General features: G+C 40.9%; 1 protein-coding gene across 1 annotated transcript; it reads left to right on the top strand.

The window, feature by feature from the left end:
- Positions 1–1244: 1244 nt before the first annotated feature.
- Positions 1245–80744, top strand: kcnk3a (potassium channel, subfamily K, member 3a). The gene is made up of 2 exons (XM_048531905.1): positions 1245–1616; positions 72597–80744. Exons 1-2 carry the CDS (start codon positions 1334–1336, stop codon positions 73439–73441), a joined length of 1128 nt encoding a protein of 375 aa, XP_048387862.1. The 5' UTR covers positions 1245–1333; the 3' UTR covers positions 73442–80744.
- Positions 80745–141509: the final 60765 nt, after the last annotated feature.

Below are 141509 nucleotides of genomic sequence, written 5' to 3' on the forward strand. Positions count from 1 at the left end.
AAAAAGTAAGATTATACGAATGTTCCAGTTCATTGTAAAAAGTAGGTGTGTGTTTTGCGAGCGGGGCACGGTGAGGAGGATGGGGACTGTAGATGGGTTTAAAGTAAGCAGAGTCGGAAACCCAGCTGAAGAAAGGTGCATGAAACCGAATGACAGTCGAGGAGGAAACATAAAGACCAAGCAAACAAAGCCGCTGGCACGATGGAAAAATTAACACATTGTGCAAAAAGCACAAGGCACCAACCAGCAGCTCACCCCCCAATCCCAACACCGCTCCTCCCCCTCACCCACAGATAGAACAATAAAAAATCTCTAAAATGCTGAATAAAGCTTTACAAATTATATGTGATGTTACAATTTCTGTACTTAATACAACTCAAAATAACCAACCAGTAATTTTAAGTAACAGCTGTTATTTAATCCTCTGCCAATTCACATATAAGGGAATAAACATCTTGCTGTATGCATAAAACTAGTATCGAGGATACATCAATAGAGAATAACGCCTGGTGGGGAACTAGCATTAGATATGAAAAGCCCACGGCGCAGTTTATTATCTTTTGTTTTCTATTCTTAGTTGACTAAAGGTTAAAAATACCCAACGCTCAGCAATATTCACACTCAGAGAGGCAGACATAGACACAGAGCCAACAATGCTCTTGTTTAACATGCACTGACGAAGTGGTGCTGAAGGATAGCTGGAAGCGTGCAATGTACAATTGCAGAGCCCACACCGGCACTTTTACAGAACCGGGGAAGTGCGAGTGGAAACAATTACTACACCGATGCATTTTTTATTACCTCTGACTAATGATTGACATCAGTGTTTATTGGTCAATTACGTGCACTTCTCCGATTACGAATTTCGAATATAACATCCGCTTAATCCATCAGCAAGACAGTCCTCGTGTATTTTCTGTTCTCTTTCAAAGGTGTAAACCCCATGCAGCATTGTCTGTGTTTTCATATTCAAGGGCCACTCTGAGGGGGATAGGCAGAGGCACCCGATGGGCTTTACACCAGCTAACAGCTGCCATTGTAATATATCAATTTCCCTTCAATACATTTATATTTCCCAGGACCGAGATATGTGTGCTTTTTCTTTCTGCAATTGCCTAGTGTGTCAGCTCCGTCTCCTTCAACACCCACCCGTTACCCCCCAACCCCCCCACCACCTCCCCTAATATGGCTAGGAACGGCTGGTAGGCGTGGCGACCTGGCTCAGCGGTGCTGAAAGACAGCTCCCAGCTACCGAGGGTGTGGGTTGTCGCTCCGCAGCGATCTCAAGTCTTCTCCTGTGCAACATGAGTCCAGCGGCTCCCGGAGCGGCGCCATGAAGCGCCAGAACGTGAGGACCCTCGCCCTCATTGTGTGCACCTTCACCTACCTGCTAGTCGGAGCCGCCGTCTTCGATGCGCTGGAGTCCAAGCAGGAGACCTCGGAGAGAAAGAACCTGGAAGAAAGGAGATTCGAGCTCATGACTAAATACAACCTGAGCGATAAGAAATACGAGGAACTCGAGCTCGTTGTCTTGAAACTCAAGCCGCATAAAGCTGGGGTCCAGTGGAAATTCGCTGGATCTTTCTATTTCGCCATTACTGTGATCACAACTATCGGTAAGTGGCTTCCCCCTCCCCAAAGCCAGCCCTGTAGTAGACCTGCACTTTCTCTTCTGCATTTACATTACATTTTAGTAACGAGAGAAAAAATCTTTTATTAGCTTACATCTTGCTCCCTTTTTATTCAAAACATAATATCTGTCGCCTGTACAATATGTTTTTATGTAATTAGTTCAATGTATTCCCACCTCTGGCACTTTGTTAAAAACATTATGATTGAAGTAAAGTTTCAAAGATTGAAAGGTGTTACGCAATTTCATGCGCTAAAATATTCACAGTCCACTAGAGCTGTTCCAGGGGCATCTCCGACAGAAGGGGTCTTTGTTTTGGAAGTTACACAGCGAGCTGTCTTAGTCCCAACCAACTGCTTTTGCCCTGTCGATATTTAGGAAGTTCTCATATCTAATTCGTTTTACCTGCTGTAAGCAGTGGCGGGCGCCTCTTTATGAATAATCCTCGCTGCTAAACCTGGGAATGTTAATGTACACAACTGCTTATGTCCAGGGAAAGGGAAACCACGAAAATCAGTAGAATTTTATTTTCGCATTCGCAAAGACTTGCTTTTAATCGTTCAAAAACAGATACTGGCGGCAATTTACTCGATATACTGTGATTCACACAATCGAATTTGTAGAGCTGCTTTCTAAACAGTGGAACAAAGAGTGTTACGAGATAGGGATTCGCATCTCAATAAAAATGGCACTGCAGGTTAACAAAGGCTAAAAGAAAATTCAGACAAAGCACTTGGAATCAGTTCTAGATTAAAGGAATTGAAAAGCAGAGAAGTTATGTTGAATTCATATGGCACATTGGTCCGATCACGCTATCCGATTCTGTTCTCTATACTTGCAAAAAGACGAAGGGATACTGGAAAATGTAAACAAAAATAAATTTACAAAACCACGCAGAACTAAGACATTCGAAGTGTCAGGAAAGGTTGAACAAGCTGGAGACCCTTTCTCTCAGAAAAAGAAGCCAGAGGGCTGATTTATTAAAGACCTTTAAATTTATGTCAGGGCAAGTAAGGTGTAGGTGTCTCCACTTCTTGTAGCACTTCCAAAATACAGTACATTAACATTAGATGCTCAATAATCGGGAGTAACGCCATGGTCCAGAGAGTATTAAACGAGGAACTGAATGTGAGAAAGAAAGTAACAGATGCTTTCGACCATAATCATTAAAAGATAGGTCATAGGAACAAAAGTAGGCCGTTCGGCTTTGCTGATAGGGTTAGATTAAGTAGGATGGGAGGAAGCTTGTGTAGACCATGCACGTCAACACAGATCTGTTTGCCCGAATGGCCCCTTTTTTTCTGTTGTAAATTTTATGTTGGTCTTTGCAATCTGCTTCAGTTGCTACCTTTCAATTCCACATTTCACACACATTTTGAGGACCTGGATCTTAGCTCTTAAAACTGTTACCCTAGCCTTTTCTGCTGTTTTATCAAACTTTCAAAAATATCTGTAAATCTCCTCCTTCACCAACCTTTTCCCTTTGTTTTCCAAGCTTTCCCTTTCTGGATTGACACATGTTGTAATGCTTACTTGTGGACTGCCTTGACATGCTCCTAGATGAAATGTGTTTTGTTGCTGCTGTTGTTATTAATGATGATCCATATTTATGGGGATATTAAATTAGGCGCAGTTTCACTTTGCATGTAATGCTTCTCTGCAATATTTTCAGAAGCACTGCCCATTTTAGCAGCTGTTTAATCCAAGTATGTGTCATGTTAAATAGGAAAGCTGTCAGCTTTGTAAAAAAAGATTGGCTATGTATTTAGAGAGCTCCTATCTGTTATAAGTGATCAGATGGACTATTTTTAGCTGCTTTATGATGCAGTTACTGTCACTCTGAACTGTTTTATTTAGGTGTGCCTTGTACTTTTTCTGATATTTCTCTATAGGTATCATGAATGAAATGTGGAATAAGTTATAGAGTGATTATTTCATTATAACTGTGGAATCCAATCACATAATTAATCAACAGTGAAGGTATGGGGGAAATCATCATCATCTATCCGAAATGGACACAAATGCATCTAAGCAACTGCACATAACTATGCGCACATTTAAATTATATTCATGAGTTCTGAAGAAGGGTCTCTTGACCCAAAAAGTTAGTCCTGATTTCTGTCTACAGATGCTTCCAGGCCTGCTGAGCTTTTCCAGCAATTTCTGTTTTTGTTTCTGATTTACAGCATCCACAGTTCTTTTGGTTTGAATTATTTTCAGGTTTGGTTCTCATACAAATGCTGCCAGTAAGCTGGAGTGCACCAGATGGGTACCCCAGTGCATGGATGAGGCTATTGGAAGCAGATAAATTGTGACCAGAATGGAGTCAGGTGATGTCACAGAGGCAGAAATAGGCAGTCTCAGTTTTGACTGATAGTTCGTCACTGAGTTAAATATAAAACCAATGTTCCGAACACAGTAGTTCAGCCTCAGACAGTTGCTAGGGCAAGTGATGGGATTGGCAGCTAAGGAATTGAGGTTTTCATACCAATGTTTATTTGGAAGAACTTTTTGATTAGCCAGTGTTGGATGCAAATAATCTTATTTTGTAGAGAAGGGAAGGATCAAGTAAGGTGGTTCTGAAGTAGAGTTGGGAATTTTATTTTTTTTAATCATGCACAATGAAACTATTGTAATGCCATGCAACAGGTGACAGAGACAAGAGAATAGTAGACAGAACTCATCAATTTTTCTAAATAGCAAGATTTTTCAAAATTCATTAAATATTTAATACTACGAATGCTGGTCAGTATATTTCCACATACATAATATATCATACAGAACCAAAATGGCCTATTCAATCAAGGCACAACTTGCCTGCATAGCAAGGCAGCAGCATGAAGCTAACCTGGTTGCAAAATTGATTTGAAGTGTTAATTAGTTCTTAAGAGGAAGGGTTGTTACCTATAATTTCAAGCAGTTTCTGCTATTGCGAGTAGGTTACTCTTGAGACATCTGATGTCCAGGACATTGTTCTTAAAGATACACGTGGCAGGAAGCTTACCAAGGCAGACATTTTGAAGTCTCATCAAAAGGTAGGCTCTCACCTCAAGGTAATAATTTGTATTGACAGTTTGATGGGTTGCATTTACATCTTGGAGATGTAAGGGAGAGCAGTTCATAGAGGATTTTTTTTTTCTCTGTCACAGAATGTCTCTTTTCTTGCAGTCAGCAAGGAAAAGCTTTTAATGTATGGATCAGTTGAAGGATTAATTCAGATAAGAAAATCTTCTATCTTATCAACTCTGCTTAGAGAGAAAGAAGTTGAATTTTGTTGTTTTTATAACCAAGGAGTGTAGTAGAATTTGTGCTGTCACAATAAAAAAAGTGTACTGATTATTATGCCATTTATGTTAACAATATAAAGCTTGTGTTTTTTTTCTCAGTGGAATGCATAAGAACATAATAGCCCGTCTGCCATTCAATTATATCATGGCTGATCCCTGGCTTAACTCAATCTGGGTTCTATATCCCTTAATACCAAAAGCTAACAAAAATCGATCATTCAGTTTTGAAATTTTCAATTGAACTTGACTGAAAATTTTCACTGCCATTTGCAAGAAGAAAGGCTTTCTGAAAACATAACTGAAAAACCCAGCTCAAAATGTAAAGTTATTACAGATATTCATAGAAGAAATATTTTTTCTAATTAACATATCATTTGGTCACCTTCAACATTCCAATTAAATTGCCATCACAATCCTGGAGGATAACATTGACCAGAAACTTAACTATGTGGCAATACAGAATAAGGTAAGTCAGAGAAAGAGAAAATACTTTAAATACTCAGCAATTCTGGCATCATTTCTGAAATGAAGAATTGTTAATATTTGAGATGACCCTCTCTTGTCACTGTGAAGGAAGCCAGAGAAGTCTGGCTGTATTGTGACAGAGGTCATCATTACAGAGCTTAGAGCATGTCCAATCCATCTTGGAAATTGGCTTTCAACTCCTTTGGCTGCAAGTGCAGACTCAATCATGGTGCAGCAGTGTCTAGTGACCCATCACAACTTTCAAATCAAGATAAGTAAAGCAAGGTGGAAGCCCCTCAATAACCTAGCACTGCAGTGGAAGTACAGACTGAGGTTATAAATTGCATTCTTGCTGCTATGCCGTCGTGACTGTGGGTGTCAACACTCAAAAGGGCATGCTGTCTGCAATAGCAGTCCAGCAATCTTTCCTCCAACAGGTTAAAAGCCAACCATGAATGTGGTAGTCAAATTGTGCAAGCGGGAACCTGCTGTCCTTTCTTAGGAGGACAACATTCATAGTGTTACTACAAGTAATCTACTTGTAGCCTTGTTACCACTCAACCATCCAGTTTAGACTGCTGGTGTCCATGCCAAGTTGCTAAGTTAGAAACTGAATTTACATTTCTACTTAAAGGAAAAAACTGCACATAGCACCAAGTCTTCTGTTCTGAGAAGCAGAACTTGGAAATGTTGGCCTATGCAAAGCGATGGCATTGTGAGATGGTAAAATAGGAAGGGTATTGCCAACTGCAAATTGGTTAGGAAAATTGTAATTCACAGTTCTTGTTTTTCAAAAAAATTCACTCATCATTCTGCATCAACAGTGCTTAAGTTTATGTCTTTTTGCACATGGCCTCTGATTTTTCTGCTAAACTTTGCTTTTTCTTTGTCCTTCTATAATAATGCCAGCCATGAGAAGCAGCTTGAAGGGTTTGGGTTCTCAACTATAGCTTAATTCAACACTGTTTCACTCACTTTATTATAATTTCTTAGCCTGATAACTCAGGCATGCAAACAGGACTGCTTTGTTACTTTGAAGGGACATCATGTACAGAGGCAGAAGTAAGGTGAGGAGATGGTGGATGAGGAAACACAATTTGTCAGGTTCTTGTTGATTGAGGAATCTCAGGACACAGATCTCAGTATCTGCTGTTTAAGCAAATGATACTTACAGAGTAATGGCCATTTGAACAGGCAATTTAGTCAGAGTCCCACAATTGGTCGCAGACGACAGGACAATTTAGAGGAAGCCACTAAGTGCATCTTCACCACATGTTGGATTTTAATATTGCAATGAAATGGACCCTGTTGTGCTTGGCAGCTCCAGCCTGATGTATAGCACAAGCTTCTGCAAAAGCAAATTGAATGTTATTCATAGCTGCAGCCTAGTAGTTAACTGCATTGAATACTGACAAGATGAGGCTATTTCTCAGAGCTGCCAAGTTCTGTTTGGAATTGTTTGGTCTGCTTTCTCACCATTCAGTGGATAAACAGATTCACAACTCAGTGTCAGTGATTAGGCCAAGTCTCATATAATTTGGGATTCAGTGTTAGTATTGTAATCGAATGTCAAGGAGGTGTGGTTAGATTCTTTCTTGTGGAGGTTCTTGTGTGGCTGGAATGTTATTTGCCACTGATCTGCTCAAACCTAGATATTGTCTGGGTCTTATGGTATTTAAACATGGACTACTTCAATGTCTGAGGTGTCATGAATAGTGCTGAATATTGAGCAATCATCAGCAAACATCTCCATTCCGAGCCATTGATGATAGAAAGATTATTGCTGAAGCAGCCAAAGGTGATTGGGCTTAAAACACTATCCTGAGAAACTCCTGCAGAGATGTCCTGCAGCTTAGATGATTGATCTCTACCCACAACCACCTTTGTTTATGTCTTGAATGATGCTAACCTGCAAAGAGTCTTCACACTGATTCCTACTGACTTCAGTTTTGCCAGGGCTCTTTTGATATCAAGGTCATGTCATTCTTAGCGCCCCTTTCTAATTCAACTGTTTTGTCCATATTCGAACCAAGGCTGTAATAAGGCCAGGAGATGACTGACCCTGGCAGTATCCAAACTGAGCATCTTTGAGAATATTGTTGCTGAGCAAGGGCCACTTGGCAGCACAGTCAATTATTCCTCTGCCACTTGGCTGATGATGAGGATAAATTGGTAATTAGCTGGGCTGGATGTGCCCTATGTTTTGTGGATAGGACAAAGTTGGACAATTTTCCACATTGTCGAGTGGATGACAGCATCTCACCAGCAGTGCAACAGCTTGACTAAGAGCACAACTATTTCCAGAATGCAAATCTGTTGCCAGGATGTTATCAGGTCACCGAAAAATTTCTATGGTAATGTTCCTTAAAGAATATTGAATAGAAATATTTATTGTGCAGTTTTATAATGCAGTGCAGTGAAGGAAAGTCTCAGTGCAAAAAATACAGAATGGCTAACATTGGTAGTGGGACAGCTGAATGGAATGCAGGTATATGAATAGTTCGATGCATGTTCAAAGGCACAGGACTAGTTTGGCAGTGAACAGAATAACTACATTTAGCTTAAGATGTCTTTTATGGATCCTTTTCACACATGTGTTGCATCTGGCAAAAAGTTAGCCTTGCTCTTGCTGCTTATTGAATCCTCTGTCCTTGGACACCATTTTACAATAGAGGTGAACCGCAGTGGCCCATAAAAAGATTATTTTCTATTGAAGTGAATGAATGTTCAGGGGAAAACAACAAGGCTAAACATGGTCAATGAAGGGAGATAAGCAGAAAAAAACAGTTTGTACTAATTAACACTTATAAATAGGTAGGGTCCTTTGAATCTAATGGCCACTAGCATTGTTTCTGCTTTGGCTACTGTTGCCTCCCCACAAGTAATGCGTCTTATATAAAGGTGTTTACTTCAAAGTGTGTCAAAGGCTTTGGGGGAAGAAATCTTTCCAAACTTCTTCGAGTTCAATTAGCATGGAGTAACTGGGTGTGATGCTGAACATTGATTCACAGAGTCAGGACGAAAACTGCAGCAGACTTTGGGATCAGTAAGTAGGAGGACGTTACTTGCCTCAACAATTCCTTCATTGTTAGTTGGTATGTTACTTTAAAACAGTTCAATTAATCATAGCCTTCAGATTACGCATGCATTTATTGGTAGTATTACAAATACGCTGGAAATTTTCACATCTTTTAAAAATGGGGATGAAGGTTTGGGACAGCTGTCAAAGCAGTATTAGACAGCATCAGTTGGCATGGCCAGTTTGTTTCGACTGCCACGCCATTTCCAAGAGATGGGAAACAGGGCAAATGGCACACTGTCCTGAGACCAGTTGAGTCACTCAACTGACCAATTAAGGGCTCCTTCCTGCCTCTGCTGGTATTTTACTGGTGGAAAGAGCTGTGCCACACGTAGAGACCACAATGTAAGCTTGGTCACCTCTCAGTGAGCTCTGCAGAGTGGGGCTGAGGTGGGGCTTCTCTTTGGGATCTCTTTGATCGTGAAGGGGCCACTCAGTGGCAGTGGCACCACAGTGACTCTCACCTACTTATCAGGGTTTGTGTAACAGAACTTGTCATCCTTTGGCTTGGGAGAAGTTATGCCCCAATAGCATTACTACTAGACCATTGATCCAGAAATCCAGGTCATGTTCTGGGGGCCTGGGTTCAAATCCCACCATGGCAGATTGTGGAATTTGAATTCAATAAAAATTTCCATTTAAGAGTGTAATAATCACCATGAAAATGTTGTCAATTGTCATCTGGATCATTAATGTCCTGTAGGGAAGGATACTGCCTTCCCTACTTGGCCCAGACTCACAACAATATGTTTTGATTATTAACTGCCCTCCGGGCAAATAGAGATAGGCAATAAATGCTGGAAAAGAATAAAAAAAAGCAAGCAATGCCATGCCGTCGTCTTGGAGGTGCAGCCCCAATATTGGCCACAGAAAATGGTGGCACTGCTGATCTGCGCCCCCCCCCCCCCCCCACCTCTGATTTGATTGGCAAGTCTTGGGAGTATACTGCTTCAGAAAAGCAGGACAAGTGGCAGTCAAAGAAGGGGTTTCCACTGGGAAAATTTAGCCATAGGTCTCACTGAAGCAGATTAACAGAAGCTCCCCTCTCCACGGCTACAAACTAACGTCAGACACTATATTGGCACAAGTTATACAGAAGATTGCCACCTTTTTCCCCTTCACCTTTCTCATATTTGACTATTTTTAGTTAGTTTCTTTTCTTTAAATTATTTTCTTCTAATTTGTTGTAAAATAGTGAAAAATAGGAATAAATTGTTACACTTGACAGGAAAAGATTGTGGAAGGAAGAATCATGTTATAATGCCAACAGGTGTATGTGGGTGGCACTGTATATGGTAACCCAATACTCCTGAAAAAAAATCTCACCTCAAAAATGGGTCAGAAGTGGACCTTATGTCTCTGAATTGCTTTTTCTTGCCCACATTTTCCATCCGGGAAGCAGATGCAATGGAAACCAATTTCTATGCTACATAGATTCATCAAGCATCCCAAATGTGAATTGTGTTGCATTCTTAAGGTCATAGGACTTTCATTACTTAAGGCATTAAAGAGTTAAGAAGACAACTAGGTGTCATGCTATTAATGATGCTTTGTTTTTGCTTCTATGGAATCAGCCTTCAGGCTAAACAACTGGACTTCATCCCACTTGAGCCTTTCCTATTGCTTCCTTTATAACCTGCTTAGCCTCAAGGGTCGACCACAATGTCTCAAAGATTGGATTTCAACACTTCTAGATGTGGTATGGAGACATTAGATGACAGTAGAATTATGCTATCCAATTGGATTAAAAAATCACCCCATACAGACATGCAGTTTTCTTTTATTCAGTAATAAATTTATATAAGAAGCACTTATTAAAATATCCCAAAGGAGATGGTGAGACTGAATCAGTGACATAATGGGACGAGCAGAGGAGGAGGAGAATCTTGGTTGTAGTGCTGTTACGAAGACAGTATTCCAGAAGAAAATGCAAATACAGACATTTAGCTCAGCTTAACCATTATAAAATCTCGAAATAGGAAGAAAACCATTGTTTTCATTGATTCAAACTGTATTATAAACAGATTATAATGCATTAAAGCAAAACCACACAATAATGTGAATTAAAGCAAGATATCACTGAAACTGGAAATGTGGCACAAGCACAAAGAATACTAGAGAAACTCAGCAGATCTGTCAGCATCTGTGGAGAGAGAAAGAGATTTAATCTTTCAAGTCTGGCATGACTCTGCTTCACGAGTTTCACCAGCATTCTAATGTGATTGTTTCAGATTTTCAGTATTGCCACTATTTTGCTTTTATTCATAGTATTGTATGATTTGCTAGGACAGTAAGGCAAACTAGAACAAAAATATTTAGCAGAAGGATGGCTAATTTCAGTGAAATCAAGAGGGATATGAATCTGAATTTGGTAAGCTTAAAGATAAGTAGAAATGAATACAATGAAGCAATGGGCACCCTTAAGAAAGTACTTTTTTGTATGAAACATACTTTCCCATAAGTGAGTAAAGAAGGACAATTAAAACAAGAACTTCCTCAATGACCAAAGAGTTGGGGAGTAAAGAAAGTGGAAAGCGGGAGCTTACCACAAATATCAACTCGATAATACAAGGGAAAATTAAGCAGAAAATGAAAATGTAGAGAGAAAAGCTGAAAAGGAGAGTAAGAGTGCAATGAGGCCATTTAAAACCAAAACGTCAATAAACTAAATCTTCCATAAGCACATTTATAATAAAAGGGCTGTCACAGGAGGACTAGGTGATCTATTGGTGGAAGCAGGAGATACGTCTGAGGCACTAAATAAGGTACTCTGCAGATAACAAGGTGTAGAGCTGGATGAACACAGCAGGCCAAGTAAACTCTGCATCAGCATTTAACAAGGAAACGAATTTGCCAATGCTGTAATAAACAATGCGGTTTGCAGGATCCTGAATGACTTAAAAATTGATAAAGAATGGGTATTGGGAGGGCTGGCAGTAGTTTAAGTACATAAGTTATGCATTCAACATTGGTGATGAAATATGGGTAAGAATTATGAAGGTGCTTCTGAATCCTTGCTAGAGAGAGAAGTGGTCACCAGAGAACTGGAGTATTGAAAATGTTAATAAAATGTGAGGCTGGATGAACACAGCAGGCCAAGCAGCATCTCAGGAGCACAAAAGCTGACGTTTCGGGCCTAGACCCTTCATCAGAGAGGGGGATGGGGGGAGGGAACTGGAATAAATAGGGAGAGAGGGGGAGGCGGACCAAAGATGGAGAGTAAAGAAGATAGGTGGAGAGAGTGTAGGTGGGGAGGTAGGGAGGGGATAGGTCAGTCCAGGGAAGACGGACAGGTCAAGGAGGTGGGATGAGGTTAGTAGGTAGCTGGGGGTGCGGCTTGGGGTGGGAGGAAGGGATGGGTGAGAGGGAGAACCGGTTAGGGAGGCAGAGACAGGTTGGACTGGTTTTGGGATGCAGTGGGTGGAGGGGAAGAGCTGGGCTGGTTGTGTGGTGCAGTGGGGGGAGGGGATGAACTGGGCTGGTTTAGGGATGCAGTAGGGGAAGTGGAGATTTTGAAACTGGTGAAGTCCACATTGATACCATATGGCTGCAGGGTTCCCAGGCGGAATATGAGTTGCTGTTCCTGCAACCTTCGGGTGGCATCATTGTGTCAGTGCAGGAGGCCCATGATGGACATGTCATCAAGAGAATGGGAGGGGGAGTGGAAATGGTTTGCGACTGGGAGGTGCAGTTGTATGTTGCGAACTGAGCGGAGGTGTTCTGCAAAGCGGTCCCCAAGCCTCCGCTTGGTTTCCCCAATGTAGAGGAAGCCGCACCGGGTACAGTGGATGCAGTATACCACATTGGCAGATGTGCAGGTGAACCTCTGCTTAATGTGGAATGTCATCTTGGGGCCTCACACCCCGCCCCCGCCACAACCGCCCCAAGAGGATCCCCCTCGTTCTCACACACCACCCTACCAACCTCCGGATACAACGCATTATCCTCCGACACTTCCGCCATTTACAATCCGACCCCACCACCCAAGACATTTTTCCATCCCCTCCCCTGTCTGCTTTCCGGAGAGACCACTCTCTCCGTGACTCCCTTGTTCGCTCCACACTGCCCTCCAACCCCACCACACCCGGCACCTTCCCCTGCAACCGCAGGAAATGCTACACTTGTCCCCACACCTCCTCCCTCACCCCCATCCCAGGCCCCAAGATGACATTCCACATTAAGCAGAGGTTCACCTGCACATCTGCCAATGTGGTATACTGCATCCACTGTACGCGGTGCGACTTCCTCTACATTGGGGAAACCAAGCGGAGGCTTGGGGACCGCTTTGCAGAACACCTCCGCTCAGTTCGCAACAAACAACTGCACCTCCCAGTCGCAAACCATTTCCACTCCCCCTCCCATTCTCTAGATGACATGTCCATCATGGGCCTCCTGCACTGCCACAATGATGCCACCCGAAGGTTGCAGGAACAGCAACTCATATTCCGCCTGGGAACCTTGCAGCCATATGGTATCAATGTGGACTTCACCAGTTTCAAAATCTCCCCTTCCCCTACTGCATCCCTAAACCAGCCCAGTTCATCCCCTCCCCCCACTGCACCACACAACCAGCCCAGCTCTTCCCTCCCACCCACTGCATCCCAAAACCAGTCCAACCTGTCTCTGCCTCCCTAACCGGTTCTTCCTCTCACCCATCCCTTCCTCCCACCCCAAGCCGCACCCCCAGCTACCTACTAACCTCATCCCACCTCCTTGACCTGTCCGTCTTCCCTGGACTGACCTATCCCCTCCCTACCTCCCCACCTACACTCTCTCCACCTATCTTCTTTACTCTCCATCTTTGGTCCGCCTCCCCCTCTCTCCCTATTTATTCCAGTTCCCTCCCCCCATCCCCCTCTCTGATGAAGGGTCTAGGCCCGAAACGTCAGCTTTTGTGCTCCTGAGATGCTGCTTGGCCTGCTGTGTTCATCCAGCCTCACATTTTATTATCTTGGAATCTCCAGCATCTGCAGTTCCCATTATCTCTGATACTATTGAAAATGTTATACGCTTGTTCAAATAAATGCTGGAAAATAATCATGGAAATTGCAGGCTGATCAGTTTAATGTCTGATGTGGGAATCAATAATGCAGAAGAAAGTTAAAGTTTAGCCAATACAGATTTGTTAAAGCTCAGTCATGTTTGATTGACTTTTTGATGGGGCAACAGAGAAGATGGGTGATGGTAGTACCAGAGAGGTGAACATTACTCTGCTGCAGATAATGAAAGGGCGGGTGCTGATGACTGAAGTGTAGTGGCAACACACACACACACACACACACACACACCTTGTTGGTACAGGTTTGAATGCAGCAATGTGTATCATAATTAGAATTCAGTGTATAACACCCTTACCTGCCATCCTACTCTCACCAACATCATTCCCCCACACATCAGCTGACTAGGAAAAACCCTTAAGTTGGCTGAAACTATCCATGCTGCTGCACTTGTCTTACAACTTCACGATTAACAATTCAATCTGCCTCCTGCTCACCTTACACCTCAGTTTTCTGTATGCAGCAACTTTCCTCAGCCACATCTCACAAGAGATAGTATGAACTGCCAATGCTGGTGAATCTGTGGTAACAAGGTGTAGAGCTGGATGAACACAGCAGGCAAAGCAGCATCAGAGAAACAGGAAAGCTGATGTTTCAGGTCTGGACCTTTCTGGAGAAGGGCCCAGACCTGAAACCTCAGCTTTCCTGCTCCTCTGATGCTGCTTGGCCTGCTGTGTTCACCCAGTTCTACACCTTATTGTCTCAAATCACTCACAAGTTTCTTGCAAGAAGGCCCACCTGTTGAATGGCAGACTTTGTATGTAAGAACACTTGCTGATTTTTCTTTATTTTTATTTTTTAAAGCAGTTTTGCTTTGCTACTGTGAGCTGCAAGCTGAAGATGACCTATGCACTGTAAGCAGCAATTCATCTTTAAAAAAAGGGACAAACAAGCTGTTGTTTATTTGTGAGGCCAAGCATAAAAGTTAATTTCAGGTTGGCTCTTGATCCAGGTGCTCTATATAAGCTTTGACACTGGTGTAAAACAGAATTTCTAACCAAGTAGCAGATGTTTGGCCATTAATGAGGCCAGTATCTGAGAACTGGTGCCAGCAAGTCTAGGAAATGTCATGATGGTCAAACAGAAGGAGAGGCTGGTGAGTTTGAGCTTTTTTTTTCTAGGAGGAGAAGTTTGTCTATTGATGCTACAGCATGAAGATTTGAAAGCTCCCTGCCTGACCACCCATTATCAGTCATTAGAACTTCAGGGATGAGAAACTAAGCTACAAGTATTGCCGAAGCATCTTCAGAGTGAGCTAAAAATGTGACCCCAATTAACACCTTCAGAAAATCAACCACGAAACAATCAAATATGCATATGTAACAATGCATCATGAAAACCACTTGAGTAATCTGGTCAGTTTTGTTATTTTCTTTATCCCTTAACTGTGTTTGTTTTATTTTGCCTTTTGTATGAATGGGCTGAAAACAAAGGTTTAAATTTAAATCATAGACATCCATTAGATTACTTTATCATTTTGTTCTGCTATGCTGAAGTTACAGTATATTTATGAAATAGATAAGTTTTTTTTAAATAAAACCCCAGTGTCCAGAATTGATTATTCACAGAGCGTAGGATAGCTATTCAATAAATCGCATTAGGAACCTTTGGTGTTAATTTTGAGGGTCTTTGAAGGCATTAATTTTACTGCATTGAAAATACAGAGGTAGGAAGGCTGATTTGATTGGGTTGTCTCTCTCTGTGTTGTAGCATTACCATGGTGAGGGTGGTCTTTCCTGAATAGATTCATGATTGGCCATGGTCCCTGTGCCGTCACCTGTTCTGTTGGGATGTTGATAGAAAATACCTTATGCCCTTGTGGAAAGACACAAACAAGTCAACATTGCTGAGAAGCGTTGCAGACCAATCACCTGAATATAAGAATATAGAAGCTGGAGTATGCAATTCAGCCCCTTGAGCCTGCTTTACCATTTAATGCAATCATGGTTGATCTCATCTCATCTCATCCTCAACTCTATTTTCATTTCCACTCTCCATAAGTCTTCAACTCACTACTAATTAAAAAATATGTCTCCGCCGTAAATTTACTCAATGTCCCATCTCACTCTGGGGTGATGAATTCCATAGGTATCTGCGTTCACAAATACATAATTAAGCCAATGGTATCGCTGTTGTGCATGTGGAATTCCAAAAATATGTCTGAGGAAGTGCCATTTATCAGGCTTGGTTGGAAAATTGAAGTCCATCGTATTTAAAACGGATAATTGCAATAGGAATGCAAATTTGGCTAGGCAATAGAAAACAGAGACTTTTGCTGAACGGCTTTAAATCAGACCGGAGGAAACGATGCAGTGGAGTTTTTCAAGACTCAATGCAAAGATCACCATTTTTTGGATTAACATAAGTAACTTTCTGAAGAAGGGTGTAGGCATAAGATGTCAGCCTTCCTACTCTTCAGATGCTGCTTGGCCTGCTGTGTTCATTCAGCTCTACAACTTGTTATCTTTATCATAAATAACTTGGGCTTGGGTTTACAAGGTGAAATTTGCAGATTATGCTTAACTTGGAAATTCAGGAATGTGGTAGAATTCACAAGATGGTACAGTGGGCAGATGCATAGCTGTGGAACTATTGAATTAGGAGCAAGAATAAGCTGCTTGACACCTCAGGCTTGCTCTACCATTCAAAAAGATTATGGGTGATCTGATTTTTCCATATTTCTATTGATCATATTTTTAACTGTCTTTTGAGGAAAAGTTCCAAATTCTCATGACCCCTTCAGAAAATCTATCCTCATTTCTGTCTTAAATGGGTGACCCCTCACTTTAAAACACTGGCCCCTATGTCTAGGTACTCCAACAGGAGGAAATATCCTATCCACATTCACCCTGTCAAGACCCCGGTGGATCTTACACGCTTCAATTAAGCTGCCTTTTACACTTCCAAACTCCAGTGGATACATGCCTACACTGCCCAACCTTTCCGTAGAAGGCAACTTGTTCATTCCAGAGATTACTGCAGTAAAACTTCACTGAACTACTTCCAATGAATTTATATCACAGTATTTCAGATGTGGTCTTAATGTTCCACCCAAAATAACCTCTCTGATTTTACTCTCAATTCTTCTTGTAATAAATGAGAACATTCTGTTAGTTTTTTGAAATACTTACTCTACCCACATTCTTACCTTTTCTGATTTGTGTACAAGGATATCCAGATCCTTCTGCATTTCAGAGCTGTGCAGTATCTTGTCATTCAGATAATATGCTTCTTTTCTCATTCCTTGGTAGTGCAGAACTTAAAGATTGCTGAAAGAATATAAGAGGTCAAAGCCTTTCGTCTTGTACTCCTCAGGCCTAGGACACCTGAAACAGATTTAGGAAAGGGATAGGAACTTTTTACAGCATAAGAAGACGGTACTGATTGGCTGAGCTATCATTGGCATAGAGATGCATCAAGAACAGTTAACCTACCATCAGTCTTCTTTCTCAGACCAGGCAGGGAGACTCTGCTCAGGGTATTGTCGCAGGAATGTGGCAAAGATCAATAGTTTCCATGACCACTCTTCTTCCACGTGAAATGTACAATGTACGTACAAATTTCTTTTGCTTCCCAAAAAGAGGGTCCCGTGTCTTAATATATGTAGCCTTTAGCATGTGCAAACACATCACACTGTGAACCCAGTGATCTTAAATTGATTTGAGGTGTAATTCTTAGCACAGTCCGGTTATTTATTAAATCGTTTCCAATTTAATGGTGCACATACTGTATTGGTTTGCAAGCACAGCTCGAGAAGGATTAGTATGCTAAACACTGAAAGTGGTCAGTGGGGTGTGTTTAACAGCCCACAAGTCATTGGGGTATATGGCCCACATGCTTGGCATCACACTGACACTGAAACTGATATCACATTACACATTATCACACATTTTGTGTGGCTGGAAAATGTCTTTTAGACTTCACGGCAGCACCCTATTAGTAGAGAAATCCATTAGTGAATTTGATGCAAAATAGCAGAGTGAGACACCTTACCAGTCGGCCGACATACGACTTCAGACCGACAGCCATATAGTTTACTCTTAACTGCACTCCGGGCAAGATATGCTGACCTAGGCAGTGATGCTTGTATCCTTTATGAATAGGAATAATCAACTTATCATTGTGTCATCAGCAAATTTAGCAACCATAACTCCAATCCTTTTATTCAAATAATTTTTATAAATTACAGCAATGAGCACACTGACACACCTCTTATTATATCCTGCCAAAAAATGACCCATTTATGCCAAATCTCATTTCCAAAGAAGAATTATATTAGACGAAACATGAACTTTGGCTCTTTATTTACATATGATGCCAGATCTGCTGAGTTTCTCCATCACTTTCTGTTACCATTTCAGACTTCGAGCATCTGTAGCACTTTATTCTTGTTATGCTGAAACGCTGCTAGACAATTTTCTATCGATGCCAAGGTTATCTCTGGTACTGTGAACTTGTATTTTCTGCAATAACACTTGAAGTGGTACCTTATCAAATGCCTTCAGTACATTTTCTGCTTGGTATTTAGTACAGAGAAGTCAGCGTGATAGATTTTGTATGAAGTGTGAGGGAGGCCATTTACACTACATGGTACAATCTTAAAGACGCTCTTGCTTACAAACCTTTGTCAGTGGCAGGAATGGTGAATAAAGCAGCTATTAAACAATGTGGTATCCTGGGCTTTCTGCACAGATAGAATACAATAGCCAGAAAGTTCTAAGAAGCAAATAGTTTGGTTGCAGGTGAAGTGCTGCCAGTTCTGGTCATCATCATTTAGGAAGGACTGTGAGCTTTGGAGAGAATTACAAGAGTGATTCTAGGGTTCAGGAACTAGAGCTAAATGATTCAAGTAGAGAAGCTGTTCTCTTTGGGAAAATACTAGTCTAGAAGCTTTGTGTCTTATTGTGCAAATTATTTGCAATTATGTAGGTGTAAACAGTTATGATACAGTAACGATTATGGAGACATAACTGATGGGTAACCATGGATGGGAACTGAACATCAAGAGGTATTCATTATTTAGAAAGGACAGCCAAAAAGGCATAAGAGGTGGGATAGCATTGTTAGTGCAAGAGTGGATTAATACAACAGTGAGGAAAAGTATTGGATCAGAAATTATGATGTGGATTTGTACGGGTGGAAATAAGAAACACCAAGGGACAAAACACATTGTGAGGGGTTGCCAATAGGCTCCAAACAATAGTGGTGAAGAAAGGAAAAACATTAAAGCATTAAACAAGAAATCAGACGTGCATAAAATAAGGGGACAACTGGAATCATTGATGACTTTAATTTACATATAGATTGAACAAACCAAATTAGCAGTGGTATTGTGGAGGAAGATTTCCTGGTGTGTTTTTTTAGATCAATATGTTGAGAAACCAAATTGAGACCAGACAATTCTAGACCAGGTATTATACAATTAAAATGGATAAATTAACAATATTGTTGTGTGAGGCCCATTGGGGAAGAGTGACCATAATGTGATCGATTTCTTCACAATGATTGAGAGTGAAACAGTTGAATTTGAAATTAGGGCCCTGAATCTAAATAACAGGAATGATGAGGGTATGAAAAGTGCATTAGCTAGTGTGGACTGGGGAACTTTTTAAAGAGGCTGATTGTGGATAGGCAATAGTTCTCATCTGAAGAACAAAGAAGAATGAATACAAAAATTATTTATTCTTCTCTGGCATAAAAATAAAAGCAGAAAGGTGGCTTAACCGTGGCTTATGAGAGAAATTAATGGTAGAGTTAGATTCCAAGAGCAGACATATGAAATTTCCTCTAAAAGCTGTCAGCTTGAGGATTGGGAGATTTTCAGAATTAAGCAAAAGAGGACAAAAATATTTGATCAAAGGAGGAAATAGCATATGAGAGTAAAATTGCTTGGAAAATTGAACTGGCCATAAAAAGATCTACAAATATGTAAAAAAGAAATCGTAAGTTAAGATAATTGTGGGTCTTTTACAATCAGTAGCCAGGGAAATTATAACGGAAACAAAGAAATGGCAGAAGAATTGAACACACATTTTGGTTCTGTCTTCACAAAAGACAGCACAGATAACTTTACAGAAATGTTTGTAAGAGAGTGCTAGGGAAATTGTTGGGGTTAAAGGCTGATAATTCCAAGATAAAATGGTGTATGACTTGGAGGCGAACTTAGAGGCGGTGGTGTTCCCATGCACCTGTTGCCCTTGTCCTTCTCCACAGGAGACGTCATACCAAAAGAGCTTTGGTGAGTTGTTGCAGTGCATCTCAGAGCTGCTACATACTTCCATCATTGTGCATTGCTGGTGAAAGGAGTGAATGTTGAAGGTGTTAGATGGGTGCCAATTAAATTGACTGCTTTGTTCTGGATGTTTAGTGTTGATGGAGCTGTTTGCAATCAGGCATGAGAAATCAAGAGGTGAGTTATTTACACAACATAATTTGTAGCCTCTGACCTGCTCTTGTGGTCACAATATATATATCATAGAATGTCTACAGTGTTAAAACAGACCACATGGCCCAATAAGTCCACACCAACCCTCAGAAGAGCATCCCACCCAGACCCATTCCCCTACCTCTGATTTCCCTATGTCTAACCCAAACACCCCTAGGGCACTATGAGCAACATGGCATGGCCAATCCACCTACCATGTACAGCTTTGGACTGTGGGACACACCCGGGGGAAATCCATGCAGACACAAGGAGAACATGCAAACTCCACACAGACAGTCGCCTGAGGCTGGAATTGAGCACCAGTCGCTGGCACAGTGACGCAGTAGTGCTACCACTGACCCACCTTGCTGGTCCAGTTCAGCTCCTATTTAATGGCAGGTCGCAGGATGTTTATGATCAAGGTTTCAGCAATGGCAATCCCATTGAAAATCGGGGGTCAGTGATTGAATTCTCTTGTTTGAGATGGTCGTTGTCAGGCATTTGTGTGGTATGAATGTTTCCACTTATCAGTCAAAGCCTGAATGCTATCTAGTTCTTGATCTGTAACAATAAATATTACCCTCATTTGAATAAACTATGCATTCAAGTCCGACTTCTTCTTTCATATTAATATGCATTCTGAATGAGTGCTTTTAAGATTTTCCCCTATTCAGATAAGATTATTCTAATGTGCAATGTGTAATTTAAGTTTGCAAAAACAAACAGTTTGATGCTCATCATCATTTTTTGGTCTAGTGTATGTGCAGTTGGATTGAGTTTGCGAACAGTTAACCCTCAATTACAATGTTGTTTCAGCCACTTTATTTAGATTTCAAGCAATCTTGGGAGTATATAATAGACTGGTTTGTTGGAGTCAGTCATGCATTATTTAGTAGCACTCTTACAAGTGAATCTGTAGGATGTGGATTTATAATACCACTCCAGGGACATTCCAGTGCAGTCTGGAGGGATTTTTGATTTGTCAGACGTGTCACCTATTGGATGAGACTTTAAAACGTGGCCCCATCTGCTCTTTCAAATATACATTAAATATTCTCGTGTCAATGTTTGAAAAGGGAGCAGGGAAATAATCTCTAGTGCCCCAGCAACCTCTTTATGCCTCAGTTAACATCAGTAACGAGGAAGGTATTTAGTCATTATCATGTTGATGTCTTTGGAGTTTCCTGTGTGCAAATTGGCTACCACATTTCACTCAATACAAGAATAATTACACTTCAAAAGTAGTCACTGGCTTTGAAATGGGCTGAAATTATAAAAAGCACTACATAAATGCAAATATTTCATCTCATGGACCAGTGGCATGAAGTTATTAGGATGTATACTGGAGGTAGATGCACCTGCAATTCAAAACTGTTCCATGAGCAAAGACCCTAGTTAAATAGAAAATTACTTGCCATGGAAGCAAGACAAAGTGAGAGCCTTGATTGATGGCTTGACAAGCCTTAAACTAAAAAACTGAAGGAGGAATCAATGCCATTTTTATCTGCCCACCACTCTGACATAGGTATTCTTGTTCAGTTTAAACTTGGAACTATAATGCTTGGGTATTATAATGATCAATGCTAAGATTAGTTATTTTTGAGAATTGTAACAGATGAATTCAGCCCTAGGACAGTATGAAAGGAGTAACATTGTTGGTATGGGATAGAAAAAGCACAATCAGAAGAAATGATCTTGAATATGTAGAATCCAAATGGATGGAATTAAGAAATAATAAAAAGGGAAACGACACTAGTTCGGAGTCATCTATAGGCCCCCTGCAGGAGATATTTACAGGGATAATGAATAAATCAGAAGATGATAATGACATGAAACAAAAGCAGTAAATTAGTCATGGGTGACTTAAATCTTCATGTAGGTTGGCATAGTCAGATTGGCGCAGGTAGTAATGAGGGAGAATTCACAGAGTGAATTTCCTAGAACACTATGTTATGGATGAAACCAGGCATTATGCTGTTTTGGGTCTGGTAACATCTAATGAGGCAAGTTTAATAATTGATGTTAGAATAAAAGATCCGCTAGTAAACGGTAACTGTAGCATGGTAGAATTTCACGTCAGTTTTAAGAGGGAGGAACAGAGCTGTGCTAAACTTACATGAGGGCTGTTACGAAGGAATGACAGCTCAGCTGGATGAAGTAGACTGGGAAAAGGGTTTAGCAGCAAAACAGTTGAAGAGCAATGGCATTTGTTTAAGAAAATATTTGCGGCTCACAGCAAAGATATATCCCAGTGAGGAAGAACAATTCTAGGAAGGGGATAAGCCAACTATGCTTTACCAGGGAAGTCAAGGATAGCATCAAATATAAGAAAAATATACACAATTTGGCAAAAATTAGTAGGAAACCAAGGAATTCTGAGACATTTGAAAATCAACAAAAAACAATCAAAAAACAATAAGGCAGGAGAAGGTAAGCTTTGAGGGTAAACTTGCAAGTAATGTCAAAATGGACAGTAAGTGCTTCTTTAAATATGTGAAAAGGAGGAGAGAAGCCAAAGTGAATATAGGGATCTTAGAGAATGAGGCTGGGGAATGAATGATGGGAAGTCGGGAAATGGCAGAGAAACTGAATAAGTATTTTGCATCAGTCGTCAAGTAGGAGACGCTATTAGCATTCCAAAATAACTAAATTGCCAAGCGCCAAAGGGAGGAAAGGAAATAAGTACAATAACTATCATAACACAGTAAGTACTAGGCTAAAGATTGATAAACCCCCAGGACATGATGGCATACATTCTAGGATATTAAAGGAAATAGCTATGGAGAGTGTATTTGCTCTGGTAGTGATCTTCTAGGAATCCCTAGATTCTGGATAAGCCCCAGAGGATTAGAAACTGCCAATGTAACACCTTCATTTAGAAAGGAATGACAGAAAATAGATGGCTAGTAGTCTGTTATTGGGGAAATGTTGGAAGCTATTATAAGGATGTAATAGCAGAATATTCATAAATGCTTAACAGTTCTATGATGAAGCAGCATCACATCGACTTTGAGAAGGGGACAACATGCCTGAAAAAATTACAAGAATTGTTCGTGGAGTTAACAAGTAGGACAAATTAAAGGTAAACAGTTAATGTATACAATTTGCATTTTCATAAGATGTTTAATAAAGTAGAACACATTTGCATGGTGTTGGAAATAGTATATTAGCACGGATAAAGATTTGGCCAACTAATTCAGAGCAGAGTTGGCGTAAGGGGAGCATTTTTAAATGGCATCCTTTTTAACTTTTGTGCGCCATAGGGATCAGTGCAGGATACACAATTTTGTACAATACGTGTTAATAATTTAGAAGAGGAAAATGTACTATCAACAAGCTTGTGAATGACAAAAGCAAAGGTAGGAAGACAAGTGATCAGGATCACACAAATAGTCTGCAGAGAAATGACAGGTTAAGTGAATGGGCAAAGATTTAGCAAATGGGATTATGATGTGGGGGAGGGGAGGTTATATACTTTGGCAGGAAGAATAGAGGAGTTAAATACTATTTCAATGGAAAAAGACTGCAGAAATCTACAGAACAGAGGGCTCTGGGATTCCTGGTGCATGAGTGACAAGCAACTAACATCTAATTTCAGTGGATAATAGTGAAGACAAGTGTAAGGCAGATGAGCTTAGGGCTTGGATCGGTACCTGGAAGTATGATGTTATTGCTATTACTGAGACTTGGTTGAGGGAAGGGCATGTTTGTCAACTAGTTGTCCCAGGATATCGATGCTTCAGGCGGGATAGAGAGGGAGGTAAATGGGGTGGAGGAGTTGCAGTACTGGTCAAAGACGATATCACAGCCATACTGAAGGAGGGCCCCATGGAGGACTCAAGCAGTGAGGCAATATGGGTAGAACTCAGAAATAGGAAGAATGCAGTAACAATGTTGGGGCTGTACTACAGGCCTCCCAACAGCGCCCGTGAGTTAGAGGTACAAATATGTAAACAAATAATGGAAAGGTGTAGGAGAAACAGGGTGGTGGTGATGGGAGATTTTAATTTTCCCAACATTGACTGGGATTCACTATGTGTTAGGGGTCAAGATGAAGCGGAATTTATAAGGTGCATCCAGGAGGGTTTTCTAGACCAGTATGTATGTAGTCCAACTTGGGAAGGGGCCATACTGGACCTGGTGTTGGGGAATGAACCTGGCCAGGTGGTTGATATTACAGTAGGGGACTACTTTGGAAATAGCGACCACAGTTCCATAAGTTTTACAATACTCATGGACAAGGATGGGAGTGGTCCTAAAGGAAGAGTACTTAACTGGGGGATGGCCCACTATACCAAGATTCGGCAGGATCTGAGGAATGTAGATTGGGAGAAACTGTTTGAAGGTAAATCCACATTTGAGATGTGGGAGGTTTTTAAGGAGAGGTTGATTAGCATGCAGGAGAGACATGTTCCTGTGAAAATGAGGAATAGAAATGGCAAGATTAAGGAACCATGGATGACAGGTGAAATTGTGAGACTAGCCAAGAGGAAAAAGGAAGCAAGCATGAGGTCTAGGCAACTGAAGACAGATGAAGCTTTGTAAGAATATCAGGAACGTAGAGCGAATCTGAAACGAGGGATTAAGAGGGCCAAGAGAGGACATGAGATATTGCTGGCAAACATGATTAAGGAAAATCCCAAAACCTTTTATTCATATATAAAGTGCAAGCGGGTAACTAGAGAAAGGATTGGCCCACTTAAGGACAAAGAAGGAAAGTTATATGCTGAGTCAGAGAAAATGGGTGACATTCTTAACGAGTACTTTGCATCGGTATTCACCAAGGAGAGGGACGTGACAGATGTTGAGGTTAGGGATAGATGTTTGCTTACTCTAGGTCAAGTTGAAATAAGGAAGGAGGAAGTGTTGGGTATCCTAAAAGACATTAAGGTGGACAAGTCCTCAGGTCCGGATGGGATCTATCCCAGGTTACTGAGGGAAGCGAGAGAGGAAATGGCGAGGGCCTTAACAGATATCTTTGCAGCATCCTTAGACACGGGTGAGGTCCCGGAGGACTGGAGACTTGCTAATGTTGTCCCCTTGTTTAAGGAGGGCAGCAAGGATAATGCAGGTAATTATCGACTGGTGAGCCTGACGTCGGTGATAGGGAAGCTACTGGAGGAGATTCTGAGGGATAGAATCTATTCCCATTTGGAAGAAAATGGGCTTATCAGTGATAGGCAACATGGTTTTGTGCAGGGAAGGTCATTTCTTACCAACTTAACAGAATTCTTTGAGGACGTGACAAAGATGATTGATGAGAGAAAGTCTGTAGATGTCATATACATGGACTTCAGTAAGGCGTTTGATAAGGTTCCCCATGGCAGGCTGATGGAGAAAGTGAAGTCACATGGTGTCCAGAGTGTCCTAGCTAGATGGATAAAAAACTGGCTGGGCAACAGGAGACAGAGAGTACTAGTAGAAGGGAGTTTCTCAAATTGGAGACCTGTGACCAGTGGTGTTCCACAGGGATCTGTGCTGGGACCACTGTTGTTTGTGATCTATGTAAATGATTTGGAGGAAGGTGTAGGTGGTCTGATCAGCAAGTTTGCGGATGACACTAAGATTGGTGGAGTAGCAGATAGTGAAGGGGACTGTCAGAGATTACAGCAGAATACAGATAGACTGGAGAGTTGGGCAGATGAATGGCAAATGGAGTTCAATCTGGGCAAATGTGAGGTGATGCATTTTGGAAGATCAAATTCAACGGCAAACTATACAGTAAACGGAAAAGTCCTAGGGAAAATTGATGAACAGAGAGATCTGGGTGTTCAGGTCCATTGTTCCCTGAAGGTGACAACGCAGGCCCATAGGGTGGTCAAGAAGGCATATGGCATGCTTTCCTTCATTGGACGGGTATTGAGTACAAGATTTGGCACGTCATGTTGCAGTTGTTTCGGACTTTGGTTCGGCCACATTTGGAGTACTGTGTACAGTTCTGATCGCCACATTACCAAAAGGATGTGGATGCTTTGGAGAGGGTGCAAAGGAGGTTCACCAGGATGTTGCCTAGTGTGGAGGGTGCTAGCTATGAAGAGAGGTTGAGTAGATTAGGATTATTTTCATTAGAAAGATGGAGATTGAGGGGGGACCTGATTGAGGTCTACAAAATCATGAGGGGTATAGACAGGGTGGATAGCAAAAAGCTTTTTCCCAGAGTGGGGGACTCAATTACTAGGGGTCATGAGTTCAAAGTGAGAGGAGGAAAGTTTAAGGGAGATATGCGTGGAAAGTTCTTTACACAGAGGGTGGAGGGTGCCTGGTACGCGTTGCCAGCGGAGGTCGTAGACGCAGACACGTTAGCGTCTTTTAAGATATATTTGGACAGGTATATGGATGGGCAGGGAGCAAATGGACACAGACCGTTAGAAAATAGATGACAGGCTAGACAGAGGATCTTGATCGGCGCAGGCTTGTAGGGCCGAAGGGCCTGTTCCTGTGCTGTAATTTTCTTTGTTCTTTGTTCTTTTCTTTGAAATGTTGGCTTTATTTGAAAGAGAATGGACTATAAAAGTAAGGAGATTTTACTAAAACTATACTAGGCATTAGTTAGACTGGAGGTGATGTACTGTGAACAGCTTTGAGTACCTTATCTAAGGAAAGATATATTGGCATTGGAGACAGTTCCGAGAAGGTTCACCTGGTTGATACCAGGTATGGAGGGTCTGTCTTATGATAAGAAGTTGAGTAGGTTGGGTCTGTAGTCTTTAGAATTTAGAAGAATGAAAGGCAACCTTATTGAAACATACAAGATTCATAGGCAATACTGTTGCTACAGATAAGTTGTTTCCCACTGTGGGAGAGTAATAGGAATTAGGAACAGGAATAGACAAGTTCGTCCTTTGAGCCCGCTCCGCCATTTAATATGATCATGGCTGAACTTATCCCGGTCTCAACACCACTTTCCTGCCTGCTCCCTATTTTCATCAGAAATGTATCTATTTCTCCCTAGAAGTTGGTGATTGATTCTGCGTCTACTGCACTCTACGGCATTGAGTTCCATAGACAACCGTCTGAAAGAAGTAGTTTCTCCTCATCTCCATTTTGAGCCTACCTTGTGTCACTCTATAACAATGATCTCTTGTTTGAGACCGATACACCTACCTTATCAATCCCCTTTAGCATATTATATCCCTCAAAAGATTCCCCGCATTCTTCTGATCTCAGAATAAAGGACCATACATTTAAGATAAAGATGAGTTGGAATTTCTTCTCAGAGAGGGTAGTGAGGTTGTGGAACTTTTTATTTCAAAGCATTGTTGACTCTGTGTCTTTAATTATGTTCAAGGCAGAGGTAAACAGATTTTTATTCAGTAATGGGTTCAAGGGCTATAAGGAAAAACCTGGAAGGTGGTATTGAGGGTTATCAGATAAGCCATGATCTCAATGAATATTGAAGCAGACTGAATGGGCTGAATGGCCTACTTATGCTTCTATGTCTTATCATCTTATATAAAATTTTCTTTATGGTCCTATTAAGACTAACGCCGAGTATTATAATTCTAACAGGAGCCATATGAAATAGTTCAAAGCTTGATAAAGGAGGTAAATTTTAAAAGCGTAGCTTAAAAGAGAAAAGAAAGATGATGAGATGGAGAAATTTAATGAAAGAATCCCAGAGCTTAGCGCCCAGGCAGTTGAATGCATGTTCACCATTGATGGGGCAAAATTATGGTAATTGATAAGAAACCAGAGTTGGAGAAACACAAGGTTTCATTAAGGTCATAGTGTGGGAGGAGATTGTGAATATATGGACAAGTGAGACAATATATTCAGTTGAAATTGAAGGTGAAAATTTTTTAATTGCTGCTGTCTTATTAGAGAGACAACTGGTGGCAATTTAACCTGAAGGGCATTACATCTCTCGTAAATGGTAATCCCAGTCAGTGTGAGAATTGAACTTATGTTATTGATGTCACTCTGCACCAGTCTCAAGAAGGTCTTTCTGCAAAAGTTAAATGTGGATCCGTTCAGTTATCAGACCCTCCTCGTGCCTCAAATATATGTAAATGTAGTCTTGTACAAGTAAGAAAAACCTTGAGTTTGTTTGCTGGATAAAGTCAAACTCTAATATTTGTTTGTTCCTTCATCTGTTACTGTACAGAGAACTGAAATGCTTCAGTGACAATATTTGTAAATAAAGATCCTTTATGAATAAAATATATTTTTGAGATAAAAAGTCATCCAGCCAACTAAGCTAACTGACCGCCTTGCAGTCTAATAGGACATAAGTCACTCAAGTATTTTTCAGATAAACATGTAAAGAGTAAAATTTATTGCGAAAACCCATGCTGGTTAAAAAAATTTACAAATATGTTGTTACTTCCCACTAATGACTGAAAACAAATACCCTCGCCAAGTGTGCAAAAAATAATGACAATTTACAGAGTACTGGATGCTTAAATTTGGCCAAGTTAAGAATACAAATTAAAGGAAAGTGAAGAAAAAAATCACTGGTTGTCTGGATGTCTTTTTACTCATTGAAGTAATTGCTTTGCAATAGTGGGTTCTTCTGGAATCACTGTTGCTCTGTTGAAATCTTCCTTTAAACTGTTCTTTTTCTGGCTGGTTTTTCAACTACAAACTGGGCTCAAGCCTTTATTGTGGCTTCAGAGAGTGAAAGAGAGCAAGCAGGTTGTGTGACCTCTGCCCAAATCTAAATTCGAGCATTCATGCAAAAGGTTGTGTCATCAGACCTCTTTCCATCTCTGTTATACATACTAAAAGTAAATTGATCAGTTTTTATTAGTCATTGAGATAGTTGAACTGATTAATTTTAATGATCCAACCAATAACTCCTGGAATGATCCATCCTCCAAGTTAATGAGACAGGAAGGAATCAGTTCACTCTTTCAGGCGGTCACTTCTCTGTAAAGGTGTCCATTTCTGTCCAAGGAGTTCTTATGAAGCCACATAGTGATGCAAATTAGTTTTGGCCATCTTAGATTTTGTTAAAAACTGTCTTTTAAAAAGTGCAGCATATGAAAAGAGCGGATTAAATTACAAGCTAAATATGATATTAAGCATTTCTTCATAACACAAGACATTACTGGGCTGGGAACCTATATAAATCAGTGAGTACATAGATGATGCTTGAATGGATCTTGGTGCTCATTAGTATAAGGTAATTGAGGTTCAGATAGATTCAAAGTTATGTAAAGTAGAAGATGAAAGGGCAGCTAGGAAAACATTGGAATAGTCACAACACAACAACAACTTATGCTTGTATAGCCACTTTTACATAATAGGACATGCCAAGTCACTTCACAGTAGAAGGAATCGACCCTGAGCCAGATATGGCCGTAAGAGGAGAGCCAAAAAAGTAGATTTCATGGAATGGTTAAAGAAGAAAGCAAGATAAAGAGGTAGAGAGATTTCAGGAAGAAATTCCAGGGCTTAGAATCTTGGCAGACATAGGCAAAGGGATAAATTTTCTTTCTTGCAAATAGTGTATTTGCAAGTGAGCTCCACGGCCTCTAGTTTGCTATTGGCCAAGACCAGTTTTCTCATAAAATTTTCTGCTTTTCGCTTTATTACTTATGCAACTGAGTTATTGGATGCTATTTCTGGTTACAGGTCCAGAGAGGTGGAAATACTAGACATTCCACTTAAATACCTTTACATTTAGTTGCACACCACTTTGTCAGCAAGCCAAGAACTACCCCTCAAGCTGCAGTGTTCAATCCTGACTGTATCGTAGAGGAAAAGCAACCTAACTTCCGCCTTTCAGGATCTGGCAGTGCTGAGAAACAGAGGAGGACGTTGCTTCACACTGCTGACCACCTCAGATATCATACCAACAGAGCAGCCAGCATTGACCCAAATAGCAACCTAAGCTGTGCCCCACATCAAATGTATAGAATTTCACTTTAGTTGGGATGCAGAGATTTCAAAGCAATGAGGAGCTGGTTGGATTGAGTAACAAAATCATAAAAACTTAGCAGGTCTGGCAACATCTGTTAGAGTTGACATTTTGGATCCAGTGACCCTCCTTTAGATATGAACTGTTGTGAAGAACGATCACTGGACCCAAAACACTAACTGTGCTTTCTCTCCACAGATTCTGCATACCTGCTGAGTTTTGCCAGCAATTTCTGATTTTTGTTTCTGATTTCCAGCATTAAAAGCTCTTTGGTTTTGTTTTAGTTTGAATTCAGTGTTAAACGAATGGTGTTTGTGGCTAGAATCAAAGACAACAGCTTTAGTCATCTCAGTGCATCATTGGAGGAAGTATCGTTAGTGACAAGATGTTAATCAGGCAATAAGATGGCAGAGGGTTGGGGTCCTATCATAAGAGATGGCAGTGGGATGGATGGTGCTCTTTGTCAGTCTACATGGAGAATGTGCTAATATGTCTCTAGATTATGTTTCAGAACCTTAGGTGGCAGAAGATAAATAGGAGGACAAACCTGTCTAAAACTACATTGTAAACTATCAAATGATGTATTGTTCAGTTGGAAATTGTTGTGTCTTTGTCAAAGTGTAGAAAGCTAGGGTCTTGTTGCGCACTGGTAGTATCCCTACCTCTGTACTAGAAAGCCTGGATTCAAATCCCATTTGCTCCAGAGGTGTGTACAGCAGAGTGATTAAAAAAAGTGAAAAAACTAGTGAATGTAGGTTACACGCCAAATTTTTGTCTGTCTGCAAACTCAGTGCTGAGTGCTGCTGTGATGGGCGAATGATGAAGTGGATTTTACCTAGGAATGGTTATCAAAAGACAATTACTCAGAGAAGTTGTTGTCTTGACCTCTGACAGCAAAAGGAGGTCTTATCGATTCAAGTTGTTGCCTGTTCAAATTCTGCTTGTTCTCATCTTGTCAACAAAAGCCCCTCACCACACAATGAAAACTTTTGACCTATTTTGACTCTTTTATATCTTCTTGACAGCTATCAACTGCTTTGAAGTGACAGAAAAGCTGTAACAGTTTCCTATTCAAACCCAGGTTAAAATGCTTTTGGGATCCTATTGACATAATAAGACCCAATTTGAAAACATTCCTGAGGCCCCTGACTACATTGGGTGGGCTCCTCAGACCTCTGTAGAACATCTTGGAGCATTGTTTCCAACTACATTCCAGACTTATATTAAATTTTAATTATGTGTAATTAAAAACACATAAAAACCACTTCCCTCAAGCCCAGTTACAGGCTACATTAAAAAATAATTCAAACAAAATTTTGAAAGGTTTCTAATGACCTATCAAGCTTTTCTAGTGGGATTTGTATTTTGTCTGTTTGATGGGTTAAATGCTGTGAAGGTGTCAGAGGACAGAAGGGATCGTGTGTCATATTTTTACTGGGTGATAGTTCCAGAAGATGGATGAATCAAATGCAAAAACAGCAAGGAAGGAAATTCTCTCCTTTCATTTTTTTAACTCCTCTCATTGTACTTTTTTTTCACTCCACAATAAAAATATCCAAAGTCCACATCACCTACACAAGCAAATACATCTATGGTCCTTTGCATTTGATCATGAGCTTGCAAAGAGAAATTGTGACATATATTAAGAACAAACATGCAATCACATAGAAAAATATCACCTCACAGCACAGGATGAGGCTGCCCAACTCTTTCTTTCAAAGATTCTCCAATTTGGCCCACTGTCTTATAACTTGATAAATTTTCCTTTTCAAATATACAGCACATCCAGTGCTGGTATTCAGTTTGCTTTCAGAACCTTCGGATCAGGACAACTTAGAATCATAGAGTCATAGAGATGTACAACATGGAAACCGACCCTTTGGTCCAACTCGTCCATAGTGACCAGATACCCCAGATAAATCTAGTTCCATTTGCCAGCATTTGGTCATATCCCTCCAAACCTTCTTGTTTATATACCCATCCAGATGCCTTTTAAATGCTGTAATAGTACCAGCCTCCACCACTTCCTCTGACAGTCATTCCACACACACACCACCTTCTGCATGACAAAGTTGCCCCTTGGGTCTCTTTTAAATCTTGCTCCCCTTCGCCTTATACCTATGCCCTCTAGTTTTTGAAACCCTCTCCCCCTATCCTGGAGAAAAGACCTGGTCTATTTACCCTATCCATGCCTGTCATGATTTTATAAACCTCTACAAGGTCACCTCTCAACCTCCGATGCTCCAGGGAAAATGGCCCCTGCCTATTCAGCATCTCGCTATAGCAATGTTGCCTAGAAATAGATTTCTCCTCATGTCCGCACTGATTCTTGCAACATGTACTTTTTTTTCTAGGGAACATCAAAGTGCACTTCACAGATTAAAATTAACTGGGAATGGGCAGCAAGTGAATCAGGGAATGGAGAGTACTAATTTGGAAAGCAATGCTAGAACGTGAGACTAAATTTGACTGCCCTTTTGGTGACCTGTTACAGACTGAGGGCAGAGCACCCTTCCTTCCTGCAGTAAGGCTTTATGACTTGAAGTAATGATGGAAAACGGCAATATTTGTTGAAATAAGTTGTGAAGAAACCTTCTAAATGTAGAGAGAGAGATGTGAGAGGGATGTTTAGGGGAGTAGGAATATTTCAGAAAGCGGCACCAACACGACAGGGGACTCATCACCATTGGCATGAGGGAAAAGAATGGAAGAAGGAAAGAAACTGAAATACAAGGAAGAGCTTTTAGTGAAGGATGGGGTTGGTAAATGGGTTGAATGCTGTGAAGGTGTCAGAGGACAGGAGGGATCGTGTGTCACCTTTTATCTGGGTGATAGTTGGGGAAGATGGGTGAATCAAAGGAGGGCTTTTTGGGGACAATTATTTCAAAGACAGTTCTGAAGAAGAGAGAGATGGTGCCTGACTGAAAGGACAATTAAGCAAGGCAAGGGGAGAGGTGGTAATGATTTAAAAGGCAATTTAGAAGATAGTTAACATTAATATTTTATTCATTTCATTGTTTGAAAATACTTAGTGCTGTATTCTTTGGTAAAGACAGCTGGAATTATTTTGTAAGCAAATTTGCAAATCCCTGTCTAGTTTCACATCTCAGGATGAGGGTGAAAGATTAAATTCCAACCTACCTCCTTAGTTTATTTCTGTCTGACCATTGGGAATCTTAACTGGTAGATTTCCAAACAAATCTGAGGCACATTTTTCAAAGGGTTGGCGTTTGTGGGAATTAAAAAGCATAGCTCTGAAGGTAACCCAATGCCTCTAGAAGAGTTTGTAGAAGTGTGAGGGAGTAGAGAACATGGTCATGCCAATTAATGCCCCCCCCCCCCAACCTCCTTCAAGGACCGATGAAAGGATCTGCCTAAATTTACATGCGTTTTTCTGGTGAGACTGAAGTTTTGAGCATGTTAGTACACAGCTGTTGGATTTGTCATGGGGTCTCATGTAAATTACAGTGGGTTCATCTTTAATCTGTAGGGCCAACTAATATTGACTACTGCTGCTCCTAATCTTCTTGCCCAGGCCACTTTCTGCCTTGTTCCATTTCCATAGCTTTCTAAAGAATTTCCTGTTTTGATTGGCAAAGCAGCAGCATCCCCCAAAACAGATGCCAGCTGCTTTTGCTGCAGGTCCCAGTAAGATAACTCCCCACTCATGGAGGTGCTCAGAGCTCCAAATTTGGAGCTTCCTGACCAATTATAACATTTGCACTTAACTGGATGCTGCTCAGGTGTGGGGTCAGGATCAAGTCTTGGGTTCCTAAACTTACGTTGGAAATTCAGCCCTTCCTGTTGGCTTTACAGAAGGATTCTTGTGACCAAGAAATCCGCGAGGATCTCAGAACAACCCAAAGCAGTGGGAAGCAATAATACACTGCACCTCATTGAGAATCACTTTGGGGCCTTTGTTCTCCAGCAACACCTGAAATGTCCTGATGTTGATGGTGCAGAACACAACTTCAGCATCCCTGACCTGATCTGTGACCTGTTTACGTCTTTCCCATTGCAGAGAGGTAGGTGAGGCTTGGAGTGTACACAGCCCTCATGAATTTCCCAGGTCTAGAAGCTTAATGGCATGTCTTCCTTTTCAGGAATCTAATCTACATTGTGTTTGTTGAGTGGAGGGTCCCAATAGCAAATTTATGAATTGTTCCCTTATTAGTGTGTGAAGGTTTTCAGGGTAAATAGTTGAAACTACATCACTCCAAATTAATAGTTATCAGATTCATAGATGTGATATGCTGAATGGCTGTGTTCAATGCTGTTACTTCTGAAGTCCTATGAAAAAGCAGGCAGAAAATAAAGCTTTCTAAACTATTGGTCACACTGAACCTAAAAAAAAATGTCTTTCTGCAAGGGGCTAAGTACTGGAGATCCGTGGGTCAAATAATAAGAATTCTTGTCCCTCACTTAGACTGTGGGCTTAAATGTAGACATCTTTGTTCTTGTACCAAGGTGTTTCTTCTTTTTGCCACAATAGATAAAACTACACAAGCTTTTTTTTAATGCAATTCAATTCATTACTCATTGCCCTTCAAGATTACACAGTAGATTAAGTTTTTCTAAGTTTTTCTAGACTAGAAAAACACGCAGGAAAGAAATATGTTAACAATACAAAACAACTTCACTGAAACTTGTTTTTTATATTTATTTTTCCTGATTTAAAAACTGTTAATCCTTTTTAACAACTGACATTCAACTTTAATTTGTTTGGGTTCTATTCCAACAAACATTTAGTTAACAAATCTTATAGTTTACCCTTTATTATTTATGGCTTTTCCCAGCTGATTGCTTTAGAATTTATTGCGCAGGTATTAGGATCAAATATTGTAGTTATGTGAGGATCAAAAGGGATATTTTGGTTTATGTAAAAGAATTCTATGTAGATTAAAGGTTTACCAGCTATTTCAACATTTTTCAGAACCATATCCAGCTTTTTAGGTGAAGGAAGGGCTTCTTAAATTTAATTCAATGTGCCTTGGAACAAAGTAATTATACAGGAAGTCAGCATTAAAGAAGGATTTTGATAAACTGGAATATATACAAAAGCTAATTAAAACCGTAAGCAATATGCACTGTGCATAAATTTTCCTTGGTGGACATTTACATGTGCCACGAAAACATATATGTAATCAACAACATTAACATAGGCAGAGACAATGATTTATGGATGTTATATATCAGACAATTGCTTTATTTGTTTGAGAAGCTGAACACACTCCATCTTCATTGGATTTTCTTCATAATACCATCAGCCTTACATGACAGATGTAGAATGGTTATAACTGGCACATGTATTAACTTTCTGTGCAATGTAGAAATACAAAAGCAAAATACACTATATTGCTTTGTATTCTTCCGACGTTCTATAGAATTTTACAGGTAATGGATTCATTTTAGATAAACTGTTCGTATGTAAACATAGGAACCAATTTTCACGGAGTATGGCCCAGCTGATAACAAATGAGATACATGTCAAAATAGTGCTTTGTTTGGACAACTATTTGAGAGAAAAATGTTGGCCAGGAAACATCCTTTCTTTTCTTCGACTGATTCCGTGGGAAATTTCTTTTCCCCCGTACTTTGTTTATCATCTCATCTAAAAGTGTGCACCACTGACAATGCAGATTCCCAAATATTTCACTGCAATCCCAACCAATGTCATATACTGATAATGGGATCCAAACCCACTCTCAGAGTTGTAGATGAGAGTACCAACAAGTGAACCAAACATCAATAAATTTTAGACTCTGTTGTCTATATGTAAGTATCATCAAAGTTTCTGAGGTATTCAAAACTTAACGATTCTATAAAGCTTCAGAATATTCATGGATAGTGGAAATTTATTTTCAAATTCTATAAAGAAAGAGCCAGACACACATTTGAGTTAATTACTATCTGGGTGTGCATTAACAAGCTGTGAAGCCTTATGTTATGGCTTCAATATTTGTAACCTCGACATCCCACAGTCTCAGCATCAAGTTTGCAATTATGGAATGACGTGACAATAAATAAAGAAGACAGGAGTGATGCTGAGCTCACTTTTTTCTCTGATTACTTTTATTCAAATCACTGACTATTCAAAAAATACCATTGTCATCAAGAACAAACATGTCTGCAGTAGATGCTTCTGATTTGAGCAGCTTCGGCACTAAACATCGAGCTACAAACACTGTGTGATGCATCAGAGAGAGGAAGGTCACCTGGACTCTATAATCTAGGTGGTAATCACACCACAGAGGATAGGGTCTGATGATTTAGGCAGCAGTCAAGGCTAGGAGACTATGACTGTGAGTGAAGCAGGTGATGGTACCAGAAAGCAGGAGTTTAAGAATGTGAGTTCTGTAATTGTTCTATAGGTTTGAGCTTCTTTCATCTCCTTTGGAAGTAGAGGGAAGCTGTATGGCAGCTGAGTAAATTGGCCATGGTAAAAGGAGAAGCCAAAGGGAATCTAGTGATAGTATAGTATAGTGTGGAGTATTTTCATTTTTTTTCTCTGCAGCAAAGAGCTAAAGTCCAAATAGCTATGTTGCCTACCCAGTTCTAGGGTTTGAAACAACTGTTCAGGACTGGAGAGCATCTTGCAGTGGAAGGGGAAAATCTAATTGTTGTGATCCATGCCAGCACAACTAGGAGCTTAAAGGTTCTTTATAGAGATTATGAAGAACTAAGCACTAAACTAAAAAGCAGAAACTCAAAAATTTATAATCCCTGAATTATCGCATGACCTATGTGCAAATTGTCATAGGTTACTTAAAATTAGATAAATCCAATGTGGACGAAATGCAAAACAATTTGTGGGGCACTGACACTCTGACTGACGAAGGTAGGGGCTATACCACTCCAAAGGTCTGCATCTGAACCATGCTAGGACCAGTGTTCTTATGAACCACATAACTAAGGAAGTAGAAGGGTTTCAACATAAATAGTGACGACTGAGGGATCACATATTGAATGATGCAGCAAATTAAAAGATTTACAGGAAATAAGACAGGAAATCAGTAATATGGGAAATAAGAGTATAAAATGGCAAGAGGGAGTGTAAAAAAAGTATAAATGTACTTGAGCAGCATAAGAAGCTAGGTATTGGTGGAGGCCTAGCATTGTTGATAAAGAATGGCATGTTTACACGTTATAGAGTGAATGATGATGGTCAGAGATAACTTTGGATCAGGAAGTCAAATTGTTTGAGTGGAGATAAGGACCAGTGGGGGAGAGAAATCACTGCTTGTAATGGTATTAACCAGAAACACCCCCCAACAGTAACCACCGTTTAGGACAATGTGTACAAAAAAAGAGTTTCTGTACTTCTAATAATACTCAGTGGTATTTTTAATAGTCACATACGCTGAAAAAGCACATTGGCCGTTGTACCTTGGATGATAACTTCATTGAATGCTTTTGAGATAGTTTCTCAGAGCAGCATATGCTGTTTGTTTCAGATTTCCAGCTTCCACAGTTCTTTGTTTTATAATTTCTACCTATCTTTGTCTCATGTGAAAATTTAGCTACCACGCCTTTGTCACCCTCATTTAAGTCATTGATGTTAATTGTCAAAAGCTGAGGTGCCAGTACAGACTCCGATGGGACTCCACTCATCACATCCTACCAATCAAACAAGCAGGTTATATTAGATTTTGCATTGTGTAATGTGACAGGATTAATGAATGGCCTCAGAGTAAAGACACATCTAAGAAGCAGCTACCATCATATATGTTATTAGTGTCTAATAAGGAACATAGAACATAGAACATAGAACATTACAGCACAGTACAGGCCCTTCGGCCCTCGATGTTGTGCCAACTTGTCATATCGATCTCAAGCCCATCTAACCTACACTATTCCATGTACGTCCATATGCTTATCTAATGCTGACTTAAATGTACCTAAAGTTGGCGAATCTACTACCGTTGCAGGCAAAGCGTTCCATTCCCTTACTACTGTCTGAGTAAAGAAACTACCTCTGACATCTGTCCTATATCTTTCACCCCTCAATTTAAAGCTATGCCCCCTCGTGCTCGCCGTCACCATCCTAGGAAAAAGGCTCTCCCTATCCACCCTATCTAACCCTCTGATTATTTTATATGTTTCAATTAAGTCACCTCTCAACCTTCTTCTCTCTAATGAAAACAGCCTCAAGTCCCTCAGCCTTTCCTCGTAAGACCTTCCCTCCATACCAGGCAACATCCTAGTAAATCTCCTCTGCACCCTTTCCAAAGCTTCCACATCCTCTTATAATGCGGTGACCAGAACTGTACACAATACTCCAAATGCGGCCACACCAGAGTTTTGTACACCTTCACCATAACCTCTTGGTTCTGGAACTCGATCCCTCTATTAATAAAAGCTAAGACACTGTATGCCTTCTTAACAGCCCTGTCAACCTGGGTAGCAACTTTCAAGGATCTGTGTACATGGACACCGAGATGTCTCTGCTCATCTACACTACTAAGAATCTTACCATTAGTCCAGTACTTTGCCTTCCACTTACTCCTACCAAAGTGCATCACCTCACACTTGTCCGCATTAAACTCCATTTGCCACCTCTCAGCCCAGCTCAATAGGAAATAGGAGCTGAAATGAACAAATATTTTGCTTCTGTTTTCACTATAGAGGGCACATAAAAATTTGAATAATAGCTGTAAATTGTGAAGCTGGAAATGCGAAAGGACCTGAAATTACAAGTGATGTGGCAGCAGTCTGACAAGTTTCCAGGCACTTATGGATTTCATCCTAGAGTCTTAAAAGAGATGGTTGATAAGGCAATGGATGCATCAGCGCTAATTTTCCAAAATCCCGTCCATTCAGGAACGGTTCCAGCTGTCTGGAAATTAGCAAATATAACCCTACTGTTCAAGAAGGTAAGGAAGCGGAAAACAGACCACTTAACTTGATATCTGTCACAGGAAAGGTGTCAAAATTGATCATTAAAGATGTCGTAGCTGGGAACTTTAAATGGCTCAGTTCATTGGGAAGAATCAGCATGGTTTTGAGAAAGGGAAGTTATGTTTAATCAATTTGCTAGAATTATTTGAAGGAATAATGTGCTGTGAATATAGAGAAGCTTGTAAATGTACTGTGCTTTGATGCCCAAAAGGGATTTGAATAGGGGCCACTTTAAAGATTATTGTGGAAAATAGAAGCTTATGGTGTAAGGAGTAAGATGGTAGCATTATTAGAATGTTGGTTAGCTGGCAGACAACTGAGAGTGTGCGTAACTGGGCCTTGTCTGATCGGTAGGATGTCCCATAGGGATCTGTACTGGGTCCTCAGCTTTTTATAATTTACATCAATGACTTAGATGGGGATAGCAAAGGCCTGGTAGCTAAATTTTCAGGTTAAACAAAGACGGGTGGAAATTACGAAACAAAGAACTGTGGATGCTGTAAATCTGAAACAGAAATTGTTGGAGAAACTCAGTGGATCTCGCAGCATCTGTGGAGAGAAAACAGTTAGTATTTTGTGTACTCCTGCAGCTGTGAGGCTGCCAGACTTACTGAGTTTCTCTAGCAATTTCCATTTAAGTAGAAATTAGGTAAAAACAGAAAGAAGTGTGGATGCTGTAAATCAGGAACAAAAACAAAGTTGCTGGAAAAGCTCAGCAGGTCTGGCAGCATCACTGAAGGTAAAAACAGTGCGTTAACATTTCGGATCCGGTGACCCTTCCTCAGAACGTTCTGAGGAAGGGTCGCCGGACCCAAAATGTTAATTCTGTTTTTTCCTTCACAAATGCTGATAGACCTGCAGAGCTTTTCCAGCAACTTTATTTTTGTTGTAGGTAGGAGAAGACAGAAAGATTTTGCAGATGGATATAAATAGGTTGAATGAGTGGGCAAAAAATTGGCAGATGCAATATAGTGTGGGAATATGTGAAGTTGTTCATTTTGACAGGAAGAATGATGAAGCAGAGTATTACTTAAATGGACAACAACAGTGGAAATCAAAGATACTCAGGCATTTAGATACTCTAGTGCAATAGTCACAGAATTTAGTACAACATGTATTCATAGAAGGCTAATTGGATAATCATTTATCATGAAAAGAATTAAGCAATAAAGTAAGGATGTTGTGACTCAGATGATAGCATAAGGTGGGTTGGAGGTTAGCTAGAACTTGGGTTTATGGTAAAAGTTTGGCACAACACCGTGGGCTGAGGGGCCTGTACTGTTCTGCACTGTTCTGTGCTCTATAAATGAGATATTGGTGTGATCACATCTTGAACACTGCCTGCAGTTTTGGTGTCCTTTTTTAAGGAAGGATGTAACAACATTGGAAGAGGCTTAGAGGAAGTTTTCTTTGGGGCAATGTTTCAAAGTTTGACCAGGATTAAAATTGTTTTATTTCAGAGAGTGGTGCAACATTGGAATTCTTTGCCTCAGAAGATGGTAGTCTGCTCCCATGATGAGGCATTCCACTCCCGCACATCCCAGATGTCCAAGTTCTTCAAGGACCGCAACTTTCCCCCCACAGTGGTCGAGAACGCCCTTGACCGCGTCTCCCGTATTTCCCGCAACACATCCCTCACACCCCGCCCCCACCACAACCGCCCAAAGAGGATCCCCCTCGTTCTCACACACCACCCCACCAACCTCCGGATACAACGCATCATCCTCCGACACTTCCGCCATCTACAATCCGACCCCACCACCCAAGACATTTTTCCATCCCCACCCTTGTCTGCTTTCCGGAGAGACCACTCTCTCTGTGACTCCCTTGTTCGCTCCACATTGCCCTCCAACCCCACCACACCCGGCACCTTCCCCTGCAACCGCAGGAAATGCTACACTTGCCCCCACACCTCCTCCCTCACCCCTATCCCAGGCCCCAAGATGACTTTCCATATTAAGCAGAGGTTTACCTGCACATCTGCCAATGTGGTATACTGCATCCACTGTACCCAGTGTGGATTCCTCTACATTGGGGAAGCCAAGCGGAGGCTTGGGGACTGCTTTGCAGAACACCTCCGCTCGGTTTGCAATAAACAACGGCACCTCCCAGTCGCAAACCATTTCCACTCCCCCTCCCATTCTTTAGATGACATGTCCATCATGGGCCTCCTGCACTGCCACAATGATGCCACCCGAAGGTTGCAGGAACAGCAACTCATATTCCGCTTGGGAACCCTGCAGCCCAATGGTATCAATGTGGACTTCACCAGCTTCAAAATCTCCCCTTCCCCCACCGCATCCCAAAACCAGCCCAGTTCATCCCCTCCCCCCACTGCACCACACAACTAGCCCAGCTCTTCCCCTCCACCCACTGCATCCCAAAACCAGTCCAACCTGTCTCTGCCTCCCTAACCTGTTCTTCCTCTCACCCATCCCTTCCTCCCACCCCAAGCCGCACCTCCATCTCCTACCTACTAACCTCATCCCACCTCCTTGACCTGTCCGTCTTCCCTGGACTGACCTATCCCCTCCCAACCTCCCCACCTATATTCTCCTCTCCACCTATCTTCTCTTCTCTCCATCTTCGGTCCGCCTCCCCCTCTCTCCCTATTTATTCCAGAACTCTCACCCCATCCCCCTCTCTGATGAAGAGTCTAGGCCCGAAACGTCAGCTTTTGTGCTCCTGAGATGCTGCTGGGCCTGCTGTGTTCATCCAGCCTCACATTTTATTATCTTAGATGTTAGATCCTTGACTGTTTTTAAGTTGGAGGTAGATGGATTCTTGTTAGGCAGGGCAATCAAATGTTATCAAGGAAAGCTGGCAATGTGGAATTCCAAACTCAAATACATCAGTCATGATCTTATTGAATGGCGGAACAGGCTCAAAGGGTTGAATAGCCTGGGAAATGGATGGGGTGCGAATCAAATGGGTTGCTTGCCCTGTGGAACATTTTGAGTATTGTTGGAGCTGCATTCATCCAGAGAAATTGGGATATTAAATCAAAATCCTTACAATTTCCTTGTAAATGGTGAAGAGGCTTGGTTAAATCACTTGTTAGAATCCCTGTGGGAGAACTTGTAAATCGCTAAAACAAACCTTACCAAAAAAGCCCCAAATGAAGAAATCATGAAATTTCTACTTTATTTATGTTTTATTTTATCACAAATCAGAAGCAATTAAAATTAAACTTCAATTATCAAGCAAATACTGCCTCAAATGAAAGGGTAAGTTTTACTTTAAATAGTATATAAAACAATGATGCATCATCCACAATCGTTAGCAAGGCACACTTTCATGAAACCACTGTCCTTCAGGTCACATCAGCCCAATTGGTACATTTTGAGATTTTCTCTTCAGCTGACCAACCAATAACATCCTGATTCACAATTTGGCCACATGTGTGATAGAACCTGACTTTTCAGCATCTCCAAGCTAAATCCACATAATTTTAAGTCTTAACCATGCATAGAAATTACAGAAAATTACAAAAACCATCTATTTGCACTTCTGCAAAAATAAAGACTGCATCCTGAGAGTAATTTGTGACTGAATTTGGTAGTTCTCATTCTCTGTCTGCCTGTTTTCTCTTTATTTTGGCACCTGTACCATCACCATCTACCTTTCTACTTGTAGCCCCCCTTACTGCCTGTAGCCCTCCTTTGTGCCTGTCAGTCACATGGCTTCTGGTTTTAATTTTCATGCTGTCGACATTGAGAGGTTTCATGGAATCAGAATGACTTACGACCCAAGAGAAGTATTATATGTTCCTTTTCAATTGATGCAAACTCTCATAAGTCATGCCCAAACATTTTTACAAACACTTACTGATTCCAAAGACATTTTAAAGAACTTTAAAATTTTCATTGTTGTACCTTCCCTGAATCAAAGATGGTTACACAGTAGGTCAAGTACTTTCCCGAGCATGTTCATCCTCTGACCTGCTCCTAGCCACAGGATTTATTTGGTTATTTGGTTGGCCCAAGTTTCTGGTCAATGGCAATCCTCAAGAAATTGATGGTGATAATTCACTTATAACAATACTGTTGAACTTCAAAGGGAGATGGTTAGATTCTATTTAATTTCATTTCCTGCTACTTGTGTGATGTGAATGTTAATATCAATGAACAGCTCAAAACTGAATGCTGTCCAGGTCTTGCTGTGAATGGGCATGGGTTGCTTCACTATCTGTAAATGGTAATAAAAAAATTACAGTGAGCACTATCATTTCTGGCCTTGTGACCCATTAGAGTTGGATCAATATGGACATGAAACTTTATAAAGAAAGTGAATGTATTAAACAGACAGATGAAATTCACCAATAGCAGTTTCAGAGGTGAAGGACTAGTCTGTTGGATTGACTGAAGAAGTATGAATTGTTCTCCTAAGAGCAGAAGAGGTAAAGAAGAGTTTTGATAAATATCTTTAAAATAATGAGGGATTGAGATAATGTAAAATAAATTATTATTGATACTGTGTATGAGTTGATAACTGGAGGGTACAGATTTAAAGTTTTTGACAGAAGTAGGAAAGGAAATGTGATTAGAAAGATTTTTATACAGCAAGTGGTTAAGATTCAGAATATACTGCTGATAAAATGTTGGAAGTATATTCAATGGAGCCACCAGCAGGTAGCTGGATTAATACTTGAAGATGAAATAAATTGTGGGTTTATGGGGGAACATTGTGGGTGATAGAGTAACTAGACCGCTCTTTGAACAGCTGGCAGGGAGCCCATAAGCTGAATGATTTTCCTCTTCTGTCCAGTTTTGTGAGTCCATACTTTCCTGTTGAACACATAGATATATTATGCATTAGGTTTATTTTGGTTGAATTTTGGGAAGCAAATGCAGTGTTAAAAGTTAGAAGGGTTTGATGTGGTTTGTAAGTTTCTATGTGTTCGCCTCTGTGATGTACATCACAAAGAGATATGTTCTTGTGAGTCAGATGTCCTGAAGTTTATTTACAATGCTAACTATTATCAAGGCTATAATATGACATATTGTGCATATAATCTGGATTCTGCGCTTACTGTTACTGTACATTACACTCACAAAACTAACTGACTGACCATATGGATCCATTTCACAGAGAGATGTCACAAGTTTTAATGTCATTTAAAGTGTTTTAAAGGTACGAGCCTGATTGTCCGGAGTCTATCCTGTAAATACAACAGTGTAGAGTTCAACTTCAGCAGGAGTCTAACTTTGAGGTGCAGCCTGATTTGAGTTTTTATTGTTTACAAGTAATACATGTTTGAATCAAGTAAGCAGTTTCAGACTTTTGCAAGAGTTTGACTCTTCACCGTAATATTATTCATGAACGGAATCTTATGAGTGCACCAACAAAGCAGTGGGGGTTTCACCTGTTGACTAAAAAGCCTGAGAGACACCCATTCTGCTGCTTTTTGGAAAGGCCCACTGAACGACAGTTCAATCAGACAGTAGTGAGGGCATTGGGAGGACTTCCCCTGAACTGAATACCACAGAAACCCAGCTCAGCACAGTTGCTAGCCAATCAGAGAGTGGCACCTCCTGCACACTGAAGGACCATTGTGGAGAGTATGAAGGCTGCTGGAAGGACTGCTTAGAGTCACATTATCACGGAAGGCTCAGGACACAGGCAGGTAATGTGGATGGTGGAGTTCTGCAGGGTGGGGACTGTGGAATGAAGGCGGTAGGGTGTTTTGAAGTAAGGGAAGAGGGGCTATTCAGCAGACTCCCTACTTCTTACTGCCCAGCACCTTGACAAGGCTCCAACTGTTTTTGATTATGGGCCCCCTCCAAGATACCCTAAGGTAATAAGTGGCCTGCTCTGTTTCACCTTTTGTACATACTCTTTGGTGATAGGCCCACCTGCAGCTGCATTTTTTCCCGTGATGATTTGAGGAGGCCCTTAAGTGGTCATCAATCGATCGCTGAAGTGTCTCAGATGGTGGAATGGCGACTGGACTTAACTCTAGTGGAGATGAGAAGGTGGCAGGATTAGATTTGCCACCATCCCTGTCTAATTTCACCCATTTCCTCATCCAAACCCACCACCTACAAAAGCAAAATACTCTACCCTATTGTTTTAAATTAGACATGGAGAAAACTGGGTAAATATTTGAAACAGAGAAAGATGCAGGCCTATGTGAAGAGTGAAGCACTGGAAATGCTTTTGAATTACTCTGGCAAAGAGCTGTCACAAACAATGCTCCCCTTCTGTGCTGTAAATTCCTATTATTCCATCATTCTTTCTCTTCAAGTTGAAAGATGTGCTTCTATCACAGAGACTGCTGTGCATTGCACACTGTGACAAGCATCTGTGATGCTAATATCTTCCAGTCTCTAATGCACATAAACAGAGTTGTCAGTATAGTGAGCAATTGCAACATTTGATGCCCTAGGCTGGATTAATTTATAGGGTCCCTTATCACATCTGTTTAAATTAAACCTGGGATTGCATGCCAATATGTGAATAATGTGGTGCTAGGAAAAAACATGTCAAATTGAGATTATCCAACACTCGCTACTTAAATTATGTTATGAATGTATGCTCCCAGAGTTAAGGATTAAAATTAATTTTTGAATGTTAATATTTTCATACTGGCAAGCTGTAACACCTGGTCTAAAAATGGCTGTTAAGTGCAATCAAACTTGTTTTAATTTTAACATCAATTCCAGTGCTGATTAATGAATCATTGTTGGATCGAATCCTCAGTAATTAAAGTGGGAATTCAGAAATCACACCAAAAGCAATTGAGGCAGACGGCTTCGAGAGAAAGTGTTCAGGTTTCATCTAAAGTTCCAGATTACCCTGGAGTCAGAAATTATACATTTCTGGCCAGCTGCAAGACAAAAATAATTAGAGTAACTGACTTCAGTTTCTTAGCAACATAAATTTGGAAAGTATTCATCAATAGTGAAGGCACCACAGAATGCTTTGCTGTTCCACTTCATTTTATTACTGTTTATCATTACACATCAAAGACAATGTTTCATTTAGGGAGATGTTATGGAACATGCAGCAGAAAGAAGTTTTCACGGTGAGAAAAACACTTCATTTGGGTAATCTGCCCTTTTTTAAGTGTTGAGTAGACATTTTATTTTTTGAAACATTGCTTATTTGCTAAAACGAATACTATAGTCACAAATATTTAGGCAAATTTGTAACGTAATCTATCAAACATAACCTGAAAGGATTTCTGCAAGAAGAATGCTGGTTAGTTCATTGAAAGTAGCAATGGGCAGAACCTTGCGGAGGCTAGAAATCGTGCAAGAGCCTTGTACTTGTTTTTTTTGGGGAAGCTCATTACATCTTGTCCCTGCCAGGTACTCGACAGGCCAGGGGTGGGCTTTCCCCTGGGATCAAGGACCATAAGTAAAATGTCCGACCTGCTGTGATCTGTTGGTCAATCGGAGGTTGACAGTTTCTTCCATCTCACTGCAGTGCTGCTGGGGAGGTTGTTGCTGCTGTTAGCAGTGTGATATCCAAAAGCAAGGCCTAGCTATATCATTGGGTCTCTGGCGCATATCAGTGCACAAGGGGTTGAACTTGGGAGATAGCAAGTCAGGGATGGTCATTTGATCAGGCACTGAGAGTCTTTGAACAAAGAACACCTCCCCTGGAAAGCCACAGCTAACACAACTATGTTTGTTTTCCATGCTCCCCGCATGACAAATCTTTCCGTCACATCTCAGTTAATACCAATCACAGAAAGATGAGACCCTTGAATTGGCATTTTTTACCTATTCAAGGAACGCGATTGGCAACGGGCTGGAAGACCCTACCTTCCCTCCCATCTGATTAAGTGTTTAAACTATAGGGAGAAGCTGAATTGTCTGGAGTGTCGGAGGTTAAGGGGTGATATTATAAATTTTTATAAAGTCATGAGGGGTATAGATAGAGTGAATTGTCAAGATCTTTTCCCCAGGGTGCGGGAGTCCAAAGCTAGAGGGCATAGGTTTAATGTGAGGGGGGAAGGATTTAAAAGGAACCTAAGCAACAACTTTTTTCAGGCAGAGAGTGATGTGTGTTTGGAATTAACTTCCAGACAAAGTGATGGACATTGGTACAATTACATCATCTAAAAGGCATGTGAATAGGTAGATGATAAGGAAGGGTTTAGAGGGCTAGGGGCCAAATGCTGACAAATGGGATTAGATTAATTTTGGATATCTGGTCAGTATGGACAAGTTGGACCGAAGGGTCTGTTTCTGTGCTGCACATACCTTTGACTCTATGACTGCGTCCCTCTGTCATCAACTCCACCATGGCAGAGGCACACATTCTGCCCATTGCTGTTTGTATTTTGGAATCAAATGTCAAAAACATAGGAGCTGGAGGAACACAGCAGGTAACATGAGGATCAGAGAAGCTAATGTTTCGGGCCTGGACCCTTCTTCAGAAAGGTCCCGACCCAAAACGTCAGCTTTCCTGCTCCTCTGATGCTGCCTGGCCTGCTGTGTTCCTCCAGCTCCATACTGTGTTATCTCTGACTCCAGCATCAGCGGTTCTTACTTTCTGTAAAATATAGGAAGCATTTTTCAAGGCAATACATGTGAAATGAAGTCTTAAGCAGAGGACAGGGGGTAGAAAACTAGGATTGTGATTCACATTGTGCATAATTTTTTAAAAGGCAATTTTGGCATGAACAAGGAGGTCATGGTACCAGTACGTACCGAGATTCATGTGATTGCACAATGTGTCATTGCAGTCTTGAACAGTAACTTTGCATTATTGTTCATTGCTGCGGCACTTAGCTATTTCTACTCAAAGAGCCTTTTGTGCCTGCTGGATACTTCGTATGAAGACAGGAAATTTGCGAATAGTTACAAATGTAGCTGCAATGACACATCATTTTAAATTTAGGTGATAAAAATTTATGTTTCAGATCAAACCAGATTCTAACTTTTGTTTCCATCAAAGTCAATGAATCGAAATATAACTATTCTCTAATCAACTTGTTCAAAGATGTTATTACATCTCTCTAGAACAGGTGGGACTTGAACCCAGGCCTCCTGCCTCAAAGATAGGGACACGGCCACAGCATCACGAGCCCTGTTGAACAGGAACATGTTATACTCTGCTGAATTGACAACATCTGCGTTACACCATCACCTGAAATTAGAATTACTCCTAATGAATTTAATAAATATTCTACTACTACTTCAGGATCTGTACTTCGAGAATTGTAAATCGTTCAGCACGTCAGAGTAAATCTAACTTCAGTATCTCAGCTTCACAAGAAAGGCTAACAAAGTTTTTTTTTGCATGGAATTACGTGCAAATCACAGAAAAGGAACAGGCCATTTGGCCAAATGGGTCTGTGTTGGTATTTATCCTCCACATGACCATCTGCTGCAGGATGACCTTCAAGAAAGCTTTGGAACAGGGGCAGATCTTCTCCTAGCTGTGAACGTTATCACAGTGTGGAGCCTTCTGACAATTGGATCCTTCTGAGCCACCTCATGTTCATGCACCTCATCAGGCAATCTGTTGGGCACAGCAATGTAAATGTTTGCAAGGGGCAATACTGTCATCATTTTCCTACTGAAAGGAGCCATCAAGTGGGCACTGTGCAGAGCTTTCATTGGATGCCAGATTCTTTTAAGTGAAATATGTTGCAATGGATTCCCACATTGGCATCAGAATTGTACATCTAACTGTTGGCAAAGAAAGGGATTCCATTGAATTAATTATTGCGTGATATCTGAGCACAATAATAATTCCTAATCATTATTATCCATGAACCGTTCACCATACCATCAAAAAGCAGTCCGCAGGACAACTGAACTTTTAAAAGGAAAAGAAACAATGTGGCAATGGCATCCAAAAGTTTCCATTTGACTGGAGAACAAGCATTGTGTAATTAACTAGCTTTAATAAACTAGCACCCTATACAAAATAGTGGGAAGGAGCGTGTAGAGACAAGACTATCATTTTAAAATTCACCATAGCCAGAAGGTTTAATAACTGATTTTGAACTCTGGTCCACCCAGACCCAATTTCCCAAATATTAGAAAGTCCTCATTCCAGATTTGGACTTGGCTCCCTGGATTTTTACTGAATAGCCTCATCCAAGTGGTAGGTGGAACATTATAATAAAACAAATAACTGCAAGAGTCTAGAGATATAAAACAAAAGCAGAATTGGCTGGAGAAATTCAACAGGTCCAGCAACATCTGTGAAGATAAAACAAAGTTAATGTTTTGAGTCCAGTGACCTTTCTTCAGACGTTTCTTCATTGGAACATTACTATTACACAGCCCAAAGATGTGCAGGCTAGGCGGATTGGCCATTGTAAATTGCCCGTAGTGTTCAGGGGTGTGTGGGTTATAGGGGGATAAGTCTGGGTGGGATGCTCCAAGGGCGGTGTGGACTTGTTGGGCTGAAGGGCCTGTTTCCACACTGTAGGGAATCTAATCTATTGTGGAATCAGCAAGCCCACACCAACCATCATCTAGAACACATAAACTCACATTTGTAAAATGGACAAGAGGCTATCAAACCACTTGGATGCTCAATAATGAGAAAAAGATTTTAAGTTACGGGAAAATATAGATGGATCAGTCAGATGGGCAGGTCAGTGGCAGATGGCATCAAACACTTAAACATTGTGAGGTGATGCATTGTGGAAGAAGCAACAAGAGAGGGGAGTACTCAGCGAATGGCAGGACACTGGGAAGGTCAGAGGAGCAGAAGGATCTTGGGGTTCTTGCTCACGACCCATGAATGTGGTAGGCCAGGCTAATAGGTGTTTAAGAAGGCATATGGGAAACTTAGCTTTACTAGCCAAAGCAGGGTGTTTAAGTGCAGTGGAGGTTATGTTCAGACATCAGAATGCTGCCTGGATTACAGCACTTTAAGCTATGAAGATAGGCAGGATACGCGTTGGTTGTTTTCTTTAGAGCAGAAAATGCTGAGAGGGAATCTGATATAGATGTGTAATGATTATGAGGGACATTGGTAGGGTGAATAGGGAGTAGCTATTCCCCTTAGATGAAAGGTCAAATATAAGGGGGCACAATGTTAGAGTGAAGGGCAGGAGTTTCTTTTCACCCCAAGGCCAGTGGGAATCTGGAATATATTGCCTGGGAGGACAGTGGAGGAAGAAAACTCACAATCTTTAAAACGTGCTTGGATGAGTACTTGAAATGTGCAAGGTTCTGGGCTCAAATGCTGGAAAGTGGGATTAGTGTAGATAAGTCAGTGCAGATTCGATGAGCTCTAAGGTGTTTTCTGTGTTGTTTAAGTCTATCACTATATGATTTTTTTTAATATTCAGTCATGGGACAGGCATAGCTGGCTGGCAAGTATTTATTGCCTGCTCCTAGTTGCCCTTGAGATGATGGCGGTGAACTGCTTTCTTGAGCCGTTGCAGCCCACCTGCTGGATGGTAGATCTACAGAGCCATTATGGAGGGAATTCTAGAGTTTTGACTGAGTGCCAGTGAAGAAACGGTGATATATTTCTAAGCCAGGATGGTAAGTAGCTTGAAGGGAAACTTGTTCCCATATATCTACTGCCCTTTTCCTTCCAGTGGGAAATGGTCATGGGTTTGGAAAGTGCAGTCTGGAATCTTTGGTGAAATTCTACAGTGCATCTTTTGGATAGTACACACTGCTGCTCCCGATGCTAATTTCTTTTCTGTATTGCCGGGATGCTGACTTTTGATTTTGAAAATAAATTATTTTTTAGCACATTTCCAAAAGCCAAAAAGTCAGCTGGCTGGGGGTGGAGGTGGGGGGAAGAAACAACATTACAAATATTTTTGGTAATAATTTGATGTTGTGAGAAGCTTAAATAATAGGAAAATTGGATGGTTGTGATCCAAAAAGAGTATTTTTTTTGCCCATTTGAAGCAATTATATAGCACTCACATCAGGGGCACAGTAGTAGTGATCCTGTCTCTGGGCCGTAAGGTCTGGATTCAAGTGCCACTCGCACTAAAAATGACTCATGACATGTTTCAACAGGTTGATTCAAAACATTTCTTTTCCTCCATCACACAGGTTAGCAAATGATGTACTTATCCAGTTGGATTTGATCACTGATTAAATGTCACATCACACCATGAGACACAGTAATCAATCTATGTATCGATGGTTAACTACTGTTGTCAAAACAACCTTAAACAAGAAAGGAAGAAATTACAGGCTTTTTCTATTGAGTGAAATTTGGGTAGTTATTCTCTTGCTGATCTTCAAAGTCTGCTGATATTGCCCAATTTTCGCAAAATCCTTGCTCATTTATTGGTTTCTTCTCCTCACAGTAAGCTGCAGCACTGTATGTAGAACCTAGGCTAGACTTGCTAGCAGTTTGGTATGTTTTAGCCAAGTCCTTGAAATGGATGCTAGCTGCCAGTTGAACTGATAAAGCTGTAGGTAATTACATGCTCAAGGATGATTGCAGCTGGAAGAGGGTAATAATGCTGCAGTTGATCTTAACACTTCCGTGCTAGAGAGGGACAAAAAATGACACAACAATGGACAAAGGATGGATACTTTCCAGAATGGACAAGTGGCAAAACTGTAATGAATGGATTTTAATATAGGCAAACATAAGACCATCTACTATGGACCTATAAAAGGGCAGAATAAAACTTTTTAAATGCTGACATGATCGAGCCATTGACAGTCCAAAGAGAGTTTTGAATCAGGTTTATCAACGCTGATTAGAAGTGCTGAATAGAAACAGAAAACTATTTTTTTAAAAAATGAGCTGATGGCTTTTGTGTCCAAGAGGTTCAAATATGAGAAGGCAGAAACTGAGACTGGAGTATTGGAGTACTGTGAACGGTTCTTTGCACTGCACTGTAGGAGGGCTGTATTGCTGTTGATGGAATGCAAAATAAGTTTATCTGGATGATGTCTACAGGACCCACATTTTTCTGTGGGCTCAGGAAAACATTACCTGTGCAGATTTTTCTGAAAAGTACATTTGACCACATGGAGCTTTGCACAGATCTTTGCAATTTCACACAGGGCCAGTTCACAGTGCATTTTGTGAGTTTTAGTGTATATGTCAGGAATGTGGGTGTGGAGTTGGGCTGGTTAGAAGGCTCTGCATAGCATCCCAGGCCTCACGTTCATTTGAAGGCCCCTGAAACCTCACCACTTAGCTACAGGTTGGTGAGGTAATAGGAAGAGTGAGGGCTAGAGGGCCTAACTGGTTTTACAATAAGTGGGACCGAGTCCCAGAGAAACTGTCCCAGTGCCTGCCTAGCATCTACATACAGGGTTGGCAAACCCAGTTCTGTCTGTAAACACCTCCCAAGTGAAAATTGCAGAATTTGGGATCTGTTAACTTCAGTTGCAAATGTAACTTGGGAACGTAAGAGGAGATCTGAGAGAAGTTTTCAAAATCCTGAGGTGCCTGAACAGAGTTTCCCCTTGTGAGAGAATCAAGAACCAAAGAGGACAGGTTTAAAATGTTTTGCAAAAGAAGTAATTGCAATATGAGAAAAACACACTTCTCTCACAGAAAGTGATTTGGTTCTGGAATTTATTGCTGAAAGCATCAGAGAGGCATTCAAAAGGGCATTGTTTCCATTTCAATAATCAGACGATGATTATTCTCCACATCTCCAATGTACAGAGTTATGAGGAAAAGGCAAGAGAATGGAACTAAGGTCGAATACTCTGAGAACTCATGGCGACTCATTGGGCTGAATGGCCTCTTTCCAAATCATAACAATTCTGTGATTCTTTAAACTGTGCCAGGCAACAATGGAGAATTGTGCTCAGAGATAAGGGGAACTGCAGATGCTGGAGAATCCCAGATAAGAAAGTGTGGAGCAGGATGAACGTAACAGGTCAAGCAGCATCTTAGGAGCACAAAAGCTGAAAAGGGTCTTTTCTGATGAAGGGTCTAGCCTGAAACGTCAGCTTTCGTGCTCCTAAGATGCTGCTTGGCCTGCTGTGTTCATGCAGCTCCACGCTTTCTTATCTCTCATTAACAATGGAGAATTTTCTGGCCCAGTTGCAAAACCTCAACCAACTATCTCCAACAGAACAGAGCTCTTTCAATATTGTCTCAGAATGTCAGTCTGCACATTGTCTCTGCTTGAACAGTTCTTGAACCCAGTCATTTGGTATAGAGGGAAGACTGCTGCCATTGACCCACAGCCATATTTAAGCCAGCAAAAACAGAAATTGCTGAAATGGCTGAAACTCTGAGTTCTGAGGAAGGATCACCGGACCCAAAATGTTAAGCCTGATTTCTCTTCACAGATGCTGCCAGACCTGTTGAGCATTTCCAACAATTTTTGTTTTTGTTTCTGATTTACAGCATCCGCAGTTCTTGCAGTGCTTGTTCATATATCAGCCAACATCTTGGCCACAAATTAATTACGTTATTTAGCTGAAATATCGAAATCTAATGAAAAACATGCTATGAATAATTGATTATCTATCTCTAGCTGTTGATCAGAAAACACTAGTCAAAGCATGATTAATTATTTTCTTTAAAGAGCTCAGCAAGAACACTGTTACTGAAATATGGACTTAATTCGCAGTATAAACAAATATCCTTTCTTTGTGACAGGTGTATTAGTTGTTCTTAATTTGTTTTATGATAATGTTCTGTGACATCATGGATACCAGAAGGGAACTTAGAAAAACATTTTGCATAATCCTTATTTTTTAAATGCAATTAAGCCATTTCTTTTTTATTTTTCCTGCTTAGATAGAAGCCTGTCAGTGGTATGGTTATGATGCAAAGGAAATTATTTAGTCCATCATATCTGTGTCAGCTCTCAGAATGAGCATTATGATTTAGTGCCATTTTTCCTGCCTTATTTGCATAACCATGCATATTAGTTAGAACAAAGAACAATACAGCACAGGAACAGGCCCTGCAGCCCTCCAAGTCTGTGCGTACACATTTTGCTGTTCCACATTAAAACTGCTTTCACCTACAGGATCCGTATCCCTCTGTTCTCTTCCTTTTAATTTATTCATCCAGGTGCTTCTTGAATGCTGCTATTGTCTACATCCACCACCTCCTCTGGCAGTGCGTGCCAGGTACTCACAACTCTTTGTGTGAAAAACTTGCTTCGCACAACTCTTTTAAACTGCACACCCCCTCCTTGAACCTGTCCCCAATAACTGACCCCTCCACCCTGGGAAAAAGTGTCATACTTTCCACCCATACTTACCATGCCATTCACAATCCTATAAACTTCTATCAGGTCACCCTCAACCTCCTACATTCCAGTGAAAAAAATCCCAGTTTATCCAACCTTTCTCCATAGCTAAAATCCCCCATTACAGGCAACATCCTGGTAAACTTTTTCTGTGCCCCGTCCAAATCATCCCTATCCTTCTTATAGTGCGGTGATCAGAACTGTACGTGATATTCCAAGGATGGCCTCACTGAAGTTCTATAAAGCTGTAGCATTACCTGTCTATCCTAATCGTCAGTGCCCCTTCCAATGAAGGCAAGCATGCCATGGGCCTTTTTTACTACCTTATCTACCTGTGTTGCCACCTTCAGTGATTTGTTAACCTGCATACCTTGTTCCCTCTGCATTTTAATACTCTTAAGGATTCTGCCATTCACTGTATAATTTCCACCTGAACTTGACCTTCCAAAATGCATCACCTCACATTTGCCTAACTTAAACTCCATCTGCCCGTCCTCCTCTCATGTCTCCCTGATCTATGTCCTGCTGCAACCTCTGACAATCCTTCTTGCTATCCAAAAGTCCATCAATTTGTATCATCCACAATCTTATTAATTAGACCAGCTATGTTTTCCTCTAATTCATTTATGTGGACCACAAACAACAGAGGTCCTAGCACCGAGCCCTGTAGAACACAACTGGTCACAGCCCTCCATTCCAAAAAGCACCCTTCCACCACTACCCTCTGTCTCCTCTGGCTAAGGCAGTTGTGTATCCACCTTGCCAGGTCACCCCAATACCATGTGATTTCACCTTTTGTACCAGTCTGCTATGAGGGACCTTATCAAAGCCTTTGTGAAATCCACATAGAGAACATCAACTGTTTTTCCCTCAGCAATTAGCATCGCCACCTCCTCAAAAAACTCAATCAAGTCAGTGAGGCATAACCTCTCCTGCACAAAACCATGCTGTCTGTTACCAATAAGCCCATTTGCTTCGAAATGTGTATAGATCTTGTACATGAGATTCTTTTCCAATAATTTCTCTACCATTGCAGGCTTGGATTATCCCAGCTACTCTTCTTAAACAATGGGACAACATTGGTTATTCTCTGGTCCTCTGGCACCTCACCTATGGCCAAAGAGGGCACAAAGATGTCTATGAATGCTCTCTCACCTCTCTCAATATTCTGGACAGATCTCACCAGCACTTGGGGACTTATCTAGCTTAATACTTTTTAAGATGCATTACATCTCTTCCTTTTTAATAGCATCTTGGCTTAGAAATTTGACACTCTTTTCCCTGAGATCATCCTCTAGCAATTCCTTTTGATTGGTGAATTCAGAAATGAAGTATTTGTTTAGAACCTCTTCTGGCTCCATGCATAGATTCCCTCCTTTGTGCTTGAGCGGGCCAACCCTTTCCCTGGCTACCCTCTTACTTTTTATGTATGTATAGAAAGACTTGAGATTCTTCTTAATCCTTTTTGCTAATGACTTTTCATGAGCTCTTTTAGCTTTTCTAATTCCTTGTTTAATTTCTTTCCTATTTACCTGTATACTTCAAGGGCTTTGTCAGTCCCCATCGTCCTACATCTTACATTCTATGCAAATAATCATCAAATGGCAACTTGAATACGTCAATTGAGCCAGCCTCAATCACATTTCCAAGTGGTGTATTCCAGATCTAACTATTCTGTATAAAAGTATTTCTTTCTCATATAACATTGCTTTGTTTGCAAATTATTTCAAAATCTATGCCCTTTTTATTCTCGATCCTTTTGCAAACAGAAACAATTTATTCCTACCTACTCCATCCAGATTCCACGATTTTGAAAATTTGTGTTAAAACTCCTTAGCTTTATCATCACTGAGAAAGACAATCCCACAACTTTTCCAATCCATCTTCATACCTTTTGTTTGTCATCTCTGGAGCCATTCTTGTAAACCTCTTTTGCACTATCTCAAAACTGGATATCCTTCCTTAAGTGTGCCTTGAAGGGCACAGAACATTGCCCCTTCATGGAAACATTGACATTTTCATCCATTGACTTCAACTGAGTGAAAGTCAGCATATTCTACTGTAGTTAGACCATCAACAACATGGAATTAATACCAAGGTAGTGAAGTATTTTTATTACCCATACTGATCTCATCAAAATTAGATCCCATTCATTAAATGTATGCTGCAGAATATCCCTGTTACACTTAACATGGCTGTCTGAAATTCCACCTTTTGCAATTTTAGTAAAAGGGTCAAACTGTTTAAATTATTGAACTATATGTGAAAGGAATGTACAAAAGTTATTTTCACGGTAATATCTCATACTATAATTCCACTATAAATAGGGACTAAAGACCTTGCCACCAATAGTTATCTTTGCTTGCAAGTCAGGTAGAGGTAGCCTGGTAGAAAGATGGATTCTAGCAGGATGGAAGGACACCGGATCTCTATTGGAAATCCATGTTTCTGATGGGCCTGTTGCAGGCAAAGTTTCCTTACATCCTGAATGTAACCCATGATACCAGTGTGGTGCTGGCCCATGGGGAGAAAGTCTACATTTGCTAATCTTTTTGTGACTGACAGGAACCCAGCATTATAGTGTATTATAGAATCGGGCAGCATGGTGGCTCAGTGGGTAGCACTGCTGCCTCACATTGCCAGGGACCTGGGTTCAATTCCACTCTTGGGCGATTGTCTGTGTAGAGTTTGCATATTCTCCCCATGTCTGTGTGGGTTTCCTCTGGGTGCTCTGGTTTCCTCCCACAGTCCAAAGATGTGCAGGCCAGGTGGATTGGCCATGCTAAATTGCCCATTGTGTTCAGGGAGGTGTTGGTTATAGAGGGATGGGTCTAGCTGGGATGCGCTAAGGTTCATTGTGGACTTGTTGGGCAGAAGGGCCCGTTTCCACACTGTAGGGATTCTATATCTATTAGAATGAAGTAAAAACATAAATAAGACAACACAGAGATTCAGGGAGACTGATTGGTAGAACAGACTCAATGGACAAATGGCTTATTTTCTGTTTCTAAATGGTAGAGCTACCTTGATGGGTACAGCTAAATGTGTCTACTGCACAGAAACTTTGCTGTTATACTATCCTTACATGGCCTTTCTCACTTTTCAGTCTTTCCTTATGACCTGGTGGTTAATATTATTTCAGAAGTACATTGTTATTACCTCAATCACTTTCTTAATGCTCTGAGCCGACATCACCAGCTCAAATGAAACTCCAGCATCATAATTTTGAAGGAAACTGAATAATGGTCCAAAGTAAATCAAAAGTAAATCAAAGAGTGCCCAATCATTTTAAAAACACATCATGTAAAGCGAGCTTAGCAAATAGCCTATAGATAGCATTAAGATCAATTTTTTCTTTAGTGTTGCTTGGATTATCTAAAGACATCCATTGTCTGTTTATAACATCGGGGAACAATCTGACTGAATTACTGCTGCCTTATACTCACCATCAGCTGTCTAATCTGTGAATAATATAACATTTGAGTGGGGAATGGCAGTGTATATACTCATGATGCACACTCTCTCCTTAAACTCATTGAGAAACTAATAACATTCTCAAGCCCAAAAATATTGTACATATCAACTTGCCAAATTGTAATTAATGATACTGGTTTCTTTATTTGCCTCCTTTTACCTTCATTTAGCAACAACCAACAGCAGCAACAGATTGGGCTGATTTAGTGTCAGGAACAATGTCCCATGGTACTTGTCAGAGGCATCATCTGTTAAAGATTGATCTTGAACCAAAGGGATATCATGAGCAATGACTACAATCTTTTCTGGGAGGGTGGTTTTAAGGAAAGTCAAAGGAAGGAAGGAAATCAGAGAGAGAGAGAGAGATAGAGCAGAGAGATTTAGTGTATGTATTCCAAGGTTTAGAGCTGAGCAGGCTGAAATCATAGCTGCCACTAATGGAATGTAAGGCATGGAGACTGTGCAAGGCACTACAGTTGCAGGAATGGAAAATGATTAGAAAATGAAATAGTGACGTGTGAGGATCAGATTTAAAATTTGAGCTATTGGGGTCAGAGAGCTAAAGTAGCAAATTAGTGATGTTTGAGTGAAACTTATGTTGGGATGGGTTATAGCAGAGATTTGGATTGGTTTAAGTTTTTCAAAAGATGAGAGTGAGAGGCTAGCAAGACACATGTTTGAACAATTGAATGTGTAGATGATAAAGGCATGGATGAGAATGGTTTCAGCTGCAGGTGGCCTGAGATAGGTAAGACAGAGATGATGTAATAGAGATTGCAATTTATAGAGAAGATATGGGCTTACAAACTCAGCTGAGGACCACATAGGATGCAGTTGAACTCATTTAACTTGAACAGAGTGGATACTGAAGGCAAAGGATAATGAAGTTGTCTCCCCAATTGTGAAGAATGGTCAAAAGAACTGTGGATGCTGTAAATCAGAAAAGTTAATAGAAATTGCTGGAAAAGCTCAGCCGGTCTGGCAGCATCTGTGTTAATTCTGCTTTCTCTCCACAAATGCTGCCAGAGCTGCTGAACTTTACCAGCAATTTCTGTTTTTGTTGTTGAAGAAGGGTCACTGGACTCAATGTTAATTATGCCTTCTCCTTATAGTTGCTATCAGATCTACTGCATTTCTCCAGCAATTGTTGTTTTGTTTCAGATTTCCAGTATCTACACTTCTTTGTTTTATTTTGGTCTTCCCAGTTTTCACTTGGAAATTTCAACTTGTGGAGTAGTTTGACAGCACTGAAACAATGGCAGGTCAAAACAGCTATGGAGAGGCAGCGTTAGATGACCCGACAGCCATTGCCAAAGAATAGCATGCATATAAGAAATGGGAGGGGTCAAGTTTTGATCATTGGGGAATTGCAGACATAATAGTGTTGGGGCAACAAACAAGCTGTTTCTGCAGTTGAACCTTTTATAACTAGATTGGAACCAAGCAAGGGCATTATCATTAAGTTGAACAGCAGTGAAGCTGTGTTAAATGAGGAAAAGTGGTCAACCATGTCAAAAAGCTACAGAGCGATTGAGAAGGAGGGGATGCGGAGATTGAACAGATTTTGCTACTTTAGGTTTTACACAGTTTTATAAAATGAATTCAATTATTTAGTGCCCTGCAGTCATGCAGAGAGTTGAAAGCATAGCTTACCCATGGTTCACCCCCTCATGGATCTTAAAGACGGAAACTTTCATGTTAATGGCTTAATTTGAACCGAAGCCAAGTTCTTTTAAAAATATCCAGACTTTCAAGAATTACTTTGAACCTTAATATAAGATTTCTTTCAAATGTTTGTGATTTTGTACAATTAAGACACATTTATGCAAAAGTGACTGGTGTCCTTTAGCCTATAGCCTAATAATTTATTACTGAAACACCACTGTCATTGACCACACACTGTGATGAAAGAAACATGCTGAGCTCAGAAGTGTCATGCTGAACATATACATGACAACATTTCTATTAATTGGAAGGCAAGTTCTACAATATATAATAAAAAAAAATTATATAACATAATCTATTGTAATTCATATAGCATTTAAATTTACCTTTCTATAGTATATTGATACAATTGTATTAATGATAAATATAGTAATTATGCATCCAAAAGAAGCAATCTTGTAATTGTTATTTTAAGGAAATATATACATCCACATTAGTTTAAAATTGTACTTTTAGATAGTTATGGATTGATTTTTGTATATAATGCTGAGGGATATTAGAATTGGGGAATAGATCATTATCATTTTATGCCCATAGCAACCTCAAGTTCACCCAAGACAGTTTACGCCAACTTTACTGGAAAAGAAGTCTAAATATTTTTAAGAACAGGAACTAAGTCATTAGATTAACCTCCTGCTACCTCTACTTCCTTGTTAAGAGATAAATTTAATTGTATTTTGAACCCATTACTTTGACTATTTGGACAGCCTTCTACATTAGCTGTTTGCTTAACTCACATAGATGCAATTGTTTTCTATTGGTAGAGATGGTTTTATTATCTGCCTTTCTGTTGACGTCCATGCTTACTCATAAGTTTCTTATTTTTGTCTTGAGCCTGCCTATTATTTAAAGCAGTTACAAGCACAAAATAAACTGGCTTCTGGCTTGACAATTAGAACTTTTAATGAAACCTCAAAAACATGATAGCATAGTGAAAAGTAGGTGGTTACTGCATTGATGATGTTGATTTAACACTAAATAAAGCAATTAAGGCCTAAGCCCAGGATCACAGTCTCTGAAAGTGGAGGCCTCACTTCAGCAGGTGCATTCAGGAATTGGTAGGCCCAATAGTTGTGATCTTGTTTCCATTAATTTTAGTAAATGAAAAATCACAGGTCAGCTGTGATGTGCCCCACATGAGTGACATTTCTTGCTGCAAGCACTGAAGCACAGAATCATCCCTTTAAGTTTAAGGACTGTTGGAGTGTAAACCTTTTTGCTCAATTTGAAAGGCCATATTCTGACCTTGACGTTTGTATCCAATGTCCAATCCGTAACATTACCAGCAATTTTGTTAGAATACATTAGTCTACGTAAAAAATGCTCATTCATGCTTCCATATTTAAATGAATTCAACAAACTTTAAAAATAAGTGCAGAAAATGCTGTAGGAATCCAACAGGTCTGTCAGCATTTTTGGAGAGAGAGAAGAAACAGAGTTAATGTTATGAGTCTGATATGGATCTTCTTTGGAACTGAAGCAGTTCTAAACTTTAACCTGTTTCTCTCCCCTCAGGCTGTGCTGGCCCTGCAGTGTTTCTCAAGTATTGCCTCTTTTTGTTGCAGATTTCCAGCATCATCAGTATTTTACTGTCATTCAACTTCCGTTTATGTATCTTAACTGGCCTTTGCCTTAGATTCTCCATGACAATTTAAACCATTCATTTCTAGAAAGCTATTAAATATACTTTGTCAGTTACTTGCTGGGTGTCACCAAGATAATGGTTTGGAGTACCTCCTACATGTTTGAAAATCCCATTATGAAATTAGAAGAAAAGTGTGAATAAAGGAATCATCATAGATCAAAATAACATCTAATTAAATAGCACTTACATCATTATCAAACAGTTGGTGAAAACTGAACGGTTGAGTGTGATAAGATATTTGTGAGAGTTTTGGATTACTGATATCACAGAGGTTTGTGTAAACACAGATGCAAATATGGCTTTTGTTTTGTTATTTTGCTGCAACTTTGGTCAATCTAACTTTTTTATTTCAAAAATATTCTTTATTTGTTAAGAAAAAACTTTGTGTGTGTATATATAGTCACAAATGCAATTCTGTTCTGTACAGTAGCATATGAAGGAAACAAAGAAAATTGGAGTTTGACTGTATCCAAACAAACCAAAGGCATCTCTTACTTGTACAAGACTATATTTACATGCATTTGAGACAGTGGGAGTGTCAGATAATTGAATGCACCTCCATTTAACTTTGGCAGAAGGACCTCAGACTGTGGTTGACAACGCCTTGTCTGGAAGACCAACAAGTTTCAGGCAGAACGTGTTTCACTGAGTTGATGGCCTGACGTGGCAAGCTGTTAGCGTGAATAACTTCATGTTCTGCCTATGACTCATGCTTCACCCACTATGAACCCTTTTCTTCGTGTTGCCTTTTCTGTCACTGTGCTTGTGTCACCAATGACTTTTCAACACTTCCTCCATTTGAGTCTCTTTTCTATTAATATTAATGTGCCACCTTTAACCCTAGAGCGCATTACTTTTGAAATTGACTCTACATCCTCTGTTTGCAGAGGTAGTAACTGTCATCGGTTTGAATCACTTTGTCACCCTCGAAAGCTTCCAGTTCAATTCCATTTACATCAGGTCCCAACCAACTGTCTACATTCGCATCCTATCACAGCAAACACACCCTCAGAGACCCAGTACAATGAAGCCCATCCCAGATTTGAGCTGCTTTCCCCAGGAAACCCCAGCAATGCCCCTTGATAAATTCTTGGACCATTATTGGCCAAACCATTTTGAACTGTATGGCACACTCATGGACTAACTTGGCATGTCTAGCCTGATATATCCCCCTTAGCGACCTGCACTGATATCTCAACAGCACCCCACTCACCTACCTGGTTCCTGGATGACTTGAATGTCACCTACTTGACTGATTATGGCTCAGTCCCTCAACAGCAAGGATACAGGTCTCTGGGCTCTTGTAGGACCAAGCACCCAGCTGATTCTGCCAAATGCCTGGAGTGTAATCTTACAATCCCCTAGAATGACTGAGCACATATCTCTGACATATTGTCGTATCCCTTCATCAAGGACTGCTGCCCTTTGACTGGCATATATCATCATTTACTTGAAGCCAATGCAGTGTCTTTGCTGTATAAATTGCGGGCACTGCTGTAGGTCTTATGTTTATGTAGCTTGGTGCTATACAGTGACATGAACATGCCGTATCCGACTGATTGTTTGATGTTCTATACTGCTCACTGACTGCTTGTTCATTTGTGCTGAAAACCGAGCTAAATTGTAGAACCTGGGAAACTGTAACTATGTGCTGAAGACCTTGTAGTCTGAGGGAGAAATGTGAAGCAGACCAAGGCTGGCAGTCTTCAAATAGGTGCTACAGTGAGTGAGTACTGAGAAATCATGCTAAGAGCTATAAGAGACAACAAGGTGTAGAGCTAGTGAACACAGCAGGCCAAGTAGCATCAGATGAGCAGGAATGCTGACATTTCGGGTCTAGAGTCTTTTTCAGAAATCCTCCCAAGAGCTATATGATGTATGTTTCAATGTCAGTGCACAAGAAATGTGCTCATGACACGACACTCAGAGTGACCTGGCAGAAACATGCAAAGTCAAAGGTGTCTATAGGCTGAGAAGCCAAAAGTGATATGTGAGTTGGTCTGGGCATAGTCATGATGATGTGGGAAGCTGGTGGTTTGTCAATGGGGGTTTGCTTGGATAACATCTCAGGGAGGATGGTGGCCAAGGAGCTGGATGTTGTGCAGAAGAGGCACTGACATGACAGGCATTCAGGGAGCTGTAGCCACCAGACATTCGCTCTGTTTTGCCTATTGGGAGCTTGTGCCATCTGGTTCCTCAATGGAGTAGAGAAGAATGTGAAATTAGTGATTTGTGACTTTAATAAGCTGCAAATGGATGGAAATAAGCTAATTACTGCTCAAAGGTGAGATTCTGAAAGTGGCCATATGAGGCTTGAAGGGAAAATTAGGAACATTTTTCTCAACATTGAGAATCTGACTTTGTCTTTCTCATCCAATTTCTTTACCTTTCTTACCATTACTCACACCACACCAGAGAGGGGAAAATTTATTCCACAGCATCAATATAAGAGCTGGTGGCTACAGGGTTGTGAGCAAATAATAGTGTTTCTTGTTTTCTTTCCTGCTTTTCAACTTTGACATCTGGGTTGAAGAACTGGCAATTCTTGAATGTCTGCATGAAAAACAAAGCACAAGGGTTGGGTTGTGGTGAAAGGAGAGAGATGGAAAGCAAGAGGGCATATGTACACCCATCAATTACTTAAAATTCAAAACTACTTGTGGGAAGAGGAAAATATGAGAAGATGGATTAGATATAAAGGGACCATAATCTATTGTTTCAATCCTACTGCAGGTCATAGCCTTAGTCATGACAGCATCAATGATGGTGGCTGTTATTTCCACTATTCAGGCAACAGCTATTTCTGTTCCTTTCTGGATTACATGCTGATACCACCATTAATGAAATACCTTGTGTTGCAAGAGAGATGGAAATGTGTCAATGAGACCGGCACAATGTGCTTGGATATTCAGTCTATCATCGTGGAATAGCTGGCATTGTGTACGAATAGTCAGATATGGTTGTGAGGCCTTCAGCAGTTCTAAAGTCATGAAGGTGAACTGAAGCTACAAACTTTATGTCTGAGTCCTGATTGATAGACGTTGTTGGCAAGTTTACACCGACCAGTGACTGTGGTTCATGGCATTGGTGATTTAAATAAACATTCATTGATCATGAGGTCATTGATTTTGCATCCAGGCCTTTGGCCTTGGACACCTCGCACTGACCTGTCCCAGTGTCTTTGCAACATCTGTTTAGGCATCCTGTTTGGATAAAGTACACATTTCATTTGCTTTCTCCTCTGCACCAGGTCTCCAATTTGATTTTGGAAAATCTGCATAACTGCTTTCATACCATCATTAAGTCTGTTCCCAGTCAAACTCACTTTCAAAATGACTTTCAGCACTGCTGCAATCAAAATGTGTCCCCCTTTAAGAGGCATAGACTGGTTTTAAGCAGTACAGGTTAACTGAAACCATTGCTAATCTTGCGTGATTTTGTGACCCATCCTCATGGGTGCGGGTGTTTACCTCTGTGCTTGGTGCAGTCATCATAGAACATAGAACATAGAACATAGAACAGTACAGCACAGAACAGGCCCTTCAGCCCACAATGTTGTGCCGACCATTGATCCTCATGTATGCACCCTCAAATTTCTGTGACCATATGCATGTCCAGCGGTCTCTTAAATGACCCCAATGACCTTGCTTCCACAACTGCTGCTGGCAACGCATTCCATGCTCTCACAACTCTCTGTGTAAAGAACCCGCCTCTGACATCCCCTCTATACTTTCCTTCAACCAGCTTAAAACTATGACCCCTCGTGCTAGCCATTTCTGCCCTGGAAAATAGTCTCTGGCTATCAACTCTATCTATGCCTCTCATTATCTTGTATACCTCAATTAGGTCTCCTCTCCTCCTCCTTTTCTCCAATGAAAAGAGACCGAGCTCAGTCAACCTCTCTTCATAAGATAAGCCCTCCAGTCCAGGCAGCATCCTGGTAAACCTCCTCTGAACCCTCTCCAAAGCATCCACATCTTTCCTATAATAGGGCGACCAGAACTGGACGCAGTATTCCAAGTGCAGTCTAACCAAAGTTTTATGGAGCTGCAACAAGATCTCACGACTCTTAAACTCAATCCCCCTGTTAATGAAAGCCAAAACACCATATGCTTTCTTAACAACCCTGTCCACTTGGGTGGCCATTTTAAGGGATCTATGTATCTGCACACCAAGATCCCTCTGTTCCTCCACACTGCCAAGAATCCTATCCTTAATCCTGTACTCAGCTTTCAAATTCGACCTTCCAAAATGCATCACCTCGCATTTATCCAGGTTGAACTCCATCTGCCACCTCTCAGCCCATCTCTGCATCCTGTCAATGTCCCGCTGCAGCCTACAACAGCCCTCTATACTGTCAATGACACCTCCAACCTTTGTGTCATCTGCAAACTTGCTGACCCATCCTTCAATCCCCTCATCCAAGTCATTAATAAAAATTACAAACAGCAGAGGCCCAAGGACAGAGCCCTGTGGAACCCCACTCACCACTGACTTCCAGGCAGAATATTTTCCTTCTATTACCACTCACTGTTTTCTGTTGGCCAGCCAATTCTGTATCCAAGCAGCTAAGTTCCCCTGTATCCCATTCCTCCTGACCTTCTGAATGAGCCTACCATGGGGAACCTTATCAAATGCCTTACTGAAGTCGATATACACCACATCCACAGCTCGACCCTCATCAACTTTTCTAGTCACATCCTCAAAGAACTCAATAAGGTTTGTGAGGCATGACCTGCCCCTCACAAAGCCGTGTTGACTGCATTTGATCAAGCCATGCTCTTCCAGATGGTCATAAATCCTATCCCTCAGAATCCTTTCTAACACCTTGCAGATGACAGACGTGAGACTTACTGGTCTGTAATTGCCGGGGATTTCCCTATTTCCTTTCTTGAAGAGAGGAATTACATTTGCCTCTCTCCAGTCCTCAGGTACGACTCCAGTGGAGAGCGAGGATGCAAAGATCTTCGCAAGTGGCGAAGTAATTGCATTTCTCGCTTCCCAAAGCAGCTGAGGACAAATCTGGTCTGGGCCTGGCGACTTGTCAATCTTAATGTTTGACAAAATTTTCAGCACATTAGCTTCCTCTATCTCTATCCATTCCAGCATGCACACCTGCTCTTCAAAGGTTTCATTCACTACAAAGTTCGTTTCTTTCATAAAGACAGAAGTAAAAAACTCATTTAGGGCTTCCCCTACCTCCTCAGACTCCACACACACAAGTTCCCTATGCTATCCCTGATCGGCCCTGCTCTTTCTTTGACCATTCTCTTATTCCTCACATAAATGTAAAATGCCTTTGTGTTTTCCCTGATTCCTTCTGCCAAGCCTTTCTCGTGCCCCCTCCTGGCTCTCCTCAGACCATTTTTGAGCTCCTTCCTTGCCTGCGTGTAATCCTCTCTAGCTGAACTTGACCCTAGCTTCCTCCACCTTATGTAAGCTACCTTCTTCCTTTTCACAAGAAGCTCCACCGCTCTCGTCATCCAAGGTTCCTTTATCTTACCCCTTCTTGCCTGTCTCAGAGGGACATATTTACTCATCACTCGCAACAACTGTTCCTTAAACAGTCTCCACATGTCTATAGTTCCCTTACCATGGAACAATTGCTCCCAGTCCATGCTTCCTAACTCATGTCTAATCGCGTCATAGTTTCCTCTTCCCCAATTAAATATCCTCCCATTTTGCCTAATCCTCTCCTTCTCCATAGCTATGTAGAATGTGAGGCAGTTATGGTCACTATCACCAAAATGCTCTCCCACCACAAGATCTGATACCTGCCCTGGCTCGTTTCCGAGCACCAAGTCTAGAATGGCCTCTCCCCTCGTCGGCCTGTCAACGTACTGCGTTAGGAAACCCTCCTGAACACACCTTCAAAAACAGCTCCATTCAAATCTTCTGCTCGAAGGAGGTTCCAATCAATATTGGGAAAGTTAAAGTCACCCATTACAACAACCCTACTGCGTTCACACTTTTCCAAAATCTGTCGACCTATGCTTTCTTCAATCTCCCTGCTGCTATTGGGGGGCCTGTAGTAAACCCCTAACTAGGTGACTGCTCCCTTGCTGTTCCTAATTTCCACCCATACTGACTCAGTAGGCAGATCTTCCTCGACAATGGAAGCTTCTGTAGCTGTGATACCCTCTCTGATTAGTAGTGCTACACCCCCTCCTCTTTTTCCCCCCTCCCTATTCTTTTTAAATGTTCTAAACCCTGGAACATCCAGCAACCATTCCTGCCCATGAGAAACCCATGTCTCTGTTATGGCCACAACATCATAGCACCAGGTACTGATCCATGCTCTAAGTTCATCACTTTTATTCCTGATACTCCTTGCATTAAAGCAAACACACTTTAACCGATCCCTTGGTTCCTTCCCACTAGCTGGTCTACCTCTTGCTACTGCCTCACCTGCATCAACTCTCACCTCTGGTATACAGCTCAGGTTCCCACCCCCCTGCCATACTAGTTTAAACCTTCTCGAACTACTCGAGCAAACCTTCCACCCAGGACATTGGTCCCCTTCCAGTTCAGATGCAACCTGTCCTTCTAGTACAGGTCCCACCTTCCCCAGAAGGCATCCCAATTATCTACATATCTGAAGCCCTCCCTCCTACACCAGCTGCGTAGCCACGTGTTAAGCTGCGCCCGCTCCCTGTTCCTCGCCTCGCTATCTCGTGGCACCGGTAGTAAACCAGAGAACGCTACTCTGTTCGTCCTGCTCTGCAGCTTCCATCCTAACTCCCTGAAATCACTTTTTATACCCTCAATCCTATTTCTGGCTATATCATTAGTGCCAATATGTAACACGATTTCTGGCTGTTCGCCCTCCCCTTTTAGAACCTTATACACCTGATCGGAGACGTCCCGGATCCTGGCACCAGGGAGGCAACATACCTTCCGGGAATCCCGATCCTGACCACAAAATATCCTGTCAATTCCCCTAACTATCGAGTCCCCTACCACGAGTAATTTTCTATTCTTCCCCCTTCCCTTCTTTGCCACAGTGTCAGGCTCAGTGCCAGAGAACTGACTACTATGGTTTTCCTCTGGTAGGTCATCCCCCCCCAGCAGTATCCAAAACGGTAGTTCGAGAGGGTTTAAACTAGTATGGCAGGGGGGTGGGAACCTGAGCTGTATACCGGAGGTGAGATTTGATGCAGGTGAGGCAGTAGCAATTATTTAAATCAATGGGTAGCAAGAAGATTGCATGCTGCCTGCATCAATAACAATGGGCAGGGGTTGACTGCCCGTCATGATTGCTGCCCTCCTTTTGGTTATCATTGTGTATCCTGGCCCAACAATATTTTCCCTGAAACTGCAGCTTTAAAATACAAATTTTAAATCCTTCAAGTACACAAGAGACCTGTATATACTGATGCATAATACAGTATGTGTCAATAGCTATTTATCCATTTCCTAATAAATAATGTTACTTTTATACGAGAAAAGCATGAATTCAGCCACGTTATGGAAATAGAACAACAGAAATGTTATAAATCACTGAGATAATAAAATGTGAGGCTGGATGAACACAGCAGGCCCAGCAGCATCTCAGGAGCACAAAAGCTGACGTTTTGGGCCTAGACCCTTCATCCTTTATAAATCACTTTCTTCTTTTTATCTTCATCTTGAATCATGAAGTGATAATTTTACTTTTTCCCATATCCAGTCCATCCAGGATAACCCCATAAATGTAATTTATTATGTTCTACAAGTCAAGTTAGTGACCACTCATTTGCTGAGATGGATGGGCAGCAATTTGCCATATCTACTTAAGAGAATCTGTTTTTAATATAACTTAGATATTCATGAAGTTGCTTTGAAAAATAACTTATACAAATTGTGCAAATTGCTATTAATTGTAGAATTGTGGATGCAAGTATAAACTTCAAAACTCACGGGGGTTATCTATCCTTTTTTGCTTGTGGAATAAACATCATTACCCACAGCTGGGTTTTTACTCTTAGAATGATGATTACTTTATTTGCCTATAATTTTTATGAACTACATAACTTAATATTATTTTACTTATTATGATGTCATCTCAGAATCCTGGCTCAGAGCACAGAAGCTTTTGAAGTAACTCCAGGCAAACAGTTTCTTTTTGGAGACAATTCCCTCCAGTAATTCTGGACAATAGAGTGATGGTTTCTGCCACAACTGAATGTTTATATGCAAGGAATTGTCACAGGCAAGAGAACAAATGAACTTGCATTTATATGACACTTTTCACATTGTCCATTAGCTTGTCCCAAAGTGCTTTACAGCCAATGAATTACATATGACATGATATTACGTGTTTTCATCATAGAAGCAGCATTTGTGATTAATGTGAGTTTTTTTTTACCATCGCTGGTTAAGAAAAAATTGTTGGTCAGTGGCACAATCCCCGCTCTTTTTAACTATTACCATACAATCTTTTACATCTTAAATATATTAATTGGGTTTTGATTTATTATATACAGTAAACAGCAGGATACCTAGGAGCATTGATATACAGACGGATCTTGGGTTGCAAGTTTGTAGCTCCCTGAAAATGGTAACACTGGATAAGGTGGTTAAGACTGGGTATGACATGTTTGCCTTCATTGGTTGGGGCATTGAGTATTAAAGTTGACAAGTTATGTTGCAACTGTATGAAACTTTAATTAGGTAATACTTGGAGTATTGTGTACAGTTGAGGTCACTGCACTGTGGGAGGATATGGAGGCATTGGAGAGGATGCAAAAAGTTGCCAGGACTGGAGTTTAATAATTGTAAAGATAATTATAAGTTATAAGAATAAGTTGGACAAACTGGAATTGTTTCAACTGGAGTATTGGAGGCTGAGGAGCAACCTGATAGAAGTATGTAAAGTTATGAGAGGCATGGATAGGGTGGATAGTTGGAGTCTTTTATCCAGGGTTGAAATGTTAAATAGTAGGGATAGAAGTTTTAGTTGAGAAGGGGAAAGTTTAAAAGAGATGTGTGAGACAACTGTTACACAGAAGGTGACACCTGCTGGGGAGGTGGCAGAAGCAAATACAATAGTAACATTTAAGAGGCATTTAGATAGTCACATGAACAGACATGGAATAAAGGGATATCGACAATTTGCAGGCAGGAGGGACTAGTGTGGAATGACATCATAGTCAGCACAGACATGATGGGCTGTAGAGCCTGTTCCTGTGTTGTACTATTCTATGTTCTACAATAAACAACCTTTGAAAACAAATACCTTCTGGATCATAGTCTTGATCAGCTCACCATCTGTCATCTTAAACATTCATTCCATTCACCACTAGCACTCTATAGCAGCAGTGTTTGCCATGCATAAAACGCAAAACAGCAATTTCCTTTGAAAGCAACTTCAAAATTGGCAAACTTAGCTACCACATAGGACATCATGCCAGAGGCATGAGAATCCACCCACCCATCCCCGACTTGCAAGCTTCTCTCCAAGCCACATACCTCCCTGACTTGGAACTATAGCTGTACTTTTATTGTTATTCAGACAAAATCCTGGAATTCCTATTCTAAATCCTGTATGGGGCAGCATGTGGCTCAGTGGTTAGCACTGCTGCTTTGCAGTGCCATGGACCTGGGTTCAATCCCACACTCGGGTGACTGTCTGTGTGGAGTTAGCGCATTCTCCCCATGTCTGCGTGGGTTTCCTCCAGATGCTCCGGTTTTCTCCCACAGTCCAAAGATGTGCAGGCTAGGTAGATTGGCCATGCTAAATTGCCCGTTCAGGGGTGTTTAGATTACGTGGGTTACAGGCGGATGGATCTGGGTGGGATGCTGTGAGGATCGGTGCGGACTTGTTTGGCTGAAGGGCCTGTTTCCACCATGCAGGGATTCTATGATTCCATGATACCACATGGATAATTTAGGATGGGTAATAAATACAGGTCTTGCCATTAACATGCACTCACTGAGAAGTGATTGAAAATAAAACATCCTTGCTTGGGTGTTACCAACTGCTCAGAGTGGGGTCCGTGCTGGTGAGGTGTCCTCCTGCTGTGAGTGCTAGAAGCCATTGTTGGGCATGATCCTGAGTGGGGTATTGAGATTATAGGACTGAATGTTCTCCTGACTTGATGGAAGCTGATGAGCTGGGAGAGGAGGTGCATCCTTCGGAGAAGCAAGATGAAGACATTGAGTAGGACACACGTCATCTTATATATCAGAGATAATAGGAACTACAGATGCTGGAGAATCCAAGATAAAAAGGTGTGGAGCTGGATGAACACAGCAGGCCAAGCAGCATTTTGGGAGCAGGAAAGCTGACGTTTCGGGTCTAGACCCATGATGAAGTTCAGTGGCATTGAGCGCTACAAGCCGGACAGAGTTTAATTGACACTGGGTTTCAGTAGGTGAGAGCTGGGTCCAGTGATCATTCGCTGACTGTAAAATTGTTGGTGTTCAGTATGCAAGCAGATCATTTCTGTTTTTGGAGACAAATGCAGCTCCTGCTTATTACATTTCTGTTTGATTTTGGTATTGGTAAATAAAAAGGAATGTTTAAAACCTTTTGGAGGCTTCCCCATATGTGATGGTCCCACTTTGAGCGATCTGCAGTTCACCATATCCCATATTTACCCTACCCCTCACCTCCACTACGCATTGCTCGAGACCACCACATACCTCAGATTCTGAAGCACCCCCCAAAACCAGAACCAGCCTTCTATCTCCCAGCTGATACCCTGCCAGAATCTACTCGATCACCTCCCCTAAATTCACATGCAAAATCCCATGTACCCTTTCTTTTGAATCAGAGATTTGATTGTATTTCAATCAACATACTGTACTGCCTTTATTGCTCAAATTGTGGTCTTCTTTACAATGGGGACACTGAATATAGCTTTTGCAGCTGCTTTGTAGAACACCTCCATTCATTGCAGAATTATATTCTTGAGCATTTGGTTGTCTGTGATTTTAATTCTTTGATTCATTCCAATCTGATCTTCCTGTCCTTGGCTTCATCAATGTTGGACGTTCAGTTCAAATTCTAGAAAAAGCACTTCATCTTTCAATGAGGCTTTTTACAGTCTTCTATAAGTTCCTCGTCTATCCTCTTATTTTAGATGGCAGCTATTGGTATGAATTCTGCTTTTCTTATTTACACTGCTTTCATTTATTTTTAACTTGTCTTGTTACTATACGTTTTTCTTTGCACTATCATTTCATTTGTCAATTAATCTTGCTTGCCTTCCATTCTATGAGAGATAATAGGAACTTCAGATGCTAGGGAATCCGAGATAACAAGGTGTGGAGCTAGATGAACACAGCAGGCCAAGCAGCATCAGAGAAGCAGGAAAGCTGACGTTTCGTGCCTGAATGGTCCAGGCCTGAAACATCAGCTTTCCTGCTCCTAAGATGCTGCTTGGCCTGTTATGTTCATCCAGCTCCACACCTTGTAACCTCTACCTTCCATTCTATGACAGGAATTCCCCTTTCTTCATTCCCCTTCCCTCACCTAGTTCTCTGTCTTGCTTGAAAACTCTTACATCTCTGAGGACTCACAGTTCTGGTGAAAGCTTATTGACCTAATACATTCACTCTGTTTCTCTCTCCACAGATGCTGTCGACCTGCTGCACATTTTTCACTGTTTTTTCCAGACCTGCAATGTTCACTGTTTTTCTCTTCCAAATTGTAGCAGTTAGCATCTATTCAACTTGGAATAGTTGTTTGGTATGCTAGCACGAGTGTGACATGTAACAAAAAAGGGTTTTCCCTGCATTACACTCACCAAATTGTTCAATGACAGTTTCAGAGAAAATATGTCTGATCTGGTATTATTGAAAGGACTGGTTTGCGGCAGACATGCAATTGGATACTTTAATGCAATGTTTTCTGATTACTGTAACAAAGTGAGCTTTATTGACATTGAGTCCCACATAGACCAAATGAATGATGATGTGCATTTTTCTTTGGCAGGATATGGCCACGCTGCTCCCAGCACTGATGGAGGGAAAATTTTCTGCATGTTTTATGCTCTACTTGGGATCCCACTCACCCTGGTCATGTTTCAAAGCATGGGAGAGCGAATCAATACATTTGTCAAGTATCTCTTACACAGAATCAAGAAGTGCCTAAGGATGAAACGAACAGAGGTCTCCATGGCAAACATGGTCATCATTGGATTTTTCTCCTGCATTAGCACCCTGTGTATTGGGGCTGCTGCATTCTCATATTATGAGGATTGGACATTTTTCCATGCTTATTACTATTGCTTCATCACACTCACGACCATCGGTTTTGGGGACTATGTGGCTCTGCAGAAGCATGATGCTCTTCAAAAGAACCCTCACTATGTGGCATTTAGCTTTGTCTATATTTTGACAGGCCTCACAGTAATTGGAGCATTCCTAAACCTGGTCGTTCTGAGGTTCATGACCATGAATGCAGAAGATGAAAAACGAGATGCAGAGCAGAAAGCCTTGCTGATAAGAAATGGACAAAGTACCATCCGTACAACAGAGACTTCAGGCAACTTCCGCAACATGTATGCTGAGGTTCTTCATTTTCACTCCATGTGTTCGTGTCTCTGGTATAAGAGTCGCGAGAAGTTGCATTATTCAATTCCTATGATCATCCCCAGAGATATATCCACATCCAACACTTGCATTGAACAGAGTGATGCATCTCCTAATAGGCTTCCTGAAAATTTTTCAAATGGTTGTGTGTGTAATTTGCACAGATCTACGATTAGCTCCGTGTCTACAGGACTCCACAGTTTGTCTGCTGTCAGAGGGCTAATGAAAAGAAGAAGTTCCGTGTAATAAGGGTTCAACAGATTTATCCAGAAATTAATGGATGTTGTGTATATCATTAACAGTGTCTAGAAGTTAGTAAGTCAATCGAACCATATCCATTTTGTTTGATATCTCACCTGGTGAAAATCACTGGAGGTTTATTCAAGAAAAAAGTGGCATGAAAACATATCAGTTATGGTGTTTGTTTTGGGATTTAAACTAATAAGTTTGATAAAAAAACTGCAAACAAGCTGCATAATGTGCAAACACAGGATGTAAAAATTTTTTTAAGAGAACACCTGTCTCTGGAAATGAACCTAGAAAACTGCAGCATATCCTAATTAAATACCATCTGGGATAAAGATTTGACACTTAGTCAACTGCATTTATTAAATACCCTGATTCAATGAATCACCCATAGTATACAGATTTAAAGGTCTCAAATTGCTTGTAACGTTATTTAATGGTAATACTGCTCACATATAATGAGTAGTGTTGTTATGCAGTTCAGGATATTCAAATCTGTCAAAGCCAAAGCTGGTGTCAAAATATTTACTTTTAATACCAGAGAGAGGGAACCTGGAATAAAGTAGAAATCAAGGAGAAGAATGGCAGGAGCTGCAACCGAAGGCAAAAGTCAGAGTGTGAGAGAGACTGGTTTGAAACAGAGTTAATTCCTAATGACTCAGAAAATCTGACCATGTAGCATATGTTTTTCCAATAAACTCTCATCATGGCAGAGTGCACTGTGCATTTTACAGGATCCATTTTAAATCTTTACATACACCAGCATTTGGATCACCATTTGCTGTAACTCATAAAGAACAATATAGTACTAGCCAGCAGAGTGGCCCACATACTTAGCTGTGGGCTGCAGTGACACCTCCATTGGTCCAATTTTCAACTAGGATTCAGCTGCTCCTCTGCACAGCTCAACCTCTCCATGGAAATGATACCTGAAGGCTTGGAGTGCCTCTGACCTCCACCATTGAGAGGGCAGAGACGTAGTGTCAAGATTTTAAGTTGAATAATGATCACTGAAAAGAGATAATGACAGCCTGTATCATACATCAAGCAGCCAATACATTAATAGGAGGAAGAGGGAAAAGTGAAAGGAAAAATGCTAGAATAGCTGATAGAAATAGTAATTCAGTGAATAACATTTTTAGTTTACGTTTTACAATGTGCTACATATTTAATGCTCAATATTGAGCAGCTGAATTTAGGAACCAAGGTCATATAATCAAACAACATTTTGCAAATTCACTCGTATAACAAACATTTAGCTTACAAATTGCCATTAGAAATATATTAACCATTTAAATAACTCCATGAAATAATATTTCATTGCTGACTGGTTCAGTCCAACGCTAATCAAAACAAACTTCTCTTTTTTTTCCTGAACACGATCAAATGCTTCCCTAGTTTATCAAGAATACCACTTTACCTTTTCTGCCCAGTTAATTTTCCACTGCACACTAGATATTCAACCTTATTACACAATATAGGACTAATATTTCAATACCTTTGGTGCTCATTTCTTAATACTTGTTGCCAACATAATTTGTAAATATAGTTGTTATAATATTACATAAGCTGACATTGACAGGGTCAAGTAATATTGCAATCTGAAGGTGTATGTAAATGATTAATGTATTCCCTATTGAGCTGTAGTTCAATAGGAATAAAACAGGACTTTGAAAAGTAAAAACAGAAATTTCTGGAAATACTCAGATGTTACAAAGAGAAAATACTGGCTAATGTTGTTTCCAATGCATTTTAAATATGGACAGATCTGCTGTGTATTGCCAATATTTTCTCATTTTACATCAATTTTCATCTTTTTTTCATTACTGGAACATTAGAATGTTGTTATAAAGGTATTTGTGAAATTGCACCATGCCATCTTACCAGGTCATTGATGGTTGAGGACACCTCCCGTGTGTTGCTACATTCTTAACATATTAGGGGTCAGTTTCCAACCTCACTGCTGGCAAAACGTCTGAACTTCATAAACCAAGAAGCTCCCTGCAGCGTGGAAACTGCAAAAAAAGGCTTCATTTAGTTGAGCTATTTTTGGTCATGTAAACATGACTAAACTCACTGCGGACATACACTGCTTTCTGAAAGTTAATGACATATAATTGGCCTGGAAATTAGAATATATGATTGCAAAATGTTAAGAAAAAATGAAAAATTTCTGGTTAATTATTTTCTTAGTTCATCATAGTGTTATTTTTTTTCCCTATTTGGTAACAGGTAGGGTTATAAACTAACTAGACTTCAGTGTCAAAGACTGTTAATAGTTAACTTTAAAATTAAAATCCAATAATTAAGAAATTCTCTATTTTACTTTTAAGGTGCAGTAACTTATGCTAACAGAATCATAGCCTTCAGAAATTACATAGAATTTCTTACCCTATGTCTGTTATTGCTATGTATAAAGATGTGTGATGTCAATAGGGTTCACCTAAACTTTGTGCAATAAAGTAGGTGATCATGAGCTGGTGGATTAGTTTGACTTAATTTGGAGAAACTAAAGTTGGAAGAGATGTAAAATGGCTTGCCGACTCACTTTTATCCCATTTTACATGATTATTCAAGGTTGAGTTCTACCACAATGCCTCTAAAAATAGATGTTAATGCACTGAGACCCTGTCAGTGTTAGTCAGTACTAATTTTCCTTTTAGCCAACTTGATTTGTAGTTATGTGATATTTAGGTTATTTGCTAGTGTTTGTGTGGTGAATATGTTTATTTGCATGAAATTTATCTCCAGAAATTGCGTGTTAAATGAGATTGTTTAGCTTTTTTTAGTAGTTTTAGAACTCTGGCTTGCTTTTTCTATCACATAACAGTTTGAATGGTATTTGTGCATTTCCAGCATTATTTAATCTTACTTCTTACCATAAATCTAAGACTGTTCTACAGATATCAAGAAATTCAACAAATACTTTGCAAATTGAAACAAGAGCACTAATATTTAGTAATACACAGGCCAGGTTTAATATTTAATAAACTTAATATTTTGTCAAGTTTAAATATATTTTTTAAAAAGGGAAAATCACAGTCTGGCATTCTCGATGTGGCATTTGCAGATAGCTGCAACAGCAGAACAGCTAGATTTTAAAAAAATGGCAAACCTTTGTAGACTTGGAATAGTTTCATGGAGTTTGTCGGAGCAGGGTGGGGTGTGGGGGATCTCAGGCTGGAGGTGGGGTGGAATCAGAAGCGAAGCCAAGGGTGGCGTGTCTCACGTCTCCCCACTGACAGGACGGTAACTAATAGCAAGAAAGGTGGAGGCTGGCCTTCTTTCCCAGAGGTAAACTGTGCCACTTGTGTTTATAATGCCTTTGTCTGCAGTCTGCCATTGGCAGGTGGGCCCTCCACCACATGGGGAGACTGCACGGTGAACCCTTGTAGCTTTCCTCAAGGCTTGATGAGGACAGAGCCTCTCAGATGTGGTGGTTCTGCTGGAAACCTCCAATTTGTCTGGCTGGTCTTAAAGGCAGGGTCTCACCCCTTAAAACAACAGAACCTCTGACAGCAGTTAATTCGCTGTTAGATGGTTAGAAAATCCATTTGGCGCTCTCCACAAGGCCACCACTGTCCTGCCCTTGTCTAATCATGGAGTGGAAACTCAACCATTGGACAGGTACATAAAGCCCACCTAAGCATCATTGGTACTGATTAATCCTTAGAGTTGAATGCTGACACAAATGTGCATAGAGTGGTGTTGAATGTGCCAACTATTTTGGAAGGCTGATTTGGTGGAAGGCCAATAACAAAGCCAATATACTCTCCAATCCACGCTTGAGTTACTCACTTTGCACATCGAGAAAACACAGGTTGCATAGTCTTAGTCTTCCTACCACAAAAATGTGGATTTAAGTATTCATGAAGCACTCCCAAGGTACAGTCTATTCGTGTCACAGTGGCCAATTGTAAAAGCATTTGTGTTTCAATGATTTCTTAACTTTCTGTCTCAGTAATCTCTAAGATTAGCAGCATTGCATGCCTATGATCTAGATTTCAATAACTAACTCAATAGTAGAATCTGGATGGCACAATGCCCTGTTTCGCAAATATAAATCAGGACGAACAGTATTTTGTACATAGGCATTTAAATTAAAGATTGGGCAATGAATATAATGTACAAGTAAAATATCCTTTGTTGGTTTGAGGCTTTTAGCTGCATAAGCAGTAATTGTCCTGAACCTATGTGGGATCACATTCATGTACGTCATTCATCCTTAAACAGATCTTGTTCTTAAACTCTTGACTTTAAATCAGAAAAATAGTTTTCATCCAACAGTCTGCTGCTTGCACTGAATTGCAACTGTTGTTGAATGATTTATCTTGCAAAATCATTTAAATTATAAATATCTCATTCTGTGGATTGTATTTCTCTTTTGGTGAGTTAATGCATTTATTTGAGCAAGGTTCTCAGGCGCACAAAATGTTTATTAAAATTGTGAATCAGTTGGAGGGTGTGTCTGCTTTATAACCAGTGGACAAAAGATGCTACAAGTCCAGAACATTTTGATAAAGTAAGTTCTCAAAAGTGAAACAATTAAGGTATGAAAAAGCAGGCATTTTTCATTTTTCAAAGTTACTGTGAAGCACCCATTTCTTCACTTTTTATTTAATGTTTAATGCTAATGAACTTAACAGTCATGAAGTACAGATAGAGAACCACTGCACTCTGAGAACATTGTCTGTGGATTCTCATTTTCCTGTCTTAGGTGTTATGTTATGCTACGGAATCGTCACCAAAGCATTACTTTCTTCCTTGCTGAAAAAGACATGCCTCCTAGGATACATGCTCTGAATAAGACAAGGGTTTGTTTTCAACCTTAAAGCTTCACAGTAAACAGCAGTGTACTGAGGCTTATAAGAAGTACTTTGCAAGCATATAACCATATATGGCACCTTCTAATCCACACTTGGTGCAAGATGAAGAAATAAACCATCTTGCAGCTGTCTGGGAAACAACACTTGCAGTTTTGTCACTGAAGGCCTCAAATGTCTTGAATAGGGACAGTTTATAACAAGTACATACATTACATTCCAAATAAACTGTTAGGCACAGACTGTAAATTTCAGATGTACATAAAATGAAAATTTTAAATGATGTGAATAAGTTTACACTTTAATAATGCACTCATAATAAATTAATTTTAAAATCTGATTACAAATCAAGTGATCTTCAGCATAGTTTTCTGTCTACTGTGTTTATTTATTTGTGTTTGGTTTAAGAAAAAAACATTTTATTTACTTTATTGTTTACATCAAATTTAAACAACTGAGACATATGTTAGTCATTAAATTTTCCATTGTGCTGTGCTGAAAAGATTTATAATCTGTTTAAGAAGTCAGAAGTGTAAGACAGTAAGAATTTAAGAGAAAATTGCTTTATTTCAAATGTAAATATATGAATTTATAAACTGGTGTTGATTAAAAAAAAGGAACTGTTAAAGCTGCAGGGAACATTATGTATTTTTGAGAAAAATAAAGCAAATATAGAATCCAGGTTCACAATATATGACTAGGACAGCAGAGGGGGAAATGGTGCAGTTTTTTTTAGAAGCTGTTCATTTTAAGATATTAACTATCTGCCTGATCTTTGAAAACTAACTTATTTAGGATCAATTACTTCTAACTTTCTCCCCAGTTGCCTTTTCTACAAGTCATACAATACATGTACGTGTTTGTAATTTTCCAGCCTTAGAGTTTGGTATCCTTGAATTATTTTACTTTTATGAGGAAACCAAGATTGATAATAGTGAAAGAGAAGGTGAGGTATATCAATCAGTAGTGAAGTTCAGTTTTAAGACTCTGAGTATTGGGGTAGGGTTCAGTTAGCTCAGATTGCTGAAGCGTGATCCAGAACAACATCAACAATGTAGGTTCAAATCCTGCTTTTGGCTGATATAATTTTGAGGGAACTGCATCCTTACCTTGCTCCATTGTGATAACATGCACAAGCCAAGTGTGGCAAATCTCAGACAAAAAAGATGCTACATCAAGAGAAAAAGATGATATAAACAGAAAGAATAGGTGGAGGGAAGGGGAACTGAGTGTGGGGAAGAATAGTACCCTTTATGAATAAGTGTTCAATTTATGTTAAAAGTAAAGTTATTACTCTTTACATTGCTCTTCATCACATCTTAATGTAAATAATACATTTACCAGGTGATCTCTTGGAAATCATTTAAGCCCTTAAAGTTAACACTGTGTGCAGATAAAGTAACATTTGTATTTTCAGAGAGTTATTTATGAGTTGCCAATGCAGAATCTGGAGTGCTGACAGCACAAATCTGGGTGCACACCATCCATGAGATTATTTTCACGGCCCACATTTATGATTTGTGCTGCTGTTGACTGAAACTCCTCACTGTCACCCCCTTTAAGTAATGTCAAAACAGTCAGATAGTACTGGTAGCCTTGTGACCATTTCACCACTTTCTCTGTACCTCTGTAGTCAAATATTGGCTCACCTTTGATTAATTTCAAGGTACCTCACAACTATTAAAGAGCATGCTGACTAGCAGCATGTTTTGTAATGTATGTTCAAATTGAGTTATACAACATCTTGTACAGTGAACTTGCTACTGAATAGTTGAATATAAATATAGGAATTCACAGATGCCATATTCTCAGTGCATCACTGTGAGTTGCTTCTGCATTATTTAAAGCAGTTATTCACGCTAAAGGCGCTGTGGTGGGTGAACAGTTTGCATGAATTTTGCATGGAAGGTCTTTTAAACTTGTGTACTGTCTTGAAAATTGCCCTAAAGCATGATTGATTGAAAATTTGTGTAATGAGGCAAAATAAACCACACCTGTCATTTTGAATGCAAGTATATTTCTCTTTCCAAATGGGTGTGGGGTCATCCAAATTACAATAGCAATAATGAACAGCAACTGGTAAAATAATCAATGACATATATGACCACATTTCTTGAAGTACAGCAAGGCTCAGGGCTATGGGTATGGAAGAGGACAGTCTTCATTTTGGGATGCCCCAGAAAAGTGAATGAATAAATGAATGAAATGACTGATCATCCTCTGTGCTGTAAAATGCTCTGGCTGTATAGAAGTGCACAGTGCTCAAGTTCATTGTTGTTTATTGAGCTTTTGCAATCCAGTGCTCATACCTTATAATAATGGCAATCTGTTTTCTGACAGTATTTGTTATTATGAAACATATTTTAATGATGTACTGGGATAATTAAACATGTTTAGTATTGTCTCACTCTATGTTGCACATAACATTGCAGATCATGCTAGTGTCTAACCTTGTGTGTGCTGTTTCTGAATATACTCAAGATGGCTTGTGTTATACATTGTTGTAAATAAAATTCTTAGTTTAATAAAAATGATTTGCTCAACAGTTTTCAAATGACTGTTTTCATTAATAGATATTCTACTCTTATTTCTACATCACAGAAACTTGGAGACACCTAAAACAATAACTGGGCAATAACAGCGACAGAGAATGTTGGAAAATCTCAGCAGGCCTGACAGCAGAAAGGAACAGATTTAATGTTTCAAGTCCAGCATTTCTCCTCTTCAGAAATGAAAAGGATTGGAAAATAGTTTATTTTATACTTTTCACAGAGGGAGACGGTTGAAAAGAACAGATGGTATAGAAGTTCAGTGCAAAAGACATAAGTGTTTCTAATGATAATGTAGACAAAAAAAAGATGTAAAATGGGTGCAAATCGAGGTGTGAAAGGGGCTTGAGAGTAAAGTAAACAAGACATGGAAACATAGAAAATAGGTGCAGGAGTAGGTCATTTGGCCTTTTAGGCCTGTACCACCATTCAATACGATCACACCAGATTCTGCAATTTCAGTATCCCATTCCTGCTTTCTCTCCATAACCCTTGATCCCTTTAGCTGTAAGGGCCATGTCTAGCTCCCTCTTGAATATATCTAACAATCTGGCCCCAGCAGCTTTCTGTGGGAGAGAATTCCACAGGTTCACAACTCTCTGAGTGAAGAAATTTTTCCTCATCTCAGTCCTGAATGACCTACCCCTTATTCTTAGACTGTGGCCCCCAATTTTGGACATCTCCAACATTGAGAGATAGTATGAACTGCCGATGTTGGACTCTGTGATAACAAGGTGTAGAGCTGGATGAACATAGACCAGGCGGCATCAGAGGAGCAGGAAAGCTGGTGTTTTGGGTCTGGACCCTTCTTCACGTCCAGGCCAGAAACATCAGCTTTCCTGCTCTTCTGAAGCTGCCTATCCTGCTGTGTTCATCCAGCTCTATACCCAACATTAAGAACATTCTTCCCGCCTCTAGCTTGTCCAGTCTCATCTGGATTTTATGCTTCTATGAGATTACCCTCATTCTTCTAAGTTTCAGTAAGTACCAGCACAGTTGACCCAGTCTTTCTTTATATGTCAGTCCTACCATCCTGGGCATCAGTCTGGTGAACCTTTGCTGGACTCGCTCAATAGCAAGAATGTCCTTCTTCAGACCAGGAGACCAAAACTACACACAATACTCAAGATCCTGTATTACTGTAGCAAAACACCCCTACTCCAATATTCAATTATTTCACAATGAAGGCCAGCATGCCATTAGCTTTCCTCACCACCTGCCGCACCTGCATACCAACATTCAGCGACAGTTCCACCATGACACCCAGGTATCATTGCACGTCAGCTTTTCCTAAACTTCAAGCATTCAGAAAATAATCTGCCTTCCTGTTTTTCTGGCCAAAGTGGATAACCTCACACTTATCCACATTATATTACATTTGTCAAGTATTTGCCCACTCAGCTAGCCTGTCAAAGCCATCCTGCAGCCTCTGAGCATTCTCCTCACGGCACACACCTGCCACCCTGCTTACTGTCATCTGAAAATTTGGAGATATTGCATTCAATTCCTTCATTCAAATTGTTAATGTATAATGTGAACAGCAGGGGTCCCAGTGGTGAACGCTGCAGTCCCCCATTCATCACTGCTAGACAGTCTAAAAAGGACCTGTTTATTCCAACTCTCTGCCTCCTGTCTGCCAACTACTTCTCCACCCCCATCAGTACATTACCTTTGATACCATGAACTTGAAGTTTGTTTATTAATCACTTGTGCGGAACATTGTCCAAAGCTTTTTGGAAGTCCAGATAAACAATGGCCACTGATTCACCTTTGTCAACTCTACTGGTCACATCCTCAAAAAATTCCAGAAAATTTGGCAAACAAGATTTCCCTTTAGTGAATCCAGGCTGACTAGGACAAATTCTGTCACCGCTTTCCGTATGCCAAGTTATTACATCTGTAACAATTGACACCAGCATTTTCCCCACCACAGATGTCAGGCTAACTGGTCTATCGTTGATAACAAAGTGTGGAGCTGGATGAACACAGCAGGCCAAGCAGCATCTCAGGAGCACAAAAGCTGACATTTCGGGCCTAGACCCTTCATCAGAGAGGGGAATGGGGAGAGGGTTCTGGAATAAATAGGGAGAGAAGGGGAGGCGGACCGAAGATGGAGAGAAAAGAAGATAGGTGGAGAGGAGAGTATAGGTGGGGAGGTAGGGAGAGGATAGGTTAGTCCAGGGAAGACGGACAGGTCAAGGAGTCGGGATGAGGTAGTAGGTAGGCAAAGGAGGTGCAGCTTGAGGTTTGAGGAAGGGATGGGAGAGAGGAAGAACAGGTTAGGGAAGTGGAGACAGGCTGGGCTGGTTTTGGGATGCAGTGGGGGGGGGGGACGAGCTGGGCTGGTTTTGTGATGCAGTGGGGGAAGGGGAAGAACTGGGCTGGTTTTGGGATGCAGTGGGGAAGGGGAGATTTTGAAGCTGGTGAAGTCCACATTGATATCATTGGGCTGCAGGGTTCCCAAGCGGAATATGAGTTGCTGTTCCTGCAACCTTCGGGTGGCATCATTGTGGCACTGCATGAGGCCCATGATGGACGTGTCGTCTGAGGAATGGGAGTGGGAGTTGAAATGGTTCGTGACTGGGAGGTGCAGTTCTTTGTTGTGAGCCGAGCGGAGGTGTTCTGCAAAGCGGTCCCCAAGCCTCCGCTTGGTTTCCCCAATGTAGAGGAAACCACACCGGGTACAATGCATACAGTTTACCACATTGGCAGATGTGCAGGTGAATATCTGCTTAATGTGGAAAGTCATCTTAGGGCTTGGGATGGGGGTGAGGGAGGAGGTGTGGGGGAAAGTGTAGCACTTCCTGCGGTTGCAGGGGAAGGTGCCAGGTGTGGTGGGTTAGAGGGGAGTGTGGAGCGGACAAGGGAGTCACAGAGAGAGTGGTCTCTCCAGAAGGCAGTCAAGGGTGGGGATGGAAAAATGGCTTGGGTGGTGGGGTCGGATTGTAGATGGCGGAAGTGTCAGAGGATGATGTGTTGTATCCAGAGGTTGGTGGGTTGGTATGTGAGAACGAGGCGGGTCATCTTGGGGCGGTTGTGGCGGGAGCGGGGTGTGAGGGATGTGTTTCGGGAAATGCGGGAGATGCGGTCAAGCGCGTTCTCGACTTCTGCGGGGGGAAAGTTGCTGTCCTTGAAGAACGTGGACATCTGGGATGTGCGGGAGTGGAATGCCTCATCATGGGAGCAGATGCGGCGGAGGCGGAGGAATTGGGACTAGGGGATGGAATTCTTGCAGGAGGGTGGGTGGGAGGAGGTGTATTCTAGGTAGCTGTGGGATTCGGGGGGCTTGAAATGGACATCAGTTTCTAGCTGATTACCTAAGATGGAGACTGAGAGGTCCAGAAAGGTGAGGGATGTGTTGGAGATGGCCCAGGTGAACTGAAGGTTGGGGTGGAAGGTGTTGGTGAAGTGGATGAACTGTTCCAGCTCCTCGGGGGAGCAAGAGGCGGCACCGATACAGTCATCAATGTAGCGGAGGAAGAGGTGGGGTTTGGGGCCTGTGTAGGTGCGGAAGAGGGACTGTTCCACATAACCTACAAAGAGGCAGGCAGAGCTTGGGCCCATGCTGGTACCCATGGCCATCCTCTTTGTCTGTAGGAAGGACATCCCAGATGTCCACGTTCTTCAAGGACCGCAACATTCCCCCTGCAGTGGTCAAGAACGCCCTTGACCGCGTCTCCCGCATTTCCCGCAACACATCCCTCACATCCCGCCCCCGCCACAACCGGCCCAAGAGGATCCGCCTCGTTCTCACATACCACCCCACCAACCTCTGGATACAACGCATCAGACATCAACACTTCTGCCATCTACAATCCGACCCCACCACCCAAGCCATTTTTCCATCCCCACCCTTGTCTGCCTTCCGGAGAGACCACTCTCTCCGTGACTCCCTTGTCCACTCCACACTCCCCTCCAACCCCACCACATCCGGCACCTTCCCCTGCAACCGCAGGAAATGCTACACTTGCCCCCGCACCTCCTCCCTCACCCCCATCCCAGGCCCTAAGATGATTTTCCGCATTAAGCAGATATTCACCTGCACATCTGCCAATGTGGTATATTGTATCCATTGTACCTGGTGTGGCTTCCTCTACATTGGGGAAACCAAGTGGAGGCTTGGGAACCGCTTTGCAGAACACTTCCGCTCGGTTCACAATAAACAACTGCACCTCTCAGTTGCGAACCATTTCAACTCCCCCTCCCATTCCTCAGACGACATGTCCATCATGGGCCTCCTGCAGTGCGACAATGATGCCACTCGAAGGTTGCAGGATCAGCAACTCACATTCCGCTTGGGAACCCTGCAGCCCAATGGTATCAATGTGGACTTCACCAGCTTCAAAATCTCCCCTTCCCCCACTGCATCACAAAACCAACCCAGTTCTTCCCCTCCCCCCACTGCATCACAAAACCAGTCCAACCTGTCTCTGCCTCCCTAACCTGTTCTTCCTCTCACCCATCCCTTCCTCCCATCTCAAGCCGCACCTCCATTTCCTACCTACTACCTCATCCCGACTCCTTGACCTGTCCGTCTTCCCTGGACTGACCTATCCCCTCCCTACCTCCCCACCTATACTCTCCTCTCCACCTATCTTCTTTTCTCTCCATCTTCGGTCCGCCTCCCCCTCTCTCCCTATTTATTCCAGAACCCTCTCCCCATCCCCCTCTATGATGAAGAGTTCAGGCCCGAAACGTCAGCTTTTGTGCTCCTGAGATGCTGCTTGGCCTGCTGTGTTCATCCAGCTTCACACTTTGTTGTCTTGGATTCTCCAGCATCTGCAGTTCCCATTATAACTGGTCTATCATTCCCTGTTTTCTTACTCCCTCCTTTTCTTAAAAAAAAACGTTGGGTTACATTAGCTACCTCCCAGTCTATTGGAACTCTTCCAGAGTCTATAGAATGCTGGGAAATGATCACTTATGTATCCAGGCAAGACTGTTGAGGGGTGGAGGTGGAAGGCGGTGGCCACGAAGAATGTAAGAAAAGTAGAGAACAGGTATCATGCTGTCAGTTTCTGAAGTTATGCAATTTCATATGATACCTAGAAGCTGTAAAGTACCTGCATGAAAAATGAGTTTGTGTTGTGGCTTTGTCGTTATATTTCAGTCTGCCCAGGACAGGATCATAGCATGAGAGCAAGGTGGTTAGTTGTTACTGGGAGATCAGGATAAATCCTATGGATAAAGCAGGGGTATTCCACAAAGCACTTACCGAGTCTGCACCTAGCCTCGACAATGTGAAGGAGACCACTGTGGGAGGAGCGAATACAGTAGACGAGATTGAAGGAAGTACAAGTAAAATTTTGCTTCATGCGAAAAGTGAGGAGGGAGGATGTGAATGGGCAAATGATACACTTCAGCAATTCCATCGGAATGTGCCATTGGGAAGTGAGGAACTGTTCGGAGTGATGAGGAATGGAAGCTTCTGCAGGGAAAGGCCCCTGCAGACAGCTGACAGTGGTGAGGAGAGAAAAATGTGTTTGGCGGTGACATCCTGCTAGAGGTGACTGAAATAATTCTTTGAAATGGAAACTACTGGAATGCAAACTGAGGACAAAGGGAGCCCTACAGACCAATCATCCTTGGAAATCAGGGCTACTGAAAAAAATAAACTTATTTTGTTAAAAGAGGAATTTAGAAAAGGAGAATTCTGCCTGGGCAACAGGAACTATGGATCAATTCCTTTGCTTTGCCATCCATGCAACGGACATCATGGTGCATTTTAATGTGATTTACATCATTACATTGTGTGTTTGTAAAGAATGATCAAATATTTGCCAGTAATGCTTTTATGGTGGTTTTGTGCACCATATTTGATTGATGTTTGTAATATACAAAGAGAAGGTAACACCTACTAGCTTTATATGTTTTAAAAGTGCAAAAGGCTCTACAGTGCATAAAGTTATTTTCCCTTTCCCTTTCTTCTTCAGTTTCTCTGTTTGTAACGGGATTGCCACAATGCCAGTTGAAAACGCTTCGTATCGTATAATTTTGTTTTACATATTACGTGCTGCCCCAAATCCTCCCATTAACCAGTTAAGAAAGGCCTGGGCTAGTGCCTGCCCCACATGTGACTCCAGACTCATAGTTATGCTGTCATCTCTGAACCATCTTCCTAAGCAACCTAGAAAGCTGCTCAGTTCAGGGGCAGTTAGGAAATGACAATAAATGCTGGACATCTCAGTGATATCCACGTCAAATGAAAGAGCAAAAAAAAATCAGGAAAAGTCTGCACATTCAATTATCAAGAATTGATTATTTATCTGAATGAAAAGTGATGAGAAGGTAAGGGCATAACAGATTGTAAAGGCTTTTACATTTAATGCTCTTCACAAATTGTTACAGCACAGAAGTAAGTTTTTGTGCCATTACACCTACAATGGTTTTAATAATGAGTAATTCATCAAATGCATTTTCCTCATCTTCTCCATTTGTAATGTTGCACATTCTTCCTTTTCATAACAATTGAATTCCCTTTTAAATGACTCAGTGCATATTGTGATACAATTATTCTTTAAAATAACATTTTCTACATGTAGATTTAAGAAAAGAATGGTCATTCACATCCTTTCAATGCAAAGTTCCACATTCTCCTCACAACACGACACCTTTGTTGAGGATATCTCATGTTATTTTTAAGGGCATGCATTTTTCTATGTAAAACAAATTGATAATTGGTAACTTGATCGACTTATTTTAGTTTAAAAATACAATTTCTTTTCAACATGTCCTTTGCTCGAGCACAGTCAATTATTAACCTTTTCTCTGTTATAGGCTTTGTTGAACAAAAGCTGTCCCAAAGAGACAGATTATCAATCTATTACAATTTTAACCATCAAGATTATCAACATGACAGTCAATGGACATTTTTTCCTTACACTATTTTCTTGGCTTCCCAAGCCGATGGGCCACATTTATTACAACATTGTCATTGTCATAATATTCAAAGCTATGGGCCTACTGTGGACTAGTGGAACTCATGTTGGTAGCAATATATTTTTGGTGGAACAAACCTGATGGGCTGAAAGGCATCTTCTGTATTGTATAATTCTATTTTTTTCTACCAAGAACATAATAACTCCTACTATTACAGAATATCCATCTAGAAGTTTGAAATACAAGACATCCCTAAAATAATTAATATCTTCTGGATCACCCAAGGCTGGAGACTCATTGCTCATTTTCCTGAACTTATGCTTCTTCGATATTTGATTTGCTGTCAGAATACCTTCCACTGTAACATGTTTTAACATGGTACAAGGTCTTAAATAGATAATAACAGGTATTGGGTCAAGTCTATGTCAACACTCAGTTCAAATGAACAATTAAGCTACTTTATTGCTGTCTTCTTTCTATACTGGTTGCAGAATCCTCTCTCTGTGAGGACTTGGTCCTATTAATTGTGATGTTATTGACCTGTTCTAAATAAAATTGTTGATCCAAAATCATTCCCAACTTGCTCTGTTCGATAGTGGAGAAGATTGTCTCAGATTACAACAGGACCTTGATCAGATGGGCCAATGGGTCAAGAAGTGTCAGATGGATTTTAATTTAGATAAATGTAAGGTGCTGCATTTTGGTAAGGCAAGCCAGGGGAAATCTTACAGAATTAATGGCAGGGCCCTGGGGGAGTGTTGCCAAACAAGGAGACCTAGAGGTGCAGATGTAATGTCCCTGGAAAGTGGATTCACAGATAGACAGGGTGGTGAAAAAGGAATTTGGTCAGAGCATTGACTATGTGAGGTGGGACATCATGTTGCAGCTGTATAGGACATTGGTGAGGCCACTGTTGGAATATTGCATACAATTCTGGTTGCCCTTCTATTGGAAGAATATTGTTAAACTTGAGCGGATGCAGAAAAGATTTACAAGAATGTTTCTGGGATTGTCGGTTTGAGTTATGGAAAGAAGCTGAATAGGGTGGGGCTTTTTTTTCCCTCGAGTTTCGGAGGCTGAGGAGTGACCTTAAAGTGGTTTATAAAATGATGAAGGGCATGGATAGGAGGAACTGCCAATGTCTTTTTCTAGGGTTGGGAAAATCTAAAGTAGGCGATATAGGTTTAAGGTGGGAGAGGAGAGAGTTAAAATTGACCTGAAGGATAACTTTTGCATGCAGAGGGCGGCGTGTATGGAATTAGCTAGACAAGGAAGAGGTGAAGACAGGTATAATTTCAACATGTAAAAGACATCAGGATGTGGCATGTGAATTAGAACTGTTTAGCTGGATATGGGTCAAATGCTGGCAGTTCAGATTGGGTTGTCTGGCCAGCATGGAAGAGTTGGACTGAAATGTCTGTTTCTGTGCTGTATAACTCTATGATTATCATTTAATCCTACAGAAATTCACGAAGACAGCAACTTCTAAACTCAAGACCACTGCCATCCAGAAGCACAAGTGTACCAGATATATGGGACACCACCACCTGAAAGCTCCTCTCCAAATCACTAACCATCTTGATTTAGAAATATATCATTGTTCCTTCAGTGCTGTAGTGTGAAATTCCTGGAACTCTCTCTCCTTAGTGGTATTGTGGGTGTACTGAGACCAAATGAACTGCAGCAGTACAAGAAGGCAGCTCACCACTACCTCCTCAAGGGTAATTCAGGATAGGCAATACATGTCAACCAAGCGAGCAAAGCTCACATAGTCTGAATAGATGGAAAAGTACTTTAAGGCACCTGAAGATAAATTGCTAATCTTAAAGCATTTTATTTCATCTATCACACATTGTTCAAATACTGCAGAAAAAAATCATCAATGTGCCTCACGAAGCTGCATGCCCATTTCTGTCTGTGATATTAGTAAAACACTGCTTGGTCAGCTTTAAACTGAGTGCAATATACTTTCAGCAAGATTGGCTTAATTCAGAGATACAACACCATCACTGAATTTTTCAACTCATAAACACACTTCTTTCATTTTTGTAGCTTCCCTTCTATACCATTTGCTACTTTCGGCAGTTTCAGAAATACAAGTGGTCCTGAATGTACGAATATCTGATTTATGAATTCTTGCAATCATACAAATGTTTTCTTGTACTTATGAGTGGCTATTTTATATTATATTGCGATATGCTCTGATTTGCATACAAATTGACTTAGGAATATACTCAAAATTGGAATCCATTCATAACATGGGGACTGCCTGAGCTTCACTTTAAAACCTGTGGATCTTTTGCATCAGTTGACTTACATTCCCAGAATACTTTGCTAAAATATCTAAACAAACCATCAAAAGTCAGGGAATCTTGATCGCATAGTTTTTTATAGGTCTTGTGCCATCAATTCAGCTTTAGTCTTATATACCTCATCATGGAACACATTTTTTTTGGTAATATCCATCTATATGATAAGTTTGGTGGCCCTTAACTGATAGCTCAGTATATATACAAAATTCTTTGCAGCTGTCCAATTTTTTGTTTAGTAATGATAATGCTGGCATTCCTCTATTCATTGCATATATGGTGCCATATTTTGGTTGTTGTGCTCTGGGGCAAAATAGCCTTGTCTTGTGTCTCTTTATCACTTTGTTCCAATTCATTCAGCCTTTTACCTTTACAACATTGTCCTCATAATTGAGCAAGATATACATATGTGCAGTACCTTGTATTTTCTATTACTTTTATTTCAGATTCTGAGGGCGTAATTTGTGCCAATTAACCTTGAGGAATGCACCCTAATGGTTTGGTTGCCATCCTATAAATTACTGTTTATCCATGACTATCTATAACCTTACCTGGGCCTTTCCACTCTTCCTGTGCTGCTGTTTTGTAATATACCAGGCTGACTCTTACCAGAAGTTGGATAAGCATCATTTATTGGCTCGTTTCATGACAGGTTTCTCTCCACAAGCCTTTGCAAGTTTTCTCACATTATTCCCATCTCGACGGCAACCTCCCATCAGATTCTGCCATTGACCACAGGTGAAATTGCTAGCTCCTGGTATCATCCTAATAGCCTAGACATGCACATGATCAAGTGCCGACAGGTGTACTGCATTTGCCCTGAACTCAGGGCAGAGGCAAAATCACATCCCACTTTGCTGACAGGGAGCTGGAGTTCCTTCTGGATGCCGAGCTATTGGAGGGCCAGAGCAGTAAGCAGCAAGCTCGAGTCTTTAGGTTACCATTATGACTTTACTTAGTTTGTCAGATGTGAAAGTCTTGGCATCTCTGCAGGAGTTATTTTCCATATGGAGTGAGGAGCCTAATATCAGAGCAGGAATTCCATCCATACAAGCTCTTTCTGCCTGTTATGGGTGGTCTTCTCCTGGAATGACAGAAAAGGAGAAATTGAGTGAGAAGTAAATGGAAGGAACTGCTGTTACTGCTGGTGCAGTGCCTGAAAGGTGCTCTGAGCAATTGGGAAGGTAGAGGAGTGAATACACAGGATTAGTGGTGTCAGAGGTTATGGAGTGTGAGATGAGCAAGGGAAGATGTTGCAGGCAACTGAGAGTGAGAGTGCATAAGGTTTCGTTGGAGGTGTGTGAAGTAGCAGAGGTAGAATGAGAGTGAGATACAGAGAGGAAAGTGTGGCACCTACCACAGCACAGCAGAGGAGAACATTGGCTTTCTTAAAGCGTGCTGGCCACTCCTCTCCTCTGTAGAAATTGCACTAACCATGGTGGCAGCCTTGGACCAGGCTGCCTGGGACCAGGCCATGATCTACCAGTCCTCTAGGACGAGAAGTCCTCTCCTTTGCACCATCCACTTGACCAGAAACTAGGCATCCCTGTTGGAGAATCCTGGTGCTATTTTTCTGTTCACCGACAGCTTCTGAAATCACCCTGACTGAATGCCGGCGCTTATCAGACCTTAAAGATGGCAAGGGTGTAAGGGATGGAGATCTCCCGGCAGATGGTGGGATGTTCTGGGAATTATGTGTGGTAAGATGTGGCTGAAATCAGACAGGAAGGGCAACATCAGGACAAGGTGGTCCTCAAATTATTGAGACCACTTTGATTAAATATGGCACAAAAATGTGCTGGACGTGGCGCAAAAAAAAATCCAAAAAATTTAACACAATTCAGATTTAGCCAAAACTAATGTAAAATTGGCCCTTGGAATCTATGAGTTTTTAATACCTACGCACAACTTTACAATTTAAATGCAAGCACTGAATTAGGAACAATCATGTAGAAATTATGCAATTTTACTCATAGTTAGTCAAATCCCAGGTCATGTTCCTTGAGAAAATATCTATTCTAACTTCTAAATTTATCAAAACATGACTGTGCCTCATATGCACTAAAAAGGTAATTTTAAAAAATAAATTTCATTTATAAATTTTAATAGATGATACAAATCTTGATCAGTTTTCAAATTTAAGCCTTTTGATCTGGAATAATTTAAACATGATCTTGCTCTTAGTAGAAAGTGACAGTGCCCAGGCTACACTTTGTTTTCTCTTTGGCAAGTACAAAACACATGTCCTTACCTCTCCTGCATCTCTCCATTATTCATGAAGTTCAGTTTCACAGAACATCAGTGAGAAATCGTATGCTGATACTCTGCCATTCTTCTCAAAAGCAAGTCAAATTACAATCATCTATTTCAAAAGGATTCTTAGTTTCCAATCCTCACTTGGGCAACTATCCTCTGCCACCAAGGTCAATCTGAATCCAAGATAGTCGATGAGACTGAAAACAAACACCTCCCTTAATGGTTAGAGTTGATTGTCTAGTCTCAGTTCTTTCCACTTTGCACCACCTCCTCCTATGTTATGTACTTAGATAATTAATAGCCACCATTCACTTCTTCTTAACTTTAAATAAATAAAAATACAAACTTAACAATATGACTAATCAGGCATTTACAAGTCCATGATGGCTTTCCTTATTTACTCTACATTTTCCCCAGGAAACTATTCATTTTGTTCATTTTTTTCCCCAAGAAACTATTCAATTATTATTTTTGGAAGTTTCCCCATCAATGAAATTAAACGGACCACTCTGTACTTTCTGTGCTTTCATTACTCCCTTTCTTGAAGAAGCGTTGGGCAGCAGCTCGAGTCATGTATAGCACAATGGAAAGTGGTTGTGGTTGTTGGAGATCAGTCATCTCAGCCTGAGGATATCTCTGCAGCACCTGCAGGTCTTGTATCCTTGTCCCGACCATCCTCAGTTGCTCCATCAATGACTTTCCCTCCAACATAATGTCAGAAGTGGGGAAGTTCATTGGTGATTACGTAACAATCAGCACCCCTGCTGTGTGTGTACACAGGCTGCTTTAGTATTCCTCAGATACTAAAGCAGCCTGTGTACACACACAGCAAGAGGCAACAAGAGGCTGAATATATTCAGTCTTGGGATGATAAGTGGCAACAATACAAGTTCCAGGAAATGACATCTCTATCAAAAGAGATAATAAAATGTGAGGCTGGATCTCCAGCATCTGCAGTTCCCATTGTCTCTATCAAAAGAGAGTCTAACCATCAGCCTTGACACTCAATACCATCAAATAAATTGAACTCCCCATTATCAATATATTTTGGTTACCATTGACCGGAAACAGAATTGGACCTGCTACTTAAATACAAGAGCAGGTCAGAAGCTAGGAATTCTGCCACAAGTAACTAATCTCTTGTCTCCCCAAATCGTGCCTAACATCTACATGGTGCAAGTCAGGAGTGTGATGGAATACCCTGCATTTGCCTGGATGGGTGCAGCTCCACTAACAGTCGAGAACCTTGACACCAAACAGGTCGTCAAAGCATGCCTAATTGGCACTGCCTTCAACAATTGGTCCCTTCACCACTGAAGCACAGTGTCAGCAGTCTGTACCATTTACAGGATGCACTGCTGTAACTCAACCCAGCCTCCTCCAACAGTATCTTCCAAATCTGCAACCTTTACCACCTAGAAGGACAATCGCAGTGGATGTATGGGAACAGCACCAGCAATTACCACATCCCCATCGAACTGCACACCATTCTAACTTAGAGCTGTATTGTCATTGTCTTAGTGTCTCTGGATAAAAGAAAAATCATCTAACACTCTTCCTAACAGCATTGGGGGTACAACTACCCCCCAAGGACATTAGCAGGTCAAGAAGGCAGCTCACCACCACCTTCTAAAGGCTAATTGACAGTGACCAAAAAGTGTTGGCCTAGCCAACAATGCTCATATCTCACAAATAAATGAAAATAAACTTCCTTTGTGGAGATAAATGTAAAGTGTTATAAAAGATAATGTTTCTAAAGCAATTAATATTCAGGCTATATTGGCTCCACCTATTCCACTGATTTCACACATAATCTGTGGATGGATATGGGAGTTCTACTCTTGCTTTTGGAGGAAAATGTATGTGCAACAGTTCCTGAAAGTCCTCATAATCATGCCTCATCAAATGTAGTTGTATTTGTGGCGATCTTGCAATAAATCTTCTTATCTAAGAACAATGCCTTTTCTTGACATACTTTATACTTTTGTTTCCTCTACCACTGATCACGAAAAGGGCCTGAAGCAAAGCAACAAGAAAGGACAATAGGTGGCAATGATCTACCTCAAACAACACTTACCCATCCCATGTACTAGATAAAGTCATAAATACCACCAGACATGGGCATCTTAAGTATTAAGGGCAGTTACGCCCTTTGACTCCATTAATAAACTCCTGTTTTAGCCTGCATTTTGCATCAGTCCTCCTTTAACCAAACTTTTTCATCTTTATATGCCTACTGAAGACTTGAGATCTCCTTTTAGGTTAGATCTTTTCACACTCCTGGTGTTTTCACTTCTCAGAACCTTCCTTGCCTTCAGCTGGTCAGGCCGTTGATGTTCAGTTGTCTTTCTCTGGAAGTTTCCACTAGTTTGAAAGAAATACAGAGGGATTGATTTACATGGAAATGTTTCTGTTTTATCAATTCAAAAGTCACAGCTGACAGCAACTGCTGCAGGAAAGGTAACTACTTTTCTTCAAACTTAAACCGAGTATTATTTACTGCAGAGAACTGGCAGCTTTTTCATGGATAATGATTGAACATCTCTGTGTGTGTGTGTGTGTGTGTGTGTGTGTGTTTGTATGCTCAGTTAGTTGAGAACCAAATAGCTTCATAAACAGCACCTTAGTTCCTGCTTATCTGTACATTGCAGGAACCCACAGCCACTAAAAAAAGAGTTCACAATAGATATCATAGTACTTGATGTGAAATTATGCAACTATCTTGGAAAATTCCTGCTTTGTAAAACAAAAGTTATTTCTCCTGGCAGGCCACAGCTTTTAGAGACATTAAAGAAAAAGTTCTTACAATACAATCCATGTTCTCAACCCCACTACAATAACACAAGCTGTTCTTCCAACCTCAATCTACTGCACTAAATGTTATCCAAAACAAGGGAAATATCCAGGCATTCCCACACAGCACAGGATGGGCACTTTGGATTTCTCAGCAGCCCTACCATTCCTTACTGCCATGGGACGCAGCCTGTGCTCGCTCTGGTCTGTTGTGGCACTCAGCCTGCTCGCTCTGCAGTTCCACTCTTTGGGGGTGGGGGTGGTATTCAGGGAGAAAGGGAATACCACAAAGAGGAGAGAAAAGAGAAGGGAAAGAAAAGATAAAGGGATTGGCGAGCAGAGGAGCTTTGACTGGAGAATGGAATTGAAAAACCTATCAGACACGATTGAATGGCAGAGCAGACTCAATGGCCTCAATGGCCGTTTTCTGCACCCATCTCTTATGATCTAACTTCACTTAATATTTTTAATATTTTCTCTTTCGAAGTTATTTAGGTTCAATCTTTAAGCAAAAATTCACACCAACAATAACCTTACGACTTTCTTTTGATGTCACAGATTGATTCTGGTATTCTTCACTTTATCAAACCCTAGAATGTTCTAGGCACTTCCAGAGCCAATCTTTCTCCTCCTGACACCACGCTAGTAAGTCATAACAAGGTGGAAGTGACAGGGTTGGTGCAACCAAGTAGCATTCCAATGAAAGCATTTAAAGCGTGATGAGGTTATGGTAAAAGAACTTTCTCTGGTCTCCTGGACATCCTACTGTGCAACCCATATGAACCCAGATAGTGTAACATTGTCATTTGTACATTGACTGCTCATAGATTGACTCCTTCCCTTCATCCAGAAATGAGAAATAAGATACTTGTTGCTTTCTCAAATTGACAGATGATAAGCTCATGAGGCAATTGACATTTTTCTCGGATTGTGGATGACTGCATAATTTAAAACAGTCAAGAAATTGGTGATAGTAGGAATTGCAGATGCTGGAGAATCTGAGATAACAAGGTGTAGAGCTGGATGAACACAACGGGCCAAACAGCATCAGAGGAGCGGGAAAGCTGAAGTTTCGGGCCTAGACCCTTCTTCAGAAATAGGGGAGGGGAAAGGGGGTTCTGAAATAAATAGGGAGAGGGAGGGAGGTGGAGGTGGATAGAAGATGGATTTCTGAAATAAATAGGGAGAGAGAGGGAGATGGATAGAAGATGGATGAAATAAATAGGGAGAGGGGAGATGGATAAATAAATCCATCTTCTATCCGCCTTCCACTCTCTCTCTATTTATTTCAGAACCCCGTTCCTCTCCTCCATTTCTGAAGAAGGGTTTAGGCCTGAAACATCAGCCTTCCTGCTCCTCTGATGCTGCTTGGCCTGCTGTGGTCATCCAGCTCTACACCTTGTTATCCAAGAATTTGGTGAGGTCATTCTGGTTCCTCAGGGGTCCTCAGAAATTGGTTAATATATTTACACAATAATTAGTGAACTAGAGGTATGGTGAGGTTATAAGTTATGATCCCAATTAATGGTAATGCTAGACAAGATGGAACCCAAAGTGAAACCTGGCTTGATGGACTAAAAAGATCTGTTTCGGCTGTTTGTTTACTGAGATGGTCAATCACTGAACATATTCACAAGGGGCTGCTAATAATGTACCTTCAACTTAAGAACACAAAATTTTATTGCACACAAAGGAACAAAACATATTACAAGAATAGCTTGAAACAGCCTATTAATATAAAGTACAGATTTAACCCTTTTACCATCAACAACATTTAAGGTGTTAAAACTTCAGTGAGGTATCAACTTGTTACAATTTTCAAGTTTCTTGTTCAGTTGTCACAGCTGTAATTATTTCTAGTACTTTATTCTCATTGGTTTCTAAACACTTTCAGAGCTAACAAATGGGCTGTCTCCATACCAAGCTTCCTGCAGTCTTTGTAGAAGCTTAGCACTTCTGCCTTCACTGTCTGGTATCAATAGACACTGATTTACTGAATTGCTGGATTATCTTTGAAGCAACTCAATAGTTTTTTGTTAGCCCTGACAGCTTTGAGACTATTAAATTAACACCGGTCCTTACCTCTGACTGAGCCAGAGCATATTGCCTGACCTTTTGAATGGCTATCTATTTCTGTGATACTGGACTCCTGTCACTAAGCAACAGCGTATTTTTTTAACATTCATAACAGACTTGTTTTTACCAATATATGGAACTATACTCAAGATCTACATGAAGGTTTTAAGCCCTCATGATATTCAGGTTTCATTAAACTCCAGCCACCCTGGCACCACACACAGAATAAATCAAAAATGAAACTAAAACAATATCTCCCCTTCTTAACACACTCAATATGGAATTACAAATGAAACTTAAAACTATGTAGGGCTCTTCCACTTTAAATCATAAGTTTCAAAATAATAACAACGAGTAATAATATCCATGGGTCTAGGCCCGAAACGTCAGCTTTTGTGCTCCTAAAATGCTGCTTGGCCTGCTGTGTTCATCCAGCCCCACACTTTGTTATCTCCATTCCCAGTTATACTCTCTTCCGTACTCTTTCATCGGGCAGAAGATAATGAAATTTGAATACATGTATGATTAGATTCAGAACAGCTTCTTCTCCCTTATTATTAGACTTTTGAATGGAACTCTCAAATGTTAACTCTGAACACTCTCTCTGCACCTTCAGCAGCAGTGACACTGTATTCTGCATTCTGTTCTGCTACCCTAATGCACTTTGTAAGGTATGGTCTACATGTACAACATACAAAACAACGCATCAGTTCTGAGGAAGGGTCACCAGACCCAAAACATTAACACTTGTTTTTTCTTTCACAGATGATGCCAGACCTACTGATCTTTTCCAGCAACTTTGTTTTTGTTCCAACACTTTTCACTGTCTGTACATGTGACCAACAATCAATCAATCAATAATAAGTCATGATCTATCACGGCTTCAGACAAGTAACTGAGGAGTTTATGCTCTGCTTCAGTATCTTAAAATCTTGCTTGACTTGATCAAAATATTTGCTAACTACCTGACTACATAACTTTATTCTACCTCAAATCTTTCTGTTTTAATGGCAACTGAACGGACATTTCTGGCTTGTTTTCTTCCCCTATTTTGACAGCCAGCAGGAAGGACCCACCAGACCTAATTGACTCTACAGATGATCCTATTCCTGCTGCGTATTTCTAGCATTTTCTATTTTTATAATTCTACCAGAATGAATCTCTCAGTGAGCTCTTAAGGATGGAATTTTCCCAAAACAATACGATTGTGTAATTTATTGATCAATGAAGAATATTAGTGCATTTTTAGTCATTTGTACCCTTTGAGAAACAACACAGAAGTTAGTTTATTAGCATAGTTAATCTCCTTCCATCTTGGTGCCTTTTTTTGAACAGTTGTATGAACGTCCATCTCCTTTTACCCTTTATCGATTATGTTATATGACAATATTGTTCATGCTCCTATATGCTTGTTTATTTTTCTCAACCTCATTTAAATAGCCCTAACCTTTCACTCTTAAGAAGCAGTATGTAACTAATGGCTGTGTTAGCAGTCTATTTTCATGTTATATTGTACAATTTCGGTTTCTCAGCATTTGCAATTCATCTGAAATTTCCATTGGGGTTTCTTCTAAATCTCCTGCCATATCTTCCGCAGAAGATCAACAGAACCTCAGATGAAATTGGACTCAAACCAATTGTTTCTCCCATGGTTATGGAAAACCTCACTGAAATTCTGATCCACTGACTTCCATTGCTGCAGCAAATATGCTTCAGAATTGTTTTATTCATTAAGATCACCAAAGCTAAAGCGGAGCTGGAATAAATTCTTTTGGAGCTCTTGACTGTTTTGGCATGAGATTACCTTGAACAAAATCTTGCTTAGTTGAATTAATTTTTATTTTTTCCTTTACATTTTGCTTTTTTGGGTCCCTTTCCAAGTGAAGGCGTGTGAGGAACTGCACTCAACATTTGAGGATTTTTTGTTGATGCATCCTCTAAATATTCCAGAGGTCTTCATTCAAATTTGCATTTTGACAAGAATGTTGGACACTAACCTAAACTTGCTCCTGGTAACTTGCACTTGACTGTCCAGTAGTAGGATGTATCTATTGAGTTCTTGTTGTCTAAAAGGGGCTATGTGAGCTGTCTTCAAAAAGAAAATGAGAAAGAAAGTAGTGAAAATTGTTGGGGAAAAGACATTTTACTCAAGTGGTGAATTAAGTTTCAGATCATGGCATGAGAAATTAATTTTCATGGATTCTGTAACTTCTTTTTCAAAGCTTGCCTAACAATTGCATGCTAAACACTATAAACAGCAAGTGATTGATAGAACGAAGTGATCCCACAACAATGGATCAGACCTAAGCTGTGCTGTCCTGCCACATCCAGGCATAAATGGAGGTGGACAATTCAACAACTCACAGAAAAAGGAAGCTCCACAATACCTTCACCCCCAATGATAATACAAATGATAAGGTTCTAGCTTTATTATCAATCTTCAAACAGAAATCCACAGCGAATAATAAATCTTGGCCTCCTCCAGAGGTCCCCAGCATTATAGATACCAGTCTTCAGCCAATTTGATTCACTCCATGTGATATCAAGAAATGGTTGGAGACACTGGCTACTGCAAAGACTATGGGCCCTACAACATTCCAGCCATAACACTGAAGGCGTGTGTTCCAGAACATGCTGCATCCCTAGCCATGCTATTCTAGTTACAACAGTAACATTTATCCAACAATATGGAATATTGATCAGGCATGTCCTGTACACAAATCCCAACCTGGCCAATTGCCACTCCATCAGTCTACTCTTGATCTTCAGTAAAGTGATGGAAGATGTCATCAACAGTGCTAACAAGCAGCAGCAGCTCAGCAATAACCTACTCAGTGACACCCAGTTTGGGTTCTGCCAGGGCCACTCAGCTCCTGACCTCATTACGGCCTTGGTTCAAAGGAGAAATCCAGCAGTGAAGGGAGAATGACAGCCCTTGACAGCAAGGCTGCGCTTAATAGAGTGTGGCATCAATGAGCCCTGACAAAACTGGAATCAATGGGAATTAGGAGGAAAACTCTCTGGCACATAGGAAGATCGTCGGGATTATTGGAAGTCAGTCATTACAACTCCAGGACATCTCGTCAGGAGTTCCTCAGTATAATAGCCTAGGTCCAACCATCTTCAGCTGCTTCATCAATAACCTTCTCTCCATCATAAGGTCAGAAGTGGAGCAGTTCACCAATGATGGCACAATTTTCAGCACCATTCATGATTCCTCAGTTACTGAAGCAGTCCATGTTCAAATGCAACAAGATATGGACAATAACTAGACTTGGGCTGACAAGTGTCAAGTAACATTTACCCCACACAAATGCCAGGCAATGATGATTTCCAAGAAGAGACAACTAACCAACTAACCAACTTTTGTCATGTTCAATGGCATTTACCATCAATGAATCATTCATGGTCAACATCCTGGGGTTTACCATTGACCAGAAAGTCAGCTGGACTCACCGTATACTTGACCTGTTGACCCTTTCTGATTCCCCACAGTCTGTCCAGCATCTACAAAGCTAAAGTCAGGAGGGTGATGGAATACTCCCCACTTGCTAGGATGAGTGCAGCACCAACAATAAGCTTGACATCATCCAAGACAGAGCAACCTGCTTTGTTGGTACCACATCCACTCCCTCCACCACTGATACTCAGTAGCAACAATGGCTACTTATTCGACATGATGCACAGCAGAAATTCACCAAGCCTCCTTCAACAACACCTTCCAAACACACCACCATTAGCGTCTAGAAAGTGGGGCAAATAGATTCGTAGGAGCACCACCACCTACAAATTCCCCTCCAAGACATTCACCACCCTGATTTGGAAATATATTGCCATTCTTTCACTGTTGCTGGGTCAACATTATGGAATTCTCTCTCTAACAACATTGTGGGTCTAGGTATAGCGCATGGAGGCAGCTGATCACCAGCTTCTCAAGGGAAACCAGTGATGGGAAATAAATGCTAGCCCAGCCAGTGACGCCTATGTTCCATAAGTGAATATAAAATAGCTGAATTAAATACTTGCAACAGTAATAAATATAAAAATATCAGAGCATGTTTACGTTGTATAAAGAATAACATAGAATTTGTCAACAGGAGGGCATTTTCATGACATAGTTTGATTTAAGCTTCTTTTTAATATTTGGGAGGTAGTTCAATTGCTCCATCACCATAGGCAGTCCCCTGTGGCAAAGGATGATTTGTTTCCACTCTGCTACTATGGTTTCCGAAATAGCTGATTAATTCAATGCATGATCCTCAGACTCTGCCACATGTGGGGCAGTTGATGTTTGAAGAGTTGAACCAGTGATTTGTTTGTAGGTTTAAAGTGGTCTCTGACACTTCAACTTTACCATTGCTTCTTCTGGACAAAGTCCCATGATGTATTTAGTGCCTTGATAAATCAACTTTCTCCATTTTGGCCAGTCACAAACTAGGGACCCTGATGTCAGGAATATTTTGCCTCTCACCTCTCCAGTATCCTAACAGTGTCTTACTGTGACCAAGTTCCAACTATATCAGTAGATTCAGGATCACCTTTCTTTTCACTGGATTTGGGAAATCTTGAAAAAGGCATCAGTGTCAATACTTCTCAAGTACTAAGAGGTGCCTTTTGTAGGTTATTTAAACCTCTGAAGCATATAGAAGCCTATATATCCTGTTAAAGGGTGCCTGATCATGTCATGTTATTAATGGAAGGCTCAAAATACTTGTTGCATTCAATTCCCACCAGTCCAATCCATCATTAATTGAACAAGGGTCAGTCTATTTTTCTCCCTCTTTTGCTGTACTGATTCCCATTGCACCCATTTAATTAAGGATATGCCAACCAATATATTTCCCATTCTGATCCATGAAGAACAATGCAGCACATCTTTGGTCACTTCAATCTCATTTATACCACTTTCCACATAAGGAGCCTAGGATTAGACAAATATATTTCAAACTAAGGAAGGGTCACTGCACCTGCAACGTTAACTTTGATGTTTTCTTCATTGATGCTGCCAGACCTGCTGAGCTTTACCAAAAATTTCTGTTTTTGTTCCATATTTATGTATCTACATGTTCTAGAATTTAATTATAAACCTCAAAGCAATCTTTTGGTGGATCTGTTTTTATTTACAATGCACGTGACATAGCAATTTTTGACAATGAATACCATCAACCTTTTCCTTGACACTTCTGCAATTCCAGAAGATGATCTTGTCATCGGCATTCTTCATGGAAATGTTGGTAACACAAAACCAACATTTGTTGCTCATCCCTAATTGTCCTTGAACTGAATAGATTACTAATTGATTTCAGAGTGTCGTTAAGTGTCAACCTGAAACTTAGAATCACATGTAGCCAACCTGAAACAAATGAAAACTACAGATTTCCTTCCCTGAAAGGTATTATTGTTTCAGATTGAATTTGCAACAATATAGTTTCTTCATCGCTTTTATTGATCCTAAATTGCAATTCATTTTTTTTTTCTATTGATTAGCTTCAATTTCCAAAAGTTACCATGGTGAGATTTAAGCCCATGTGCTCAGAGCATTAATTTGTCCCTCTGGATTACCAGTCCCAATGACATTTCAAGTACATCATTCTGTCCCTTTATGGTCTTCAGTTCTTCCCTAATGCATAAACGATATAGTAATTTAGAAGTAGTCACAGCACATATTTTTGTGACAAAGGCTGTTTTTGTACATTAAGTAAAGGCCGCAACATGATCTTCTGAGGTAACGCAGAGAGGACATCTCTTGGAGTGGATGATTCCCAATCACACCATACAGTTTGTCCTCTTCTGATAAGTAAATGTCTTCAATATTGTCTCCAGCATTTTGTAGTTGTGAAATTTGGATGAGAACTTTCCATGAGGAATTTTGTCAAAGTTAAGTGAATATTTTCAGATTTGAAGCTAGGTCTTTGACAGTCTGTAAAAGCTGTATTCAGTAGCTCTTTTCATTGCTCATGCTTAAACCTGAGGCAGTAATTTTAAAAAATGACGTTAGGTATTTTTTAGTGCTATAGGTTTTATTTGGATTTTTAAAAAATAGTTTTTACCTTTATTAAGAGCTGCTAAAATATAGTTTTAGGTGTAATTGGTTATATGTAAAGCTATTTTCTGGGCCTTTAAGCTATTGTCTTTTATGAAAGTTTGATGTTCAAGACTTATACAGCTGCTTTTTGGTGATGAGGAAAGTATTCTTTGGAGTGAATACATTAGCTAGCTTTAGTGGGCATTGTTGTCCCTGCACTGATAGACTTGTCAAGGTTTGGATATACAGGAGGCAATATCACCTTTGTGAGTAGCGTAATGGCTGATGGCCTTGACTTAATCTAGATAGTTTACAGTGAGATTTCTATCTTTAATTTCACCTCACGCTTTGCTATGATTTGTGTTGTGATCTGTCAGTATATTCATTTTGATTCTCAGAACCTGTTTTGTATCTTTCTTCTTTCTTTATTTTGTTTACCAGCACATGGTTGAGGATCAATGTTATTTTGGAGTAACCTGGGAAATTGCATACCGTATTGTACTAATCAATACTATTTACATTAACAATCCAAGTAGAATAGACATCCTCATAATGAAAGAAATCAGGCGGGTGTACCTGAAGGCACAAAATTGCTGAACATATTTCTGGGGATAATGCAGCAAGTTTGTGGATGACACAAAAATAGGTGGGAAGGCAGGTAATGAGGATGACATGAAGTATCTGCAGAAGGGTGTAGACAGGTTGAGTTCGTAGGCAAAACTGAGTAGATAGAATATAATGTGATGTTATGGACTTTAACAGGATATATACAGGAGCTGAATAATATATTAATTAAAAAAGGACAGCAAAAATCTCTGTACCCGTGGGATTTGGGACACTTCATCCATGTATCACAAAAATCTGGCATTCAAGTTCAGCAGATAATAGCAAAAACAAGTGGAATATTGAACTTTTTTCAAAGGGGATGGAAACAAAAGTAGGGAGGTTTGCTAAAAGTACACAAAGCCCTAGTCAGAACAGATCTTGCATATTTTGCACAGTTTTGATCCCCTTATTTATGAAAACATAAACTGGCATTGGAGACAGTTCAGAGAAGGTTCACTAGTTGTTCCTGTGTTTGGACGGGCTGTCCGATCAGCAGAGGTTGACTAGGTTAGGCCTGTACTCATTGGAGTTTAGAAGATTCAGAGACAATCTAGCACGTTTTGAGAAGATTTGTAGCTCAGGTTGAGGTTCTGGATGTGAGTTTGCTCGCTGAGCTGGAAGGTTAGTTTTCAGACGTTTCGTCACCATTCTAGGTAACATCATCAGTGAGCCTCCAACGAAGCGCTGGTGTTATGTCCCGCTTTCTATTTATCTGGTTAGGTTAGAGACAATCTATTGAAACATGTCAGATCCTCAGAACACTTTACAGGGTAGATTCAGAAAGGTTGTTTCCTCTTGTGAGAGAATCAGGGACCCGCGGGCAGAATCTCAGAATAAGGATACACCTATTTAAGACAGGGATGAGGTGTCTTTTTTCTCTCAGAGGGTAGTGAATTTGTGGAATTCTTTATTATAGTGCTGTTCATTGAGTACATTAAAGATTGAGATAGAGAGGTTTTTAATCAGCAAGGTAGTCAATGGTTGTGGGGGAAAAGCAGGAAAGTGGAATTGAGGGTTATCAGATCAGCCATGATCCCATTGAATGATCAAGCACAGTCAATGGGCTGAATGGTCTACTTCTGCTCTTAAGTCTTTTGGTCTTAAATGTGAATTTTAATTGCTTTATATGATGGTAGATTACAATGATTAATAGTTACACTAAACTAAAATCAAGTTTATTAACAGATTCAAAAGACACATATTAATTGCATGTTTAATGTGTTAATTTGATATACTTATTTTAAAATAAATGATATTAATTTTCATTTTGACCTCTTGAAATTTATCCTGCTATGTTTTTGCTAATTTTTCCAGACTTTCCAGAATGAATTAGATTTTCTACAATGGCAGAGTTACAGAAACTCTGAAATGCTGGTAAACTTACCTGCGCCCTCCCAGTGAACATATTGATAATTAGCATTCAGGGGCAGAATCAGCATTCCCAAGTTAGCATCTCAGTACATTACATTCAACTGATGTTTCCTCTTTCCGTGAATACAGCTTGAACTGTAGACTTCAAATGCTGCAGATGAGAATGCTTGGAAAAGTTCCGAAGCGTGGAGTAAAATTATAAACGTTTGATTTGAAATTATACAGTCAAAATGGAGCAGGACCCATTCAGTATGTTAGCCTCTAGAGTCAAGTAGCAGCAGAGGGGTGGAAATAGCTGCCATCAGAAAGTAATTTCATCGTAAGGAGAGAGGAGAAATTGAAAGAGAGGGAGGGACAACTTCATGGAAAGGGAATGGGAAAGAGGACAGCATTCTGTTCAGGGGAAGAAAGGACAGCAGAACATATCGTAAGAGAAAAATGAACAGCGTCACCAATGCACTCAAAATATGACATTACTATCTATTTTTGATTTATACAGAACCAACACACTGAGTATGAAATAGAACACTTGCATTTTGCAGTCATGTGGCAGTTATAATAGTGTTCCTCAGTTGTCACATATTTCCACTTCAGTGGGAGTTGCATTATAATTTCGTTGACATATAAAAGTTTCTGCATCAGCTTAGAGGAGTACAAAATGGAAAGGAATAAGAAAAAAACACTGTATTCCTGAAACTAAAATATGAAATGCAGGAATTGCACAGCAAATTAGTCAGCACCTTTAGCAAAGAGGACAGATTATGACAATTTGGATACATACCTTTTATTAGAACTGAGGCCTGATATGTAGACACCCATTTTATTAAGATTGGAAGACAACAAAATGGATGAAAGGTCAGGGAAGTGCAGAGATATTAGAAAGTACAAATGATCTGCAATTTAAATTTTACCTCACAGAATCACTTATTACTTGAAAGTACTTAAATAATTGTAGTTATTTTCACTGTTCCAATATAATAAATATGGGTGGCATGGTGGGTCAGTGGCTCAGTGGTTAGCACTGCAGCCTCACAGCACCAGGGACCCATGTTTGATTCCACCCTTGGGCGACTGTCTGTGTGGAGCTTGCACATTGTCCCCATGTCTGCATGGGTTTCCTCCGGGTGCTCCACTTTCCTCCCACAGTCCAAAGATGTGCAGGCTAGGTGGATTGGCCATGCTAAATTACCTGTAGTGTTCAGGGGGATGGATCTGAGTGGGATGCTTCAAGGGGCAGTGTGGACTTGTTGGGCCGAAGGGCCTGTTTCCACACTGTAAGAAATCTAATCTAATCAATGTCATGGAAACCATTAACCAGTAATATTACAAGGGCACCATCAATGTCATAAACTCAAAGGACAAAGTTCTGGCTTGTACTATGTCTTTATTTAACTGATTGCAAAATGGAGTTTGAGCTTCATTGTATTGATCCCATGGTACAACAAGCCAGGAGGCTGATGGGTACTGTATTGCATTCAATCTGAAACATACACCTTACTGTATTGAAAACAAACCAAAACACACATTTTCATTTGTATTGTGAGTTATCAAACTTATCAACTATGCATAAAGCTGTTCTCATACATTAGCAGTTTGTTATTTTCATCAGGCTCTGCAAATGCATTGCACACATGGAATGGAATCTTATAGGGGCCTGAATGACGTGGGCTATGGTGAGAAATGTGGCACAGAAATCAAGCAAGGCCATTCTCGACATTGGCAAAAGCTGTCTGAGTATATTAGCTAAGTTCTGGGACACAAACCAAGATTCTCACTATGCAGAGGCAAGTTCCCTTTCAAGTGGGATTATTGCTTGTTAATGACCTCATTAATTACAGGTCTCGGCACATTAATATTGCAACTTCCTGTCATGCCACCAACCGTGAGCAAATTAAATACATTCCTCCAGTTGAGTCAGACTACGCTGACCCAAGTGGCAATCTCAATCAGGCTGGCATGGTCTGGTTTTGTGTCAGTCCTGGGGTCAGTGGATGTCCTACCTCTGCACCACCACATTCCATAGGATGTCCAGGCCCCTGAAAGAAAAGTGAGGCGCCAATTTTCCTTTGCTTGCCATGTCCGAGGCAAATATCAGGATCCATGCAGAACAGCCCAGGTCTGACAGCGACTGTCAGTGTGCACAATGGCCTTTTAATGAAAGTGCCACGGCCAAGGATGTTAGTCCTTATCCCGGCAGTGACAAGTTGCTCAAGTGGATAAATGGAACTAGAATTAGGATGAATAAGGATGGGTAGGTACTCAATGAGGTGAGTTTGGTAATACATGACGAGAGATCGTGCTAGGCCTCCCACTGAAGTTCCCCATGAAACTTGACCAAACTGACATTTGGCCAACAATAACATGAGATTCAGCCCAACGCCCTTAACTTGCACTTTGCTGAATGGTGCACATGTGCAATGCCATTGGTTGTTCACCTATGTGATGTTTCTTCACTGGGAAGTGTCATTCCTGAGAGACCTGCAGTTGTCATGATATCTGTTGTTACATTTTTTTGGGTGTGGTGCTGTGGATCCCTGGGACTTGATCTATAGAGTCAGCAGGTAGAGGGCTTACATCTTCTTGGTTGTCCACCAGCAGTAACAACTTATTTCAGAGATAGTAGGAACTGCAGATGCTGGAGAATCTGCGATAACAAGGTGTGGAGCTGGATGAACACAGCAGGCCAAGCAGCATCAGAGGAGCAGGAAAGGCCCAAAACATCAGCTTTCCTGCGCCCATGATGCTGCTTGGCCTGCTGTGTTCATCCAGCTCTACACCTTGTTATATTAGCAGTAACAACTTCTTTAGTTGTGCATATGCGCCTGAAATTACAAAAGTATATTTAGTTGATCACTTTTATTGTTTCTGATTGAGGTACCAAATGTCCCATTGAGGGCCCAAGATGCCACTCAGAGTCTTGCTGAAGCATTGAAGGTTCACCCTCAGTTTGGCTCACTGGTGCATGATTCTAGTGATCGTTCGGCAGTTATGCCAAACTGAAACTTGCCTTTCTGCAATTTCACCTTGATTTTATCACGCACAGCAATTAATTCTGCTGACTTCAGTGTTTTTTTGCGACTGAAGGGTAGTTTATGTGTGGCGTGACATCATCTGTGCACTGGATGATTTTCTATGTTTTCAGTCGGACTGTTTAGGCACTCCGGGATTGACCTGTACACATTTGTGTGGGATTTACTCAATTTCTTTTTGATTCCTTTGGTACATTTCACTGCTGCCCTCACATTTTCATTTGCCTGCGGGTACATGGAGATAACATGGTGTCGATAATGACATGATCATCAGTTCATGTGAGAGTGAAGATGTCCAAAACACAACATCATCCATGGTCGAACAAAGTGTGGAGCTGGATGAACACAGCAGGCCAAGCAGCATCTCAGGAGCAGAAAAGCTGACGTTTCGGGCCTAGACCCTTCATCAGAAATGGGGGAGGGGGAGAGGGTTCTAAAATCAATAGGGAGAGAGGGGGAGTCGGATTGAAGATGGATAGAGGAGAAGATAGGTAGGGAGGAGACAGACAAGTTAAAGAGGTGGGGATGGAGCCAGTAGAGGTGAGTGTAGGTGGAGAGGTAGGGAAGAGTTAGGTCAGTGCAGGGAGGACGGACAGGTCGAGGGGGCGTGATAAGGTTGGTAGGAAGGAAACGGGGGTGCGGCTTGAGATGGGAGGAGGGGATAGGTGACGGGAAGAACAGGTTAGTGTAGGCGGGGTCAAGCTAGGCTGATTTTGGGATGCAGTGTGGGGAGAGGAGATTTTGAAGCTTGTGAAATCCACATTGATACCATTGGGCTGCAGGGTTCCCAAGCGGAATATGAAGTGCTGTTCCTGCAACCTTCGGGTGGCTTGTTGTGACACTGCAGGAGGCCCAGGATGGACATGTCGTCTAAGGAATGGAAGGGGGAGTTGAAATGTTTCGGGACTGGGAGGTGCAGTTGTTTATTGCAAACCGAGTGTAGGTGTTCTGCAAAGCGGTCCCCAAGCCTCCGGAAGGCAGACAAGGGTGGGGATGGAAAAATGTCTTTGGTGGTGTGGTTGGATTGTAGACGGCAGAAGTGTCGGAGGATGATGTGTTGGATCCGGAGGTTGTTGGGGTGGTACATGAGGATGAGGGAGATTCTCTTTTATTGGCTATTGCGGGGAAGGGGTGTGAGAGATGAGTTGTGGGAAATGCGGGAGCCACAGTCGAGGGCATTCTCGACCACTGTGGAGGGGATGTTGCGGTCCTTGAAAAACAAGGACATCTGAGATGCATGGGAGTGGAATGCATCATCCGCCACATCTGCTCCCACAGCTCTCCGTGGCTCCCTTTCCCCTCCACAATCCCCTGCAACCGTACCACAGCTGGCACTTTCCCCGTAACCGCAGGAAGTGCTACACCTGCCCCCACACCTCCTCCCTGACCACCATCCCAGGCCCCAAAAAGACTTTCCACATCAAGCAGATGCTCATCTGCACATCTGCCAATGTGGTATACTGCATCCGCTGTACCCGTTGTGGCCTCCTCTACATTGGGGAAATGAAGTGGAGGCTTGGGGACCGCTTTGCAGAACACCTCCGCTCAGTTCGCAACAAACAACTGCACCTCCCAGTCGCAAACCATTTCAACTCCCCCTTCCATTCCTTAGATGACATGTCCATCCTGGGCCTCCTGCAGTGCCACAACAATGCCACCCGAAGGTTGCAGGAACAGCACCTCATATTCCGCCTGGGAACCCTGCAGCCCAATGGTACCAATGTGGATTTCACAAGCTTCAAAATCTCCTCTCCCCACACTGCATCCCAAAATCAGCCTAGCTTGACCCCGCCTACACTAACCTGTTCTTCCCGTCACCTATCCCCTCCTCCCATCTCAAGCCGCACCCCCGTTTCCTTCCTACCAACTTTATCCCGCCCCCTTGACCTGTCCGTCCTCTCCGCACTGACCTATCCCCTCCCTACCTCCCCACCTACATTCACCTCTACTGGCTCCATCCCCGGTTCTTTAGCTTGTCTGTCTCCTCTCCAGCTATCTTCTCCTCTATCCATCTTCGATCCGACTCCCCCTCTCTCCCTATTTATTTTAGAACCCTCTCCCCCTCCCCCATTTCTGATGAAGGGCCTGGGCCTGAAACGTCAGCTTTTCTGCTCCTGAGATGCTGCTTGGCTGCTGTGTTCATCCAGCTCCACACTTTGTTATCTCAGATTCTGAAGCATCTGCAGTTCCCATTATCTCTCATCATCCTTTGTCTGTCAGGGAGGTAATATGGCATCAGTGGCTCTTTTGCTTGTTTAACTTTGTACACATCTTAAGCACTGCACTGGCTGATGTGGTCCTTAATTTTATTGCCCATGCTAGGCTAGTCAATCACTTTGTCTTTCTTCCTTAGACTCGACGTGTATTTTAGCATCTCTCATTTCAACTCCTTTGTGACAATAACTTTATTTCTTTGTACAATATGCCACCTTGGGCCATCAATTTCCCTCTGTAAGTCCAATAGGGCCTTTGACACAGGAGTATCCTCCTTGCTTTCAAACTGTCCTTTCATTACAACTTCTTGCATGATTTGGACACTTGTGTCTTGTTGCCTAGGTTGCTTGATTTAGTGCTTGGCTGTCAGATTCAATACTTCTGCTGGGTTGTTGACTTGTGCAACGTATTGAACTAATGCTTTGCATCGGATCCAGAAGATTTCACACTGTTGTAGCATTCTCCATCTTCTACATAAGGAGTGCTGTTCTCACAAGCATGTCATTGATTTGGATCGGCTGTCCAAGTTTTAGTTGTGCGCTGGCTGAGATGTGTAGCATCCAGATTTTTGTTCTTGTGTACTTCATTCATTGGGCTTTTGAAGAATTTGTCTTCTTCCATGGATATGGTGCCATCATATAGCCTCAGCTATATTTTTAGGGTATCATTTTGTTATCACCATGTCGAAGCACTTACCATAAGTCTGTGAAAGTCAGGATATTGCATGTTCACCAGTGTGTATAGAGTACTTTCTGTTTACTTGATATTCTCTTTCTGCAGTTGTCATTTCAACAGTCACAAACCACGTATCACCTATTGATCTGACTGAGCAACCTTCGGTATGGTGTAGAGTGATTCATCACAATCTTTAGTTGATGTATCCGCAGTCACTGTCTGTACCTATTTGTTGTGCTTTCTTCTAAGCAAACACTTGTGTGCAAAACTATTTCGATATTTGCAGCAAGAAAACTAATTTTCCCATGCTGGACATGCCTCCTTTTCCTTTACACCATGTCCTTCACAGTATTTTCATCATTTCCTTTGTCCATGATCTCTGTAGCCTTTCATTTCAGAATGACTATCTGTATAATACAAGGCCTGATCTGCTCAGCCATTGATTTCCTTATGAATACGCTCTAGCTGCTGAGTTAGAAATTCCGTGCTTGTGCATGTGCTGATGGCTTTCGTGAGATTAGACATACTGTCACTGCAGGATCCCTTATGTCAGTCTTTACTTAGATCATTATTTAAATATTTAATTAAATCTTGGCTGTAATGAGATAATTATTTAGTCGTGTAAATTCATAATATTCAATGAGCTGTGTTAATCTAGTCACAAAATGATTAATGGACTTTTCTTTTATCTTGAGCTTTAAGATTGATTAAATATTATGTGTGAGTTACATTTATTTCCGATTCAAGGTAGGCCTTCAAGACATTAAAATTTTTTGCTGTGCTTATTTTGTTCTGCAGGGAGATTTAGCATGGAGTTACTTTTAATAGCCTGCCCTCAACAGTGCTAAAATGGCAATTATTCATAGCTACCCTGCTTTGTCAAGTAAATCTGTTGTGATGTAGTACTTTTGCTACTATGGGCTTAAAACTATTAGTTCTGCTTCATATTACCTTTAAATCATTGCCAGGAAGAAAATTTGTAGCCATTGTGTATTAGCCAGTGTTTTCGGCTGCGGCCCACTATTTTGTTCCTATTCCGTGCTTTCCTGTGGATATTCTGAGCTTTCAGCAGTGCTGAATATTCTTGTATTGTTCTTTTAATAACTGTGCTTCAATACAAATCATTTCAATCTCAGCTCCTAAATGACATGATTTAATGAGCTCACAAGAAAACAATCTAATTTGAACCATTCATTGAACTACCTGTAAAATGGATACCTGTGGGGTTACTATATGGTAAATGTCACATGACAACAGCAAGCTAGGAACCACGTTAGTACAGTATTGCATTTCTATCCCAAACAATCACTACAAAGAATATAAGAAGATTGTGTATCAACTAACTTTTCAGATCTTCTCATGATACACATTACAGGGGTAGCACACTAGAAATCAAGCCCTGCTGTTTGCAAAGTTATCACAAAAGGAAAAGATTTTAAAAGTACACAGAGTTCCATAATTCAGCTAAGTATAGATCTATATTGACAGAAAGCACAGTCCATGGTTCTGTATTTAATAAGAATTGCTATTTACTACGAATGATTATACTCTAGCTACGTAAACAATTATAAATATTGGCCTTTACCTCTATTAGTTAAAACTCTACTCCTTTTATACATTCCCCCACCTTCAGACACATACAGGCCCAAAAAGAAGCATTGGTGTTATGGGCAGAGGGAAAGACTTGGAAGGCAGCTGAGTGGTCACTATCCACAGGATTTGCTGAGATGATCCTTTTGTTGATCAGAACACTGCACCTCCATCTCCCTTCTCCAGGTACTTTATCAGTTTACAGGAAGTAGTAGATTGTTGGCTCACACTTATAGAATCCCTACGCTGTGGAAGCAGGCCATTCGGACCATTGAGTTCATACCAACTCTCCAAAGTGCAGCCCACCCAGACCCACACCAGTCCCAGTACTTCCCATTTAGCCTGCACATCCCTGGACACCATGGGAAATGTAGCATGGCCAACACACGTAACCTGCACATCTTTGGACTGTGGGAGGAAGCCTGAGCACCCAGAGAAACCCATGTAAACACAGGGAGAATGAACAATCCCAGTTTATCTAATCTCTCATCATAACTAAGCAGGCAACATCCTGGTAAATCTCCTCTGGCACTCTCCAGTGCAGTCACATCCCTCCTATAATGTAGATTCCAGAAATGCAAACAATACTATAGTTGTAGCAGAACCAACTTTTTAATACAGTTCCAGTTTAACCTACTCATAAAGGCAAGTATCCCATATTCATTCTTAACCACTGTTTCTCTCTAAGGGTTAACTGATACATTCCTGGTATCATTGGAGAGGTATTGGAGGTTTCTGGAAATTGAGGTGCATGAATACATATATGTGTGTGCATATGTGCTTTCAAGAGTTCATTGGAATATATACACAACTAGCAATACATATCCATTTTATGTTCTTATTGACACACTTCTGAAGAGTTAGAAATGACAATGAGACGTCTCAACTAATTACCACATTGGCATAGATTCCCAGTCAATCGCTTTCCATTACATCCATAAGCATTCCTTCCACAGCATCCTCAGTTAATTCTGTCATATTTCCTGCACAATTTTCTTCAGATTCTGCTTTGTCGTGTTGCATTGTAAGTTGATCTAACTGTAGTTAACTACATTTGTGGGTAAGAATGTAGTTGGGTTCGATTGTTGTAGGAAGAAGCATTAAGACAAATCAAGATGTGGTGAGACTAGTTTAGAGGAATGGGCCTGATTCAGAATGGTGTGATGGGATGTAGTTTAGAGAAGCTAAGGGAGTGGGAATAATCTAGGATTGGTCATGGGTCTGTTGTTTTCTTGAATTTAGATGAGTTTTGGGTTGCACTATTATATGAAAAGAGATGCGCATAGTGTCTTACGACTTTTTAAAGTAACTCTTTATTTACCCTAGACAAATAATTATCAAAATATTGGTAATTGTTCCAAATTAAGAATCAAAAGCAAAAATGATTTGGAAAGGTTCCAAAACTTCTTGGTAGTAAAGCACTATCATTACAAATTACGCACTTAATTCAAACATATTTCATAGCACTGTTGTGTGTTTACTTCTGAAGCTTTGATGCAGTTATTTCCACTGTCTCCTTAGTGACAGACTGATGTGTTGTCAGGTACCTTGCTAAACATTTGCTGGATTTCCCCTTGGAGTCAATAACGTCATATAAATTGTTCAAAAGCATATTGGTGGCTATGCACCAGTGCATAACATATGGAAGAAAACATAAGCTTCGTAGCCACTGATATAGCTGCACCTCCTAAGGGAGCCACTAGTAATGGAAAGGATTATGCTTATGCTATTCATCTGGATAGTAATTTTTTCAAAAGTTTTAGTCCCCAGAGTAGCAAGATCACTTCAAATGGCCACAGGCAAGAAATTTCACTCACTCGCAGGCCTTTTTCAGTAATTGGCCATTAATAGGTTAATTAGTATATTTGGGATATAAATTACAAAATTAGTTGGAGGAATCCATAATAGACTTTATTAATGCAGACAATGTTAGCCCATGATAATTGCATTTGAATTTATGTGTCACTACTGTTAATTAGATTTTGTAAATGTAATTTAATCAGCTCTACTGGAGGTCTCCTTTGTACCAGACATCAGTTAATGATTTTTATTTATATAGCACTGCCAATTCTCTGCTGATGCTTGATATGTTATTTAATATGCTAACTACATATGATTTTTGTCTTTGACATGACTAAAGTCAATATGCATTACAAAAAAATTATTAGCATTAGCAAGTTATCAGGCATCAAAGATCAAAAATGCTCTGTGAATCATAAGAAATAATCCTGAAAAAGTGAAAATTTAACTACAGATAGAATTTGCAGTATTAGAAAACTTCAACAGCGATCCAATTCTGTTTTAGTTTATTTCTATCCTGAGATCCAGTTAAATCTGGAAATTCCTGAACTAGATAACTACATGCCTTCAAATGATTTGACACAGGTCCCAAAATCTATGACTTAAAATATTTCTTTCCTTCAACTAGAGTTAAATGAATGTAAGTGAATGAAAGACTTAAGGCAAAATTTATACAATCGAAGCACAAAATGGGTTGAGGGATTTACAGTGGGGAAAGTTTCATGATTACATGGATAATTTGCAACTTTTGTATTCAAAATTGTGTATCATTGCTCATATTAAATACAAGTAATACTTCACATTCCCAGAAAAAGGAGACACAAGCATTTGGATTTTGCAGCCACCATTATTTATCCAGACATTTGTTCGGAGGTTGTTCTCCTGCATCAAGTCCCCTCCACCATTCCATGTATAACAGCTTTCTGAAGAAGCCCTTGTAGCTTAATGTGGCTGCAAACTGTTCACGACTTTCTATTTATTAAAATGAATAGACAGGAAGATTTTTAATCTTTTTTCATTGTATATGAGCATCACTGATTAGGCCAGCATCCTCCTTACCATCCACCTTCCGTTCCAGCTACTAATTCATCCCTCCCATCTACCAACCAGGTCATACCTATTACCAGTGTCCAGCTATCAGTACCATTCTGTTACTGTCCAGCCCCTTCATCTTTCTCTTTATCTGCAGCTCCCCCTAACTCCACATCCAGTCCTGAAGAAGGGTAATACCTGAAATGTTGATTCTCCTTCGCTCCAGATGCTGACTGGCTTGCTGTGTTCTTCCAGCCTCCTGTTTGTCCACATCACTTTCTTAAGATGGGCAATAAATACTGGACACATCCCAAGAATGAATAAAAAGTTTACAGCATTTCAACGGGCAGCTGATGACCACTTTCTCCATAAAATCCCTACAGTGAGAAAACAGGTTGTTCGGCCCAACAAGCTCACACCAACCTCAGAACATCCCACCCAGACCCATTCCCCAAACCCACCTAATCTATACGCCCCTGAACACTAAGGGCAATTTAGCATGGCCAGTCCTCCTAACCTGCACATCTTTGGGCTGTGGGAGGAAACCCATGCAGACACGCAGAGAATCTGCAAACTCCACACTGACAATCACCCGAGGGTGGATTTGAACCTGGCTCCCTGGCACTGTGAGGCAGCAGTGCTAATCACTGAGCCACTGTGCTGCCCTCAGCTGTACTCCTCAGGATTTAAAAACCTTTCCTGGAGTACTGTATCCAGTTCTGATCTCCCAGTTACAGGAAGCAGATTATTAATATCCTCAAAGGCAATTAGGTAGAAGCAAGAAATAGTAGTTAGGCCTGCGAGACCATCATTTACTGAATGAATAAAAACAGGCTGTGTTTATTGGGACGAGCACCACTAGTAGAAGGGACATTGCAAACACAGCATTGAAGTGCAGCGTCATTACCTAGCTGCCTGTCACAAATATGTCACTGCCGATGTAATCACATGCACTGGGGTCCTGACTGTTCAAAGCTTCTTTTTCTTCTGAGCAGCCACTTTCAACCTCTTTCCCAATCTGGTCCTGGACTGAGTGGCGTCAGGAGATGGAAAGGAATGTAAAAAGTGGCTGAGGCAGGATGGGGGGATGGGTTGGGTTATTTCTTTTAAAAATTAAATTATGGGGCAGTTGGACTTGCATTGTGGTTGATGTCACTCTGCATGGAACATGGTGATGTCAGGCAGAGCATGTTGAATGATGAAACCTGTCCTGGTCAGCTGATTTGACCGGCCCCGTCACTGCGTGCATCACACTGACCATTTTGACATTAAGTGTCATTACTCCATATTAAAAATATTGCCATCAGTGACAATTCTGGGAACTTCATTTCTGCACATGATATACTCACTGATTTAGTTGTCCTGATGGGGAGTTACTCTTCATCAGATTATGGTGAAGGTAAAGGGACCGACGTGTGTTTTGCAATTAGTGTCAACATTTCTCTATCCTAGACTCCAAGAACACAGCACAGGAAAACTCCATTCAGCCCATTAGGCCTACGTCAGCAATTGGTAGAACTACCCAGTTTGTGTTTCTCTCCTCTGCCTTTTCCTTCAGTCCTTTGAATGTAGGAGTTGAGATATCATTGGTTAGGCCTTTTTCTGGAGCGCTGTGTCCAGTTCTGGTCTCCCAGTTATAGAAAGTAGATTATTACACAGAAGAGGTTTCAGAAAAGATGTTGCCAGGAATGGAAGGTTTGAGTTATGGAGAGAGGCTAGATAGGCTGGGACCTTTTTCATTGAAGTGTAGGGGATTAAGAGGTGACGTTATAGAGGTTTTTAAATCCTGAGGGGTATAGATATCGTGAATAGCACCCTACCAGTGGGTGATTTCAAGATTAGGGGCATATTTTTAAGGTGAGAGGAGAATGATTTTAAAAAGACATGAGGAGCAATTTTTTACACAGAAACTGGTTCATGTGTGGAATGAACTACCAGAGGAAGTGATAGATGGGGAAACAGTTACAATGTTTAAAAGACATTTGGATAAGTACATGAATAAGAAATGTTTGGAGGGATATGCACTGATTGGCCGAAGGGTCTGTTTCCATGTTGTATGACTATATAAATAATAATCCAATTCCTTCTTGAAAGTCACTATTGAATCTTCTATGTTTCAGACTGTACATTCAAGATCCCAACAATGCAGCATGTTATAAAATATTGTTTTTCATTGGTTAGTCAACTGTCGTCTCCATTCTTTAGTTATCAACATATCTACCAGTGGAAGTAATCTCTCTTTGTGTATGCTATCAAGAACATTCATGCTTTAGAACAGATCTAATAAATATCTGAAATCATTCAAAATCTGAAGAAAATAAGTCCAGCTTTTCCAGTCTGTCTAAATTATTGAAATCCCCCAAATCCTGGTTTCATTTGAATAAATTTCTAAGAACTGGCCCTAAGCCTTTAACATATTTCCAAAAGTGTACAGCCTATAAAAGAGAACAATAATGTCTCTCAGCCTGACTAGTTTTTAAAGATTAATCTTTATGTGCTTGCTTTGGTACTCTATTCCTCCATTAGTAAAGTTGACAACTCTGATGAAGGGTCTAGGCCCGAAACATCAGCTTTTGTGCTCCTGAGATGCTGCTTGGCCTGCTGTGTTCATCCAGCTTCACACTTTGTTATCCTGACAATTCCTTATGGTCTTTTTGTAGCTGACTCAACTTGTACTGCCACCTTCAAGATTTGTTTAAATACACCTCAGGGCTTTTTGTTCCTACACATTTTTAAAATTATACTATTAAGTTTTTATTGCTCCCTGCTCTTCATTCTTCCAATCAAAATACAACACACTTATACCATTAACTTCCATTCGTCGTATGTCTTCTGATTGCACTAGTCTATGCTCTTCCCTTTGTTTATTAATCTGAACATCTGAAACTTTATTACTTTCGTTTCACAAACCATGCACTTATTGGCTGGAAGTGTTTTCCTTTTCATTAGAGAAAGAGTAAGTGTGTGTGTGTGTGTGTGTGTGTGTGTGTGTGTGTTTGTGTGTGTGTGTGTGTGAGAGAGAGACAATGTGTGTGTGTGTGTGTATGTCTGTGTCAGTGTGTGTGTGAGTGCATATGTGTGTCTGTGTGTCTGTGCGTGTTTGTGTGCGTGTTTGTGTGTGTGTGTGTGTGTGTGAGTGAGAGAGAGAATGTGTGTGTGTGTGTGTGTGTGTGTGTGTATGTGTGAGAGAGTGCAAGTGTGTGTGTATGTCTGTGTCAGTGTCTGTGCATGTTTGTGTGTGTGTGTGTGTGTGTGTGTGTGTGTGTGTGTGTGTGTGTGTGTGTATGTGCACACCCTAACTAGGCTACACAATCCCTCAAGCCTGCCCCATTCAACAAAATCTAGGCTAATCTGCCACAGACTCCATCTTCTCTTTCATGTCAGCTCCTCATAGCCCTTAACACCTTGATATTTCAAAATTTTATCTACCTCCACTATAATTAATTTCGGTGATATAGCCTACACAACTCTCTGGGGTAAAAAATTTGAAACATTCACTGCCTTCTGGCAGAAGAAACTCCTTTGTGTCTCAGTTTTAAATAAGTGCTATATGACTGTATAATGTGTTATATATGATTGTAACTGTGTTTCCTAGTTTGAGGTTACCATACTAGTGGGAACATCCTCACGATATCTGCCCTATTTTAAGTTTTACATGAAGAAAAAATACGGTTGGCCACATCATTGTGGTTGTGGATTCCCTGCTTCAAGAACCTCAAGGTGAAGCTGGTACGGACTCCCAATCTCAGAGGGACTCCCAGCCTCAAGCTGAATGCTGAGCAGACTCCTGGCATTCCTAGACTCGAGATCCTCCAGGTGACGCCCAGCATGGCCTGGCAGCAAGGTCCAGCACTGTCCAGAAGTGAGGGCTGGCATGGACTGAAGATGAGATCCAGCACAGTTTGGTGGTGAGGCCCAGTACGGTCTGGAGGCTAGGTGTTGGTGTGGACTGGATTGGAAGGACTGTTATTCCGAGCTTTTTATTTCTTTATTTTTCTAATTTATTCCTATGATTTGGCACTTTTGTACCCAAGCTGGCACAAAGGTCTGTCATGCTGGACTTTTAATTTCTTTATTTTTCTAATTTTTTCCTAAGAATTTGTGCTTAAGAAGTGTGTGCCTGGGTACCCTTCCACCTAAGATGGCACTTTAAGTGGTGATTGGTAAAGTTTTCAATGTACTCATGTGAGTACATGTGACAATAAAACTAATTTTAAGTCTAATTCTATGGAGAATCAGACAAAACAATTAACCTTATGTTGTGAGCAATGGAATAGGGGAACTGGAGAAGGATACTGTATTCCTTCCACCTTGGGAATTCTTCCAATGAGAGAATTGCTTGCCAGGCAAACAGTAATTTACAGTTAGCCTCAGCATAGCACTTCATTCCTTCACTTATATCTTCAAACCAGAATATTCTCCCAAAAACACACTGGGCGAAAAACATCCTTAAAAAATTAATCATCAAAGTTATGATGCAATCCAGATCTGAAAGCCTTAGTACGGCAGAAATGAAAGTCACATGATCTTGCCCCAGAATTGTGCCCAAGAATCACCAGCCTTCACAGTGGTTGCCTTAGTCATCATGATTTTTTTAAAAATCCAATTAATCCCACTGCTTTGTTCTTTCCCTATGTCCCTGCATACATTTACTTATAAAATACTCTTTTTTGAATTGAACTGGCTTCTACTATCCTTACAATACAGCCTTCCAGATATTAACACGTTATTTTAAAACAAAATTCCCCTTACCTACACAATTCTCTTTGCTAATTTGCTTAAAGCTGTGTCATCTGGTTATCAACAAATGTATTAATTTAAACAGTTTCTCACCTTTGACGTTATCAAGCACTTCATAATTTTGAGACAGTAGAAACTGCTGGTGTTGGAGAATCTGAGATAACAAGGTATGGAGTTGAATGAATACAGCAGGCCAAGCAGCGTCAGAGGAGCAGGAAAGCTGGCGTTTTGGGTCTGGACCCTTCTTCAGTCCAGACCCAAAATGTCAGTTTTCTTGCTCCTCTGATACTGCTAGGGCTGGTGTGTTCTCCAGCTCTACACCTTGATATCTTCATAATTTTGAGACTCTTTGTTCAATATCCCCTTAACCCTCCCTATAAAAAATTGTTCTTTTTCTTTAATTTCTGATTGTGCGATATACCTAAAAGTCCTCACATCTGATTGCTGGACAACATCAAGGCTAGGACTACTGAGTGACAAATAATATTCTTGCTACACCAGTGCCAGGCAATGAGTATTTGTAACAAAAGAGGAAGTCAACGTTGTTCCTTGACTTTCCGTGGTAATACCATTGCTGTATTTTCTACTATCAACTTCCTGGGGTTACCATTGACCAGCAATCGTATGAGTATAATTGCTGCAAGAGCAGGCAGAGACGAGGAGTTATTCAGCTAGTAACTCACTTTCTAACTCCCCAAAGCCTTCTGCTTCAATCTACAAGGCATACATTAGGAGTATTTTAAAATACTGCCCACTTGCCTGGAGGTGTACATCTCCAGAAACACTCAAGCAACTTGACACCATTGAAGACAAAGCAACCAGCTTGACTGGCAAAATGCATTCCAGTAACTCATCAAGGTTTCTTTGACAGCATCTTCCAAAACTGTGACCTCTACCACCTGGAAGGACAATGGCAGTAGATATTTGTGAACAGCACCACCTGAAAGTCCCTCTTTGAGTTAGACAGCATCCTGACTATATCATCAGCTCCTCATTGTTGTAGGAACTTGAGAACACCAAAAGGCTTGGGAGAAGAAATAGGTCATTCAGCCCATCAATTCTGCTCCATGAATTGATCATGACTGATACTTCTCTCAACCCCAATCTCCTGCCTGCTCCCTGTAACCCTTGATCCTCTCATTCATCAACAGCCTATGTATCTTATAGACCGAGGTCAGGCTAACTGGCCTATAATTTCCTGTTTTCTGTCTCACTTCATTCTTAACGGAGGATGTTACATTATCCATTTTCCAGTTCCCTGGGACCCTTCCTGACTCCAGTTCCTGAGAGATCACCACCAATGCCTCTGCAATCTCTTCAGCTATTTCCTTCAGAAACCTGGGATGTAGCCCATTCAGTACAGATAATTTGTCCAGTTTCTCCAGCACCTTCTGCTTAGTGATGGCCCCGGCACTAACCTCTGACTCTCTTGAGGTTCTGGTATGCTACTGGTGTCTTCCACCATGAAGACTAATGTAAAGTACCTGTTCAGTTCCTCTGCCATTTCTTTGCTCCCCGCTACTAATCCTCCAGCCTCATTTTCCAGCAGTCCATTGTGCACTTTTGTCTCTCTCTTATATTTTATGTGTTTTAAAAAAGTCTTGAAATCTTCTCTAATATTATGAGCTAACTTACCCCCATGCTTCATCTTCTCCTCCCTTATGCTTTTTCAGTTAACCCCTGCTGATTTTTAAAGGCCACGCTATCCTCTGGCTTCCTCCTGATCTTCTTCACATTGTCTGTTTTCTCTTTTGCTTTTATGGTGTCTCTGAACTCCCTTGTCAGCCTTGATTGTCTCATCCTCCCCCTTGTGTATTTTTTCTTCCTTCAGATGAATTTCTGTTGTGCCTTCTGAATTAGCCCCAGAAACTCCTGTCATTGTTGTTCCACTGTCTTCCCTGATAGGTTCCCCTTCCAATCAACTCGACCAACTTCTCCCTCATATCTTTGTAGTTAGCTTTACTCAACTGAAATACCATTACATCTAATTCCAGCTTCTCCTACTCAAACTGCAGGATGAATTCTATGGCCCCCTACAGTTTCCTTCACTTTCGCCATCCTAATCAAGAGTGCGTCATTACACATTACCAAATTTAGTATTGCCTGTTCCCTTGGAGGCTCTAACTCAACCTGCTCCAAAAAAATCTCATGGAGTTTCAACCAATTCTTTTCTTGTGACCCATCACCAACTGGATTTTCCCAGTCCATTTGCATATTGAAGCCCCCCATGATTATCGTGATGGTGTCTTTCTTACATGCCTTTTCTATCTCTTAATTTATTTTCTGCCCCACATCCTGACTACTGCTTGGATGCATATAGATAACTCCCATCATGCACTTTTTTTTCCTTTGCAGTTCCTCAACTCTGTCCACACAGGCTCTGGCCCTATATCACTTCTTGCTGTCAATTTAACATAATTTCTTACTGACAAGGCAACTTCGCCCCTTTGTCCACCTGTCTGTCCCTTTAATTGGACTTATATCCTTGGGCATTTAGTTCCCAGCCCAGATGGCCTTGCAGCCATTTGTCTGTGATGCCCACAAAATTGAACCCACCAGTTTCAGTCTGTGCTGCAAGCTCATTTATCATATTTCGTATACAGCACAAATTTAAGTATAACACCTTCAGTCCTGTGTTGACCACCCATTCTCATAGTTGTCCCCTTATCTGCTGTACCTAAAGTTAGATTCCTGAGACTTTCCATTCTCTATCCTATTACTTGTTCTGGAAATGTTGATAACCACTGCTGAGCTCTCTTGCCCCTTTAACTCCCTCTTTAACAGTGCTGCTGGTGTCCCTATGCCACATGGGCTACAACAATTCAAGAAGGCAGCACACCACCACTTTCTCTCGAGCCATTAAGAATGGGCAGTAAATGCTAGTGATAGCCAGTAATGCCAAACCCCTGGAATAAAATTAAGGCTTGTTAAATCTCCTTGGCATCCTCTCCAAGAAAGGATGCTGGTTCTTGAGTACGCTCCCAGAGCTGAGTACAATGGGCTGAATGTTATCACCTTTGAAAATATTCTTCTACCAGGAACCAATATGGATCACAAGAATCTGAGAATCCTGTACTCTTGTGTGATTTTCCTGGAGGAAGCCAATGAAGAAGCCACCTTTGGTAGCCACATCTGACTATGGACAGAGTCTCTGGGTGACCAGCAGGTCCACAAGCAAAGATGGATGCTGTCAATGGAAGCGGGAAACACCAAGGATGGAGGGTCCCTCTGAAGATGTGAAAAATATCAAAAAATGGTTGTGATCATCTAGCAGATGATCCTGGAGGAGAAATCTCTCCATGGGTAACCTATGACTGCGGTAATGACCCTGTGGCTGACACATCTCAGTGGGATGGTGGTGAGCTTAAAACTAAAGGCCTGTAGGCCCTCACCATATGCCTGACCTATCACAAGGAGATTGCTTTCAGCCATTTACTGAGACTCAGCCTCAATCCAGGTACAGAGGCATCAGACCCTGGTCTTGTTCCTATCTTCGTCTCTAATTAGTTACTTGGAAAGGAGTTGCGCTCCTGGCCCGACATCCCATGTCCAGGTTTGCTCTTCATCCTTCCTTCAGCCCGTCCTCAGAAAAACCAAGAATTTTCTGACTGATAGTCTAGCTGAGGCCTAACTCATATTTTATAAAGCATAACTTCCTTTTGTAAAAGCCTCTATTCATTGAGTCTTCAAAAAGCCCGAGGTTTTGCTGTTCCTATATCCCCATGAGACATGAATTAAGTAATTTATGATCTTCCAAGCCCTGCTATAAAGTGGGTTAAAATTGTTCATTTCTTTTGCCCTTCAAATTTCTCCTCCTCCTCTGTCCCATTCAGTAGTATTTTACCTGACAATACATTTGCTACTAAAATCTTTGTAAATTACAGGTATGAAAATGCAATATATTTGTGGATCATGCAACTGGTACTCCAATACATTGTACCACCAGCCCACTTTATTTTCTTAAACATAATTTGTCTGTCATACTTTCACAACAACTTCTCCTTTAAAACATTCCCACAATGAAGTATGGCAAGCGTCTTTCTTAAGTGAATACTGACAACGCATTCTAATGTAGAAGGTAAATTATAGAATAATTTTGAAATTAGTGTTGCTTTTCAGGTATCCTAGGGAAGCAAATACAGTAATTTGTTTAATTCACCAGTATCACACCTATTATGGCATCACAGGAAGCACATTAACTGATACTAGATAATTCCCAGCAAATACGAGGAATGAGTCGGTGGCATAGATATCATATGTTATCACTTAATTAATTTGAAAGCAATACCATAAACAATGGATTATAAAGCAGTTATTCTTTAAACAGATTTTAAAAGCATAAAGTAACTACAAAGGGATCAAAGGGATTAGGGAATTTATCAATGTATTTTCAAAATAAAATGCTTGGAACTGATTCTCTGCAGCCACTATGGACCTGCGGCATTACTCATTACCTTCCTAAAATTCGCAAAGTAGGATCCAAGGTCACTTCAACACAATGAGTGACTCTGTAATAGGCTGCATTTTACAATGGGCATGGGCCTAAACATCGGGCTGGAGGAATTGTAGGTGTTGAAACCAACTTGGTGATCTTAATACAGGAACCCTTCTGATTGGCCATGGGCCAGCACCTCTATAATGCCAGCAGTGCCATTCAGAGAAGCAGGTCCTGCTCAGACAGGAGGGCAAACCTGAAAGTGCCTGAAAACAGAGGCAGCCTGGCACAAGAATTTGAAAAAATAAAATAAAGGGGCTATGCATGGGAAGTTCTGCAGGTCAAGTGAAACCCCTTCAGATGCCCCACTATGCCAAAGGATGTGGCTGTCCCTCACCATGCCCTCTATTTAGACCAGGAATGTCTTTGGTGATTTCTCCAACAGGCAGGGAACATTCATACTGCTGGTAAGATGCCAGCAGCCTTGTAACTACAAAGTAACTAAATTGCCCTTAATTGGGTCATTAATAATGAAAATAGGCTGGTCCTCCTCCTTAAAGCATGCTTCAGCTAGTAATCCTGGCAGGACTACTGTATCAGGGACCCAGCCCCATGCATTTTCCTGCACTTTACACCTTCACCGCACCTCCATTCCTGCCAGTTGTAAGCTGGGTGGAATAGGAAAAACTGCCCAACGACAGTTTCACTATATTACAAGAGCTGATCACAAGCAAAACGGTAAAATATATTTTATAGAACAATTCTGTGGCCTTAAATTTAGTCACTTTTTGATCAAATTGAATTTCCCCAAATGAATAAACAATAAAAGCTTCAAGTGCATCTAGCAGTTTTTACATTGACTTTGGGTTTTCAAACGTTCTAAGACAGAAAGGTCTCAGATCACAGCAGACGTCTTTAATGGCACTGATTGAATTCAGAACAGGCCTGGTGCAGTAAATGAAAGGGAAAAACTGTGTCATCTTCTAAAACCTCTCGCCATCTGTTAGGAAATTATGTCTGCCTTACAAAGCAACCAGTTGCAAAGGCAGTGGCAGTATTTTCTTCCCATTGAAGCTGGACGCCCTTTGATGTTTGAGAGCGCACATTTTTTTTTCCCAGGTTTTACCTCTCCCAACAGGGCATTATTAGATAAACTAAAAAATTTCCAACCTGGCTTTTGTTTTTACAGCCTGAATTCTGACTGTTTTCAGGAAATAAAATCATGACTAGAGATTGCAATTTTCTCTTAGCCGATGGTAGATGAGTTATTTTTCCCAAGGTTCGCGTTTTAAAAGTCTTTCAACTTTAATCTCGGTCTGCCTTGAACGTAGCTTAGGACGGCAAATGGGGGCAATGTTAGTATTTATTTCAAGAGGGCTAGAATATACGACTGGAGATGTACTACTAAGGCTGTATAACACTCTGGTCTGACAACATTTAGAATATTGTGAGCAGTTTTAGGTGCCATAATGAAGAATGTACTTGGGTCCAGAGGAAGATTATAAGAATGATCCCGATGATAATGTGCTGTACGGAGTTTAGAAGGATGACAGGGAATCTCATTGAAACTTGCAGAATACTGAGAGACCTGGAGACGATGTAGAGAAGTGTTTCCACTTATAGGAGAGACTAGGACTTGGGGGCACAGCCTCAATGCAAAGGGACAACCCTCTAGGACTGAGGTTAGAAAGAATTTTTTCAGCCAGAGGGTGGTTAATCTGTGGAATCCATTTCATAGACAGCTGTGGAGCCTTAAAACAGGAATAGATAGCTTCTTGATTGGTAAGGAGATCAAGGATTACAGGAAGAAGGCAGGAGAACAAGATTGAGAAACATATCAGTCACGATTGAATGGTGGAGCAAACTTGATGGGCAGAATGGCCTAACTTTACTCCTATGCATACGCTTTTATGGCTTTCAGATTTAAGTTGCAAGCATGTAACCACCTTTGGAATTTTATCATCCGTCACACATTCATTCCGTCTGAGCCGTCCTGATGATTAGTTCTTCAATTTCAGACATCTCTATTCTACAGCAATTCAATGTTGGATACTTTGTCCCTCATATTTGCCCATGGTGCTCTGACAGCATGTCAAATGGAACTTGTTTCACTATTTAATACATCTGGAGTAGGTAGTCCATGTATCAGGTGTATAAGAAGGTAGCTGTGACATTCATAATGTCATAATATGGACAATACTTCCTTTAGATCTAGTAAATATAGAGGTTAACTATAACATTATCAAAGCCTGTTGTACAAATTTGTGGACAATCCTATCCTAACTAGCTGCACTTAGTCATAACATTGGCCTTTGTACACTTGCATAAACTAATATTGTGGATTCAACTCCATTTCATTGCCCCTGTGTATTGGTTTGGACTATGCTCCTTCATGTATTTGCTCCTTCAATTTCCTAATTGCCAGTGGACATGAATCCTGTCCTTTCACCCAACCAGCAGGTTTGCTGTTAATTGGTTGCATGGCACACAGATCCACATACACCTGAGGCATGAATCAGAGGGTGGTAGAAATGATCACAACACAGAAAGGATCCCGCTATCAGAATCGTGACGCAATCAGTAAAACCCAGCCTATTATTCCAGAAAACCAATATACTTACATTGAATTAACGTTCTTTAGATGAATTTTTAATGGCATAGATATATGTTGCACATAGAATAATGGCTTGAGAAAACGGTTGAAATGGTTCTCTATTGTAAATGTAAATTTATTCTCAGTGATTGGCACTAATATCTATCTTTTGTTTTACACGTTTTGTTCTAAGTCTGGCACTGGCACTATGAAAGGCTGCTGTGAAACTGAGAAATTGTGTGGGAAGACAACACCATTGATGACATATTCAGCAAAGAGAAGTTCAAAAGGGCCGACAGACCACCTTCTTACCACTGTTTTTTCTGATCCTGCGATCATTCTATATTCATGACTCTCGTGGTTCTGTGAACAATGAACACGCAGCTGCTTTGGATTTATACAAGAATTATACCTGATTTTAACAACAAAGTGAGAATGCTGTCAAGCAGCTAAGACATGATTATTTTATTACAGCTGTCTGTAAATCCATCCACAATACAGAGAGGAGCAAAATCCCTTTCTACATTTCTGCCCCCACAAAATGTTTTGGGAGATTCTTTGTCTAAAAGCTTCCACATGGTTTATGTTTGTTTTTTTTTGAAAGCATCCTTTCGAGGGACAGAGAAAGAAAGGAAATCGGAGCATATGAACAGAAGGAAGCCATTTGGCTCCACCAGATTGTATTGCCATTTCGTGAGAACATGGCCAATCTGTGACCGAACGTATTTGCCCCGTACCTCTCAGAATCATTGTTTAAAATTCTCTTAGAGGCTTTATCAAACTTCTTCTGAAATATAACAGGAAACATAAATTCCATACATATTAAACTATTATGGCGGACTATGCTATTTCACAGAATGCTTGGAGTTCTCAGCTCTTTTCCAAGCCCATTCCTCTACCTGGTCTTGCATGAGTTCCTATTTGTTTAGCACAATGTGCAGGTTATAAGGTTTGAGCCAGAGACTCAGAGTTGCTCCTCCTTTGGCAATGTAACTTTGCTATAAGAGCGACAGAAATAGGTATAGTCATTCATTAAATATCACGGACATGGTGGTGGACCAGATGCATCTCCAAGAAAATTCTGGAATAAAGAGAGTGTATTGTGTAAATTCACAGATTAATGTGAGGAAATACTGGAGCAAGGGAGGTGTTTAAAATCACCCTTTTATTCACTGCTATTTCAGTGAAGTGATTGGAGAAAATTTATTTCCTTGTGCTACAGAAAATGATCAGATTAAAAGTATCATTGAGAGAATGAGAAGAGAGATTTGGACAGATTTCTAAGCACAGCATATTTTGTGACCGAGACTTTTATGGAAATGCTAGGATCTTGGCCACTGATTGGACAGCTAGAGAGAATTCTACTGTCCCTCCTGAGGGATGGTCGCCATGGCTATGTAAAATCAGGCAGTTGGGAGGTGACATAAGGGCCTTCCACAGGCTTAAAATCTTGTTACAGAAGAGCTGCTGACCAGTCAGAGACTGGCTCAGTCGAGCTACTGGAGTATGGGTGGCCACTACTGGAACAACACTGACTAGAAGCCCAAGTTTGTCGAATGATTCTAGTCATTGATAGAGGGGAGGGTTCCTGTGGAATGGGGGAAGTCACAGAGGAGATTGTGTCGGGTTTTTAGCAGCTAGTGCAGGGAGATGTCCCTCAGCCATTGGCTCCTTCCAGTGGACAAATTGAGGGGGAGAACATGGGTCAAAAACTTATCAGGGCCAAATAGGATGCCAACGTTGCAAACAGTCCACTGCAGCTTCAGACAGTCACCAATGAGGCTGATATAGCAGTTGGCTAGGGGACAGAGTTTGTGTTGAGGACTAACTACAATGGCTTCTCAATGCCTAAGTGGAGGATATTTGTTTATCCAATCTGGGTATATGCATGGTGACAAATCAGAGAAGAGTGGTCTAAAAGAAAGAGGATGGCAAAGCAAATTTTCCTTCAACTTTAGCCAAGTGAAATAATGCCTGTCATTATGCATTAGTTCCTATCGTATTTTTGAAATAGTAATGAAGCCCCATTGCAGTGTGCACAACATGATGCCTTCCATACAGCACGATACATAAAAACTCAACTTGATTGAGACATTCCTCCAGATTTTGTGGTAAGCAACAAAGCCACAGAGCTCCCCACACACCACACGCCCCACCGACTTCAAAGACAGTTTTTCACATAGATTTCTGTGACAAATAGACAAGGAATAAGAGTAGGCCATTCAGCCCTTCGAACCTCATCAACCTTTCAGTTAGATCATGGCTGGTCTGACTTTAGCCTCAACACTACATTCTTGCATGGTCTCAATAATCTTTCAACCCCTTGGTAATCAAAAATCTATCTACATCTGTCTTAAAAAATATTTAAAGATTGTGAACGTTTTAAGGAAGTGAATTCCAAAGACTCACAATCCACTGAGAGAATTTTTATTTCCTCAGTTCTGTCTTAAATGAGCAACTCCTTATTTTTAAACTGTGACCCCTATTTTAGAATCTCCAACAAGAGAAAACATATTTTCCACATCCACCTGATCACGTCCCCGCAGGATCATGTATGTTTCAGTTAAGATACCCCTGACTTTTCTAAGCTCCAGAGGATGCAAGTCAACATTATCTTGCATTTCTACATAAGGCAATCTGTTCATTCCAGGTATAAGCCTAGTAAAACTTCTCTGAACAGCTGCCAATGTATAATCATCCTTCTATAAGTACGATGACAATGTTGTACACAGTACTCCAGATGCAGTCTCTCCAACGTCTTATATAACTGAAGCAAAACCTCCCTAATCTTGCATTCAATTCTCCTCACAACAAAACCTAACATCCCATGAGCTTTCCTGATTACTGGCTATACATGCAAGCTGAAATAAAAACGCAGATTTTTATCTGAATGACAAAAGACTGAGAAAGGGCGAGGTGCAATGTGATCTGGGAATTCTTGTACAGTTACTGAAAGTGGTCATGCAGGTTCAGCAAGTAATGAAGGCAAATGGTGTATTGGTTTTCATAGTGAGAGGATTTGAGGACATGTGTGGGGATTTCTTACTACAATTGTCAAAGGCCTTGATGAGATTACACGTGGTGTATTGTATGAAGTTTTGGTTTCCTTATCTGAGGAAGGATTTTCTAGAGCCAAAGGGAATGCAATGAAGGTTTTATCATATTGATTCCCATTATGGAAGGACAGACATATGAAGAGACATCGGATTGGTTATGACCATACTCACCAGAGTTTGATAAAGTAAGGATCATTCTCGTTAAAACCTGTAAAGTTCTAACAGGGCTAGACATGTTAAATGCAGAAAGAATGCTCCTGATGACCAGGGAACCAGAACTGGGATCACAGTCTATGTTTACGGGGTAAACCATTTAAGAGTGAGATGAAGAGAAATTTCTTCACCCAGAGAGTGATGAGCCTTCTCTGCCACAGAAGGTTGTTGCAGCCCAAACATTGAATATTTTCAAGAGGGAGTTAGATATAGTTTTTAGGTTAGAGTCCCTACAGTGTGGAAATAGCCCCTTTGGCCCAACAAGTCACACTGCCCCTTGAAGCATCCCACCCAGGCCCATCCCCCTATAACCCACACGCCCCTGAACACTACAGGCAATTGAGCATGGCCAATCCACCTAGCCTGCACATCTTTGGACTGTGGGACAAAACCAGAGCAAACCCACACAGACACAGGGAGAATATGTAAACTCCACACAGACAATCGCTCGAGGCTGGAATTGAGCCTGGGTCCCTGATACTGTGAGGCTGCAGTGCTAACCACTGAGCCACTATGCAGCCTTCTTAGGGCAGAAGGGATCAAAAGGCATGGGAGAAAGCAGCAAAAGGGTACTGCATTGGATAAGCAGCCATGAACATATCTGAACGGCAGTGTAGGCTTGAAGAGCTGAATGGCCTACTCCTGCTCCTTTTATCAATGCTTCCATGTTTCTAACATACGCCATTCGTGCATTAAGACACCTGGATTTCTCTGCATCACAGACCTCTGTAACCTCTCATCATTTAGATAATATTTTAATACAGGTAATTCTTTACTTTTTTTAGATCTGTCTGATCTTCTGATCTGTTAGCTCGTTGCAAAATTATATGTATTTTCTTTGAAGTTGATATGAACATTAACCTTTTTTAGCTGACCGCAAATGTCAGATCCTTAGAATTTTTCTTATTTGTTGCAATGCATGGATTCTGCCCTTTCAGGAATATCCCTGAAGTGTTTGCCATTGCATCTCTATTGACCTCAGTTACCAGTTCACTTTCACCAGCTCTGCTTTCAAGCTTTCATAATTGCCCTTATTTACATTCAAAATAGCGGTCTTGCACCCAAGCTTCTTTCTCTTAAACTGCAAAACTCACTCAGATTATGGTCGCTGCCACCCAGGGGCATTTTCACTGCGAGTTCAGTATTAATTCTAATCTTGTTGGCCAAATCCAGATCTAGTATAGCCTGCGCTCTAATTGATGCCAAAGCATGCTGGTCCAAGAAATTTCCTAGAAAGATTCAATTAATCCCTCATCAAGACTATGTTTTCCCATTTGATTTTTTAAGTTTGTGTAGGTTAAGATTCTTCATGCTAATCACCATAATCTTCTGACCAGCTCCTATTGTTTCTTTCATGATACCTTGTCCTACCGTGCTGTTACTATTTGGCGGGTATGAGGGGTGTGTGGACTGGGGGCCTATGCTCCTCTCCCACAAGTTACCTCTCACTTTTATCATCCTTCTTTGCTAAGCCTCTCTGTTCCTATATCCTGTTTCCTGAACTTAAATAGTCATTCTCTATCAAGATATGATCATCTTTAATTACCAGAGCCACTCCATTGTATTTGACCTTTACTGATATTAACTTGATCTTGTCGAAGAATCAATGGGACCTCTAGACACCTAGCAGCAGGCAAGTTACCAATTACAATAGAGAATTTTGAACATTTTCAAACAGCAGGCCAAGAAATAGACTTTTCCTTTGTGTTTTATCAATTTAGCAGAGAACAAAATAAAGATTTGAACTCATACATTGGAAGCTGAAATATCATAAATAATCTTACAAAATTATATTAAGGCAAACTGATATTTTCATGGAAATCTTATAGTGTTCATTCATAACATTAATTTTTCAGGAGTAGAACAGTTCTTTGACAGAAATAATGAGTTATGCCATTAAAACCTTAGTTACTTATCATTTTCAAGGCTTAACCTTATTTTTAGAGATTGCTAATGATAATATTAGAGAATGTTTCCATCCACGCAGTAATTTTTAATTTATGGTCACCCATGGGAACTTCAATGGTACCCCGTCTGTACAAGCATGGATGTCCATCCCAACTACTGTACTGATACCTTTTCCTTCAAGATTGAAAAAATTGAAGTTAGGTTAAGGCATCAGTGGGAAGTGTTGCACTGAGGTGACCAGGTCAGTAATTACTGTGGGTAACTGTGAAGATGTTTCATGCAGACTTAAACTAACCAAATGGGCAGACATTCAGTGAACGTGACAAGAGCAGATGGTCAGATTATACTCGGCTCTTCAATCAAAATCTGCTAAATTTCTAGTTTATCTTATTTGCAGGGATTCAATTTGGGTGAAAAGCCCATAAATAATGACCAGCCGAAGCACACAGAAATGAAAAGAAAAATGAAAAGAATAGATCTGCTATGCAAATAGACCATGGGAACATGGAATTCCCTGAGAATGGATCTTTGCACACCTGGCAGTCAGGTTAATGCTCAAAGTACATTTCTCTTTGCTGCTAAATGCAGTCTCTCAGGATGACAGCACATCTGTTTCCTCATTGCACCCCAACTCAATAACCTTGTTGATGCCAGACAGGCAGCTGGTCCTCACTGCCCCACCACTGTGGCAAAACTACAGCTCAGAACAGTCTACACCCAGAATTACTCCAGGTCCCGTGCCACTTCAGCCCTGAGGCTCTTAGTGATCTACCTCAAGTTTGCAATGAAACCCTGCAGTTTTTTTTACTTCGCTTGCTGCAACAACACTTGGGATGCATCTTTTAAGAGAACAATAAAAGACAATGAACTGATACCAAGGTTTTTGCAAGGATTTCATTTAGTTCAAAAATGTTCAGTGCGAACCATTGTTGAATGTCTCCAAATCACTGCTTTGATCAGGACTCCACCCTGCCAAAGCACTGAAAAGGCTTTTATCAAATATCTAGCGCGACTGCGATCATGATAAAATGACATCCCTTCATCATTCTTGAACTAGCTGCAGTCTTTTAAAGAATCCCTACAGTTTAGAAGCAGGCATTTAGCCCACTGAGTTCACACCAATCCTCCAAACAGTTTCGCACTCAGACCCATTCACCCTACCTATCCCTGTAACTCTACATTTCCAATGGCTAATCTACCCAGCCTGCACATGCCTGGACACTGTAGGCAATTTAGCATGGCCAAGCCACCTAACCTGCACATCTTTGGTCTGTGGGAAGAAACTGGAGCACTCTATAGAAACCCACACAGACCCGGGGAGAATATGCTAACTCCATAGAGACAGCCATCCAAGGATGGAATCAGACCCAGGTCCCTGGCACTGTGAGGTAGCTGTGCCAATGACTGGGCCACCGTGCCAGCCTTGAGAATGTCTCTCCAATGCTTCTCTTGCATTGATCTCACCTGGCTTCCGACTGCTGGGACTCGAGCTGAATGAATGATGTATTTATTGTCACTCGCATTTTACAGTGAATAACGCAGTGAAAAGCTTCAAAAATTGCCACAATCCAGTGCCACTTTGAATAGTTTAAGAACAAAAATGATAAAAGACATGACTGAAAGAGAATAGTTTAAGAATAAAAGATATAACTGAAAGAAAGTTGAGTGCCCTGAGCTGGCTCACCGCTGACACCAGCAGCCCCACCCCTACTTCACTGCCTTGCCATTGCTGTTGCCAGAGCCACCAACGTAGGATTCACCACTCTTTAGTCACCATCTCTTCACCACTGGGCCCCCCTTGCCAACACCAACACCAATGCTGGATCTTGTGCTGACAACTCACCCCGCAACCAGGAGCCCCCAGCTCCACTCCCACCTTGATGACATCAGGATTCTGGGCTCCGGGCATACCACCTTGTCGGTGCTGCAACCGCTGCCTCGCCATTGCCAGGGCTACTTGCTCCGGGCCTACTGCAACCAGGAGACCCTGGCTCTGCTGCCAGACAAAGCCACCACTGCCATCTTGCCAAGAGTCACTTCCCCACCGCCCTCCTCGAAGATGCAGCCTTGTTGGGGCTGCTGACTTGAAAAGTCTGCTTTTGCTGCCTTTTATAGCTGGAGGAGCTTTGCTGCTGCTGCCCGCCCTGAACACCAGGAGGACATCCCTGCTGCTACTACTATCACCACCTCCAATCACTGTGAGGAGAAGTGTGCAATGCTGTCTCCGACCATCGGGAGCAGCAACCCTTCCACACCGCACTGATTTCCATGCTTGTCTGATGTGATTCTGTGTCTGGAATCTTAATGCTGACCTTGTACGTAAAGACATATGGGTGTGTTGAAGCTTCAGACACGAGGAATTCCTCCAAATCCCTCTGCTCTTTTCTTTGGCAGCCTCCTTAGGGGAAATATAAATTCCTGTCAACAAACAAACGGTGCATCTGTGACCTCCATGATTTTAGCAAACTGGAAGAGGCTATGAACATCACCGGTAGGGGGTGATCATATAAACATTCACAACCGCAATGCTACATTAATGTGCTTGCCCAAGCGTTGGGCTTTAATTCTTTGTTCAGCTCCTACTACATCTGAGAAGGTAGGACAAAATCCTGACTTTTTTTCCCTAATGGCTTTGTGGGTCTACCTAGAGAACATGGCTACAGTGGTTCAAGAGGCAGCTCACTACCAATTTCTCAAGGACAACTAGGGATGGACAATACATGTTGGTCCAGCCAGCAACGCCCATGTCCCAAGAGTGAATGAAAGAAAGTGCTGATGCAGCAATGCAGAATTTGGACCCCTAAAATGTAGCTAGGTCTTCTTTGGCATTAGGGAAGCTAATATTTGGAAGCTTTTGAAAAATCTTGACACAAGATATACTGGGGTAACAAGGTATAGAGCTGTATGAACACAGCAGGTCAGGCAGCATCAGAGGAGCAGGAAAGCTGATGTTTCGGCTCTAGACCCTTCTTCTGAACGTCAGCTTTCCTGGTCCTCTGATGCTGCCTGGCCTGCGGTGTTCATCCAGCTCCACGCCTTTTTATCTCAGACTCCAGCATCAGCAGTTCTTACTATCTCACAAGATGTACCGGGACTCTTTAATCATTAAACAAAGGAAGTGAGAGAGGTTGTTTGAGAGGTTATAATTGTCAATGGCAAAAGGCACAAATACGATCCAGCAAAGGCAAGTTCAATATGGTGGGTAAATTTTAGCATTACACCTTCCAATTACAGAGTTTTACTCAGAACACCTCATTCTATAGATTTTACATCTATTACAGTTACAGTAGAAAGCGATGAGGGCGGTACCTGCATTTTCCTGATTTACACTTGTAGCTGGTGAGACACCATGCAGGCAGAACATATTTACAAAACACACTGGCTACTTCATGTGGTGATAAATAAATGGTTTACTGGCTCGAGCACTGATGGCAAAAACTTCAGCATAATTCAAACTGCACTTGGACATTGTGGTCAGAATAAATTTCCAGGGAAGAATGAGTTAGACAGAATATATTTCATTCCAATCATTGTGATTCTCCTGATCAGCCCCAGATCAGTGGTTCTTGGATAACAAAGTGTGGAGCTTTTCTGATGAAGAGTCTAGGCCCGAAACATCAGCTTTTGTGCTCCTGAGATGCGGCTTGGCCTGCTGTGTTCATCCAGCTCCATACTTTGTTATCTTGGATTCTCCAGCATCTGCAGTTCCCACTACCTCAGTGGTTCTTAGCTGCCTTGTCATCAGGACTGGGCTACATCTTGTGAACTTTTGTAACCAATATTGAAGGCTTACTACTTGGCCTATACTATAATTTCTTCTGGATTAATGGATAAATCTGTGAAGTTGCAATCCCAGCAACTGAATCTACGTGCCAAAAACACAAGCTCATAAATGTATTCCCACATTATCCACATAAATGACGATGCTATTTAACACCCTATTGTCTTTCTTGATATCTAAAAATCTAAAAATGAAACAAAGAACTAATCATAAAAACTGATACCTCTAAGATCTTTAGATCTTATGACATACACGATTAAGTAATTGCACAGAAAGTGGAGTTAATGGGTTTGTAACTTAAGCAGTAAATAGACTTTACGTTCCTTCACTTTGTGAGCATGAAATCTAGATAGGAGGTAATATTGTTGAAAATAAATGATTTCATTCATTGTAATCTTCTCTTTCTCCCCCAGAGAACTGACCTCTCTTTCATTTGTATTCTCTTACCTCCACTTATACCAAGCTCTGCTGTAGATCTTTTCTCACTTTCAGATCCCCTCCTCCCAAAAAGTACGGCTCCTTGCATTAATTCCTTCTTCCTCTCTTTATCTCTCATGACTGCACCTTGCCAACTTTTGCATCTGATTTCTGCTCTTTCTTACTTTCCTCTACTAAATGCTTTTGCTGGCTTCTTTACTCTTTCCAAAAACTCTGCTCTCCCTGTCTAATGCTACTGATAATGGGGACTGGTCATGAAACTGTTGGGTACCTGAAGGTCAGATAAGAATCTAGAAGCCTTCATTTCTGACAGCCTAAAAAAAAACAAGGTTTAAGGTTTGAACTGCTGCTACTAAAGTTATAATTGTTAGAACTATGCACACAAACAGCGAATTCTGCCCGTAACATAGAGCACCTTTCAATCAAAAGGGAGTGACTTTTTTTGGGGAGGATTGTGAATCTGCTTCCTGCTGTAAATGCAAGCATGCAAACATGATCTGCATCATAAGCTGACAGTTGGTTCAAATAGGCCATGCCAAGTGTTTAGATTTCTACCAATCTTAAACCCCTTTTACCCTAAGGAAGTCTGTATTATTTAGACTGTTGAGGGCTGATTTTATTTTATTTTCCAAACCCAATGAGCATCCAGCAAATGCAGATTTAGGGAAGGATGCTGCATCTATTTCCATAATTGTCCTGGCCCAGAATACTTGCATTGCTGATATGCTGCCCCAGCATCAGGTCAAACCATGTTCTAGTGTGTGGGAGACAGATGAACCGACCAAGAATGCCCCTGCAGTTTGAGAAAGTTGTGGTTGTCCTCTTAGTTATCACCAATGGGAGATTATTTCCAGGATCATGAGCTTGTAAGGCCCACTGTCAGGTTTGACTAAGCAATCAGTTCTCAAGGAGGGAAGGGCAACAGAACTCTGGAAGTACTCTGGTTTGGAAAATGGCATGTGGATCTAAAATTGGCTCAGTGACAGGAAGCAGAGTGTTAAGGTTGATGTTGTTTTAAAAACTGGAAGGCTGTTTATAGGTATTTTCTTTGGAAAAAAGAGCTTGAGGAGAGGTTTGGTTGATGTGTATAAAACGAGGAGCCTAGACAGAGTAAATAGGGTGGACTCATTTCCACTAACATTGTAGTCAACAATCAGGGGACATAGACTTAATTTAACTGGTGGAAGGATTAGAAGAAGTCATGGATTAATGACTTCATCCAGCAGATGGTTGAGATCTGGAACTCAATGCGTTAAAGTGTGGTAGAGGGTGAAACTCCATTCCAGTTACAGTGGACTTAGATATGCAAGTTGAGGTATTGCAACAAAGAAGTTAGAGACTGAGAGCTGGGAGGTGGGATCAGACAGTATGTCCCAAATCTTTCAGTCATGGTTGGAAATTATACTTACAACTGCTGAGCTTGGGTCAGGGCGTCAGGCCTGTGATTTCTTCCCCAGCCTCTGACTGTGATTACAGTCTGTAATCAGCCACAGGAATTTCCACAGAAATTCTCCAAGGCTGCTTCAACAGTACTTTCTAAACTGGTCACCTCCACTACCTCGAAGAAGGAGTGCCACATCCAGAAACATTAACAGCCATGAGTTTCTCTTCAAGTCATGCAACTTCTTGCTTTGGAACTGTATCACCATTCTTTACAGTTACTGATTCAAAATCCCGAAACTCCCTCCCTCACAGCATTGCCCAGCTTATTGAAAAATGCTTCCTGATTCATCCTTGAATGGCTGAGCTAAAATTTTAATATTTTTTTCCTTTGTACTATTATTGTCCTAGCTAAGGAAATTATTCCTTTACATCTACCTTATAGAATCACTTTAAAATGTTAAACAGCATAAAACTTTTCAAACCAACCAATTTTTTCTATTTAGTTCTGACTCATCTTATATTTTTGGAAAGTGATTAAAGACAAATAATATGCGTGAGGGATTATTCTCCTACGAAAGAAGTGAAGGATAAGACATACGGATTTATTGCATTCAGTTGTCCTTTCCTTTTTAGGTTTTAATAAGTGGATTAATTTAAACTTTGTGAATGTTAATTGCCTTTGTAAAATAGATTGTGCTATGCCAACATCAATCAGAAACATCCTTTGTATTATTGTTTACCATAACAATAAAATCCAATGAAAAGACATGAGAGAGCAGATATTGTTGGAGAATTAAATATTGGTCTGCTTTTAACCTTTGCTGTCTCACGTAAATAAGGTGGTACTCACCTAACATTAGTGTTGCTTCACTTAGTGTCCATCTTGCCAGGACTATTTGATGGGCATTCAGTGCTGGACTGTTTCAAAAGGTGGAGAGGCTACTTTTAAAAGAAAATCAGAGTCCCATGATATTTATTCAAAATTGAATAGAAAGGAAAAATCTAAATGGACGCTGCAAAACACAACTCAAAAACAATTTGCATCCTTTATTTTCCAGCAACCAAGACAGAAGAAACAAACCTCTGGATATTATCAAAAACACATCTGCCTTCTTGTAGCTCATTCAAAGCAACCTGCCACACAGACCTGGATAGTTACTTGGATTTGCATGGAATTTGGTTGCCTTCCCACCCTCTTCAACCTGTTAGTTCCATCAAAGCCCTAGTTTGCCAGGTAATGTTGGTCAGGGAACAAGATGGTGTGTTGAAGTGACAGGCAACTGGAAGTTTCGGGTCTTTCCTCCTACCCCTGGTCTACAAGGAGGGCTTTAAAAAACAATTGCATAATCAAAGCAGCCTCCGTTCAGTTGCCAGGTTTTCCAAGATCTAATAAAAGCCAACTAAAGGTGTTGAAATTAAAAGTTAAATTATTTTCAATGCACAACACCGCTTAAAAAATAATTTAGGGAGTGATGTGCTTCCTGAGAGCTAATTGCTTGACACCAGTGTTCCTAGATTGGTGCCTTTGTAACCAATCATTGGGCTGAAAGAGAGTTTACCATGGGCCACTTTTATTTCCTGCTGATCCTGGGATTTAAATTATCGCTGTTTTCTTATGTCAGTGATGTGTAAATGGAATTCAATTTGTGTAGGTTAGCTGTCAACAAGGTGAACAAAACAAAAAAACATAAGAACTGTGAATGCTGGACATCAGAAACAAAAACAGAAATTGCTGGAAAAGCTCAGCAGATGTGGCAGCATCTGTGGAGAGAACTCAGAGTTAACATTTTGCATCTAGTGATTCTTCCTCAGAACTGCTGGTAGCTAGTAAATATATTTTAATATACGGAAGAAAGGGTAGGAGGAGTGATAAGGAGTAAATTATATAGACAGAGATAAAGCCTTAAGAAAGAGAACAGTTGGACAGGCAAAGGAGTGGATGGTTATTAATGGGGACTAGTTGTGGCTAACAATGGTTTGTGTGTAATAGTAGATTATGTGGTAACAAGGCCTAGTGTACATGAGTGGGGGTATCAACATGGGAGAAGGTACCTCAAACTCTAAAATAGTTGAACTTGATACTGAATCCAGTAGGCTGTAGAGTTTCCCAATTGGAAAATGAGGTGCTATTCTGGCAGTTTACGCTGAGCTGCACTGGCACACTGCAACAAGGTTGAGACAGACATGTTGGCCAGGGACAAGATGGTGTGTTGAAGTGGCAAGCAACAGGTAGCTCAGAGTCATTTTTGACGACAGAACATAGGTGTTCTGCGAAGTGGTCACCCAGCCTTCTCTTTGTTTCCCAATGTAGAGGAGACCACATTGTGAGCAGCGAGTGCAGTAGACCAGATTGCGTGAGGTGCAGCAAATTGATGCTTCTCCTGCAAGATGTGTTTGGACCCTTGGACACTGAGGAGGGAGAAAGTAAATGGGCAGCTGTTACACCTTCTGTGGTTGCAGGGGAAAGTGTCATGGGGTAAGGACAATAACATGAACAAGCCTATTATAGATCAATCTGCATTAACTTTGAGACATATGTAAAAACTAGATAAAAACAAGTTTAGACTATAAATACTGTCCTCCATTTTGATATTCACCCATGCCCCGATCCCAGTGTCAGTAACATTTTTCCATGTTTTTGCTTTCATTTAGAGTTGATCTTTATTCTGCTATTAACATCTACTGTGGATCATTACTTTGTTCTCCCTAGAACCATTAATCCTCCTTTTATTTTTACCTCCATAAGCCTTTTGATTTCTAATCTCTTGTCGCTTCTTATGTATCTCTGACCGTCCCTTGTGCTCCGGTTCCCCCACCTCCTTTCTCAACTGCATAAGACAGTTGTATTTTCATCTCTCTTTAGCTCTGAAGAAGAGCCATACGGGGCTTGAAGGGTTAACTCTGCCTCCCTGTCTCTCTCTCTCTCTCCTGCTTTCTCTCCATGCAGCTAGGCTGTGGAGCTTCTCCAACATTTTCTGTTTTTATTTCAGGTCTTGAGTATCCCAGGACTTAGCTTTTATTATTGAGTAAAAGTAATTATGGGTTACCTAATAATTTCTTCATTCTCTATTGTTATCTTATTTCATGATGTCTTTAAAGAATGTGGTGTCGCAAATTAGTTATTTTGAGCTGGAAATTTCCAGAGAAGCAGCATTTTTACGAATTTAACAAAGGGAAATTAAACATTTTCATCTTTTGACACAGGGTTTTCTTTGGACTGAGAAGCTCACCAGATGTATTTAAACAGGTTTTGACGTAAATCCCCTAATGCTTTCTGAAAATAAATTTGGAAAAATACAGCACACAAATCCCACAGCTGATTCCAAGATGCCATCAATTAAATGAACTGGGATAATCTTGAATTATAATTCTTGAGATTTTGAGATCTTGTCTACAGCAATCAAAGTATGAAATGGGGACCAAGGTGTAGAGCTGGATGAACACAGCATGCCAAGCAGCGTCAGAGGAGCAGGAAGGCTGACGTTTTGGGCCGA

The sequence above is a fragment of the Stegostoma tigrinum genome, chromosome 4 (assembly GCF_030684315.1).
Source record: "Stegostoma tigrinum isolate sSteTig4 chromosome 4, sSteTig4.hap1, whole genome shotgun sequence".
Taxonomy (NCBI): Eukaryota; Metazoa; Chordata; class Chondrichthyes; order Orectolobiformes; family Stegostomatidae; genus Stegostoma; species Stegostoma tigrinum.

Bases quoted from the DNA above. Each gene is read 5' to 3' on its own strand.
- kcnk3a (XM_048531905.1), top strand. From the start codon at position 1,334: ATGAAGCGCCAGAACGTGAGGACCCTCGCCCTCATTGTGTGCACCTTC. The intron at 1,617-72,596 runs GTAAGTGGCTTC...TTTCTTTGGCAG, and splicing joins TACTGTGATCACAACTATCG to GATATGGCCACGCTGCTCCC.